This window comes from Ranitomeya imitator, chromosome 9 (genome assembly GCF_032444005.1).
Source record: "Ranitomeya imitator isolate aRanImi1 chromosome 9, aRanImi1.pri, whole genome shotgun sequence".
NCBI classification, from domain to species: Eukaryota; Metazoa; Chordata; class Amphibia; order Anura; family Dendrobatidae; genus Ranitomeya; species Ranitomeya imitator.
In genome coordinates this window covers 9,529,205-9,660,964 of record NC_091290.1, presented here as the reverse complement: position 1 = coordinate 9,660,964, position 131,760 = coordinate 9,529,205, and the positions used below count along the sequence as shown (strand labels likewise).

The 131,760-nt window shown below is 44.8% G+C and overlaps 3 protein-coding genes and 1 pseudogene across 11 annotated transcripts in view; 1 reads left to right on the top strand and 3 right to left on the bottom strand.

The window, feature by feature from the left end:
* Window positions 1-8,390, top strand: part of LARGE2 (LARGE xylosyl- and glucuronyltransferase 2) — a 71,949-nt gene extending 63,559 nt beyond the window's left edge. For all 3 annotated transcript variants that reach the window (XM_069740052.1, XM_069740050.1, XM_069740051.1), the window contains one exon: window positions 7,732-8,390. In XM_069740052.1, coding sequence (XP_069596153.1) covers window positions 7,732-7,929 — 198 coding nt within the window. In that variant the 3' untranslated portion in view covers window positions 7,930-8,390. The remainder of the gene's footprint in view (window positions 1-7,731) is intronic.
* Window positions 8,391-19,160: 10,770 nt separating this feature from the next.
* PHF21A (PHD finger protein 21A) lies at window positions 19,161-114,907 on the bottom strand. Of its 7 annotated transcripts, none has more exons than XM_069739707.1 (17): window positions 114,521-114,907; window positions 82,682-82,832; window positions 77,701-77,733; window positions 75,195-75,260; window positions 47,500-47,712; window positions 45,862-46,107; window positions 45,684-45,773; window positions 43,713-43,997; window positions 42,564-42,656; window positions 42,261-42,312; window positions 39,669-39,748; window positions 37,669-37,729; window positions 34,076-34,239; window positions 28,317-28,472; window positions 21,561-21,636; window positions 21,254-21,357; window positions 19,161-20,190 (listed from the first exon to the last, which is right to left on the bottom strand). In XM_069739707.1, exons 2-17 carry the CDS (start codon window positions 82,733-82,735, stop codon window positions 19,933-19,935), a joined length of 2,031 nt encoding a protein of 676 aa, XP_069595808.1. In that variant the 5' UTR covers window positions 82,736-82,832; window positions 114,521-114,907; the 3' UTR covers window positions 19,161-19,932. The 7 variants fall into 7 exon arrangements, with proteins under 7 accessions (XP_069595808.1, XP_069595814.1, XP_069595815.1 ...); XM_069739710.1 differs by lacking the exon at window positions 34,076-34,239 and adding an exon at window positions 34,302-34,324 and having other exon boundaries at window positions 19,789-20,190; window positions 114,521-114,658; XM_069739711.1 differs by lacking the exon at window positions 34,076-34,239 and adding an exon at window positions 34,302-34,324 and having other exon boundaries at window positions 19,789-20,190; window positions 45,684-45,770; window positions 114,521-114,658.
* A 4,198-nt stretch (window positions 114,908-119,105) lies between these two features.
* LOC138649514 (U6 snRNA-associated Sm-like protein LSm1) lies at window positions 119,106-119,414 on the bottom strand. Its single transcript, XM_069739986.1, has one exon. The coding sequence runs from the start codon at window positions 119,412-119,414 to the stop codon at window positions 119,106-119,108; it is 309 nt and encodes a 102-aa protein (XP_069596087.1).
* A 4,498-nt stretch (window positions 119,415-123,912) lies between these two features.
* On the bottom strand, window positions 123,913-124,245 carry LOC138649513 (U6 snRNA-associated Sm-like protein LSm1 pseudogene; annotated as a pseudogene).
* Window positions 124,246-131,760: the final 7,515 nt, after the last annotated feature.

Sequence of the window (131,760 nt, the reverse complement as noted above, 5' to 3'; positions counted from 1 at the left end):
CACGTCACAAATCCGTGACGTCACTACACAGGCCCAGCTCTCCGGCGCCCCCTTTGTCTCTCAGGTCAGTAAAGGAACTGCACCTAGAGCAAATGGCCGCCGGGAAGACTGCCCTGTTACCCACACTGGGTATTCTAGGATTTGCAATCAGAGTAAAAGGATCAGCCCAAAATTAATTTATGATTTAATTGCCTTAAGGGCGCACTAGGTAATTACAGAAATATACAATCAAACTATATCAAGAGTTACAGTCAGAGTACAATATAACAATAATAATACAAGGCTTAAAGGTATAAAGCTGGAGGTCAATTTACCAGGTTGAAGGTCGCTTGTGGAAGCCGGGGGCGCGCAGCATTCCGCAGGTCTAAAAACTTAGTTGCCGGGCAGCCCCCAGAAAGCATGTGCTTGCTCCCCTCTGGCTGGCATACCCTGTTCCTTAAGATATCAGCATGATCTTCTTCTGTGGAGTGAGAGTCTCCCAGAGACCTTAGCTCTTCTTAAACCTGGCTGAGCCCCCCTGCCTGCAGCTGGGTGGGCTTAGCAATCTCCACCCCCTCTGCCTCCCTGCAAGATTTATTCCAATTTCTAGTAAATGGGATAACTTCCCTCAGGATGATCGTATCAGCACACGGGCAGTACCAGCGCCTGTGGTTTGTTCTGCCGGTCGTACTGGGATCAAACCTGGACCCATTCGGTCCCTGTGGGAGGCTGATCTCTATATCTCGGGTTTCAGGCCTCCCACCACCACGGGAGTCGCACTGTTGGATGCACAATTTCTTTAGGGCAAGGAGAATATTTTTTTATGAACCTGTACCTCGGACGATGCGTCCATAATTCACAATTCCATGTTGGAGACGGTTCGACTGGGCTGCCATAATAGATGTGTATCCAGTGGCCACTTGGCATGCGTGTTTTAATTAAGCCCCCAAGCATTTCCAAGCCCCCTGCTGGCGTGGTTTCCTCATTGAGCTTTGAAATACCGTCTACAGTTTACACTGAGCTCAGCCCATTAGCACACTAATAGGAACTTTATTCATTAGACAAGGTGGGGGCCAGGAGCACTCCTCTCTGCAGACCTGACCAGGAGACAAAATGGAGTCACGCCAATCTGTGTTAGTATGCCCGTCCAAAGATGGCGGCTGTTCCCTCATCACACCTCCCTGCTTTAGAGGGCGCTAGGGGGCATCACATTCCTGTGTTCCCCCATGCGCCCTTCCACACCTTCTTGCCGGGACAACCCATCAGCCTGTCTCTGCCCCCTCCTCTCTGAGGCTGACTCTGTCCCTCCTCTCTCTCTCTCTGAGGCTGTCTCTGCCTCTCCCCTCTTTCTGAGGCTGTCTCTGCCTCCTCCCCTGTCTCTCTCTGAGGCTGTCCCTGCCTCCTCCTCTGTCTCTCTCTGAGGCTGTCTCTGCCCCCTCCTCCTTCTCTCTCTGAGGCGGTCTCTGGCCCCTCCTCCTTCTCTCTCTGAGGCGGTCTCTGCCTCCTCCCCTCTCTTCCTGAGGCGGTCTCCGCCTCCTCCTCTGTCTCTCTCTGCCCCCTCCTCTCTCTCTGAGGCTGTCTCTGCCCCCTCCTCCTTCTCTCTCTGAGGCTGTCTCTGCCCCCTCCTCTCTCTCAGGCTGACTCTGTCCCTCCTCTCTCTCTCTCTCTGAGGCTGTCTCTGCCTCTCCCCTCTTTCTGAGGCTGTCTCTGCCTCCTCCCCTGTCTCTCTCTGAGGCTGTCCCTGCCTCCTCCTCTGTCTCTCTCTGAGGCTGTCTCTGCCCCCTCCTCTCTCTCTCTGAGGCTGTCTCTGGCCCCTCCTCCTTCTCTCTGGGGCGGTCTCTGCCTCCTCCCCTCTCTTCCTGAGGCGGTCTCCGCCTCCTCCTCTGTCTCTCTCTGAGGCTGTCTCTGCCCCCTCCTCTCTCTCTGAGGCTGTCTCTGCCCCCTCCTCCTTCTCTCTCTGAGGCTGTCTCTGCCCCCTCCTCTCTCTGAGGCTGTCTCTGCCCCCTCCTCCTTCTCTCTCTGAGGCTGACTCTGCCCCCTCCCCTCTTTCTGAGGCGGTCTCCGCCTCCTCCTCCGTCCCTCTCTGAGGCTGTCTCTGCCCCCTCCTCTCTCTCTGAGGCTGTTTCTGCCTCCTCCTCTGTCTCTCTCTGAGGCTGTCTCTGCCCCCTCCTCTCTCTCTGAGGCTGTCTCTGCCCCTCCTTCTCTCTGAGGCTGTCTCTGCCCCCTCCTTCTCTCTGAGGCTGTCTCTGCCCCCTCCTCTCTCTGAGGCTGTCTCTGCCCCCTCCTCTCTCTGAGGCTGTCTCTGCCCCCTCCTCCTTCTCTCTCTGAGGCTGACTCTGCCCCCTCCCCTCTTTCTGAGGCGGTCTCCGCCTCCTCCTCCGTCCCTCTCTGAGGCTGTCTCTGCCCCCTCCTCTCTCTCTCTCTCTGAGGCTGTTTCTGCCTCCTCCTCTGTCTCTCTCTGAGGCTGTCTCTGCCCCCTCCTCTCTCTCTCTGAGGCTGTATCTGCCCCCTCCCATCTCTCTCTCTCTCTCTGAGGCTGTCTCTGCCCCCTCCTCCTTCTCTCTCTCTCTCTCTGAGGCTGTCTCCGCCCCCTCCTCTCTCTCTCTGAAGCTGTCTCTGCCCCCTCCTCCTTCTCTCTCTGAGGCTGTCTCTGCCCCCTCCTCTCTCTCTCTGAGGCTGTCTCTGCCCCCTCCTCTCTCTCTCTGAGGCTGTCTCTACCTCCTCCTCTCTCTGAGGCTGCCTGTCGGTCCCTGGGCCACGCCTCCGGTGAGCCCTGCTGGACCGATACCCGGTACAGCCGTCCCTGGTCCCAGACCACCCGCTCGCGGTCTGACTCCCCAGGAGGCTGTGCCGCCTGCTCCTTAAGAGCTTTCAGGCTAGCATCAGCTTCCAACGCTGCCTGAAATCCCTGACTCGATGTGGCGAGAATGGACGACACTGCCACATCCGCTGTCGACTCCCCGGGATCAGTCTCCTGGCTGCTGTCTGACTCGGCAGCCACTTGGTCAGAGAGGGGGAAGCCGTCGGACCTCTGCAAGGCTCCTTGGGCTCCGGCGCTCCTACTCCTGGTGACAGCGGCCACGACCGCTGTGCCCACGGGTAGCGCCTGCTTCCCCCCGACTCCTGACCAAGTCGCCAGGTCAGGCAGACTTCCCTGCCTTCCTGACATCCCGGGTGTGGGGAACTCCTGCTCTGGGGTCTTACCTGGTGGCTCCTCTCCCGGGACGCCTCCTCCCCCCATTGCCTGTTCCTCTTCCCGCAGGGGCCCTAGACTCAGCAGGCTGGATTCACTTAGGGGCCCTACACTGCCCATAGCAGCCCCTCCCTCCACCTCTGAGCTCTCCCCTACAGTATCCTCACCTGTCCTCACTGTGAGCCCCGTGTGTGTGGTGTCAGTGCATGGAGTACCCTCAGGTTTCACTCCCTCCCCCACTGTTGGAGGCACATTCAACACATCAACATTCACAGTAGAGTCATGACATCCTCGGGGAGCCGAACTTGGGGGTTCAGTGGCCACATACTGAGACACTAGCCGCCCCAAATCGGTCCCAAGTAATACATTAGCAGGAATATTTGATGTTACTCCCACCTCCCGCACTCCCCTCCCGGCACCCCAGTCCAAAAACACCTTTGCGACAGGCAGCGCCGGTTCCACGCCTCCAATTCCGGAGACGGAAAGGGTTTTCCCCGGTACCAAGTCTTGAGGGGACACCACCTCAGGACGTACTAGGGTTCGTTCAGCGCCTGTGTTCCGCAGTCCCATGACCGCGGAGCGGCCGATAGTGACGGGTTGGTAATTGTCCAGGGACCTCCCACCACCCCCTCCCACACATAAAACAGCGGACGTTTTCGGGGACAGGGATGGGGCCTTAAGACGCTGGGGACATGCTGTCTTGAAGTGTCCCAGCTGGTTGCAGTGATGACAACGTCTGGGTTCTGCGCCTGGCCTGGAGAGGGCAGCAGGGTGGAAAGGGGGGTACGCCCCTTGCACTCTGGGGGCTAGGGAAACAGGGGCAGGATTGGGCTTACCCCCTCTCCAGGTGCTGCTGGCAGGCTTCTTCGGCTCCGGCGCCCTGTTATTGGCATACTCGTCTGCCAGGGCGGCTGTAGCAGAAGCCCCCTTCGGTTTCCGGTCACGGAGGAACTGCTGGAGGTCCTCTGGGCAGTTCCACAAGAACTGCTCCATGACGAACAGTTCCTGGACCTCCTGGCGGGTGGTGAGCGCTAGACCCGAGGTCCAGTGCTCTGCAGCTCTCAGCAACGCCCGCATGTGGTCGGTCCAGGTGTCCTTTGGGCCTCGCTGCAGGCTCTGGAACTTCTTGCGGTAGGACTCTGGGGTGAGGTTGTAGAGCTGGATCAGGGCCCGTCCTGCTCCGTCCCGGCAGGTAAGTCCCCCAAAACTTCCAGGGACTTACCCCTCAAACGGGGGGTCAGGTATCTTGCCCACTGATCCGGGGCCAGATGGTGTTGAAGGCAGGTCCTTTCAAAGGCCAGCAAGAAGGAATCCAGGTCTCCATCCTTCTCAAGCAGAGGGAAGTCCTCGGCCTGGACTTTGGAAGCCCTGGACTCTGGTGGTGCTGGGGCGTCCAGCGGGAGCCCGTGTTGAGCCATCTCCAGTCGGTGCTGGCGCTCTGCTGCTCTCTCTGCCGCTGCTTGCTCCGCTGCCTGCTCTGCCGCCTCACGGCATTCTGCACGCTCTAGCTCCGCCGCTCTCTCGGCTCGCTCCGCCGCCTCACGGCGTTTTGCCCGCGCGGCCTCCGCTGCTTTCTCTGCAGCTGCCAGGAGTCTCATATAGGCGTCTTCATTACCCGCCTCGAGACGTGCCACTGCCGCTGCAACCAGGGCCTCTGATGTGGACAGGCTGGGGCGGGTAGGTGGTGGGTAGTCCCTTGCCGGACTAAGCACGGGTGGCTGGCTCCTTGGGGAGTCTGGGCTGAACTCCCCCTCGCCTGGAACAGTACCGTCCACCACCACCTCCTCATAGACCATAGCACTGGCCTGCGCCCTCACTGCACTCCTGGTGCCCTCCGCCATCTTTGGAACCTCTGGTTACTGACAGCCGTAACCCCGACCTTGCACACAACTTATTATATCTACACTCTGACCGTCTAGTGCTGGGCTGACCTTAAGACCCCAGCAGTGAAAGTTACCACTGGTAGTCTTTAGTGTCTGGGAGTAGGGGTCCCACGCACACTATTACTCTGATCCCACGTACGCTGCCACCACTGTGAAGGATTACCCCTTCCTCCCACGTCACCAATCCGTGACGTCACTACACAGGCCCAGCTCTCCGGCGTCCCCTTTGTCTCTCAGGTCAGTAAAGGAACTGCACCTAGAGCAAATGGCCGCCGGGAAGACTGCCCTGTTACCCACACTGGGTATTCTAGGATTCGCAATCAGAGTAAAAGGATCAGCCCAAAATTAATTTATGATTTAATTGCCTTAAGGGCACACTAGGTAATTACAGAAATATACAATCAAACTATATCAAGAGTTACAGTCAGAGTACAATATAACAATAATAACACAAGGCTTAAAGGTATAAAGCTGGAGGTCAATTTACCAGGTTGAAGGTCGCTTGTGGAAGCCGGGGGCGCGCAGCATTCCGCAGGTCTAAAAACTTAGTTGCCGGGCAGCCCCCAGAAAGCATGTGCTTGCTCCCCTCTGGCTGGCATACCCTGTTCCTTAAGATATCAGCATGATCTTCTTCTGTGGCGTGAGAGTCTCCCAGAGACCTTAGCTCTTCTTAAACCTGGCTGAGCCCCCCTGCCTGCAGCTGGGTGGGCTTAGCAATCTCCACCCCCTCTGCCTCCCTGCAAGATTTATTCCAATTTCTAATAAATGGGATAACTTCCCTCAGGATGATCGTATCAGCACACGGGCAGTACCAGCGCCTGTGGTTTGTTCTGCCGGTCGTACTGGGATCAAACCTGGACCCATTCGGTCCCTGTGGGAGGCTGATCTCTATATCTCGGGTTTCAGGCCTCCCACCACCACGGGAGTCGCACTGTTGGATGCACAATTTCTTTAGGGCAAGGAGAATATTTTTTATGAGCCTGTACCTCGGACGATGCGTCCATAATTCACAATTCCATGTTGGAGACGGTTCGACTGGGCTGCCATAATAGATGTGTATCCAGTGGCCACTTGGCATGCGTGTTTTAATTAAGCCCCCAAGCATTTCCAAGCCCACTGCTGGCGTGGTTTCCTCATTGAGCTTTGAAATACCCTTTACAGTTTACACGGAGCTCAGCCCGTTAGCACACTAACAGGAACTTTATTCATTAGAAAAGGTGGGGGCCAGGAGCGCTCCTCTCTGCAGACCTGACCAGGAGACAAAATGGAGTCACGCCAATCTGTGTTAGTATGCCCGTCCAAAGATGGCGGCTGTTCCCTCATCACACCCCAATACTGAGCTGCTGCTGCCATATGTGTCCCCATTACTGCACCTGATACCCCAATACTGAGCCGCTGCTGCCATGTTTCCCTATTACTGCACCTGATACCCCAATACTGAGCCGCTGCTGCAGTGTCCCCATTATATAGGATATAATGGAACTAGAGAGAGTACAAAGGAGGGCAACAAAATTAATAAAGGGGATGGGAGAACTACAATACCCAGATAGATTAGCGAAATTAGGATTATTTAGTCTAGAAAAAAGACGACTGAGGGGCGATCTAATAACCATGTATAAGTATATAAGGGGACAATACAAATATCTCGCTGAGGATCTGTTTATACCAAGGAAGGTGACGGGCACAAGGGGGCATTCTTTGCGTCTGGAGGAGAGAAGGTTTTTCCACCAACATAGAAGAGGATTCTTTACTGTTAGGGCAGTGAGAATCTGGAATTGCTTGCCTGAGGAGGTGGTGATGGCGAACTCAGTCGAGGGGTTCAAGAGAGGCCTGGATGTCTTCCTGGAGCAGAACAATATTGTATCATACAATTATTAGGTTCTGTAGAAGGACGTAGATCTGGGGATTTATTATGATGGAATATAGGCTGAACTGGATGGACAAATGTCTTTTTTCGGCCTTACTAACTATGTTACTATGTTATTATTCCACCCGATACCCCAATACTGAGCCGCTGCTGCCGTATGTGTCCCCATTACTGCACCTGATACCCCAATACTGAGCTTGCTACCATGTTTCCCTATTACTGGCCCGATACTGAGCCGCTGCTGCCGTATGTGTCCCCATTACTGCCCCTGCTGTGTTGTTCTCTGTGCCCTCTAAATTATAAAGCACCCCTCTATAATATAGTAATTTTGGGTGCAAGTGCCCTAGAAAACAGTGCCCACTAGAAACTTAGAAGGTAATAATTCCCTGTGTATGCCCCTTTGACAGTCACAGTAACCAGAATTACCCTATAACAATAAGTGCCCACTTTACATTGAATAATGTCCCGTGTCTCCCCCCTTTACACAGTATAATGACCCCTCGCTGTATAGTACCACCCACACAGTATACTGACCCCTTAATAGCCACCAAACTGTTTAATGGCTCCAACCCTGTATGATGGCCCCTTCACTGTACTCTCCACACTGTATGACGACCCCCTAGCCTCTACATAGTATAATGCACTCCCCATAGGCACGCTCTATATTGTACAATGCACTCTCCGTAGGCAGACTCTATATCGGGTCCAGGATTATAGGATTGCAGTTGGAGGGGGATGAGCTTTATCCATATAGCAGACTGAGAAGTTCTCTCTCCAACTTCATGGCCAACTCTGTCCTCTCTCCGCAGGGCTACGAACTGATGGTGCTTCCCAATGCATTCATTATCCACATGCCTCACGCTCCCAGCTTTGACATCTCCAAGTTTCGCTCCAGTGAAAACTATCGCCTGTGCGTGCAGACGCTGAAAGAAGAATTTCACCAGGACTTGTCCAGGCGCTACGGCTCTGCTGCTCTCAAGTATATCGCACCAGAGAGGAAGCGGTGACACCAGTCTTGTCCTAGGAGGATTGTGTTCTGTGCTGAGCTTCACTTCCCAGTACTGTACTGGTTTGGTTGAGTGTATCGATTCACTCCGTGCCTGTAACTTCGGGCTCTACTGCCTTATTGAAGAGGGTTACCTGCATTTTTGTAGGGATTAATGTGCCTCTTTACAGACCCGCTGAATCAGCAGAACTCTTTTTGTAATCTCCTTTGGAGGCATCTTCAGACAATCAGCAGAATGTCACCACCTTCCGGAAGATGCAGAGACGTAGACCTGATCACTGGGTTCTCTTGACCACTGCTCCAGCTGGATTTTTCCAATATTATGTATTTTATTTATTTATGACTGATATCCGGAGCATATCTGGTGCAGCTGGAACAGGATTCCTGCTAATACTTGATTACACTATTTTTTTTTCTTTTTAAAGCCCATGCCAATAAAATTCTGTACAATTTGTTAATTTACTTCATATTCTTATTTGGCTGTGTTCACATTCTTAACGTACTAATTTACCCCTCCCCCCTTCTCAATTTTATCCTTTAAGGAATTTGCTAAATCTCCAAAGCTCAGTTTAGTTTTAAAGCCTGGATGTTTTCTTTTAACTAGTTGCCCCCCCTCCCCTAATTATTCTGTGCGGTGCCCGCCGCTCCTTTTCTTTTGACATATTCATGCAGAGTCTCAGCGCAGGGACTCGGCCCGATCCTGCCACCGTCAGACAGCAGGTCTTATTAACTATTGTTAAGAGCTTGTAAGTAGTGATGAGTGAATATACTCGTTAAGGCGAGATTTCTCGAGCATGCCCGGGTGTCCTCGGAGATTTAGTTTATCACCTCAGCTGAATGTTTTACATCTGTTAACCAGCATAAGTACATGTGGGGGTTGCCTGGTTGCTAGGGAATCCCCACATGTAATCAAGCTGGCTAACAGATGTAAATCATTCAGCTGCAGTGAAGAAAACAAAAACTCCGAGCACTAAAAAATACTCGCTCATCGCTACTTGTAAGCGCTGAGCTCCTTGGCTAGGACACTGGCCACCTCCAAGACTGCAGAGGCGATCGATAACTTTGGCACTAACTAATCAACAGTATTCAAATTGCCTGCATTCATCAACGGAGAGAACTTAGAATAGACTAAATTGCAACTATAAGTTCCCACAACGAGCTTTTGGAGAGTTTTTGATGTTGCAGATTTTCTGCACCCCATGAAGTAAAATAGGTCACGTGCATTTTTTGGAAAATATGCAACATAAAAAACTGTGAGAATGTAGCCTTACTTGTCAAGTTGCACTTGTAGTTAATGAAAGCCAAGTGTAAAAATGACACTTGATAACCTTGCAGCAGTTGTCGTCTGTAACCTGGGTCGATGGCTGCAGGAGGCTTTCCAACACCTTATTCCGATTTACAGCCACATGAAAGCGGAGCTGAATCCTTCCCTGAGCTGAGGAGGAGGAAGATAAGTCAGCCTGAGCTCAGTGATGGGATGGTCGGTTCTCAAATTCTGTAGCCAGCAAAAGACAGCGCCACCCGGAGGCTACAGCAGGCAAAGATTTATCAGGTAGACTTGAACCCCTTGCGCCACCTACTGGATGTAGCAATCCTACTAAACGTCATTTGACTCTGCAAATTGGGTTGTTGATTTTTTTTCTAATTCAGACACGTGTTTGGCAGTGTTGCCCCTCCTTACCATGCTAGGGTCACACTGCGTTATTGCGGTACGTTTAACGGACTACTTTACACCGCGGCATATCGCGGTGTAACGTAGTCAGTTAACGCTGCCATTGATTGTAATGGCGAACGCATCGCTAGCGCATGCCCACATTGGGATGTGCCGTCATTTGAGTGACAGACCAAACGCTGCTTGGATTGGGGATCTGCGCTAGTGGGATGGGCAAATGCGATCCCTTTTGGGACATTGTGTTAGGTCGGTCCGTAGTGCTTTGAACTGAGTTGCCCTTGAGAGGCTTTTGCTTGTGATCTAAGGGGTAATGTTTCACCTTGAGGAGTGACATGCCTGTTAACCCCTTAATGACAGCCAACACATCTTTTTACTGACCTGTGATATACGAGAATAGCCTCCCCATACAGGTGACAATCCAGCAGCTGTCGGCTGTACACTATAGCTGACAACTTGCTGCATCTGCCACGATTAGTTTTGGCACCGAATATGGTAGTTTAACCCCTTAAATGCTGCCGTCAATAGTGATTACAACATCTGGATGGTTAACAGTGTGTGGGGGCTTCCTCTTTAACCCTATGGGCACCCTCAGATCTTGATCATGTGGTCCTGATGTTTGCCATGGCAATTCACGGCTAAATAGCGGCTGTAGAGTCTGCCGACTATAGTGACCTGTCCAGAAGTTATCAAAACTTAGGTGGTAAAAATAAACTTTTTTATTCCTATCATACCACTTTCATTATCCCTTCAGGCGCTTTCCAGGAATTAATGCAACTACCCTGAAGCAATTTTGAATACGTGAAGGGGTGCGGTTTTTAAAATGGCATAACATTTGGGGGTTTACAATATATGGGACCTCCAAAGTCACCTCAAAACTGAACAGGTCCATAAAAACGAAAAATTGCTGCTACATTTTTTAAACCTTCTAAAATGCTAACAAACATTTTACAAATCAATTGGTAAAGTGGAGATGGATAAAGTCAGCTCACCGGTCTTCATCAGATTCCAAGGTCCATCCACGCCCTGATCATAGGAGTAGTCAAATTGCAAGCAGAAAAAAAGGGTCGTCTCCAGAGTGGAAATTCATATGAAAACTTCACTTTTATTTAGAACTTTCTTAAAAACATGGTCTCCGTTTTATTCACGTTGCAGGATCCCTGGTAAACTAACGACGCGTTTCGACCTATGAGGTCTTACTCTTTTCGAAAACACGTCTGTAGGTTTCCTGGTAAACTAGCACTTGTACAAGCCTGAGACCACTTTTATTTTGAACTTTCTTAAAAACATGAAGTTTTATTCATACGAATTTCTAAGCTGGAGACAAACCCTTTAACATGTTTTTTTTTTTCAAATGGTGTTTTTCAAATGGTGCTAATGTGAAGCAGACACGAGGGAAATGTTAGTCTTACCACAGAAAAATAAAAGGGATAATCATTCAAAGTTTGAGAATTGCAATTTAAAAAAAAAAAATTAACCCGTCATCTGCAAAAACCCAGCTTACCCCCTTAATGACAGCCAATACGTCTTTTCACTGACCTGAGATATTAGAGCATAGCCTCCCCATACAGGTGACAATCCAGCACCTGTCGGCTGTCCACTATAGCTGACAACTTGCTGCATCAGCCACGATCAGTGTTGGCACCGTCCAAATCTGTTTAACACCTTAGATGCTGCTGTCAATAGAGACTACATCATTATAAATGGTTAACAGAGTGTGGGGGCTTCCTCTTTATCCCAATTGTTGTCCTCAGATCATGATCAGGTGGTCCTGATATTTGCGATGGCAATTCACGGCCAAATAGCGGCCTTAGGCTATGTGGACATGTTGCAGATTTGACTGTGGAATTTTCTGTGCAGATTCTGCATTTCTTGGCAGGTCAGAATCTGCGCCTGTTTTTGGTCTGTGCACACGTTGCAGATTTTTGTGCGGATTTCTTCCTTTTTTTTACCCTTGCAGAATTCTATTATGGAATGGGTGCTGAAACGCAGCAGATCTGCACAAAAGAAGTGACATGCTCCTTTTATTGAATCTGCTGCGTTTTCTGTGCAGATTTTTCCGCACCATTAGCACAGCAATTTTTTTGCCATTGATTTACATTGTACTGTAAAGCACTTGCAGATCTGCAGCGTTTCTGCACGGAAAAAAAAAAGCTGCAGATCTGCAGGAAATCCGCAACGTGTGCACATAGCCTAAATGTTGCTAACTTCTGAACAGGTTACAGCAGCCGTCAGACTTCAAGGTTATGTGCACACAATGTGGAATGGGGTGCAGAATTTTCTGCACAAAATCCGCATCTCCTGGCAGAAACCGCAGGTGCAGATTTGCCGCGGATTTTATGCAGACTTTGTGCGTTTTTTATGAGGAATTGATGTGGATTTTCTGCGGTTTTTTATAATGGAGGGGTGCAGAAACGCTGCAGATCCACACAAAAGAAGTGAAATGCACTTCTTTTAAATCAGCGTTTCTGCACGGATTTTTCTTTACATTGTACTGTAAATCACAGTGCGGATCTGCAGCGTTTCTGCGCGGAAAAGTCCACTGCTGATCCGCACTAAATCCACATCGTGTGCATATAGCCTTAGGTGGTAAAAATACACATTTTCATTTCTGTCATACCACTTTGCATTAATTCCTGAGCAGCACCTGAAGGGTTAATAAACTACCTGACAGCAGTTTTCAATATGTCAGGGGGTGCTGTTTTTAAAATGGTATCACTTTTTGGGGTTTCCCAATATATAGGACCCCTAAAGTCACTTCAAACATGGATTGGTCCCTAAAAAAAAATAATTTTTTTAAATTTCCTTGAAAAAGGAAAAATTGCTGCTACATTTTTAAACCTCCTAGAATGCTAACAAAATAAAAGAACATTTTACAAATGATGCTGATGTAAAGCGGACATGTGGGAAATATTATTTATTAATGTTTTTCTATGGTATCACTATCTGGATTAAAGGGATAATCAAAGTTTGAAAATTGCTTATTTTTTTTCACATTTTTCTCAAATTTGATATTTTTTTTATAAACAAACACATAACATATCGACCTAAATTTATCATTATCAAAGTATAATGTGTCATGAAAACAACAAATCCCAGTGATTTTTAGATTTTTTTTTTAAGTATTCCAGCGCTATTACCACAAAGTGACACTGGTCAGATTTCAAAAATTTGGCTCCGTCACTAAAGGGGTTAAAGGAAAAAAAACAAAGTTTAGCAAATGCGGCTTGTTTCTAAAAAGATGAAAGCAGTATAGGTTTAACTGTAGAGCGAGGAGATCGTGATACCACGTTAAAGTGGTTGTCTAAAATCCCCCTCCCCAAAAAACAATATGCGATAAAAAACAAAAACTATTACACACCTGTTGGATGTGCACAGGCCGTGACCTCTGCACACATTTACTGCCCTCGTAAATAGTTATTTTCTGCTGTTACAAGAATAAATTGTCCCAATAATGCAATAATGTAATGGAGGGTACCTGTTCTTGCTGCACCAAGCGCTGTGGACGTGGCAAGTATCATGCACATTATTAATAGGCAGACAAAGGAGGTCACATCCGCACCTTTCACCTCCCGACTCCGAAATGAGAGGTGCAGGATAAAATCCAGAAAGAACGGATATACGGTATAGCAGGATCCGAGGGGGCGGGTTGTACCCGACACAGGGATTCCGACTTTCGTAGTCTGATGTGTAATGTCTAGTGTTGAGCATTCTGATACCGCAAGTATCGGGTATCGGCCGATACTTGCGGTATCGGAATTCCGATACCGAGATCCGATACTTTTGTGGTATCGGGTATCGGTATCGGATCCATAGGGATGTGTAAAATAAAGAATTAAAATAAAAAATATTGATATATTCACCTCTCCGGCGGCCCCTGGACATCACGCTGGTAACCGGCAGGCTTCTTTGTTTAAAATGAGCGCGTTTAGGACCTGCGAATGACGTCGCGGCTTCTGATTGGTCGCGTGGCGGTCACATGGGCGGCACGCGACCAATCAGAAGCCGCGACGTCATTCCTCAGGTCCTAAACGCGCGCATTTTAAACAAAGAAGGCTGCCGGTTACCAGCATGATGTCCAGGGGCCGCCGGAGAGGTGAATATATCAATATTTTTTATTTTAATTCTTTATTTTACACATTAATATGGATCCTAGGGCCTGAAGGAGAGTTTCCTCTCCTTCAGACCCTGGGAACCATCAGGATACCCTCCGATACTTGGTGTCCCATTGACTTGTATTGGTATCGGATATCGGTATCGGCGATATCCGATATTTTTCGGGTATCGGCCGATACTATCCGATACTTTCAAGTATCGGACGGTATCGCTCAACACTAGTAATGTCCCTTCCAACATAACACATTACCGTAAGATGTTTTAAAGCAACGGCACTGAAACAAAAATGGAACAGTTACTTTCAAGCAGCAGAGCGCCCTCCAGATCACCGGCTCAGATCCGTAGCTCAGAACTGGATTTAACGGTTTCCTGAGTTAATCAAGGCAGGTATCTGTCCATACCGAGTCGGGAGGATCCTGCTGAGCTACACCTCTCAGAATGTTCTAGAAGCATACTCGGCATTGTAGTGCAACGTGAGCCATTAACTATATTAAAAGTCACAAACTTTTCAAGAACCGTAAACCATCTTTCCATAGGTAGACAAAGTCTATAAGAGCAGATGAGCGTCAGTAGCCCGTTCACCTGTTCTATAACTATCCAGCGCCCTCTGGTGGGAACCAGGAAACATGCTCCGGTCTGAAAACTATATCTCCCAGCGTTCGGTTATCGCCTGGAGCCATCTCTGTACCATGCGCACATCAGAACCAGTGATATCATCTATAACTTGTTTGCTTACCGATTAATGTGCCACATAGGTAAAGAGTTTACCAAGTGATTTCCATATTTGTAACCAATTGTTTAAAAAGGAAACATGTGAAGGAAGCATTGAATGGACGACAGGTTGTTTCCTTTAAATGGATTTCAAAACAATTGTGTAAACCGCTTGGATTACAAGTTAACTTGTCACTTTGTATCTACAGCTCAAACAGATGTGTCTCCATGGTTACAGACTACAAACAAAACTGTGTGTAGTCTGATCCCGCGGCAGAGCGGTCCCTCGCTTCAATAGTCAGCGGGATCAGACTACACAAACTCGTAACCAATGTCCGGCCAGGTCATAGTCACCTACAATACAGAATTAATGACACCGCCGATTTCATTCAGTTTTATTTAATAAAAATGTTAAAATAAATAGATACAAATTGATCAGACGCTCTGTGTCCCCCCTCCCGCCTTACCCTCCCCTCCCACCCTACCTGTTCCCTAAACTCTAAGCACAGTTTTACCAAAACTGAAAACACAGACTTCCAATTTTACAGAGAAGGCAGAGTATTTGCAGTTCACTACCATTGGGCCTGGAAAAAAAATAGAATGTATATTTAAAAAAAAATAAATAAAAAAAAAACAAACCGTAAATTAAAAAAAAAAGTTCCCATTACAATAGATAAGGAACGCCTCTCCATTTCATACGAAAACTTAATTATACATTTTTCTATAGAAAAAAGGTATGTTACAATATTTTCTTAATTAGGATATTGACATTTGACAGATTTTCTTTTCTATCTTTTTTTTTTTATTATTATTATTTATTTTTTTGAACCCTAAAATGCAGCACAAGAAATGTGAGTGTTTCCTCACAGAGCAGTGTGTGAGTATACGTATACCAGACACTATCTGGAAGTTTTCGGTATTATTAATAACTATTGCTCCTAGGCTGAGAACCAAAAAAAAAGAGGGCTGTAAACAAGGTCGAGGAGATCCGAAGTGAAAATACACGGGTGGGATAACTGAGGTTCGAGATACTGCTCACATGTAGGAAGGGGCACGGACACCCTTGGGCACTGTTTGGTTCTACGTAAATTAACGCAAGGAGGGAAAAACTCCTCACGGTTCGTGACCAGGAAAGAGGAAAGTAAAATTAAAGTGATCCATAAAGAGCCCTTGCATTTATATCTGGAGGGGCAGAGGAAGGACTGCCCCTTTAACACTGCATTAAGAGAAGCTATGACTACGAGCATTTATGTCCCGACCAAAGAGCTGCGGCCAGATATTGCCTGTTATTGGGGGGGTAGGAACACCTCTTTACATGTGATATGGTTTGCAGGATGCCGTACGAGTACAGACATTTACACTACACATCCAAAAAAAGAAAAAAAAAATCCGTTTTAATTACTTTAATGTCACTTCCCAATGGGGGTGGCCATATTGGATCAGGTGCCCCTGTAGTGACCACAAGTATGCACCCTGTAGGGGACACTAAAGACCAATAGTCCCCCCCGCTGATACTAGAGCCTTGCATTCTGACAAATTCTTTGTATTTCTTCCTGCATTTAGTGCCAATTAGCCAGACATGCAAATAAGTCTTTTCTGCAAAGCTAGTCTGTGATCACCTTTACACCCTGCGCACGTGACACTGACCACCTCTTATAAGAAAAAATTAAAATAAATAATAATAATTATAAGCCATGTTCAAGTAGCCCCTCCGTGGTTTGTTAGAAGCGTTGGGCACGAAGTTTCAATACAAAAATGACCACCGATGTTATCGAAAATGAAAGCGATGGGGTAATGCAATAAGGCACTTTGGAGCGTGCTCACTGCATCTATTCATGGGAACGGGGGGATTAGGGGCATCACCTGCATCTAGAAAGAAGAAGAAAACGCAGCTGGCGACGAGTGACTGCAGACACTGATGGACCAGTCCACACAGTTTTGTCAGGGTTAATAATTGCATAAATAAAAAGAAGTAAAATCGTATTATCTGTGAGGTGATCAGGGAAATAAGTCCTAATTTACTAATTCTTATCTGTCAAACATATTATTTACGTTGCTTCAAGTTCCTGAATCATTTCACAGTTTGAGCCATGTGCAATTTTCCAGTCTACCCATAGTCGCCACTAGGTGGAGCCCTCTGGTATTTATGTATACAGCTAGCAGTAAATCATTTGAGCTCCCTCTAGTGGAAGCAGCAGGGAATTGCCATGCTGTCAGCCTTCTAGGGGCCGTACAGCAGTCCTGGGGTTACGTGTGAGGGATTTGACACCGGATAATGTGTGGGGGTCATCTAGTGTTGGCTATAGATGCACTTTACGCTCAGTCAAAGCCTATTCCATGCTGTTTAATTTACATTATTGTAAAGTGCTGCGGAACATGTTAAGCGCTATATAAAGTTATTTTTATGCTGTTGAAGTATTTGTTTTTACCACCCTTGTGGTACAGTCAGATATTTTCAGTATTGAATATTAATGCGACTTCATCCTATATACAGTCATGGCCAAAAGTATTGACACCGCTGCAATTCTGTCAGATAATACTCAGTTTCTTCCTGAAAATGATTGCAATCACAAATTCTTTGGTATTATCTTCATTTAATTTGTCTTAAATGAAAAAACACAAAAGAGAATGAAGCAAAAAGCAAAACATTGATCATTTCACACAAAACTCCAAAAATGGGCCAGACAAAAGTATTGGCACACTCAGCCTAATACTTGGTTGCACAACCTTTAGCCTAAATAACTGCGACCAACCGCTTCCGGTAACCATCAATGAGTTTCTTACAATGCTCTGCTGGAATTTTAGACCATTCTTCTTTGGCAAACTGCTCCAGGTCCCTGATATTTGAAGGGCGCCTTCTCCAAACTGCCATTTTTAGATCTCTCCACAGGTGATCTATGGGATTCGGGTCTGGACTCATTGCTGGCCACCTTAGAAGTCTCCAGTGCTTTCTCTCAAACCATTTTTTAGTGCTTTTTGAAGTGTGTTTTGGGTCATTGTCCTGCTGGAAGACCCATGACCTCTGAGGGAGACCCAGCTTTCTCACACGGGGCCCTACATTATGCTGCAAAATTTGTTGGTGGTCTTCAGACTTCATAATGCCATGCACACGGTCAAGCAGTCCAGTGTCAGAGGCAGCAAAGCAACCCCAAAACATCAGGGAACCTCCACCATGTTTGACTGTAGGGACCGTGTTCTTTTCTTTGAATTCCTCTTTTTTTCTCCTGTAAACTCTATGTTGATGCCTTTGCCCAAAAAGCTCTACTTTTGTCTCATCTGACCAGAGAACATTCTTCCAAAACGTTTTAGGCTTTTTCAGGTAAGTTTTGGCAAACTCTAGCCTGGCTTTTTTATGTCTCGGGGTAAGAAGTGGGGTCTTCTGGGTCTCCTACCATACTGTCCATTTTCATTTAGACGCCGACGGATAGTACGGGTTGACACTGTTGTACCCTCGGACTGCAGGGCAGCTTGAACTTGTTTGGATGTTAGTCTAGGTTCTTTATCCAACATCCGCACAATCTTGCGTTGAAATCTCTTGTCAGTTTTTCTTTTTCGTCCACATCTAGGGAGGTTAGCCACAGTGCCATGGGCTTTACACTTCTTGATGACACTTCGCATGGTAGACACAGGAACATTCAGGTCTTTGGAGATGGACTTGTAGCCTTGAGATTGCTCATGCTTCCTCACAATTTGGTTTCTCAAGTCCTCAGACAGTTCTTTGGTCTTCTTTCTTTTCTCCATGCTCAATGTGGTTCACACAAGGACACAGGACAGAGGTTGAGTCAACTTTAATCCATGTCAACTGGCTGCAAGTGTGATTTAGTTATTGCCAACACCTGTTAGGTGCCACAGGTAAGTTATAGGTGCTGTTAATTACACTAATTACAGAAGCATCACATGATTTTTCGAACAGTGCCAATACTTTTGTCCACCCCCTTTTTATGTTTGGTGTGGAATTATATCCAGTTTGGCTTTAGGACAATTCTTTTTGTGTTTTTTTCATTTAAGACAAATTAAATGAAGATAATAATACCAAAGAATTTGTGATTGCAATCATTTTCAGGAAGAAACTGAGTATTATCTGACAGAATTGCAGGGGTGTCAATACTTTTGGCCATGACTGTATAAATACCGGCCCATGCGGGCACTGGGATGGGACATTTGCCTTTATTCCACGTACACGGGCAGGAATCATGCCCGGCCCTACTTACCTCCTGGCAGCCGAGCTGTTACAGGTGATGCCACACAGGACACAAAAGTTGTGCCTCCTAAAAGCAGGAAGAGATGAATTAATCTCTTCCCAAAGGGCATTTTATGACGAAAGAAATGAATAAAGGAATAGTAATGAATCTGTAACCCACACACGATTCTGGGTTATGCCGCACGTCAATATCCATCTGAATGGATTGCATTAAGTGGCCGCAGCGCGAGGGCTCCTGTCAGGGGGTAAAAACAAAAACCAGCAAGTACTTCTCATAGAGAAATGGTGGATGAACTCTATACGAGTGCATTTAGTAGGAAGACATGTTTATAATATTTTGTACCTGGGCCTCCTTATTTCACTAAAAAAACAAAATGAAAATGACCGTGCCCTCCCTTAGACCTTCTCCTACCAGCGGCATCCTGTCTGCATGTTCGGGACACGTCGGCTGCACAATAACCGTTGCAATATCTTGTGGTCCAGTGAGGCCTGATCGCTTTGCTAATACTTTTGCAAGTTTTTTTTTTTTTTTTTTAATGCTATGAGCAGTAATGATTGTGATGGTAAATTCCCAAATTTCCATTTCTAATGGAGGTGCTGGCACGTCTTTAAAAAAAAAAACAACAAAAGAAACACTAAACATCTAGTTCTACCCCATGATGCAGAGACAGGCACCCATCCTATCCTATGGGACGCAGCAGGGAGTTTGGCGAGGCGATTGCCACCCCTGCCAGGAACTATTACAAAGCAATGATAATAGTACCTTAAATACTGACTAAACATCCTTTCCCCTCTCCGAAATGTATATGAGAATATATATATATTTGTTTCCTTTTTGGTACATCACACTGAGTTTAGCAGACAGGGGTACTTTCCTAGTCTTTGGAGTGGTATGTATGCCCCCCACCCACTTCACTGCCCTGAAATAAATAAAAAAAAAAAAAAAGGTATACAGAAGGAGGAGTTCTCAGAAGCCTGCCGTGTCCACACATCCACCTTTAAGAAAATAGCAAAGAAAGAGAAAAAATAAAGATTGATATCTATGGTTGCTGCGGAGGCTGCTGCAGGCACACACTGGTGTAAGATAGAGAGTAAAGATTTGTTTCTATGTCACTTGGCATGGTGCCGGCAGGACGCGCCAGCTCACACGTGGAACACACAGAATAAAAGGTTGATTGGCAAAACTCCAGTGCTTACGTCTGTGTCCTGGGATGTCACCACCGTGGTTGTGGTCCAGTCTCTCCCAGGAACTGTTCAGACGCGGCTTATTTCTTTTCCCGAGAGTACCCTCGCTGACAACAGGTGGGTCACTTAGTCTCTTCTGCCTGGGTGCAGTTCTGGACACAGGTGGGTGAGGGTAAAGAGGCTGTGACTGGAGTGGGCTCGGGTGGGGGGCTGTTGGCAGTAGCGGTGCAGTCCTGGCTGTGGTTAGAGGTCACCTCTGAGTTAATAGGTTTGGTGAGGTCTATATCCTGAATCAGCCGGATAAGACGTTTCACTTTGTCCAGAGAGCTGTGCATGTCTTTTTGCCGGGAAAGGATGCTGTTCTTCATTTCCATGCATTTCTGGAAAACAGAAAAGACCCACATCGCACACCATGTACATGTCTACTCTGAAAAAAGGATGTGTTCCAGTCATTAAAAGTGTTGGCCAGTGAACTTAAGAAATCACCTAACCACAGTATAGGCAACAACTTGTAGAGTGTTGAAGTCCGACCGCCGGAAGCCTCGATCAATCAGTAGAAAGGGGTCTTTTAGTCTCATCAGATCCCTACGGCTCTGCAGTAAGAAGCAGAGCGCAGCGCTCAGACGCCGTCAGGCATGTGCACTGCTGCTCCATCCTAATGGGTCCCCACAGATCTATAAAGTTATCATCTGCAATGACCAGTCAACCCCTTAACATTGGCACATCGGCAGCATGCGGACTAAACAGACCATGAATGAACGGGTTGGCGGAGAGAAGCTTATGTGCCCGGCGGATGCACCAGATCCGATGTATTACACCCCCCCCCCCCCCCCCCCCAACATAGTGCAATAGTGAGGTTGTGTGAACCCACCGTTCTGGAGTTGCCGAGTACATAGTGCAATAGTGAGGTTGTGTGAACCCACCGTTATGGAGTTGCTGAGTACATAGTGCAATAGTGAGGTTGTGTGAACCCACCGTTATGGAGATGCTGAGTACATAGTGCAATAGTGAGGTTGTGTGAACCCACCGTTATGGAGATGCCGAGTACATAGTGCAATAGTGAGGTTGTGTGAACCCACCGTTATGGAGTTGCTGAGTACATAATGCAATAGTGAGGTTGTGTGAACCCACCGTTATGGAGTTGCTGAGTACATAGTGCAATAGTGAGGTTGTGTGAACCCACCGTTATGGAGTTGCTGAGTACATAGTGCAATAGTGAGGTTGTGTGAACCCACCGTTATGGAGATGCCGAGTACATAGTGCAATAGTGAGGTTGTGTGAACCCACCGTTATGGAGATGCCGAGTACATAGTGCAATAGTGAGGTTGTGTGAACCCACCGTTATGGAGTTGCTGAGTACATAGTGCAATAGTGAGGTTGTGTGAACCCACCGTTATGGAGTTGCTGAGTACATAGTGCAATAGTGAGGTTGTGTGAACCCACCGTTATGGAGCTGCTGAGTTGTTTTACTTTCTGCTCTAGTTGCTCTCGCTCCTGCTTCAGGTCCGTGCTCCACTTCAGTAACTTCTGCTTCTCCTCTTCTTTTGCTTTAAAACATTACAAGAAGGAATGAGGACGGGCCAGAGGAACGGGCACAGCCCAGATTCTCACGTTCTATAATGTGAGTGTATTGCTCACAATTATTTGCACACATTTGTTCCTCAACTCCAATCTTCAAGAGCCACCAAGAGATCACAGGATTTCTGGCTGGCCGCCCCATGTTGCCGTGGTCAGGAGAGCTTTCACCTACCTGCTTTATACGCGATATATGAGTGGACAATGGCTAACGTCCCCGGCCATGGGATTGCTTCCTCTTTTTTCAGCATCTGGAGGTAATAAAAAAGAAAAGCAAAACCCCAAAAGGCATTAAACAAGCAGGATAAAGGATTCATAATAAATATATACAGCTACCCATCCAAACATACAGGTTACAAAATGCAACTACAAGTCAAAAAACATCCCCTTAAATGACTCAGATCTGACTAATTTGGCACAATGGATACTAAAAAGAAAAAAAATACATAGCTGATTATATTGGATAACATAGCAAGTATCATGTGACAAAGAAAATCCACTTTTCATCAGGAGGGTGGGGGGAAGGTAAGGGACCCATCTATTGGGCATTTGCAGCATGTTCTATGGATATGACACATTTCAAAGTTATGACCATCACTTTAACTGGTCCTTATCAAAGATATGTTTGTGTAGGTCAAATCAGTGACATTATCTTCCGTCTGTAGCAGCAAGCAATAAATAGCACCCAGGGTTCTCGGGGGCCTCCTGACTGACCCAACTTATGACAGTACATCAGGTCCTGCCACAATCGGGCTCACGAGGTCCGACATGAAACCGCCGCCATCATAAGAGAACAACGGTCACTTGCTGCCAACTATCTGGATTCTTCCACAAATAAACAGTTGTCCATATGAGCAGTGCACTCAAACGCTGACTTTACCTTTAAAGGGACACTGTCACCTGAATTTGGAGGGAACAATCTTCAGCCATGGAGGCGGGGTTTTGGGGTTTTTGATTCACCCTTTCCTTACCCGCTGGCTGCAATAATGGATTGAAGTTCATTCTCTGTCCTCCGTAGTACATGCCTGACAAGGTAATCTTGCTTTGCGCAGGCATGTACTATGGAGGACAGAGAATGAACTTCAATCCAATATTGCAGCCAGCATGCAGCCAGCGGGTAAGGAAAGGGTGAATCAAAAACCCAAAAAACCCCGCCTCCATGGCTGAAGATTGTTCCCTCCAAATTCAGGTGACAGTGTCCCTTTAATTAATGGATTATTTAACTCTAAATATCGGCCTTCATATGTTAAATGAAATGGTCTAGAGAATGGGTTGGCAAGTCATTTTCCCAAGGAGCCACAAGAAAGACTGACTGTTGTGCAGTGCCGGACCAATAAGCCAAACTTAATTCTGCTTATTATTTTATAATAAACACCTCCTCCTCCTCCTCACAAAGGTTATCCTCTTAACCTGTCACCAGGTTTGGCCGATGCGAGTTAGGGCCACCGCCTTTCAGGGCTGATATACAGCACTGCAGTACTTTGCTCTGCCCTCCACAGGGCAGATAGGTACGCCTGTGCAGGAGCCCGCTGCCGAGCAGACTGTTGATGATGCAGGGACGCGTCATCCACATGAACCAAGAAGGAGGACGGCATCTCAAGATGGGAGGCACCGGACCAAGAAGAGCGACAATCTCTCGGACCGGACCGCCCCACAGGTGAGTATATACAGCAATATGGAATGCTGTATATCAGCCCTGAAAGGTGGTGGCCGCATCTCATATCAGCCAAACATATTGCAATCATATCATACAGCACCATGTACTTACTATTGCTCATTTTGCCCTTCTACACAGCTAATTATTCTCTCGCAAGCAAGGGAGAATGTTGAGTTATATTCAACTGATAACAGTGAGAGCAGGTGACAGCTGATGGGACAACTACTCCCTTCAGCCTGTACCTGCTGTCACTAATAAAAGTGAGAGCTGGTGGTGACTTGATGGGAGTATTCATCAGCTGCCTGTGCTATAAAAGACAGCATGGATTCCCCTGTATTTTTTATAGCCATCCAGGGAAAACTGACAGCTGCGGGCTGTAACCCTCAGCACGGCTGGTTATCAAGAATAGAGGGGTCGCCAGGCTGTTTTTTAAAAATTATTTAAATTTTTTTTTTTTTTTTTTTTTAAATGGTGTGGAGTCCCCCCCCCATTTTTGATGACCAGCCTTGCTAAAGCGAACAGCTGAGGTCTGGTAAGTGAGCATGGATACTGACACCCCCCAGTATAAAAATAGCAGCCCACAGCTGCCCAGAAAAGGCACATCTATGAGATGCGCCAATTCTGGTGCTTTGTCCGGCTCTTCCCATTTTCCCTGTAGCGGTGGCAAGTGGGGTTGTGGGGTTGATGTCACCTATGTATTGTCTGGTGACATCAAGCCCACGGATTAGTAATGGAGAGATGTCTATAAGACGCCTATCTATTATTAATTCTATAATTTATTTACCATCTAAAACAGCCAGAATAAAGTCTTTTATTAGAAATAAAACAAAACACTTCCATTTTTATTTAAAAATAACAAAACACAGTTACTGTATATTCACCTACTGCCCATTCCATTGAAGCCAATGTCTCCTCTAATAAAGCAAAAATAAAAAAAAAAAAGGAACACTATCCCTCAATTATCTGACAATCTGTCCCACTCTGTAATCCATATCTGGGGATAAATAGTTTTGAACCTGGACGGTGCCAAGAGAACCACTGATGAATTAGTTGCTGCGAGCGCATCATCAGTGAGCAGCCATTACCTCATTGAGGTTACCGCGGATCACTGAGGGTGCATTTCCAGCCGGGCCCCTGAACTGCAGTGACCTCAGCACCATGAGAAAAAGTCACCAAGTTCACCGAGTCAATTGCAGAGCAAAGATTAAAAATCTGCTGTGAACTCACTGAGCTCAAATGCGGTCAACGCTGTGACTTTCTCACGGTGCTGAGGTCACAGCAGTTCATCCCGGCTGGGAACGCAGCCTCAGTGACCTGTGGTAAACCTCAAACGACATCACCGCTAGTCACTGATGCTGCATTCGCAGCAGCTCATTCATCAGAGGTTCTCAGCCTGGACGGTCGCATCTTGGCACCGTCCAGATTGAAAACCATTTATCCCCAGACATGGATTAAAGCGTGGAACAGAACGTCGGACAGGTGAGGGATATTCTTTTTATTTTTGTCTTATTATAGGAGACGGCCTCAATCGAATGAGCATTAGTTGAGTATAAATGTGTTTGTTTTAAAATCAGATCATTTTTATTGACCAGAAAGCATACATAACATTGCTACAAATATACCACAGAATAACTTGTTCCTAATTACAGATTAAGCCTTTACATTACTGTTATGTATTTAATTGTATCAACAACTTTCTATATATCCTTCTCTAACTCAATTTCATTGATTATATTTATAAATTAAAACAAAAACACCCCTTCCCCCTCCCTCCAATAATACACCAGACCAAACTATATTCATAGTGCACTACATCCAAAATACCCTGAATTAACGGACACACAATAGTCGCTTCTATTTACTATGTCCACTGACTATCCCTATATCCAATAACCGGGAGTATTATAGCCCTCTACCCTGGAACCACAAGCTAAACAAAAATTGAAAAAAGTGTTTTGTTTTGCAATATCCATAGCTCCTTACCAGCCTGAGAATACCAGCCCCAAGCTGTGTTTTAGCAATGCTGGTTGTCAAAAATACAGGGGAACCGACGCAGTTTTTTACATTTATTTATAGAGCAGATGGTGGCTGATAAATACTCCCATCAGCCACAGCTTGCTCTCACTGTTATTAGCGGCAGCAGGTATTGGCTGATGGGAGTAATAGTCCCATCAGCCGCAGCCTGCTCTCACTGTCATCACTTGAACATAACTCAACATTCTTCCCTGCTCGCGCTGATCGCAGGCAGAACAGGGAAGAATGATGAGAGCCAACTTCAGAACCTGGTGCCTGGGAACAGCGCTTACTGTACCGCTGCTTCTCAGGCGCCGGTATGTGTCACACTGATGACATCAGTGTGTGTCATCTGTGTGCGACACTTGCAGCTATTAAAAAATTGACATGTCAGCATATTTTGCCCACGGACACAAGGTAAATGTAAAAACACTGACGTGCACAGACCCACTCACTTGAATGGGTCTACGTGTAATTGTCTCCGGTACGTGTGAAAACTGTCACCACACGTATCAGACATGCTGACGTGTGAAAAAGACCTAAGCTCTATGTAGAAACAGGTCAGTTTTTAATCATATGATGCCACAGACCTAATGGAAAAGAGAAGAATTATCTGGGTAGAAGAGCAAAATGAGCAATTGTAAGTGCAGAGTGATGGGCAATATATCAAGATGATTACAATTTTGATCGGAGGAGAGGGGCTTCTTTAATTGTATCACATAATATTGAGCAGAATTACATGTTGACTCGCTGCTACTGTTAATACGTGTTGCAATAAGCCCCATCAGTAACAGCAAATCAAAACCATGTAACTTACTACTTCTGATAACATTTAGAAATCATTTGCTCCTGGTATTCAGCCCTTATATCATGATCAGCAGCTCCCTAAACAGTATGTTGCCCCCACATGCCCTTCAACACACACACACGGTATGTTGCCCCCACATGCCATTCGACACACACACAGTATGTTGCCCCCACATGGCCTTCGACACAATGTTGCCCCAGATGCCCTTCGACACACACACTGTATGTTGCCCCACATGCCCTTCGTCACACACACTGTATGCTGCCCTTCACATGCCCTTCGACACAATGTTGCTCCCACATGCCCTTCGACACACACATGGTATGTTGCCCCCACATGCCCTTCGACACAATGTTGCCCCAGATGCCCTTCGACACACGGTATGTTGCCCCCATATGCCCTTCGTCACACACACATGGCAATTGCCCCCACATGCCCTTCAACACACACACGGTATGTTGCCCCCGACATGCCCTTCGTCACACACACTGTATGCTGCCCCCCACATGCCCTTCGACACACACGGTATGTTGCCCCCACATGCCATTCGACACACACAGTAAGATGCCCTTGACACAGTATGTTGCCCCCACATGCCCTTCAGACACACACAGTATGTTGCCCCAACATCCCCTCAAGACACACAGCATAATACACCCGCAGCAGCCCCTTGACACACATTATGATGCCTGCAGAGTTTTCCCTATCCACAAGACAAAAAAAAAAAAAAACTCTCCGCTTTGCCGCTTTCTCCGATGCGCAGTTCTGGTCTGCACAATGTGTGGACTGAGGCTATGTGCACACGTTCAGGATTTCTTGCAGAAATTTCCTGACAAAAAAAGGACATTTTTGCCAGAAATCCGCATGCGTTTTTTTGTGCATTTTTTCCAATGCATTAAATAGCGGGAAAAACGTGAAAAATCCACAAAATTAATGAACATGCTGCTTTTTTACCGCGATGCGTTTTTTTAAAAACACATCATGTGCACAAAAATTGCAGAATGCATTCTAAATGATAGGATGCATATGTCTGCGTTTTCTATACGTTTTTATCACGAATAAAACCACGAAAAATCCTGAACGTGTGCACATACCCGTGAGTCTCCGCAAAGCAGATGCAATTTAGTAATGTGATGCAGGGAGACCATCGCATAGGTCAAGTCGTTAAAGAGGGAGAACCAACGGCTCCTGGTTACATCATTCCACTCATCGGCACTGGTAAAACTGAGATGCCAGGAGGCAGCCGAAGCCCACAAATTTCAGTTCCCTGGCTATCCCAGTCTGCAGGCTGTATACGAATGGTCAATGGGCCAGATATGGCCCGCAGACTCTGGAGACAGCAGTAGCACTTGAGCCCTGAGGTGCCCTAAATATCCCCAATGCCACGCAAGTCAAAACCCACTACAGATGGATATTGCACTGGAGCTATAGTCTCAGGTTAAGCCTCTGCTTGTACCTGGTGAGCACCTCCAAACTTATACAAGTTTTCCCAATACATCCCTACTCCCAAGAAGTGCACAGCTATAGTGGGGGTGCAGAGAAACCAGTTGCATCCACGTTCTGGTCCTTCAGGGGGCTATACGACACAAAGCGACACAGATATCATACAATATAAGTGGGGGCCCTGTTACTGATTTTTCACTGGAGTCCATGAGTTTCAATGTACACCTCTGCAACCCACGTTAAAGTGATTGCCAGGACCGAGACCCTGATGACCTATATTTAGGAGGGGTCATCATATCAGATTGGTGGGGATATGACACCCGACAACATCAAGGATCAGCTTTTTGCATGTGAGGAGTGGAAGTAATTTGTACAGAGCTGAAAAAAACACTGCTCAATACACCAAACAGGACACTACTATAAACCGGCGACACAGGAGAATGACGCAACTAATCTTACCTGCTAAAACTGAAATGTGCAGGAAGAGGAGATCGGGATCCATTTATCAGAATGCTATGATCAGAGCCCAACACCAGCCCTGACCACGTGAGAGATTACATACACCTTACATCTAGCCGTCACCACAAGTGGCGCCGCGATATCACATATATGACATCATTTCCTGCACGTCGGCATTGCGTCCCTGTCCGTCATTCAGGACACATTATAAAATAACCCTATAGTTGTAGGTTTGCATCCGAGGGGCTGGAATTAACAATGGGGCAGATTTGCTAAACATATGCACTTGTTAGAATGAAGTTGTGTGACATTTAGCACAGAGGCTGATAATGGGTGACAGACTGCAGCGTTCCTCCATTTCTAAACACTTTGGAATCACTTCACCGCCTCTTGCTTGGCTTATTGTCTACGATTTGGTGCATCTTAGGCCACTTTATTGGCAGAAGCTGCCCAGATCCTACTGTATTTTGTGCTGTACCTCGGAGCGAGGGGGCACGGCTTGCATTAGACCTTAGTTGCGTGTGAGGTTTCCTGTATCTATCACACAGTACCTGGTGTTGGCATTTAGGACATATCCACATGCCCTTGGGAATGGATTTCAGAGGAGGCTCCAAACAGTCCAGGTGGTATACACGTGAACATGTGTCGCACATCAGTAACTGTCCGCTCTTTCTGCAGACGCTGCAGAAATCCTCATGGATATCAGCCTGTATGGGATCACAGGGAAAAGGAGGCAGGAAAAAAAAAAAGGAGTCAGCCTAAAAAAAAAAAAAAAAAAATATCTGACAAACTCCCTTCCTCATTCTTTAAGCTGGAAAAATTAGAAGCTAATCAGAAGAAAGTGCCTAAAAAAAGAGGAAGCAGAAAGGAGCAAGGCAAGAAAAACCCGAGATCAGAAAAGTAGCAGAGACAAGGAAAGAGCGGAAAAAAAGTTGCAGCGATGTCGGAAGAAAGTCAGTAGTCACAGGCCTCCACCAACAGAACCACAGGAGAAGGAAAGGCTCATGTCCTGGGATGGCAACGGTCCGGTCTGTCCATCGGATTCATTGTATTAAGATGTGGAGATGTAAGGAGCAGCATGACATGTTCTAGAGGTTAGTAATACAGTACTGTATGGAGGGGGCATGCCGCAGAGAGCGGGACACGTAGCTGGAGAGCTTCCCTCTACGTCTATGCTTCATGCAGCATATGAAAAAGGACTCCCATTAAATCCATCTTTTATAGCATATGGCACAAATGTCTGATGAACGCAGTTCCCACTTTTGGATACCCATCTCCACATTTGGGGTTACTTGGCCCACTTTGCTGTGCCCCCTATCAGTTGACACTTGTTAAGCTGTTTTTGGGAATCTTACATAGATGTGAATGGAGAGACACACAAACGTGAGCAGCCACGGCACCTACCATGAGACCATGAGTCCCAGTTCTGAAGACAAGTGCAAGTCTTAGAGGTAAAGAGCCTAAAATGACTTCACACTGATCAGTGGATGTATTTATTTTCTGGATTTTTTTTTCTAGAAGGCTGTCACCAAAAGCAATTGTGACAAGTATGAAGTATATGGTAAAAAAAAAATAAAAGAAAATTGCAATACTTGCTGGTGTGCAAGCTGCATGCCACTTACTGTACATTACAGACTATGTGGCAACCTGACACCACCACCTTCATGTCCCGTGTAGACCAAGTAGTCACATGGTGTGGAAAGAAGAGACAGTTGTGTGTGACCTGATAGAAACCACACCAGGGCAAATGAACCACTGAAGACAGCGAGGGAGGAAAGGTTAGACGCCAAGTAACAAGAACTAAATGCCGCAGGAGGTGCCAGCCTGATGAGATGGAAACGAGTTAGTCTAAGGAACAGACAGCACCGTGAGAGCAACGCCAACAAGAGACCACAATCTCAGAGACACCACACAACCGGCCATTCAAATCAGAGAGCAATAGACCACCGAGACATCCGACTTGGAGACTTGTCCAGATCTTCACAGGGAACAAAACAGAAGAAAGTGCTGAAATTACATCAGAACCAACAGAGTCCACAACCAGAACACAGTCATACCCCCAGAGCCCTGTACGCCCTGCCGAAATATTCACATCATGAAGACCCTGGACATGTTTCTTAATAAATTTACACACACAGCTCCCCGGGGAGGTTTCTGCTCCGGTAGATAATATCCCCCCATCCTTCAACTACTATCATCCCGTAATCAGCGCACTAAGCAGTAATGTTCTGACTACAATGACTTGTGGATTACGGGATGACACAATTTACACAACGGTGCGGCTCCATGGGTCTACAGGTGGCATATCCTGGATCTGAGGGACAGGGATCAGGATTACAGCCATAAGCACATTCCATCGGAGCAAAAACAATTCCCTGTCCAGACAAAAAAAAATCCACTGCATTTTCCAAGACCAGAACTGTGCAGGAGATGTCCGATGTCACTGCAGTGAATGTGCCGTCTGCCGGTGCAGTTTACAGCTGTAGATTTCCCTGTATGTTGGAGCATATACTGCATACCCGGAGGTAGGATTAGCAGGCGCAGTCTACAGACACCCCAGCAGATTGTGTGCACACTGGTCAGCCGAATCAGCGTCACATGTATAATAGATCCTAACATACATAGATTTAGAAATATATTACTTGTAGGAATCTGAGGGCCAATTACACCCATGCACACCCTTCTGCCATGCTCAGAAGAGTAGTCTGAATCTGCAGGAAGATAGAGGCCTGGTTAGATCACATAGGACAGCCGACATGTCGAAGTATTTGCTGAAAATAGAAAAGTGAGCCGAAGTAGGCAGAAGTATTAAACAGAGCATCATACAAATAGCACAAGTGTTAGCACATGGGGGGCAGCGAGGTCTGTGACGGTCCCGATTACTGACTGAAGATATGGAGAGGATGGCAGAAATATAGATATGATGCAAAGGAAAGCATAGAGAAAAAAAGGCCGGAAACAAGCCCTGCTCTATGGAGCACATATAGTAATATACACCATCAGTACCAGTATCATACATCCCAGCAATGCTATGCTCCTCACCTATAGAACTGGTTTTCAAGATCACTGCTTGCTGTCACTGATAGGAACAGTCATTAAGGGATAATCTGTCCTGATCCGTTACCAGAGCAGTGTTGTGTCCAGACAAACAATCATCTTTAAAAAACTGTTACGGTTGCAAGATATCACTCATATAATTTGGTTACCAAAGGCAGCTCAGCCTCCAGAGATCGTCGCTGTGTGTGAAGGGGGCTGGCTGACTTCTCATTCCCATAGCCAGCCCTTTTCTTTTACGGCCCGATGCACAGACAGAGAATGGAGATGGCTTCGCTATTGAAATGAGCTGTCAGCCAGCCCCCTTCACAAGGCCCTGATCATGTTCTGACACAAAAAGATGAAAGTGGAGCTAGCGAGAAAGACGATGGGATTTGTAGGTCAAGGCACTTTGTAAACGGAACTATACAAGTTGTATATCTTGCTACTTTAACACATTTAAAAAATTAATATTTTTTCACCAATGAAAGGCGATGGAGAAATTAATATTTTTTCACAGCTGGACAATCCCTTTAAGAACCATGCTCCTGTGTGATCATCGTAAGACCAGAAAACCAGAAAGGTGCCTAAGATTGGTGAGGAAATAACACAAAGTTTAGAAATGTTTCGTAATGAATAACTTATTTGCTGCCAGCATAATATACCTTTAAGGGGGTCCGATCTCTAGACCGGGAGGTGCACCCCTCTAAGCCATAAAATACACCATTGCACTAGGAGTTGGCCCCTGTGCATTATGCTGATGCTATATCCCATCAGTCTGTGATTAGAGGTCTGATGGCCGAGACTCCCCGATTAGAAGCCCCAGCGCCCCTCATCCATGGGCTGCATCTAGCACTGCAGCTCCGTCACAACTAAAAATTACCTGAAAAACTGGAATTTACCATATTTCTCCATCCATTCTTGGCTATGAAAGGGGTTGTATATATGACTGCTGAAATGTTGTAGACTGCCTATAAAAATCCTCTGCAGGTCCAGTCTGCGCTTCCTGGTCCAAACTTCCTCAACAAAGTGAAAAGGCCCCGAGGCCGCTCAATGGCTACAGCAGATCACCAGTAAGGCCTCTTTCACACTTCAGTTGTTTGGCGTCAGTCACTACCGACATAGTGACGGATTGACGGATCCGTCACAATTGTTGAGAAAACGGTTATAACGGATCCGTTTTTTTTACGGATCCGTTACTTGGGGGTTGTCTGGGAAAAGTATCTACTTTTTGGAGCATGCGCAATTGAAAAAACGGAATGGGGCGACGGATCCGCCGAAAAAACGGTTGCGGCGGATCCGTCGCCCATAGGCGGCCATTCTATGGAATGGCGGACGCGACGGATCCGTCGCGATCCGTCATTTCGGCGTTGACAAAAAAACGTTTCAATGTCCGTCTATTTTCAGAAAACGTCCGCCAAATTTCGATGGATCCGTCGCATTGCGGATGGAATGGACGACCATCCGTCACAATCCGTCGCTAATGCAAGTCTAAGGGAAAATAACGGATCCGTCAAAAAAAATTGACGGATCCGTTATTTGAGGAAAATGGCGGTTTTAGACTGACGCCAAATAACTGAAGTGTGAAAGAGGCCTAACCCACTGAGCGGGCACCTGGCTATAGCAGGTCACCAGTAACCCACTGAGCGGGCACCTGGCTATAGCAGGTCACCAATAACCCACTGAGCGGGCATCTGGCTATAGCAGGTCACCAGTAACCCACTGAGCGGTAATCTGGCTATAGTAGGTCACCGGTAACCCACTGAGCGGGCATCTGGCTATAGTAGGTCACCGGTAACCCACTGAGCGGGCATCTGGCTATAGTAGGTCACCGGTAACCCACTGAGCGGGCATCTGGCTATAGTAGGTCACCAGTAACCCACTGAGCGGGCATCTGGCTACAGCAGGTCACCGGTAACACTGAGCAGGCATCTGGCTATAGTAGGTCACCAGTAACACACTGAGCGGGCATCTGGCTATAGTAGGTCACCAGTAACACACTGAGCGGGCATCTGGCTATAGTAGGTCACCAGTAACCCACTGAGCGGGCATCTGGCTACAGCAGGTCACCGGTAACACTGAGCAGGCATCTGGCTATAGTAGGTCACCAGTAACACACTGAGCGGGCATCTGGCTATAGTAGGTCACCAGTAACACACTGAGCGGGCATCTGGCTATAGTAGGTCACCAGTAACACACTGAGCGGGCATCTGGCTATAGTAGGTCACCAGTAACACACTGAGCGGGCATCTGGCTATAGTAGGTCACCAGTAACACACTGAGCGGGCATCTGGCTATAGTAGGTCACCAGTAACACACTGAGCGGGCATCTGGCTATAGTAGGTCACCAGTAACACACTGAGCGGGCATCTGGCTATAGTAGGTCACCAGTAACACACTGAGCGGGCATCTGGCTATAGTAGGTCACCAGTAACACACTGAGAGGGCATCTGGCTATAGTAGGTCACCAGTAACACACTGAGCGGGCATCTGGCTATAGTAGGTCACCAGTAACACACTGAGCGGGCATCTGGCTATAGTAGGTCACCAGTAACACACTGAGCGGGCATCTGGCTATAGTAGGTCACCAGTAACACACTGAGCGGGCATCTGGCTATTTTTCATATATCCAGGACCGAACCAGGAAGCACAAACTAGTGACAACCAGGTGATCACCCAAATAGGACCTGCAGGGGATCAGTAAGGGTTACTACAGTACTATTATTTCTCAGACATTGTAGCAATAATTTATTAGGATTACTTTGGACAGTTGTTTTTTCGCACCATGTAAAGGAACACCAAACCTAGAAAAGGCAGAAACAATACAAAGCTCTCAGAACTAACTTCTATAATCTCTTTGTATCACATTTTGTCTCATTACAACAAAGAAATATATCAGGGGAATTGTCTTCCTTTACTCCTGGAGATCAGCCTGTCGTCAGTACCATTTTGTGGCTGCAGCAGGAGCTCCCCCCTTTGCAGAATTTTTATGTAGAACCCCTCCCCATTTAAGTCCCTCCCACTGGACTTCTATCACTCATTTCTAAGTTGAGTGTTCCTCTAATAGAATGACATAGCTAGAGATTAGTCTGGATCTTGCTCAAAATAACACACTGAAAAGGCTCTATGCAAACCTGACACAAATGCAGTCCCATTAGATTCGATGGCCAGGCAGCCCCGTGAATGCCAGCACCTACTGCGCCTGCTCCACAGGCACAATACGAGTGCTGGACCTTACCACGTGATAGCAGGGCACCTTTCGTGATGAGTTACTTACGTCTGAGGAATAAGGATTAGGCAGGGGCACAGGCAGGACACTTGCAGGGAAAGTGCATGTGATCTGCGTCTTTTCACATTCGGGGGATTCGGGATGACTGGATGGAGGGGAGGAGGGTGGCAGGGTGCTCAAACCCAGGACCGTGTTGTATTTGGGAGGACGACCTATATGTTAATAAACAACAACAAAAAAAAAAAGAACAAACACAATGGTGGGGTTTACATACCTTTGGCCACTGTTCCTCATTGGCTAGCATGAAAAAGGAAATGATGGAGCAGATGAAGGAAATAATCAGAGTACAATATTACACAGGCAAAATGGGGCAAAAGTTATAGGAAAGGCAGCGGAAAGCACAAGAAAAAGCAGCAAGTTACAAAACTAAAAAGTCAACGAGTTATAATATGGTACAGAGTCTGGCACTAAAAAGGTAACAACGTCTCACAGTATAAAGATCCTGGTGCACGCAACATTACAGGGTTAGTATCATACTCCGAAATGGATTATGAGAACAACCCTTGAATAAAAGTAACTTTGCAATTGAATAATTAAAAACACTATTCTCAAAGGAGAGATTGATAGTTATATTAATTAAGGCTCGTTGCCTATGAGAGGCGGCCTGTTTGGGAAGGCGGTGCAACTGGTAAACACCGACAATGCAGCAGGAGGCAGAGGAGGGGCGCAATCTTACTTCCGAAGATGGGACCCAACCCACTTAATCTGTATAAAGGAGTAGGAATTTCCACTGAGACTTAGCCACCAGAAAACATTTAAATATTCAATGTAGCAGCATAAGCTAGGTGAGGTTAACTTGGGATTGATTTTTTTTTTTTCGTTTCCCAAAATGCAAAATAAGAAAAAAAAATAAAAAAAATAAGTGTTCAACTCTTCCATTCTGTCACTGCCCAGTTTCTACTTCATCTTGTCAATGTAACAGCTGCAGACAATTCCTGTATGCATGCGGTGACAAGTGATTGGCTGCAGCAGTGATGTTTCCCCGTGACGCGATGTTGCTGCAGCAGCTGAGACCCCAAATGGAGGTATAGCGTTAGATTTGGTGAGGAAAGTATTGCACTTTCCCCAAAGCTCATTTGAAGCATATTAGACAAAAAAAAAATTTGATTTACGTATTTAAAGTGAAATGTACAACAATTTTTTTTTCTCCCCCAATGTTACATAAAAATAAAGTACAAAGTAATGGGACGTGTAAACGTGTATGGCTATGTGCACACGTTGCAGATCTCCTGCAGAACTGCAGCTTTTTTTTCTGCGCAGAAACGCTGCAGATCTGCAAGTGATTTACAGTACAATGTAAATCAATGGCAAAATAAAAATGCTGTGCTAATGGTGTGGAAACATCTGCACAGAAAACGCAGCAGATTCATGAATGTCAATTCTTTGTGCAGAACTGCTGCGTTTCTGCACCCATTCCATAATAGAAATCTGCAGGGGTAAAAAAAAAAAAAAAGGAAGAAATCTGCACAAAAATCTGCAACGTGTGCACAGACCAAAAAAAGTTGCAGATTCTGACCTGCGTTTTCTTGCAAGAAATTCAGAATCTGCACAGAAAATTCCCCAGTCAAATCTGCAACGTGTGCACATAGCCTTAGAGTCAGCAGACATGAGATGCATTGAGCCCAACGTGCAGCATGAGCAGTAAAAAGCACGACTATGGCGCTGTGTCACATGCAATAAATAATGAGATGGAGAACAAGTAAGGAAGCCAGGAATGGAAGCCAGGAATTAAAAAAAAAAAAAAACACAAAGTCTAATAGAGTGAACTGACAGCATGCGGTAAAAGGCAAACATGCTCTTCACAACTGCATCCACTGTTTTGTTCCTGTATATAAGGTTAGATACCCTCAATCAATAAATCCTTATAGATTAATAACGCTAAAGCCCTGGAAAAATTTTCAACTTTACCTGTAAATTTGAAAGCAATTCATATTTTATCAGGACGGAGCGAACAAGGTGCAGCAGCCTGTAATCTGCTTACCAGGACCCAGAAGCTGTAAAATGCATCTCTGTAATGCCAAAGCCTAGGCTAGCCATAATGAATCCTGGGGCGTAGTATAAATAAAATGACGGATGGAAATCTCTTAATAGAAAAGTGACCGCAGCTCGGTGTCTCCCACACATGGCAAGCTTTGCATGATCCCTAAACTTCCCATCTTACAGGCTCGGCGAGCTGCTTTCTGGCCGTAGCCACTAATTACTACGGCTGCTCTGATACTGTGGTGTTTGGCGCCAGGCTGTAATGTAAATGTCACTTCTCATCCTTTTATTAAAATCCAAGAACCAAATATTGACTTTTCTGTTGTCTAATTTGTTCCTGGCAAAGGCAGACAACTATTGGGAAAGGCCAGATGCATGTTTGTATCATCGAAGAATATTTCAGGGTTGTGATCCATCTCTTACCCCAAAAAGAAGACATAAAAATTGCACTTTTTACATCACTAACACCAAATAATTAGGAATATAACAGCACTACAACCTTCAAAGCCATTCAGATACTTTAGGCAACACAAGAGTGATCAGACATGTGCTTCAAATGAAATGTATGTATCAAAATATCCTAACAACTTGTACAAAAAAAAAATGGATCCATCTGATGCCTGTTTAATAGGAAGAAATAAAATGTGACAACCTGTCTGTCCTGTCAAAAAGCAAGACCCTCAAGGAAATTGACGCAATGGAGACACCAATGTAACCTATAGATCCATAACTACAGGACGCAAATGAGACGTGAACAGGCAATAGAGCCGATTTACAGACTCCGCAATGGTGAAATCCACATAATATATCAGCTGTAAATGCTCCACATATAGAGAGCACGCTGGGGAGACGAAAAACTGCAGCATGGACTAAAATAAAGGACTGATTATCTTTTTTCTTTTTTTTTTGCAGCGTGTGAATAGGCTTTCTAGAAAAGCTTCATTTATTTGCATTGTACTATAGATTGGAGCAAAATAGAAAAACTGTTTTAGGAAAAGACAAATGGAAAAGTGAGGAGTGACGAGTTCTGCAGAAAGAAGCAGAGAGGCCCTGTTGATTATTATGGGGTACAATTTTATTTTGCCTCTGGAATATGTACCTTCATGTGAAGTTGGAAGAATATGGAGATACCGTAACATCCCATGCCTCATTACAACAAAGAGCCCTGACAGTTGTGTGCATGATACCTAAGGGTCCCATTCACAGAGGGTGGTAAAGAGTAGGCGAAAAGCCAGACAAATGCTGCAGAGTGACAAAAATCATATGTGCAAAAAGTGTAGTATTTGCATTGGTATGGCCACAATTATAAAAACGAAAAAAGCAATTATGGCAAATTTGCAACAAAAATGGAAGTATTTTCATGCACTTTGACTGCAGGAGGCAACCACGCCATGAATGTTCTCAGAACCGGCTAGTACAATCTTCCAGCCGCCGTCATTTCACAAGCCCGAGTGTTAGTAGCACGTCAGTGAGACACATTCATGCAAGTTCATTCACGATCCAATCCAGTCCAAGAAATGTGACAGCCTGCGAGACTACAAGGAAAGGAGCAGAGGCAGAGCAAAAAGAAAATGTGACAGAGCGTAGATCTGAGGGGTTACCTCTCTTCCTCGTTCCTGGATGCATTGTGCTATTCAAGTAAGTCACTGCACTCTTCTTACGCTGCAAAGTACAAAAGCATCATTTTATTGTGTCATACAACACTTCAATCATTACTGGATTTTAACAAGGCAAATGAATAAACGTGTAATTGTAAAACATTGTGCTCGCACAAATGTGCTGGACTACCAATCCCAGTGACCTAATCTTTAGATTTTATTTTCCTACACTTCCTTTGCTGTAAATTTTTGTATTAAAAATTATTCAAGAGGAAAACATGACTTTTCTGTTTACTTTTACATAGTTATTAAGGTTGAAGGAAGACTATATGTCCATCTAGTTCAACCCATAGCCTAACCTAACATGCCCTAACATGTTGATCCAGAGGAAGGCAAAAAAAACCCCATGTGCAAAGAGTAAGCTCCACATTGGGGAAAAAAATTCCTTCCCGACTCCACATACGGCAATCAGACTAGTTCCCTGGATAAACGCCCTATCAAGGAATCTAGTGTATATACCCTGTAACATTATACTTTTCCAGAAAGGTATCCAGTCCCCTCTTAAATTTAAGTAATGAATCACTCATTACAACATCATACGGCAGAGAGTTCCATAGTCTCACTGCTCTTACAGTAAAGAATCCGCGTCTGTTATTATGCTTAAACCTTTTTTCCTCCAACCGCAGAGGATGCCCCCTTGTCCCTGTTTCAGGTCTATGATTAAAAAGATCATCAGAAAGGTCTTTGTACTGTCCCCTCATATATTTATACATTAAAATAAGATCACCCCTTAGTCTTCGTTTTTCCAAACTAAATAGCCCCAAGTGTAATAACCTATCTTGGTATTGCAGACCCCCCAGTCCTCTAATAACCTTGGTCGCTCTTCTCTGCACCCGCTCCAGTTCAGCTATGTCTTTCTTAAACACCGGAGACCAGAACTGTGCACAGTATTCTAAGTGTGGTCGAACTAGTGACTTGTATAGAGGTAAAATTATATTCTCCTCATGAGCATCTATGCCTCTTTTAATGCATCCCATTATTTTATTTGCCTTTGTAGCAGCTGCCTGACACTGGCCACTGAATTTAAGTTTGTCATCCACCCATACACCCAGGTCTTTTTCATTGACGGTTTTGCCCAGAGTTTTAGAATTAAGCACATAATTATACATCTTATTACTTCTACCCAAGTGCATGACCTTACATTTATCCCCATTAAAGCTCATTTGCCATTTATCAGCCCAAGCTTCTAGTTTACATAAATCATCCTGTAATATAAAATTGTCCTCCTCTGTATTGATCACCCTGCAGAGTTTAAAGGATTTTACAGTTTTAAGAAAAATCAGATCATCTTATAAATGAGATATTTTAAGATTCCTAAACCAACTTTGTTTTTGAACTCGAAAAAAAGTGAACGAACACCTTCCTGTATACATCCAAAGGCTGAAAACAACCAAACACTTAATATCTGAGACATGACAACAACTGCATCAGGTCTCCGCGACCCTCCTCCCTGCTGCTGCCTCTTCTCCCACCTGGCCTGGCTGCTCATTAGCGTGCCTCCTTCCTACTGCTGAAATCTCACTACTTGGTATAAGCTGCAGAAGTCTCTAGGCCTACTGTGCCCTCAAGCTTTAGAAGGACTCAAAATGTTCATTAGAACATTTTGAAAATCCACGTCAGCATGACTATAATCCTTATAAGTACACCAGTCTTATCAGGTCTAAGAGCTATTCGTGCAGCTTGTGTTGTGATATCTGGTGATGGATCCAGTTTTAGCTATTGAAAGAATAAAATGCAAAATGATGTCCTGCAAATAAATGGAGTTGAGTGGAGGAAAATAAAGCTTTTTCAATAAGTGGCAAAACCCCACAAAAAACGTTCAATATAGAAGGCGTTAATATGAGTCAAGGCCTCAACATGTGAATCAAAACAAAAAAATATGAATCTTATCAATATCTAAAGGATAATCTATACATGGTGTATAACGCACGATGACTGCCCACCTCAGGTTCAAATACTGCCCCGCTGTACACAGGATTCGCTGTTGTTCTTCGCTTTCTTTCTTGCCTTTTACTCTGAATTTCTGCATTGAGGAATAAGAACAATATGGCGGTCAGAAAGAGCATTACAGCACATTAATAAGCAGTCTTTAACTTGTAAAGAGCCTCCTCAATCATAGGTACTGAAGCAAATATTGAGCAAATCACGAGACCAATGAACAAAACTACCTGGTTGTTGTATGGCTCCTTCAGCAACTATACAGGTCCTAATCAAAAAATTAGCATATAGTGTTAAATTTCATTATTTACCATAATGTAATGATTACAATTAAACTTTCATATATTATAGATTCATTATCCACCAACTGAAATTTGTCAGGTCTTTTATTGTTTTAATACTGATGATTTTGGCATACAACTCCTGATAACCCAAAAAACCTGTCTCAATAAATTAGCATATCAAGAAAAGGTTCTCTAAACGACCTATTACCCTAATCTTCTGAATCAACTAATTAACTCTAAACACATGCAAAAGATACCTGAGGCTTTTATAAACTCCCTGCCTGGTTCATTACTCAAAACCCCCATCATGGGTAAGACTAGCGACCTGACAGATGTCAAGAAGGCCATCATTGACACCCTCAAGCAAGAGGGTAAGACCCAGAAAGAAATTTCTCAACAAATAGGCTGTTCCCAGAGTGCTGTATCAAGGCACCTCAATGGTAAGTCTGTTGGAAGGAAACAATGTGGCAGAAAACGCTGTACAACGAGAAGAGGAGACCGGACCCTGAGGAAGATTGTGGAGAAGGACCGATTCCAGACCTTGGGGAACCTGAGGAAGCAGTGGACTGAGTCTGGTGTGGAAACATCCAGAGCCACCGTGCACAGGCGTGTGCAGGAAATGGGCTACAGGTGCCGCATTCCCCAGGTAAAGCCACTTTTGAACCATAAACAGCGGCAGAGGCGCCTGACCTGGGCTACTGAGAAGCAGCACTGGACTGTTGCTAAGTGGTCCCAAGTACTTTTTTCTGATGAAAGCAAATTTTGCATGTCATTCGGAAATCAAGGTGCCAGAGTCTGGAGGAAGACTGGGGAGAAAGAAATGCCAAAATGCCTGAAGTCCAGTGTCAAGTACCCACAGTCAGTGATGGTGTGGGGTGCCATGTCAGCTGCTGGTGTTGGTCCACTGTGTTTCATCAAGGGCAGGGTCAATGCAGCTAGCTATCAGGAGATTTTGGAGCACTTCATGCTTCCATCGGCTGAAATGCTTTATGGAGATGAAGATTTCATTTTTCAGCACGACCTGGCACCTGCTCACAGTGCCAAAACCACTGGTAAATGGTTTACTGACCATGGTATTACTGTGCTCAATTGGCCTGCCAACTCTCCTGACTTGAACCCCATAGAGAATCTGTGGGATATTGTGAAGAGAAAGTTGAGAGACGCAAGACCCAACACTCTGGATGAGCTTAAGGCCGCTATTGAAGCATCCTGGGCCTCCATAACATCTCAGCAGTGTCACAGGCTGATTGCCTCCATGCCACGCCGCATTGAAGCAGTCATTTCTGCCAAAGGATTCCCCACCAAGTATTGAGTGCATAACTGAACATTATTATTTGATGGTTTTTTTGTTTGTTATTAAAAAACACTTTTGATTGGATGGGTGAAATATGCTAATTTATTGAGACAGGTTTTTTGGGTTATCAGGAGTTGTATGCCAAAATCATCAGTATTAAAAGAATAAAAGACCTGACAAATTTCAGTTGGTGGATAATGAATCTATAATATATGAAAGTTTAATTGTAATCATTACATTATGGTAAATAATGAAATTTAACACTATATGCTAATTTTTTTAGAAGGACCTGTACATCCAACCTGCAGTTGCACCTCTCTACAGCAGGTGAGGCAAAAAAGTCCATTTTAATAATTTTATGTAACATTATGAAACTTTCTAGTAAACTTTGGGGGGAGTTTTAACCAAAACTAGTGCAAGGGAAAAAGAGGTTCAGTTGTCCCCGTCTATAATGCTCTATGTTATGGAGAGCGCGGTGGATTACCCCAGCTAAATTGCTAATGGTGTCAGGAACATTAATATCCGCTGATCGCCGTGGAGGGAGAGCATCATTCTAAGGCCGCTTTCCTAAGTCTGTGAAACACGTCCTGCGCTTAGGTCACAATATCCAGACCACCTGGTCTTCTGACCCGAGCCACTTATCAATGAGAAGTTAGCTCCGGTCAGACCCAGCAGACGACACATGGAACAACTGATGAGCAGGGGTGCCAGATGTTGGACCCAAACTGATCAGACATTAAAGACCTGTCCTTAGTCTTATATCAATAATATAGTAGTGGACAAACTCTCTAAGAGCCAACCTCAAGGCTTGTAAGTATACGTGTGTGGATGAGCTATGAACCTATGTAAGCAATATGACAGCCACTGAATATAAAACAATGAATGTTTCTATTCACTGACATCAAACACTGTGCAGCAAGATGACATAGAAATGGAGATCAATTTAGATAAATAACTGATAAACAGTAAAGATAGAAGCCAAACAAACGACAAGTCAAAAAACAGATGCTTCAACTCACCTTCTAAATGGTCATGCGTTACCAAACCTAGCGAAACCATGAAGGCAAGTTTCTAAACAAAAAGAATTTAAAAAAAATAATGTCACTATATCATGCCAAAGAAAGCTAAAACGGTGCAGTACAACTTTGGTTTAATACGTCCGACGTTCATGGAATACAGGCCACCGGACCATAGATATGAGGCTGTAAACTTCGGGTCAGGAGACTCATGGCCGGTCCGGATAGTGATCCATATCCAGACCATGAATGTTGTAAATTTTAAACCAGCCTAAGCTATCCAATGCTTTTCTCACAGCTTGGTACCTGTGGGTTTTCCTCTCGTTTTGGCTTGGGGATAGGTTGCACTGTTGTACTGCTTTCGGTTGACTTCGCTGTTTCCACCTGAGTTTTAACTGTCTAAGGGCAAAAAAAATGTATCAAAAGATGTCACATATTACTCTCATATCTCATAGCAAAAATTACTAATCAGTGACCTCTGCATTAATTAACACAGCATTTTAATTTAAAAAATAAATGAATAAATGTTGTAGAGGAAAATTACAAAAAGTCATACAGACATTTGACGTATCACCCTCACATTGAACATATGGGTTTATTTATAACTAGGGAAGGGAGAAAGCACTGACATTTCAATATCCATTGAAGTAGGGAGCTCCTGCCGTGAACAGGTAATTACAGCAGAGATCTGCTCTGAGAACTAAACACCAAGAATAGGCTTTGTTTACTCAGAGTTGGAAAAGTACACTTTCAAGGCAAGAGCTTCTTTTGTTCAAAGCACTGACTGCAGCCTTTTAGGAGCCAGTGATCAGTGATGAATATTGCGGTTTGCATCGATCAGATATTTATGGGAGATATATTCTTGGTGTTATAGTGACGGGACGAACATAACGCAGTCACTCACATCACTATAAAGGCCATTCTAACACCTCCAACTTAAAAAGCCAATGGATTATGCTGTCCGTACCATGCTTCATCTCTATAGAAAGGTAAAATTGTGATAATATCTACCGCCTGGGACCTCAAGGGGCGAAGACATCCTGTTGGCAATCTCAAACTTCCGAAAGACCTAGCACATCCCACAACCAGCCCCCACATGAGCTCACGAAGGGGATGCATGTGGGGGTAACCTTCATCTAATAAAGAGCAGAATTTTGGCTATTGTATTTTGTCAGTCCTGGAAGGTACAGTTTTCTGTGGGTTCTCTCAGTTTTCCTAAGGAGTACCTCCCTCCGCTAAGCTCTCAGACATTTTATTATTAAATAGTTTTCAGACATCAGATCTATCATTAGATTAAATGCTCATCATTGACTCCTTTTGCACGCCAGTATGTCTCAATAGCATGAAATATGGTGGCGGTATATAGTGACATACAGAGGAAGTGTACACGGTTCTGTAATACTGAACCGTGAGGACCGCGTGCCGCGTTATCCTGATACACTTGAAGGCTGTTACCTGCTTCTCCAGGTTTGGTTTTGGAAGCTGCAGAGTTTGTGGAGCTGCCAGTCTCGTGCCTGGTGCAGCTATCACGATACTGGTGAGCTGTGCTGTAGGGAAGGCTTTGGAGATGGTCGTGGGTTGTCCGTTCACGATGCGCACAGGATGAATAGAATTCTGAGATGTCGACGTCAACTTTGTGGTAAGCATAACCGGCCGCTGGATGAGCTGAGGAGCTGCAAGCATTGGGGGTGGAGCAGGGGCGATAGGGATGTTGTTTTGCGCAGCTGGCTTTGGCCGCACCTAATGGAAGTATTTAAAAAATAAAAGTGTTAACAAATTGGCCGTGAAAATGCCCCTAATGAGAAACAAGCAACAGTGACATTCTTCGATAAAACAAGCAGATTTCAATGTAAATTCTGATGCAAATTTTTAGGATGGATTTTATTTCATTTGACAGTTAAGGGGCCAAAAGTTTTTTTAAATCTGACCGGTGTCACTTTATGTAGTAACTCTGGAACGCTTCAACAAATCCCAGCGATTTTGAGATTGTTTTTTTCATGGCACATTATAAAATTTATGATAATGGTAAATTTAGGTTGATATGTTTTGCTTTTATTTATAAAATTATTTATAAATTCAGAAATTTGACAAAAATATAAAAAAATTAACTATTTTCAAACTTTTGAATGATTATCCCTTTAATCCAGATAGTCAGACCATAGAAAAAACCATTAATAAATAACATTTCCCTCATGTCTGCTTTACATCAGCATCATTTGTAAAATGTTCTTTTATTTTGTTCGCATTTTAGGAGGTTTAAAACTGTAGCAGCAATTTTTTATTTTTTCAAGGAAATTTACAAAATTTACTTTTTTTTAGGGACTTTGGCGGTCCTATATATTGGAAAGCACTCTAAATTGATACAATTTTAAAAACAGCACCCCTTAACATATTGAAAACTGCTGTCATGTAGTTTGTTTACCCTTCAGGTAATTTCCAGGAATTAGTGACATGACAGGAATGATAAAATGTATTTCTACCACTTAAATGTCATTGACTTCTGAACAGGTTACAACAGCCAGGAGACTGAGGCCTCTATTTGGCCATGAACTGCCATTGCAAACACCAGGACCACACAATCATGATCTTAGGGTACCAATGGCGATAAAGAGGAGGCCTCCACACTGTTAACCATTTATATGACAGTCATTATTTACAGCAGCATCTAAATATGGTCAGTGCCAACAATTATTGTGGCCGATACAGCAAGTTGTCAGCTATAGTGTACAGCCGACAGCTGCTGGATTGTCACCTGCATGGGGATACTATCCTCTTATATCGCAGGTCAGTAAAAAGATGTATTGGGGGTCATTAAGGGGTTAAACAAGGTTCTGTGGATAGGTGATAACTGATCGGTAACCACCGATCGATTGTTAGAAGAGGCGATGGGCACTAACCTATGTGCCCTGTAGCTGTAGTCAGACTATGTGGCTGACAGAACGGCTTTCCTGAAGATTGTCAGTTCAGGCCAGCTGCATGTTGGCGCCACTGGTCCCATCTTTGCTCTGGTCCTGACTAGCAGCAGAGTTGGATTTGCCTTTGCAGCGTGTGAAGCACCGACGCTTATCGGATCTGTCCAGCTTTAGAGCAGCCCATAAAACAGAGTCTGCCTACAGCGAGCTCCATGGCTAGGGAACTGGCCACCATAGGGACAACATAGTGGTCAGTAACCTAGGCAATGAGCTATACAATAAAAATTAAAAATCCATCAGTTTATGAGTAAGAATAGAATTTTTAAATAAAAAGGTAAAATTACAGTTGCTCATTCTTACAAGAAACTTTGCATTTTACCCATTTATACACTCGAGAATTATTTTAGCTAAAAAAAAAAAATTTCCTAAGAACATTAAAAAAAACCATGAACTTACAAATACAAGTTCCCCACATATATTTATCCCTACGACATTGGGAAGAGAAGTTACTTACTTGTGGAAGAAACGTTGGCCGAGGAGTGAGCCGAGGGGGTGGGATGAACTGGGGAACTTTGATAGGCTGAGAAGTAGTTGCTTGGACCTGCTATACAGAAAGTGAAAACCCACAACATTGAACATCATCATCAGCAGCATTGGCCAAGCATGAAGTAAGACATGGAACCATCGCTCACCAGAGTAACAGCATTTTTTGCCAATATCTGAAAGGTCTCCGTTCCCTGACCGGTGACCTTACTCGTCTGCAGGTTTACTACGCCGCTTTTTGCATCGGAGCCGATGACTGCTTTCTGGCTGTTGATGGCAGTCACCATGGCAATGGTTGGTCTCTGCCCCATAACAGAAGCGGGCATGGATGCTGCTGCGGCTTTCAATACGAGAGGTAGAGTCTTTGCCGTGATCATAGAAGCTGTGGCCACGGTCTATTGGAACAAAGAGGACAGATGGGATCAAGAGTGAAAAGAAGGAATTGAGAAAAAGGTAAATACGAAAAAGTAGTTGCTTTATGGCAAGTATGGTGAAAGGATTTCAATAAAAATATATTTTTTTTACTCAACATGATGAAAGTGCACACATTTGTCCATTTCTCAAACCATCATAGGTCAATGCTTTTATTGTCTCTTTCTCTGCTGCTGCGTCTTGTCCATGGAGTCATTTTGCATGGCTGTTTTACAGATGAATGCCGTAAATAATGAAATAGTTATAATAGATGAAATGTGGATTACATCCGCGCTGCTGCGACAAATAATAGATCCAGATATACTTGTAAGATGTTCGGGTGGTTTATTCAATGCGTTTCGAAGCTCATGGCTTCTTCTTCAGGAAGTTTCCACACAAAGTTATCTTGTGTGGAAACAGCAGCGCGGATGTAATCCACATTTCATCTATTATAACGGTTCTGAGAGGTCGCAGCGCCGACCTGTGGATCTGCAGCAGCTGACAAACTACACGCCTGTCCTGTGTACCACCAGGTGAGCAGTTCTCGCACAATTGATTAGAAACAATCCTGGGGATAAGACCCTATTTGCGCTTTTTTTTGTCTCCTATTTTTCTATAGTAGTAAATAATAAAATGGTATATTAACTGTACTGACCGCAAACAAAATGTGCTTAAAAAAAGTCATGAGACATGGGCTAAAAAATGTGCAGTTTTACACCATGTTAAAGGGGTTGTCCCATCACGATAAACCAGTCCTTAATCCCAAGTTAGAGCATATGGGCGTCTAAAAGGGAGCATCTCCTGCCTTGGACCCCTCTGAGCAGTTGCTCTGTCTCTGGAGCAGTCCGTGTATTACAAGGATTTTCGTGTAGTGAAATAACCACCATGCGATATCACAAAATGTACAGCCGGCCGAATCCCCCTACAGCAAAATCAGCTGTTTTCAAGGGTTTAGGGAGCAGCTCTTTCACTTAAAGGCATTTACATCTTTGATGTCCGGAGACCACGCAGCGCTCAGCTGCTTCCATCCTTGTGCCTGCGGCTGCCCTGGCCGGAGTGATCCCGGTAGCAGCCATGAAAGACAGATGGCGATAACCCGTGTAACCTGAAGCACTCACCTGCGTGCCACTCAGGCCTGGAAGAGGTGATGTGGATGCCTGGGACAGCGGCTGCCCTGGCCGGAGTGATCCCGGTAGCAGCCATGAAAGGCAGAGATGGCGATAACCCGTGTAACCTGAAGCACTCACCTGCGTGCCACTCAGGCCTGGAAGAGGTGATGTGGATGCCTGGGACAGCGGCTGCCCTGGCCGGAGTGATCCCGGTAGCAGCCATGAAAGGCAGAGATGGCGATAACCCGTGTAACCTGAAGCACTCACCTGCGTGCCACTCAGGCCTGGAAGAGGTGATGTGGATGCCTGGGACAGCGGCTGCGGTTGGAGCTGCTGTAGTTGGATCGGATGTGGCTGCTGCTGCACTTGCGATGTTGGCGGTTTGCTTTCTAGCTGAAGCAGAGGTTGGATAAGTAGTTTGTTGTCTGGGAGTTCCTGTTTAACTATCAGATTCTTCCTAAGCTGCTCCACTACAAGTTTCTGAAAGGGATAAGAGGCCTGTGTTACACGCTGGACCCATTACAGCACATTGCATTCACATACTAGTCCACCAGAAAGCAGAATCACAACCGGTGGAGTCACGGCAAGACATGAAGTTTTCAGAGAAACGCAGGCAAGCAATTTCCTGGAAGCAGAAAAAAGGCAATTCTAGAAATAAAGCAAACCATGGCAATGTATAAAAAAAACTGCAAAGATATAAACTGCAAACCTGTCCATACAACTACTCTGATGTAATCATCACGTGTATTATGTCCTGTGCTAAAAAGCACAGCACGTGCTCCACTAACGGGCAGCAAGGTAAAGTCGTTGGCACAGGACCCGCTTACTTCCACATAGCCTTCAACACACAATGCTCAGAACAAAGCAAAAAGGCATTAGACATGAAAAGTCACATTGCTATACACAGCGTAAATCAGGCCTCTTCAGCCCTACAGATAAAGGGCTGCGAGGAGAACAGACGCCTATGGAGCTGGTAGTGGAGCGGGGGAGGCAGCCGGTCGGCTGTCGCCAGATGACTTGTCTATAGGGGTAAACAAGTGAGATTTAGGTTTAACAAGCAAACAGGAATGTAATGGGAAAATGTATTTTTAATTTTTTTTTTTATTCATGTATGCAAACCTAACAGATAACAGAACCCCGCAACACAAAAGTCTTAAAACTAGGGTGAGTCAGCACCACAGGATAATGACAGATGGCCGTAATAAGAGGGGAAGTCCAATCAACAGAAGAATTGTGATCGCTCTAATACAGAGTACTCCAACCCCAGCAGCCACACAAACACGTACACTGTTCAGCCATGTATCTGCTGGTTAGAAAGGAGAAAACCAGCAAACCAACTGAAAATGACGGACACTTAGCGATTACTTTTCCTGCACAGAAACGCTCTATGCAGAGATCCCCGCCACAGTCATTTAACATTTCATGAAAAAGCAGGCGGTGCGTCCGAGTTCTCAGATAAACGGCCTGCACAAATTAATAATAATAATCTTTATTTTTTATAAAGCGCTTTACAGGTTGCACACATTATCATCGCTATCCCCGTTGGGGCTCACAATCTTAATTCCCTATCAGTATGTCTTTGGAATGTGGGAGGAAACCGGAGAACCCGGAGGAAACCCACACAAACTCTTTGCAGATGTTGTCCTTGGTGGGGTTTGAACCCAGGACTCCAGCGCTGCAAGGCTGCTGTGCTAACCACTGCGCCACCGTGCTGCCCAATTTACTAGATTTTAGTCTAGGAACAAAGTGTCTTTCCAAGGTTGGGTTTACTATTCACAATCTGTATAGTTATCCAAAAACTATTATATGTGAATGCCGTCCAAGACCCAATTCAGAAAAGTATATCACACTGCGTATCAGAACCCCCCCCCCCCACCACCACCACCACCACTCTGGTTAGCGACCAGGACCCCCTCACTCTGGTCAGCGACCAGGACCCCCCCACACACACACTCTGGTCAGCGACCAGGACACCCCCCCCCACTCTGGTCAGAGACCAGGACACCCCGAACCCCCCCACAACCACACACTCTGATCAGCCAGCAATGCCGTCCAAGACCCAATTCAGGAAAAGAATATCACACTGCGTATCAGAACCCCCCCACCACCACCACTCTGGTTAGCGACCAGGACCCCCCCCCCCCCCCCCCCCCCCCCCACTCTGGTTGGCGACAAGGACCCCCCCACGCTGGTCAGCGAGCAGGACCCCCCCCCCCCCACACACACACACACACACACACATTCTGGTCGCTGCGACCAGGACCCCCCCACACACACACACACTCTGGTCAGCGACCAGGACACCCCGAACCCCCCCACAACCACACACTGATCAGCCAGCAATGCCGTCCAAGACCCAATTCAGGAAAAGAATATCACACTGCGTATCAGAACCCCCCACCACCACTCTGGTTAGCGACCAGGACCCCCCCACTCTGGTTAGCGACAAGGACCCCCCCACGCTGGTCAGCGAGCAGGACCCCCCCCCCCCCACACACACACACACACACACACATTCTGGTCAGCGACCAGGATACCCCCCCACTCTGGTCAGAGACCAGGACACACCCCACCTAAACCAACCCCCCACCCCCCACACACTCTGGTCAGAGACCAGGACACCCCAACCCCCCCCCCCCCCCCCCCCCACTCTGGTCAGAGACCAGGACACCCCCCCACACACACACACACTCTGGTCAGAGACCAGGACACCCCTCCCCCCCCCTGGTCAGAGACCAGAACACCCCGAACCCCCCCACAACCACACACTCTGATCAGCCAGCACACCTAAGCTTGAGAACTGATTCACATGTGCTAATCAAAGGGCCATGTGAGTATGGGGCATTTTGTTTCTGATTTGGTTAATTCAGAGGTCAGATCTACAGCCCCAGGAGCACAATACGTGTATTTTAAGCAGGCTCCTTGCATCTTCTCGCCCGACCACTTGCACCAGTGACCCCATTCCATCACATCTCCTCCAGTCCCTTTCCCCGGCTGTCACCTCTCACCGAACAAAAATATTCAACCTTTCCCTCACTTCCGGTATTTTTCCCTCCTCATTTAAGCATGCCATCATACATCCATTACTTAAAAAACCATCCCTCGATCAAAACTGTGCCGCTAATTATAGACCTGTCTCTAATCTTCCCTTCATCTCTAAACTCCTCGAACGCCTGGTCCACTCCCGTCTTACCCGCTATCTCTCAGATAACTCTCTTCTCGACCCTCTTCAATCTGGCTTCCGCTCTTTACACTCTACTGAAACTGCCCTCACTAAAGTCTCTAATGACCTACTAACAGCTAAATCTAATGGTCACTACTCCATGCTAATTCTCTTGGATCTCTCCGCAGCATTCAATACTGTGGATCATCAGCTCCTCCTCACTATGCTCCGCTCCATCGGCCTCAAGGACACCGTTCTCTCCTGGTTCTCCTCCTATCTCTCTGACCGATCCTTCACTGTATGTTTTGCTGGTTCCTCCTCCTCTCACCTTCCCCTTACTGTTGGGGTTCCTCAAGGATCAGTCCTAGGCCCCCTCCTCTTCTCGTTGTATACTGCCCCTATTGGACTAACAATCAGTAGATTTGGTTTCCAGTACCATCTCTATGCTGACGACACCCAATTATACACTTCTTCTCCTGATATCACACCGACCTTTTTAGAAAACACCAGTGATTGTCTTACCGCTGTCTCTAACATCATGTCCTCCCTCTATCTGAAACTAAACCTGTCAAAAACTGAACTCCTCGTGTTCTCTCCCTCTACTAACCTACCTTTGCCTGACATTGCCATCTCCGTGTGCGGTTCCACCATTACTCCAAAGCAACATGCCCGCTGCCTTGGGGTCATCCTTGATTCTGACCTTTCATTCACCCCCCACATCCGATCACTGGCTCGCTCTTCTTACCTGCATCTCAAAAACATTTCTAGAATTCGCCCTTTTCTTACTTTCGACTCTGCAAAAACTCTTACTGTTTCACTTATTCATTCTCGTCTGGACTATTGTAACTCTCTACTAATCGGCCTCCCTCTTACCAAACTTTCCCCGCTCCAATGTCCTGAATGCTGCTGCCAGGATCATATTCCTCACCAACCGTTACACCGATGCCTCTACCTTGTGCCAGTCATTACACTGGCTACCCATCCACTCCAGAATCCAGTACAAAACTACTACCCTCATCCACAAAGCACTCCATGGCTCAGCACCACCCTACATCTCCTCCCTGGTATCAGTCTACCACCCTACCCGTGCCCTCCGCTCCGCTAATGACCTCAGGTTAGCATCCTCAATAATCAGAACCTCCCACTCCCGTCTCCAAGACCTTACACGTGCTGCGCCGATTCTTTGGAATGCACTACCTAGGTTAATACGATTTATCCCCAATCCCCACAGCTTTAAGCGTACCCTAAAAACTCATTTGTTCAGACTGGCCTACCGCCTCAATGCATTAACCTAACGATCCCTGTGTGGCCTATTTATAAAAAAAAACACACAAAAAAAAAAAAAAACAATCAGGTTCCTCGCATCATGTTCTCTTACACTTTATGCAGTATTAGCCCTCTGTGTCTGTACTGCTACATACTTAGGCAGTTAACTGGTTCATGCAGCTTTACATGAACACCCGAGCCTTACACTATGGCCGGTCCGAATAACTAAAGCAATTGTTACCATCCACCTCTCGTGTCTCTTTATATTGTTAATAAAAATCTATTTAAATCAAAGAAATGAATAGCGTCAGATGAACAGACTGCCAAAAAATGGCTGCATTGTGCCCCGGGTCCCATCATTTAATGGTTTTCTTTTTTTGTCGGACACCGTCGATGTAATGAAGAGGCAGAGCACATTAACCGTGTCGTGTGATGCAGTGGAGCAGCCGCTGCCGGAGGAACGTCCGAGCCATTTATCCACCCGATTGTGCCCTTCACGTCTTGCTCCTTCTTCCTTGTGTTCATGTCTAATTGAGCTGAGTGCGTCTGACTTGTAACAGAGCTGTATTGGGTTTTTCGCTTAAGTCTGCAGTATTGAAATGTTCCTGTTGTCATGAACGTGGGATTTGCAGTCTCCAAAAGGCCTTATCAAGTGCAGCCAGTTGGTGCAGCAGGAGGGCAGCGCAGCTCATGTGCTTGGGTAATGGAGTGTAATTATAAGGAAAGACCTACACTGCCGCTGAACGGTGAGCGATCGGCGTACAAAACCCATGCAAATAATCAGCTCTGCGTTTTGCCACTGACTTTTCTGCTGCACCATATGAATGTCATACTGGTATTGCCGAGTTAAGTGCCCATTTACATTTCAAAAGGAAAGTCTTAAGATGGGAATATTTTCTACAGACGAGCGTTACAGAGTCCCCATGATATAATCCACGAAAACTCCCCGTCTACAGGGTCTGTACATTCTGCTTGTAGGCATGACCCAAACGGTCAGGTCCCATGGGCTGCTGCCTTCAGGGGGAGTCATTCTCAGAAGCCGGCTTGGCACTTTTGGCCACCAGCTTACAACCTCTGCATTCAAATTCAGTTTTCACCATAGTATATCTTGCATTTGCCGAGTATGAACAGATGTTTATTGCATTTTCTCTACTTCTTGAATTGTACCCTAAAGCTGATGCTGGATCTTGGTCCCGATCTGCTCGTTATTGCTTTGCTTTCCGCAGCCATCCCAATGCTTTAACTTTATAATTTCACAGCTTTAGGATTATTTTCCATAACATGTTTATACTTTTTTGTACACACGAGGACATATGAAGCCCTCACACCCTCTGTAGGGGCAAGTGCCCACGGCACAGGGTTACTCGGATATTCGGTGTGGAGGACGGTAAAGTCGACCTTACAAGAGACTGCGAAGCAGAACTCTCCAGCCGTCTGTCAATCAAGCGTCAAGACGGCTTCTCGCCGCCCTTCACGAGCACTTCTGCCAGCAAGTACAAGAGGGAGCTGTATGTCAGCCACTTGTTTCTATGGAAACACAGATGGGTCATTTTACAAAGGCACTTATCAATGGAAAAGCATCCCAAGAACGATGATCAATTTCCTTATGTACACACGAGCAGTAGGCGGACACGTGACGGCGCATACTAAGAGAAGATCTTCATACATAGAAAAGCGGTTTTCATCTCTCAGAGCTTAAATCTACCCATGATCTGACCAATGGCAAAGGAACGAGCAATGCGGTACGGACACCACAGGAAGTAACGGGGATAACGAAACCGAGTGCGAATTCCCAAAAAAAAAAAAAAAAAAAAAGTCTGGACCCAAGTGAGTACAACAGGAAGAGGAAAGTAGGCGTCACCACGACCTACAGGCCCCAAATCCGCTAACAGGCGCAGGTAGTGCCCATAGCCAGTAATGGAAGGGCACAGGAAATCCAGCTTGCCCAGATAAGGAGCATCTAGTCCTCACACACGTGGCCATATTATAACACCACATATCCTCCACAATATGGTGCCAATATACTTATAAGGGGTTTACAGCTAGGGTTACATATGGAAGGAAACAGACTTTTTTTTTTTACCATTTATTTAAAGGGAAGGTGCCATCAAAAAAAAAATTTTTTCAGAAATTGTAAAAATGTAAAGAATTAATGATTACATTTTCTTAAAAAATATTATCATTTGTTTATAATTTAGTAAAATATGAAAAATAATTTGAAAAGTTTTGGAATTTCCACTTTTCAACACTAGGGGGAGCAGCTGCTGAAATTTCAGAAAAACCTAGTGTAGAAATAGCTCACATTACAGCACTGCAGTAATTATGGGCGGAGTCTGCTGACGTGTGTGATGTCTCCTCTCCTCCCCTTCTGGGTGTTTGCTAAGGGATTAGAGAGGATGATATTCAGGAACCCAGTGAGCAGCCATTTTGTTGGTGACTGCAGAGTATGGCTGCCGTCACACTATGAGTATTTGGTCAGTATTTTGCCTCAGTATTTGTAGCCAAAACCAGGAGTGGAACAAATAGAGGAAAAGTATAATAGAAACATCTGCACCACTTCTGGATTTATCACCCACTCCTGGTTTTGGCTTACAAATACTGAGGTAAAATACTGACCAAATACTGATAGTGGACGGCAGCCTTAGGCTACTTTCACACTAGCGTTGTTGGCTGTACGTTGCAATGCGTCATTCAGGAGAAAAACGCATCCTGCAAAGTTGTCTGCAGGATGCGTTTTTTCCCCATAGACTAACATTACCGACGCATTGCGACGTATTGCCACACGTCACAACTGTCGTGCGACGGTTGCGTCATGTTTTGGTGGACCGCCGCCACAAAAAAAGTTACATGTAACGTTTGTGCGTCGAGTCCACCATTTTCGACCGCGTATGCACGGCCGAAACTCCGCCCCCTCATGCCCAGACCTTACAATGGGGCAGCGGAAGCGTCATAAGACTGCTTCCGCTGCCCACGTCGGGCATTTCTTTCACAGCATGCGTCGGTACGACGCACTGCGAAAGGCTCGTACCGACGCTAGTGTGAAAGCAGCCTTATACTGACAAGTAGACAGTCACCGAGGATGGCAGGCAGCAAGGATTCTGGGAGATATGTGGTGGAGGGAGCAGGGTGACAGCAGCACAGAGTATTTCAGGAGAGCAGTGTGCTGGTCTATAGGGGCCCCCTGTTTGGTGCGCGGAGCAACCAGGGATTTTACAGGGATTGTACATAGATGGATGGACCATCTGCTTGTTTGCTCCACAGAAATCCAGGAAACATTTCTGCGGATTGATGGCCTGGTCTGATCCAGACTTTGCATGCAGACCCCATTCCCCTCCTCAGATCCTGTCTTCTCCATCCTGTCCTGGCAATATGTGAAAGCGAGGCGACAGGCGAAGTCCGGGGTGACGCTGGGAAGGAAATGTAGCCATATAGTAACGATAAAAATGAGACCCCTCTCTTCAGCTGCCTCACCAGCCTTCCCCTGACTACACCTAACTGGAGGTCATCCTGCCCCCTCTATTACCCCAGACCCGCGTGCAGGTGCTCAGCCAGAACCACCATAGAATGGGTCCGCTTTCTGAAGATAATACTGCCATAGTGTTCTCACATAATACCGCCATATAGATCACACACAATACTATCAAATAGATCACACAATACTGTCATACAGTTCTCACATAATACCACCATATAGATCACACATAATACCGCCAGTGTTCTCACATACCGCCATATAGATCACACATAATACCGCCAGTGTTCTCACATACCGCCATATAGATCACACATAATACTGCCATATAGATCACACATAATACCGCCAGTGTTCTCTCATACCACCATATAGATCACACATAATACCGCCAGTGTTCTCACATACCACCATATAGATCACACATAATACTGCCAGTGTTCTCACATACCACCATATAGATCACACATAATACTGCCAGTGTTCTCACATACCACCATAAATCACACATAATACTGCCATAGTGTTCTCACATAATACCGCCATATCACACATAATGCTGCCAGTGTTCTCACATAATACCGCCATATAGATCACACATAATACCGCCAGTGTTCTCACATACCGCCATATAGATCACACATAATGCCGCCAGTGTTCTCACATACCGCCATATAGATCACACATAATACTGCCATAGTGTTCTCACATAATACCGCCATATAGATCACACACACCGCCAGTGTTCTCACATACCACCATATAGATCACACATAATACTGCCAGTGTTCTCACATAATACCGCCATATAGATCACACATAATACCGCCAGTGTTCTCACATACCGCCATATAGATCACACATAATGCCGCCAGTGTTCTCACATACCGCCATATAGATCACACATAATACTGCCATAGTGTTCTCACATAATACCGCCATATAGATCACACATACCGCCAGTGTTCTCACATACCACCATATAGATCACACATAATACTGCCAGTGTTCTCACATACCACCATATAGATCACACATAATACTGCCATAGTGTTCTCACATAATACCGCCATATAGATCACACATAATGCTGCCAGTGTTCACATAATACCGCCATATAGATCACACATAATACTGCCATAGTGTTCTCACATAATACCGCCATATAGATCACACATACCGCCAGTGTTCTCACATACCACCATATAGATCACACATAATACTGCCAGTGTTCTCACATACCACCATATAGATCACACATAATACTGCCAGTGTTCTCACATACCACCATATAGATCACACATAATACTGCCATAGTGTTCTCACATAATACCGCCATATAGATCACACATAATGCTGCCAGTGTTCTCACATAATACCGCCATATAGATCACACACAATACCACCATATAATTCTCACAATACTGATCAAGCATAATACCACCATACAGATCACATAATACCGTCATATAGATCTCACATAATGCCATAATACAGCATGACGCTCGCAGCTCCTGTTATCGTACACATTGAGTTGCGTGTGCAATGGGGAAAGATATGCAGGGGGGAGAGGAGTGCATAGAAGTGGATTAGATACACGGTTCACCAGACAGTATCACACAGGAGAGGATTAGATACACGGCTCAGCAGTCAGTATTTCACAGGATTAGGCTATGTGCACACGTCAGGATTTTTTCCTGACATAATCCTGAGAATTCTGCCAGAAATCCGCGTGCTTTTTTTGCGCGGATTTCTTGCGGAATTTGCGCGTTTTTTGCGCCGATTTTTTGCGGTTTTTTTGCTTTATTTTTATTTTTATTTTCCGGAATGTCCTTTTTGATAGGAAATCCGCAAAAAGATAGAGCATGTCCGGATTTTTTGCGGTATGCGTTTTTTTGCGGAAAAAAACGCTAACATCTGCACAAAAAATGCGGAATGCATTCTAAATGATAGGATGCATAATGTTAGCTTTTTTTAGTGGATTTATAGCGTTTTTATGGCGAAATTCCGCAAAAAAAAAAACGCTAAAAATCCGGACGTGTGCACATAGCCTTAGATACACAGGTCAGCACAGGATAGGATTAGATACACGGTTCACCAGACAGTATCACACAGGAGAGGATTAGATACATGGCTCACCAGACAGTATCACACTGGAGAGGATTAGATACACGGCTCAGCAGTCAGTATTCCACAGGAGGATTAGATACACAGGTCAGCACAGGATAGGATTAGATACACGGCTCAGCAGACAGTATTACACAGGAGATGATTAGATACACGGCTCAGCAGTCAGTATCACACAGGAGAGGATTAGATACACGGCTCAGCAGACAGTATCACACAGGAGAGGATTAGATACACGGCTCAGCACACAGTATAGGATTAGATACACGGCTCAGCAGTCAGTATCACAGGATAGGATTAGATACACGGCTCAGCAGACAGTATTACACAGGAGATGATTAGATACACGGCTCAGCAGACAGTATTCCACAGGAGGATTAGATACACAGGTCAGCACAGGATAGGATTAGATACACGGCTCAGCAGACAGTATTACACAGGAGATGATTAGATACACGGCTCAGCAGACAGTATCACACAGGATAGGATTAGATACACGGCTCAGCAGACAGTATCACACAGGAGAGGATTAGATATACGGCTCAGCACACAGTATAGGATTAGATACACGGCTCAGCAGTCACTATCACACAGGAGAGGATTAGATACACGGCTCAGCAGACAGTATCACACAGGAGAGGATTAGATACACAGGTCAGCACAGGAGAGGATTAGATACATGGCTCAGCACAGTATAGTGATAGATGCAGGGTCTGATGTCCTGTGAGGAGCTGCAGTGAGAGGTCGGAGCAGCACAGAGATTCTCCCCCATCCCCCTCTGTTACCTCTCTGCAGCTCCTGATAAGAGAACATCAGACCCCAGCACTTCATCCTCTCTAGCGATTCTAGAGATTCAGCCACACACCAGGCAGCAGAGGACAGGGAATGGCCGCTGAGTGTGAGGGGAGACAGATGGAGCTGCCCCTCCAACAGCACGGCTCTACAGTGGAGCTCACAGTCAGGTACACTCCACTGTAGGCTGAAGCAAGATGGCGCCGATCTCCTGCCTCTGCTGTGATGTGGAGACCGCCCAGGGGGCGTGGCCACATCAGAGCAGAGAGCAGACAATGCTAGCAATGGGGTCGGCGCCCGACTACTGATCTCTATGTCCAGGGCTGCCGTATGTGAAGACTGTAAGTGTCGTGCAGCTACACTTCCAGTCCTGCAAATGAAAATGGCGGCGCCCAGTGGCAGAAAAAAAAAATGAATAAAAAAAAAAAAAACAATAAATACTATGCACTTGAAAATAACTTATGAAAATAAGGAATTAAAGAGGTTTTTGTTTTTTTTACAATATTAAAACGCGGCACCTTCCCTTTAAGAACCACATAGAAAGTGATCTGTTGTATTGGGCACTGGAAGGTAATAAATAACCCCATAGTATAGAGTGGTGTAAAGACACCATAAAATGGAGCTTATATATACACCAGACAGAACCGCTGAAAAGGAAAGTCCAGTAGTAAGAAGCGCAATGGCCCACGGCAGTTTTACTCTGGTTTGGGCTCTGTTCACATTCACATGCATACGTTACTATTTTTGCCGTTAAAGCCGCAGAAAACATATAACGATCCCATTAAAAGTTAATACGGGCTGCTGGTTGCTGTCTGGACCGAACAAACAATTTCCTTGGTACAGTGATGTAAGAAGTCCGAGCAACGGCACCGATGTAGACTGTATGAAGCTTTACTTATTGCCATGAAAAATCTTTTTATCATTGCGGTCTGTTTCAATAATATCCAGCCATGGAGGTGCTGTGTATATATCTGAGATATAGAATCGATGCCCCATGCCTGTGACCGCTGGGCAGGTGTTATATTAATGCTAGGTTTTGTCTATATTATAACACTGTAAAAATAGTGAACCATCAGTGAAAACATTAATGGTCGGCCATGTGCCCTTGCATTGCCACAGGTTTGCAAAATGAATCTTCTTCTAAGTAATGCGCTGGCCCTATCGCCCCAACACCCGGACTACAGGAGGTGCGCCATGTGTAGAGATGTCCCCGACTGTCCCCAAATAAACATGACAAATACATTCTGGATTAGGACCGATCGTTACTTTATAATTACAATAATCTCATTTGTTTTTTATTAAAAGAAAAACACACCCTTGTCAAAATTGCAAACTGAATTGTATGAATGCACCTAAGCCACCAAGGGTGCAGAATAATTAAGGTGCACAAAGCCCCTCCAAATCTTTTAGGATGGTAATTTATACTTCCAGTTGCTCCATTCTCGGAAACAATCTACAATATGTTTTTTTTTTCCTACATGCTGCACACAGAAACAAGGTTTGTAAAAATAAAATAAAAGTGAAACCTGCAATGTGTCGCCTTGGAAATTGCCACAAAGAAATTCCCAGGAAGATTGATCCCTGGGAACATACTTTTTAAGAAATTCCCATTTACACACAGTGAACGACTGACACTGCAGTAAGAAAATTGGAAAGTCCACGTCTTCCAGGTGAGGGGGAAAGCGAAAGAGCATAGACGTCGATTCTTTATGTACTGACCAGCACGACAGACACTGGTGCTGCTGGAAGGAAGGGAGCGCACTGCTTTATTGGTCTCATTCATTGCCTCCATCATCAAACATTGCTACAGTAATGGCATCAGGATTCGAAAAGTGGAGCAACCAGCACCTTAGTGAACCTGCAAACGGGAGCAAGTTAATGTTTCCTGAAAACGGTCTGTATACAAGTCAGGACGTGACCTATAGACAGCAGCATGTCACCCGGAGCCTGGCATACCATCAATGACCAGTTCAGCCTGCAGTAGTATCAGTGGGAATAATGCAGCAGCAGAGCGGCCGTCACCTTCATCATGCTGGGCAGCTCTCTAAAAATGGAAAAGTAATTATAGGCCAGTGATCTCCAGCCGCTGCTGCTGCTTCAGGTGCTGCCATGACAGCAGAGATGGTCAGAGCATGCCGAATTGTCATCTTGTCACTCCTGAAGAGCCGCAGCTTGTAGACCATCGCTCTTCAGGAAAACAACAATTACCAACATGTAGCATTACAAAATAATGGCCAATTCACACCGCCCTGCACGAGGATGTGGCACAGGCCGCCACTGTATTTTAGAGACCACCATATGGTTGTCTGCATAAGCCCCAATCCCGTCCTACATATCTAATACATGTGCAGATACCACCTTCAGCACTTTTGCACAATGATTTTGTGCATTTTTTGGGACACATTTGAAAAAAAATGCAGCCTGTTCTGTCTTTGCCACTTTTTGTACCATTTTTCTCAAATGTCACCCATACAAATTACCGTAGATGAAAGTGGCAAAACAAAATTATTTTTTAGTGTGACTGCGGTAAGGTCTCTAGTCTCTCCTGACAGATTACATGGGGAAAGAGAAGAATCAGTCCTTTGGGATTTCATTGCCCGATCCATTCGGTTTCAGGGTAGACTCTGGCAGAAGTCCTGGCAGCGGCCTTCTCCATTTTCACCTTGGAACGCTCGGCTGGGCTGTTCTCATGTATACGGCCAAATATAGGCCTCTCTATAACACTTAGAAAACAACAAGAAAATAAAATGCATGCTTATGGGGGTAACAAAAAAAAAAAAAAGTCAAAAGTCCTGAAGGAAGCCTTACAGTTATAAATTGCTCTGAAAATGAAAAAGGAATGAGAAGCTGTAAGATGCAGTAATTTGCACGTCAAACATGGTTAATTATTTCCAATGAAGCTGAGCAGATCTGCTTGACCTTCAAGTTGAAGAAAAATGTAAATGGTAATTACACCTCAAGCTCTCCTGATGACACATACACAAATAGCCTGAAAATTAAAGAAAAATCATAACGGGTTGATATTACCGACTGAATACAGACACTGGGAACTGGGAAATCCATTGCTGCTACATCAGAGCCTGTTGTATAATTTATGCCATGGTCAAGAATACATTCATGGAAAAATAAAATCACCATACGATGACGTCTGGGGGCAAATAATTAAGCACCTGTTTCCTTGGCAGATCGTGTTCCTGAACTATGCCAGCATATAAAGCACTGTCACTCCAGGTACGCAGGCTCGGATTGTGATGCTCCTCACGTTGAGGCAGCAAAACTCATCACAATCCTGCAGGAACAAAGTATCTGGAAGCCACTAACTTGGAGGGATGCAACGGGAGCATCCAGGTCTTTGCAGACAGCGATAAGGGAAAAGCACTGGAGCAGAAAATAGTTGTAAGTAGCACAATACTATTACGGCCTGCAAGATACCCTACTGATTGAGGGCCTATCACGGGAGACAAAACGCAATTAAGTTGCAGATCAGATGGGACCTCATTACACCAAAATATACGGCGAGCGCTTAAATTAGCAATCCGAGCCTAGCAAGAATAACAAGCAAACAGCGGTGCGCGAGATCGACCCCCTGTTATTTTAGTGCTACAATTTAGCAAATAATTTTGCTTCGCTCCCCGGGCAGAGGAGAAATTTCTGCTGTAAACTTTATCATGGAGGAAGCTGTGGACTGACACAGCTTGTAAGCAGAGGGGAGCGAGGCCGAATGTGATTTTATGTAAACACGTCCAAGGCTGCAGACTGGGATCACACTTTCATTTACAGCTTGGGAGGAGTCTGATGGCAGGAGGATTTTTTTTTTGTTGTTGCTCCTGCTCTCAGAATAAACCAGCGCAGATAGTGAATGTGGAAGTGTTCATCGGCGCGGTGTACCATCCTGCACCCATGGTGGCAGCTACAACCACCTCACTGGTCACATTTATTAGGGTGGATTACAAGGGAGCACCCCATCCCTGATCTGGATGATGAGGTTCCCATGGAGCTGTACCTGGTCTATACCCAATAGATGCTGGCTGCGTAAGGCTATGTGCTCAGGTCTCGTTTTGTTGGGGTTTTTGCACAAAATTTAGAAATTTACTATCCCAACAAAGTGATTGAGAGTTCTTTTTGCCTTGCAGATTTGAAGCCGCTTCGCATTTCAATTCTTTCAGTATTTTCATAGCATTTTTCACTTATTCTAATGAATGGGAAAAAAGTGCATAAATCCACCATTTTTTCTGCAGCATTTATCCTGCCACTAGACACATTTTTGATCCAAATAGGTCTGCATCAAATACCCAATGTGTGCACATACCCTAAAACAGCCGTCATCTGCTTGTAAGACTAAGTTCACACAATAAGTATTGGAGAGGTATTTTCTCACGACCACTGTGCTTTTTAACACAGCGCGTCCATTTCTTTTGCAGTAAATTCCTGCTTTTCTTCTGAGGATTTTCCACATAGGCGTAAATGAGATGATAAAAATCTGCAGGTAAAAATTGCTTGTGTTTTCCATGCGATAAAAAAGCATGTAATCTGCAATCAAAGTTTTATCAAGCATACGTTACTTAGCAAACAGGAGTTTTCCAATGTAAAGTTTCATTTAAAGTGAACCTGTAATGTCAAGATCTTCTATTTACCTGCAAATATAGAGTTAATCTGCAAGTAAACAGCGCTATAATCCTGCCTGCTTTATTGGAAGAACAGCTACAGGGAGGAAATTAATTTCGATCCGTCTTGCAGGCCATAGCTTTCAGTCATCGGGGCGGTTACACTTTGATTGACAGCAGGCTCTGCAGCGCGTGTCCAAGTGCCGGGGAGTGATAACAGCGCGTTTACACAGGACAGTGATTGGTGACTGTAGGCCCCGATGACTGAAGCAATGGCTACAAGAAGGATGTAATTTCCCCCCTATAGCCATGCTTCCATTACTTGCAGATTAACCCTTTATTTTTCCTTTTTTAAAAAAAAAAAAACCCTCATGTTTAAAGCAAAAAAACAAATGCAATAAATGTAACACGAGCCCACTATCTCCAGGCGTTTTTTTTCTACTGAATGATCAAAGAGGGTGTTGTGTATTTAAAGACCCTTTTACATGTTCCCCGGTGGCAGTCGGCAGCTCAGGATGATCCTCCTGTCCCCTGAATTAAAAGCAGAGAAATCCCGGTTTTCGCCACTTTCCATGGACACCCAGACGAGAGTGTGTTTACGCTATGACGAGGCTGAGCACTAATGGCCGCACATTCACAAGCCTCCTTAACGGCAGAAAATGAAGAAATACAACAATTGCCAATTTGAAAGGAAGTGGAGCTGTAAACATGCCACATAAAAGCACAGAGAGCCCAGTAATGTAGTGTGCTGCTCTAAATTGTACTGTCAGGAGAAGTATCCTCTAACCAGTAATATCAGCAGAATGGGGGCCCCACATCCCCCCCAGGAGACACACAAATCAGCACACACAGTGTCGGCCGTCACACCGTTCACACTAAGCACTTCACTTAGGCATCACGCAACACAAGAGAATACACCGAGGAAGAAGGAGCCAGCGACGTCTGGAGGCTCCAACATTAACCATTTCTTGGAAGAAAGACTTCACCCATATCTAAACAAAGCGTAAAATCAACCAACCCACCCAATGACTTCATGCATATTTCAGGTATAACCGTCACATAGTTTGCAGTGAATTACTAGATTGTGAGCACAGAGGAGTTTCTCCATGCCAAACCTCTAACCCCCAATTTTGCAGATTTCTTCTCTTCCGAATGGCTCTTTCAAACGTCCGTGATCGCAGTCCGATCTTGGACCGCAGGCCGATCTTGGACCGCAGGCCGATCTGGGGCCGCAGGCCGATCTGGGGCCGCAGGCCGATCTGGGGCCGCAGGCCGATCTCGGATCACAATGCACAGCTATGGGTATCATTCTGACTTATGAGGGGAGCTGCACATTTCCCCCATTGCATAGAAGATTGTGAAATTCGTACTGACAGCCGCAGCTCTCGCGATTTCACTCTCTATGCACCACATTTCTTATAATCTCCTGCACTATGCTGGCTCTAGATAATGCATCAGATTTGCTGTAAGTGAATACAATTTTTCTGACTTTGCAAAGTAGCCTTGTGCATGTAAACTTTAAGGGGTTGCCTTTGGAAACAAGTCATCATCTATTGGCAGTAGGTACTTTTATCTCCAGTGGCATGTTGCATCTGCAACCACTGTCTCATTCATTCTCTATGGAGCGGCTGGAAAAAGCACAGAGCGAGGGAGCAGAGAATGAACGGAGCAGAAGTTAACAATCAGCAATGTCCGTGCCAATCTAATGGGGTCAATAGTGCCGCCTTCTACCGATCAGTGCATGTATAAGTTATCACCAATCTGGTGTATTGGTGAGGAGTTATTTCCACCACTTAGGAATTGTAATAAGCTGGACAAGTCCACCACTAAAATCATTTCCCCTATTCCCATTTCCTATTGCAATACCATTAAAATCCTGTGCAGCTCCTACACATTCATAAATTACTTCTTTCATAAAGATCTGTATCCATTCTCAATTACAGTGTATGTCAGTAGCTTGCATCCAAGAGAAATCATGAATTTGTAGAAATGCTGCCTGCAAAATTAATCTGACCTGATATATTCCATAGGAGGACAGACCGGGAGTCCCTGTTATCTACCAACTGAAAAACTCTGGGTTACTAAATATTACGGCCTCATTTTCTCACGCACACATAAAAATGGCCTTAGTGTCATCAGTTTCTTAGTTTTTACCATCAAGATTTCATCACTGATTTTCAAGAATAAAGATTGCAATCCTCCTATTCATTACAATGTTAATCACGGACAGTGCTTGGTCTGCACACTGATGGCATTCACGTGCGGTCTGACTTCCACGCACTCCGCTTTGTACTGGGAATTATGATCTGTGACCTGGTCGGCTAAAAAACGTAAGCATGTGAACAGCTCCTTCGATTATAATAGGTATGTGTCCTGTGAAAAACCACAGACAGAATACGCATGTGAAAAATCACGTCTGAATGAGGCCTTAGATTATAGCGGCCCTGATGGCTCATACAGCTCGCTCACAGATTTTAGATTATGAGCAGGCAGAACAATAGCGGTCAGAGAGACCAAAGATCTCTGCGACGGCTGATACACGTTAGTCCCACTGTGAACACCCTGATTAAAGAAATTCTGTGTAAACGGACCTGAAATTTAACAATCTGACAAGTTCTCCCACTGCATGTCCCAATTATAACAGGACTGGCAGGCCAATTTTTACAATTCTGACCACTGTCCCTTTATGAGGTTATAACTCCGAAACGCTTCAACGGATCTTAGCGATTCTGAGATTGTTTTCTTGTAACATATTGTACTTCATGATAGTGCTAAAATTTCTTCGATATAACTTGCGTTTATTTGTGGAAAAAAACGGAAATTTGGCGAAAATTTTGAAAATTTCACAATTTTCCAACTTTGAATTTTTATTCTGTTAAACCAGAGAGTTATGTGACACAATATAGTTAATAAATAACATTTCCCACATGTCTACTTTACATCAGCACAATTTTTGAAACAAACGTTTTTTTTTCAAGGAAGTTATAAGGGTTAAAATTTGACCAGCAATTTCTCATTTTTACAACCAAATTTACAAAACCATTTTTTTTTAGGGACCACCTCACATTTGAAGTCATTTTGAAGGGTCTATATGGCTGAAAATACCCAAAAGTGACACCATTCTAAAAACTGCACCCCTCAAGCTGCTCAAAACCACATTCAAGAAGTTTATTAACCCTTCAGGTGATTCACAGCAGCAGAAGCAACATGGAAGGAAAAAATTAACATTTTACTTTTTAGTCACAAAAATGATCTTTCAGCAATAATCTTTTTAATTTCCCAAGGGTAAAAAGAGAAAATGGACCTCAAAAGTTGTTGTCCAATTTATCCTGAGTACGCTGATACCCCACATGTGAGGGGGAACCACTTTTTGGGCGCATGGCAGGGCTCAGAAGGAAAGGAGCGCCGTTTGACTTTTTCAAGCTAAATTTGGCTGGAATTGAGATCGGACGCCATGTCGCGTTTGGCGACCCCCTGATGTGCCTAAACAGTGGAAACCCCACACAAGTGACCCTATTTTGGAAACTAGACCCCCTAAGGAACTTATCTAGATGTGTCATGAGCACTTTTATCCCCCAAGTGCTTCACGAAAGTTTATAACGCCCGGGCGTGAAAAAAAAAATTCCTATTTTTTTCCACAAACATGATCGTTTAGTCCCCAATTTTTTATTTTCTCAAGGGTAAAAGGAGAAATTGGACCCCAAAAGTTGTTGTCCAATTTGTCCTGAGTACGCTGATACCCCATATTTGGGGGGAACCACTGTTTGGGCGCATGGCAGGGCTCAGAAGGAAAGGAGCGCCGTTTGACTTTTTCAAGCTAACTTTGGCTGGAATTGAGATCGGACGCCATGTCGCGTTTGGAGAGCCCATGATGTGCCTAAACAGTGGAAACCCCCCACAAGTGACCCCATTTTGGAAACTAGACCCTCTAAGGAACTTATCTAGTTGTGTGGTGAGAATTTTGAACCCCCACGTGCTTCACTAAAGTTTATAATGCCCAGGCATGAAAATAAAAAATCCTATTTTTTCCTACAAAAATGATATTTTAGTCCCCAATTTTTAATTTTCCCAAGGGTACCAGGAGAAATTGGACCCCAAAAGTTGTTGTCCAATTTGTCCTGAGTACGCTGATACCCCATATGTGGGGAGGAACTACTGTTTGGGCACACGTTGGGGCTCGAAAGGGAAGTAGTGACGTTTTGGAATGCAGACTTTGATGGAATGTTCTGCTGGCATCATGTTCCATTTGCAGAGCCCCTGATGTGACTAAACAGTAGAAACCCCCCACAAGTGACCCCATTTTGGAAACTGTACCCCCTAAGGAACTTATCTAGGTGTTTGGTGAGAAATTTGAACCCCCACGTGCTTCACTAAAGTTTATAATGCCCAGGCGTGAAAATAAAAAATCCTATTTTTTCCCACAAAAATGATATTTTAGTCCCCAATTTTTAATTTTCCCAAAGGTAACAGGAGAAATTGGACATCAAAAGTTGTTGTCCAAATTGTCCTGATTACGCTGGTACGCCATATGTGGGAAAAAACTGTTTAGGCACACGTTGGGGCTCGAAAGGGAAGTTGTGACGTTTTGGAATGCAGAAATTGTCTGCGGTCGTCATGTTCCGTTTGCAGAGCCCCTGATGTGCCTAAACAGTAAAAAAAAACCACAAGTGACATCATTTTGGAACCTAGACCCCCCCCCCAAGGAACTTATCTAGATGTGCCCCCTTTTTGGAACTAATGTACGCTTTCTTGTAAAGTAAATTAGTAGTGCATGGAGGTGTGGTACAATCTGAAGCAATCCTTCATACACAGGCCAGGTTTTTCGGGGCAGGTGTCGCATTGATAAATGGTGTCCTTGCGTATTCCCCTTTTGTAACACACTCGGCACCTTTTTTGCGGCTTACCTTTTCTGCCGGTTGGCGGGACCACCCCCGGAAAATGCTGGCCTGGTACGATACGAGCACCTTCAGTTCCGGAAGTACTGGGGCCCTCTCCTTCCGGAGTACCAAATATCAGGGCCTTAACCACTACCTCCTGGAACTGAAGGTACGACGTATCGGTGTGGCGTGCACATCGTAACAGCAGGAAAGCGTTGAGCATTGCCATTTGTACGATGTGGACGGCCAACTTTTTGTACCACACCTTGGCCTTTCTCAAAGCACTGTATGGTTGGAGGAGTTGATCAGAGAGATCAACCCCCCCCCATGCTTTTGTTGTAGCCCAGTACACAGTCCGGTTTGCAGACCTGTGTAGAGGTACCCCGTACAGTGCTGAGGGCTCTGCCATCACCATGTATGGTGGTCAAGAGAAGGACATCCCTCTTGTCCTTGTACTTGACCACCAGCAGGTGGTCGCTACATTGGGCCTTGCTCTCACCTTTTCTGAGCATCTGCCGAAGTAGCGTCTTTGGGAGGCCTCTCTGATTTTTGCGCACAGTACCGCAGGCTGCGGTACCTCGCGCAGAGAGGGATTTGTAGAGTGGGATGCTGGTATAAAAGTTATCAGTATAGAGGTGATAACCTTTATCCAGCAGTGGGTGCACCAAATCCCACACGATCTTCCCACTCACTCCCAGGACAGGAGGACACTCAGGGGGTTCAATCCTGCTGTCCTTCCCTTCATACACTCTAAACCTGTGGATGTACCCTGAGGCACTCTCACACAGCTTGTAGAGTTTGATTCCGTACCTGGCCCTTTTGTTGGGCAGGTATTGACGGAATCCGAGCCGCCCCTTAAAATGGACCAAGGACTCATCCACGCAGATGTCCCTTTTGGGCACGTACACTTCAGAAAACTTTTTGTTGAAGTGTTCGATGACCGGCCGAACTTTGAACAGACGGTCAAAGTTGGGGTCATCTCGTGCGGGACACTGTGCATTATCGGAATAATGCAGGAATTTATGGATGGCCTCAAAACGTCTCCGAACCATGGCCATTCGGAATACTGGAGTGTTATATAAAACATCTACACTCCAATATTGCCGCATTTCTGGCTTCTTCACGATCCCCATGTGGAGGACCAGGCCCCAAAACTGCATCATTTCAACTGCGTCTACAGGAGACCAGTTGGAAAATGATGTACCGGGGTTTTGCTCCAAAAATTGACGAGCATACAAATTAGTTTGCTCCACCATGAGGTTAATAAAATCCTCAGAGAAAAAGACTTTGAAAAAGTCTGTTTCTGTGAGGCCCGTGGTGTCAAACTTGATTCCTGATTCTGCCACAAAATCAGGAATCAGTGGCTCGTAATTTTCGGGGGGCGAGGTCCATGTGGGTTCCGCAGTGGGGAGCGCTGGTTCAGGAGTGGTGGGGGCTGCCTCATCTTCTGTCCTGGGGCGTCTGCGTGGTGGTTCCGCAGGACCCGAGGAGGAAGAGGAGGAGGAGGAGGAAGAGGATGAAGAATCAGAAAAGTGAAGAAAAGTGGGATCCTCTCCCTCGCTATCAGTGTCGGAGGCAAGGAAAGCATATGCCTCCTCCAATGAATAGCGCTGTTGGGACGAACGGGACGAGCGGGACATTTTTGTGTGAATATGGTGATTGGGTGCACTTTATTGATAACTGTATGTGTATGTGTGGGGGGATAGTGATTTGTGCAAACTTATCTGAAAAGAAAATGCTAAAAGGAGAAGAAAAACCTGTAAAAAAAAAAAAAAAGGCAGGCACAAACTCTGATAAGAGAACTGCGTCACTTATCAAAGTTTGGCGGCTGCGGGATGTGTGTACGGAGGTTGCGCAAAAAGGCTGAAGGGAAAAAAGCGAGCGCGAGAGTTGATCGGTGAACTGCGTCACCAATCAACGCTCGGCGGCTGTTAAATGGGCGCACGGAAGGAGGTGCAAAGGGGGGTAAAAAGAGGGGGAAGGGAGATGGGGGTGGAAGTGGGGATTGGGCAGGGATCAGTGATCAAAACGTACGGTTGTAGTCAGGTGGCGCAAAAGGGGGGTGAAAAAAAAAAAAGGAAAACGGCAGGCACAAACTCTGATAAGTGAACTGCGTCACTTATCAAACTTTGGCGGCTGCGGAATGTGTGTACGGAGTTGGCGCAACGGGGGCGAGGGAAAAAAAGCGAGCGCGAGCGTTGATCGGTGAACTGCGTCACCAATCAACGCTCGGCGGCTACTAAATGTGCGCACGGAGGCGGCACAAATGGGGGTGGAGGGGGTAAAAAGAGGGGGAAGGGGGGATTGGGGTGGATGAACGGGGATTGGGGTGGATGAACGGGGATTGGGGTGGATGAACGGGGATTGGGCAGGGATCAGGGATAAAACTTACGTTTAGTTGTCTTCTTTCTTTAGCAGGGATTGTGGTGCTACAGGCTGCTGTGGCACCACAATACCCAGCACGGCAGGGAGATCCAGGCACAAAATCCAGCAGGGAGATCCAGCAGTATGACCGCTCTGTAGGAATCCTCAGCTAGAATGAGGACCCTGCAGAGCGGTCATACACAGGTCAGGCAGGTGACACAGACAGGTCACAGAGCGGTCATGCTGCTGCTGTGACCTGTCATTGGTGGGATCGACCATAACATCGATCCCACCAATCAGAGCTTTCCTGGTGACCTGGCTGTGACCTGCCTAGGATCGGATCTGTTCGCGCCATCCTAGGCAGGTCACAGCCAGGTCACCTGCAGGGCACAGAGTGGTCACAGCGTGATCGCCGCTGCGCCCTGTGATTGGCGCGATCGACGATGACATCGATCGCGCCAATCGGCTCCTGCAGGCCCTGCTGGGCCTGCACTGTGTCCTATCCTAGGATCGGTGCTATTAGAGCACCGATCCACGCAGGTTCCGGCAGGGCACAGCGCGGTAATACCGCGCGGTGCCCTGCGATTGGCGCGATCGATGCGATCGGCGATCGCGCCAATCCGGGGTGTTCTTGCCGGTGCCTGGCGTTGCCAGGCACCGGACCTAGGATCGAGTACATCGGTACTCGATCCTAGCCTGTGACCTCATTGTTTCAGCCGCTCCGATTGGCTGAAACAATGAGAATGGCTGTGATTGGCTGTTCAGAATTGAACAGCCAATCACAGCGATCGAGAGGGCGGGTGGGCGGCGACAATGCCCTGGATGCCGAGGCCATCTCCCCCCAGGTGAGATGGCGTCGGAATTTTAATGCGATCACCGCGACTTAAGTCGCGGTATCGCATTAAAGGGCAGGACGTACTATCCCGTCAAGGGTCAGATAGGCCCAGGGCACCTCGACGGGATAGTACGTCCAAGGTCACAGAGGGGTTAAGGCATTTTTTTTTTTTTTTTTTTTATTTATTTTACACTTGCCGTGTTTTTCACAGTCTTCCGCGAAAACGGGCCACAAAAATCTTGTCGGTTCGCCCTTTTTCTGGTTTGCAATAGGCTTTGAAAAGTAGGGGGGGGGGGGGGGGGGAGGAAATTGTAAATAAAATTGAAAAAAAAAAACGGTGTTCCGCAAAGGCTCGATATTTTTTCACGGCCGTAAATATGGCCCTCACAGCCATACTGACGAATTTTTACAGCCCGTTTTTGCAGCCCCATAGAGATCTATTGGGGCCGCAAAAATACGGCAAGTTAATAGAAGCCTAAAAGTAAGAAAACAGACAACAGAAATATCCAAATCAGAAGTAAAATAAAACACTTTATGATGATGACCGAACTGGTGCGGCAGAAGTGAACTGTCAGAGGGACTATCTGCACTGTAGGGGGCCACCGTGCCATCCAGCAGACCACTTCTGATAGATATTCTCTAGGGGTGGTGCAGACGGCACAAATGGAAACACCTAAAGACACTTAATGGTAAAGTTAGCACCGGCTGCGCACACTCACATGTGACTGGTAAGAAGACGTCTGCAGAGTGATCTTATGGTGCAAGCACATCATTTCGGAGCACTGTAAGGGTCAACGAGTTCCCGTATTCATTCAAGTTGCTTCTAGGAGCAGGATTGTATAATCTTTGTACCCAGAAGACATTCAGATACATTGTAATATACCCCATGACAAACCTTGTTCTCACATTTATTCCTCTACATGCAGGACAGTACAAGTTCTAGCAGGTTTCCCAAAACCAAAGGTAGGTCACAGATGCGAGATCTCCGTTACACTCAATGGTACCACGAGGCTGTGGCTTACTGAGGGGAAAGAGGACAGACATGAGTGAGGAGTAAAACGCTCTCAGAAACAGTCCGCACTTCTCTCTGGGCCACGACTGGTACCACAATACCAGATGCAGGGTACAAACAGATCGCTAAAACCTTTCTTGCTGCTGGTAATGCATTTCACATGTAATCATATTTCTAATTTACTGAGCAGTGAGTGGCCACTGCAGTCTTCCCATCACCGCTGCGGTCAGTGACTGGCTGCAGCAGTCACATCAGTAAATGGCACATGATAACCAGATCTGTGCATCATCAAGTAAAGAATTTATTGCTTTGCAGTTGTGTGCCTTACTACATTTAACCCTTTTTTGGGGATCCCAGGAAAGCCCTTTAGACTTGTAGATAAACAAAGTACTATAATATGTCAATGAAAACGATCCACAGGTATAGGGACCCTCGCTACGACTATACAGACATGTAATACTTTTACTCACCTGCTAAAGTTAAAATAAAGCAAGCAGCATCGAAAGAAGCAAAAGAAAGTACACGGGTGCAACCCGGACAACTGGAGGCATAAATATTTTAAGTCCATTTCTCTGTATTTCTGAGTGTAAGCTGGCATCCTGCGGAGCGGCTCCTGAATAAAATAGGACTCTCCATTCCTCCACCATTATAATAAATTCACAGCTGGGTAACATTACTGCTGCCCACTTAGAAGCCCCCGAGGCCTCAAAATACAGTTTTTAAGTGCTTTCATTTTCATTACCCTAAAAGCAGACATTGTAACTCGCAGGTTGATGTTTGAGGTGGAAGCGCTGAATAGTCCGCGGCGCGACTGTAACGAGGATTTATACAAACAGGCGAGACTCACACTCAGAAACAGGAGGGTCACAATAACACTAAGATTGTAAAATGGAAATTAACCCCAATAAAATGTGAGACCACAGCAGGGCCAAGCAGACCGATTCCCTAAATCTGCAACGTTTACAGATCCGGCCCCGTAGGATGTAGGAGAAAACCCACCGGTGTCCGTGCACTAGTCCCTTACACCAGGCATACGGCACTGTAGGACGACAGCACAAAACTGCTGCACCGTGTCCCAAGAGTTGTGGAAATCAAACGGAAGTTTTATTTTTTTCCTCCCCTTTCCATGACTAAGGATAAGTTCACACAGGGCGTTTTCGCTGCTTTTTTTTCTGCAGCAAAACCTGATTTCTTGGCAGGAAAGAAGCAGCGGCAAAAACACAGGTTTAGGTGCGTTTTTGGTGCCTTTTTTGTGTCTCTTTGTCCATGCTAATGTCTATTGACTTTCTGCAGACAAAAAATGCTGCAAATAATGATACCTGAATTTTGCTGAGTTTTTTCAACATCCATTCAAGCCAATGGGTGAAAAACGCTGAAAAAACGCTGAAAGAAGTGACATGCTCCATGTCCAAAAAAAAGCAGCAGAGCAGAACATCCTGACGACACACAAAAAAGAAAAAAACAATGTGTGTACATGAGATTTCTGAAATCTCAGGCTTTGCTGGTACTGTAGAAAGCAGCTGAAAATTAGCATAAAAAAAAAAAAAAACGCAGCAAAAAAACACAGCAAAAAACGCCCACCTAAGGGTGCAACTGTATTAGTGGAGGTTGAAATATTAACTTGCATAATTTAACTAATTGCGCAGATTTTCAATTCATAACATGTTAATTTGTACTGCAAGAAAAGTGTCATTTGCAGCATAAAGAGTGAAATCTGTGATTAAATTCTGTACTGAAATCAATAAATTCTGCATTATCTGACCTCGATTTTTTGCAGATGAAAGTTAGCAGCAAATCAGGTGGATAAACTTTTACAACTGCAATAGAACAATTTCTGATGTGGAAAACGTACAGATTTATTGCAGATTGTTCCTCCTTGATTTCAATAGGAAAGTTAAAATCCACAATCATGTCCTTGTTTCGCAGGGTAGCAGCGTAGATGCAAAGTTCGTGGGTGCAGATAATTGAATAATTAAAAAAAATACACATAAAACCTGTCGCCACTCCCAAGCAGACAGCTTGGTAAAATGCTAATACGGATTTCATATTTTAGGGTGAATTCGGACATCTGGGAGACAAGGTTGCGCATCCACTATGATACAGGCTGCACGGGGGTCTTGACAGCAGTATAAGGCTGATTTTGTTGGGAGGCTCACAGCCACTCTCTCCATCACTGTCCACATATGGACCGTGTTTTCCCAGATATCCAAATTCATCCCTGGAAGAACAGCGTCTGCAGTCCATAGTGGCAACCCCACGACAAAATCCGGGCGTTTGAGTGTGAATGTCGCTCCAGATTCTGCCAAATTTGCTCTGGAAAATTTTTGCAGCAAATCAGACCTGGCTGAACTTCTCCTAAACCTATAGTCAATCAGGCCAGGAAAATCTCTGCTTCATTTTGCCATGAAAGCAACCACAATACACAGTTTTAGATGAATGCTGCGAGTGGGTTGATTAAAACGAGCAGGACTTGAATGGAATGTTTGAGCCATTATTGAACGCCTTCCTGACATTGCACAATTATTTTTGTTTTTAATCTTTAAACACACACAAAAAAAAATGTTAATACAGTCTGCTATAAAGCAGGTATCAAAACTCTTACAACTACTGGGAACATTGGTAAGCAGAAATCCATTTTCTTGTCTCATAAATTAAAGCATCAGCTGCAGCGAGTTGCTTTATTTAGACACCCGCATACATACATTCATACGTCCGCCTCGGTTACCCCTCCTCAGTAAACATGGTTCATTACATTAATCATTGCAAAGTAGCACTTTGTAGCAATCTGTTCTACAAAACCCTCAAAACAAGAAAACATGCAAACAATGACGGGAGCAGAACTTTGATAAGTTGAGCTTGTGAAGTATTAATCGCTACGTTCCATCTGGAAAAAAACAAAACAAAGCCTTCCCCCCCTCATTGCTGACAAGTACAATATACTGATTGAAAGCTCTGCATGTCACCAATGTGTTCGATGTGCTGCGGGGGTCTTGTTAACAAGTCTGAAAGGAACAGGAATGTAATAAAAGAGTTCCTCCAGAAGAACGGGTCCCGATCTGCGGCTTCTCTGTTGCAAGACTACAGCTCTTAGTGTGCTGGGAATTATAGTTCAGCAAAAACTATAAAGAACGCACCTTGAATGAAATCACAATGTCCTACTCAGAGATCCTGAGGAGCATTATGCATTTATTTCTACTCATCCAATAGAGATATGAGAACTTCAGTGAAAGCAATAGGTCCGCAAAATATATTCCATACGTCCGTACCCACTGACCTCAGCTCCAGGAACCAGTCACGGAGGAGCGTCTTTAGTTACTGCTCGGTGAAGTGGCTTTACTCGTCATTTATAAACCCTTCAATCAATCACTTTTCAAAGGAACCACAAATGTCAGAGCATTTACCTGCCTTCAAAACTAGGATTTAAAAAAAATTAAAATAAATCTGATTTACCTGCTTTTCACTCAGAGATGTGATTTTGGCTTGGAGTTCATGGAGTTGTTTCTTCAAGTCTGCATTCTGAATGGAAGGAAAAAAACATCATCATGTATAAATATACACGCAAATATCTGATTAGTAGATCCTCTGCTTTCTGGGAAGAGAACAACATACAAAAACAGGTAGAGTGCAGTCTACGAGTTCATTCACACATTTGTATCAAAGATGCAACTAAAACAGAATGTGCATAAAAAAAATAATGCAAATCATAAATTTAAAAGTATATATGTCAGACATCCATTTTATTCCAGTCATTGTCACATGAATCCTATGAGCAGTGAATGTCCAGCGTGCTGGATAAACTTCTGTGCTGCAAGTGGAGCAGCTCCTAGATATCAAGGACTTGCTGCCGCGCCCTAGCACTAGACGGCCACCTGCGGCTGCGTAGAGCAATACGAGCGTGATGGGGCATAGTAAACAGGTAAGACTGTTCATATCAGGCAAGTCGTTTTTTTTCCTCATCAAAATCACCCAGCTTAATGAAACCAGAGTTACCCCAGAGTCTGAAGGATCCAGCAGAGGATCGCAGATGTGATCAGAGCCTAATAAGGTTGGATGTTGGAAATTTTGTGGCAGTTTCCAAACTCGGAGTTAGAAAGGTTAGATTACTCTGCTGCTTTTAGTTTAAGGCAGAGCCAGAAACCTGATGGAGTCCATTGACCAGAACCGGATCTATTAGGATAGATTCTGATTCTTAAAAACAAGACGAGCAAGAAACATACAGAAAAAGAAGCAATGATTGACGCATAAAATTAAACTAAAGTTCCTTCTCTACTAGAGTCCACAGGGGTCTATATTTACCAAGCAGTTTATGCCAGTTTTGTGTTGTAAATTGGCGATGTGTACCAAAATTGTGCAAGTTAGTGTCACTTGTCACATAGGCATTTTGTCAGTCTTACACCAAAGCTTTCTCTATGACTAAGGGTACGTGTCCACGTTCAGGATGGCCAGCGCTTTGGAAGGAGCAGAAAACTTGCTCCGCCCCCTTCTGTAGACGCGGTGATTCCGGATGTGTTCATTGCACACATCCGGTATGATCGCACCCCACACATAGGGCCCTGTGTTTTACCTTGCGACGGCGCAGCGTCGCCGCAAGGTAAACGGACATGCTGCGTTCTAAAAAGACGCGCCGCATGTCCGGAAACGCAAGGCCACCGGGTGCGTGTTTGCACGCATAGTGGAGATGGGATTTCATAAAATACCCTCCACTATCCTGTAACATCTGGACGCTGCGGATTGAACGCTGCGGCTCTACGCAGCGTTCAATCCGCAGCTATTCCGGATGTAATACGGCCCGTGGACACATACCCTAATATTGTTATTTTAAGTCCTTAGAAAAGCGTAAGAAAAAAAACAAAAGAAAGAAAAAACAAAACCGCTGTGGATACAGACCCTTCAATATTCTACTACACACTTTAAAAAAGAGAAGTTCATGAAGCGGTGAAAAACAAAAAAAACCTGGAAAAACAATGGAAATGCATCAAACCTCTTGGGAGCATGTCTTGAAGCAAAGAGCGCAGAATTCAGCATAGTTTGCACAACAACACCGGTCACCGCACACGCCGTATAAGATGATTGGGCGTATGAGATGACCTCCGTCTTATACGGCGAGTATATCCAAAACTCCATATTTTATATGGAAAAGTTGGGGCTCGTCTTATACGCCCAGTCGTCTTATACACCAGAAAATATGGTATTTACAAGTTTTTTGTATAAATACACTTCTATAAATATTTGTGTTTAATGCCATTTTCATAAAACACCACCACTTTTTCACCATATCCAAAAGTGAGCAGCGCTTCAGTTAATTCATACTCTAAGGCTTCTTTCACACTAGAGTCGGAATCTCCCCGTCGTAATGCGTCGGGGAGAGATTCCGACGCTAGCGTTTGCTGCATTGCACAATGGAGGCAGCGGATGCATTTTTCCGGAGCATCCGCTGCCCCATTGTAAGGTGCGGGGAGGTGGGGGCGGAGTTCCGGCCGCGCATGCGCGGTCGGAAAAAGCGGTCCATCGGGAGAAAAAAACGTTACATGTAGGGTTTTTTTCTCCCGACGGTCCGCCAAAGCACGACGCATTCGTCGCAAGACGGATGCGAAGTGTGCAAATCCGTCGCAAATGCGTCGTCAATAGAAGTGTATGGGGAAAAAACGCATCCTGCAAGCACTATTGCAGGATGCGTTTTTTCTGCAAAACGACGCTTTGTGACGGATTAAAAAAAACGCTAGTGTGAAAGTAGCCTAAGTTGTCAGCAGGGTCTGACCACGGCTCCAAACTCACTGAACGCAGCACACGTTGTATTGAGGAGAGATGGTGCTGACAGATTCCCCACCCATATGGTTTGTGAAGTTATCTATTATCCCACTTCAGGTCACGTAAAGGAATTGACACATTTCACATAGTATTTCAATTAACAACGTACTCTACAACAGACCAAAGTATTTTAAATTAGAAGTTTTACCTGTGGATCTTGCTTCATTTGAGCAACCAATTTCTGATGAAAAGAGAGAAAAAAAAGTCATTTTTTTTTTCAAAGATAAAAGACATTTTGTGCTGTCATTTTCTTACAGAATGCATTTGATTGTAATTTTCTGTATCAGTGGAGGTTTTCACAAGGTTGGTCTATATGTTACTTATTCGGGTTCAGCTGTGTAGTCTGTTTTCCTCAACTTTGCTCTACTAAAACTTAAAAGGCTTTTCCCCAAAATACAGAATTTGTGCCGTGTCCAGATTAGAGGTGTCCTTTCCGACATATAAAGTTAGGTTGCCTATATAAATGGATTTTCCTGAACCTTCATGAATAATTTCACATCTGACATACACTAGGAAATAGAACGGGGCAGACGAAAGCCAAATCAGAACAAAACTAAAAAATGAAGCCGGTCGACAGAAGCAAATGTGCAGCTTTCCTGAACGATACTAAGCTCAGATTAACCTAGATTTAATATATTTTATTTTGCGTCTTAAGAAGGTTCACCCACGACTTCATGATTTTTTTTTATATGTTTATTTTAATTTTTTTTATTTTAACGATTGCATTATATTTGGTGACAATGAACAGAGTAATAGAAACTCAATTACAGAGTTATAGCTCGGCTTTTCTTCACGAAGGCAAAGATTTAAAGAGGTATTCACATCAGAAAAAGTGATGCCAGTTATGATAAATTGGTCAGGAGAACAAAGGGGCAGCAGAGTGGATTCAGCACAGTATCCCATTCACAGTTTTTCAATGCAGAGCATCGCTCTGGACACTCATTCAGCACAGTTCCACACTATTTAACCCCTTTCTGACCTCGGACGGTATAGTACGTCCGAGGTCAGAAGCCCCTCTTTGATGCGGGCTCCGGCGGTATGTGCCCGTAATAGGCGCGAGCAGAATCGTGATCTGCCCACGCCTATTAACTAGTTAAATGCTGCTGTCAAACGCAGACAGCGGCATTTAACTACCGCTTCCGGCCGGGCGGCCGGAAATGACGTCATCGCCGACCCCCGTCACATGATCGGGGGTCGGCGATGCTTCAGAATTGTAACCATAGAGGTCCTAGAGACCTCTATGGTTACTGATCGCCGGCAGCTGAGAGCGCCACCCTGTGGTTGGCGCTCACAGCACACCTGATTTTCAGCTACATAGCGAACAGCAGATCGCTGCTATGTAGCAGAGGTGATCGTGCTGTGCCTGCTTGTAGCCTCCCATGGAGGCTATTGAAGCATGGCAAAAGTAAAAAAAAAAAAAAAAAAGTTAAAAAAAAATGTGAAAAAAAAAAAAATATATATATATATAAAAGTTTAAATCACCCCCCTTTCGCCCCAATCAAAATAAATCAATAAAAAAAAAAAAATCAAATCTACGCATATTTGGTATCGCCGCGCTCAGAATCGCCCGATCAACTAAAAAAAAAAAGCATTAACCTGATCGCTAAACGGCGTAGCGAGAAAAAAAATTAGAAACGCCAGAATTACTTTTTTTGGTCGCCGCGACATTGCATTAAAATGCAATAACGGGCGATCAAAAGAACATATCTGCACCAAAACGCTATCATTAAAAACGTCATCTCGGCACACAAAAAATAAGCCCTCAACCGACCCCAGATCATGAAAAATGGAGACGCTACAAGTATCGGAAAATGGCGCAACTTTTTTTTTTTATATATAGCAAAGTTTGGAATTTTTTTTCACCACTTAGGTAAAAAATAACCTAGTCATGTTAGGTGTCTATGAACTCTTAATGACCTGGAGAATCATAATGGCAGCTCAGTTTTAGCATTTAGTGAACCTAGCAAAAAAGGCAAACAAAATTTTTTTTTCCCGTTTTCTAGTAAACGACATGCTAAAACCAATGATGTCGTTCAAAAGTACAACTCGTCCCGCAAAAAATAAGCCCTCACATGGCCAAATTGACGGAAAAATAAAAAAGTTATGGCTCTGGGAAGGAGAGGAGTGAAAAACGAACACGGAAAAATGAAAAATCCCAAGGTCATGAAGGGGTTAATGAAGACGGCCCTAGTTTCCTGCGTGGCTGGGGGACCCGTGTGCCACTGGGCATATCAAAATAGCGACAGAAAACATGGGAGCTGACTCGGAGATGCAGTCTCTTTATTTGTAAATTCTGTGGCAATCCCAGAAGTGTTGCATGAAGTCCCATTATAAAATAAGAATAGCCCACTGAACGCCCAAGTCCACTGCCAAAGCAAAGTGTCTTCTTGGCTTACTCTTGGTACCTGTGTAAATGCCTGGCAGCCCCAACTCCTCATTAAGTAAGCCTTGTAACAGCTTTAGAACATTTGTTGTTCGGAAAAATAAGTTCAGTCAAATAAAAAAAATAAAGTTACGACAAAAAAGTTGCTGAGGATCAATTTGAAGGACTCTGGTCCAGTGGCCGATGGATGGGAGCTCTGTGTAAGATCTTAACTTCTCTTTTGATTATCCAGCCCATGTCAAGACGTCATTGCTGTGGCATGAACAAATGTGACGTCATGACAGCCAGGCTAGTCAAAAGAGGAACCGGGGACGCAGTCAGGTAGCAGGAGGTAGTCGTGGCCACTGGGCAGGGTCCTACAAAACTATTTGCACCAATTCTAGTTACGGCTTTTGTTTTTTTTGTCTTTGGGTTCATCCACCATAAATTATGCTTTGATTAATGAAAGGAGTCCTAGATCCAGAGATTTATTGGATAGGCACAAAAGTAGAAAGTGTATTTGATTAACACTGGTATTTTATTTTAATGTGGTGTACAAGTGCCAAGGATCTCAGCAAGTAACCAACAGGCATCAATTCTCTTAACAGAAAGGAGACTGAGAAAAGTGCCTCGCACACTGCCATTGGGCCGCCCAGTGACTGACAGCCTCGCCATCCAATCACAATATTCATTATGTAAGAACGACGTGCTGAGTGAGGTCAGAGAAAGCAAGCCTTAAACATCTGCTGCCCCAAACCTTCTGCACGAGTACAAGCTAAATTCAGGCACAACAGTCAGCAGATTGTGTAAATTAGGAGATTACGTCATATTTTGTGACAATTTTACAGTGCGACATCAAAACATCTTTAGATTTTTTTTTTAAAGAAATAATCACAACATCTGCACGTTAGAAATATATTTCTTAGGGTGCAGTTCCTTGTTGTATCCTGTGGAGGTCACTATTGCACACTGTCAATAGAAAGGCTGATGAAAGCTCTCAGCAATGTATGAAGGCAGCACCAGGGGTTACAATAAGCATGCTGCAAGTTACAGCACAAGTATTAACCCCTTCAGGACCAGGGGTATTTCCGTTTCCATTTTTTTGGTCCCCCTCTTCTCATGGCCATAACTTTTTTATTTTTTGGTCAATACGGCCATGTGAGGGCTTGATTTTTGCGGGACAAGTTGTACTTTTGAGCTACACTATTTGTTTTACCATGTCGTGTACTTGAAAATGGGAAAAAATTCCAAGTGCGGTCAAATTGCAAAAAAAAAAAGTGCAATCCCACACATTTTTTGTTTGGCTTTTTGATAGGTTCACTAAATATATAAATTGTCCCATTTTTTGATACCCGTAGCGTCTCCATTTTTCCTGATCTCAGGTTGGGCGAGGGCTCATTTTTTGCGCACCGAGCTGACGTTTTTAATTATACCATTTTGGTGCAGATACGATTTTTTGGATCGCCCGTTTCTGCATTTTAATGCAATGTCACGGCAACCAAAAAAAAAAACTTAATTCTGGGGTTTTTACTTTTTCTCACTACACCGTTTAGCAATCAGGTTAATCCTTTTTCTATTGAACACGGCGATACCAAATATGTGTATATATGATTTTTTTGAATTGGGGGGGGGGGGGATTTGATCTTTTATATATTTTTAAAAACATTTTGTTCACTTTTGGCGTGCTTCAATAGTCTCCATGGGAGACTAGAAGTTGCACTTGTCCGATCGGCTCTGCTACACACAGGTGATGATCAGATCACCTGTATGTAGCAGAATTAAACATTTGCTATGATCGCCGACCACCAGGCGGCGATCATAGCAATCCAGCAGTGATAACCATAGAGGTTTCCAGGAGACCTCTGGTTGTCAAGCCGATCCATCGGCGACCCTCGGTCATGTGACACGGGCGCCGATGGGAGGAGGCAATGACGTGCTTCCTGCGTGTGCATGTTAAATGCCACAGAGTTCGACAGCGGCATTTAGCATGTTAACAGCCACGGGTGGATCGCGATTGTACCCGCGGCTGTTAGGGGCACATGTCGGCTGATCAGATCAGCCGTCATATGCCGGAAAAGGTGCGGGGTCATCGCCGGAGCCCGCACCAAACAAGGGGAGGCGTCCAATGACAGACTATGTCTGTCATTGGACGCTAAGGGGTTGAAGACTAACATTACTCGTATTTTAAGTACTAAAGCTCAATTTGTCCTTGACTCAAATGGCCATTCTGATATTCTTTACTGGATGCCGATCAGAAGCCTCATTCAAATGTCTGTTTTTAACAGATGTGACACAGTCACATTTTGGGAAAAAAAAGCAGTTTAATGCCACTTTAAAAAAAAGTGGATGGAAAAGTGGGCATACTCAGCTAGGCAATTGGATCAAAAACAGGATTATGAAAAGCAACTTTTTCGAAAGCCACGATGCTTACTACAGTAAGGGGTGGTGTGAAAAGTAGAAACAGCTTTATGTTATCTAGAAATATGACCCAAATATGTCACCAGCGCCTATCCGAGGGTCTGAGAACATGTGAATGGTATAAGCAACTGACTTAATGGGAAATGCACCTCAGTACACGGCAGCGGCCAATAAACAGTGTATGGAGCCGCAGTGTTACATACTGTATATTGCTTGCAGAAGGAGCTGATAGCTGATCAGTGGGGGTACTGGGAGGACGGACCACCACCAATCCAAGATTTAGCTTCCGGATAACGGTTTTAATAAATCCAACTTTACTTCATGGAGACAAATAGTGAAGCATTCTTACCTGGTGAACTTGAATTTCCACTTTTAGGGCCTCCTGGAGAGTCTGAAGCTCCATTCTCCTTTCTCCAGTTTCCTCCCCAGAATGTACCAAATCCCGCCGCTCTTCCACACGTCACTCTGCACGGAGTAAAGACTTTTTTCAGGGTCTAAACCTAAAAACACAAGAGAAATTAAAAAGTGAAAAGATTGTTATTTACAGGTTTAAAAACAACAAAAGAGAATGGGCACAATAGTCATTACAATTATGAAATTATTATGTCCCCTTAAAAAAAAAAAAAAAAAAATCAGGAAAAGATTCTGCTACGCCCTATATATACACGTACCAGAAAAAGCCAATAAAAAGCAGAGTGTGATGAGATCAGTAAGACATCTCATGGTGTATGATCAGAATTAGGCCTCATTCCAATGTTCATGATTAACATAGTAACATAGTAACATAGTTAGTAAGGCCGAAAAAAGACATTTGTCCATCCAGTTCAGCCTATATTCCATCATAATAAATACCCAGATCTACGTCCTTCTACAGAACCTAATAATTGTATGATACAATATTGTTCTGCTCCAGGAAGACATCCAGGCCTCTCTTGAACCCCTCGACTGAGTTCGCCATCACCACCTCCTCAGGCAAGCAATTCCAGATTCTCACTGCCCTAACAGTAAAGAATCCTCTTCTATGTTGGTGGAAAAACCTTCTCTCCTCCAGACGCAAAGAATGCCCCCTTGTGCCCGTCACCTTCCTTGGTATAAACAGATCCTCAGCGAGATATTTGTATTGTCCCCTTATATACTTATACATGGTTATTAGATCGCCCCTCAGTCGTCTTTTTTCTAGACTAAATAATCCTAATTTCGCTAATCTATCTGGGTATTGTAGTTCTCCCATCCCCTTTATTAATTTTGTTGCCCTCCTTTGTACTCTCTCTAGTTCCATTATATCCTTCCTGAGCACCGGTGCCCAAAACTGGACACAGTACTCCATGTGCGGTCTAACTAGGGATTTGTACAGAGGCAGTATAATGCTCTCATCATGTGTATCCAGACCTCTTTTAATGCACCCCATGATCCTGTTTGCCTTGGCAGCTGCTGCCTGGCACTGGCTGCTCCAGGTAAGTTTATCATTAACTAGGATCCCCAAGTCCTTCTCCCTGTCAGATTTACCCAGTGGTTTCCCGTTCAGTGTGTAATGGTGATATTGATTCCCTCTTCCCATGTGTATAACCTTACATTTATCATTGTTAAACCTCATCTGCCACCTTTCAGCCCAAGTTTCCAACTTATCCAGATCTATCTGTAGCAGAATACTATCTTCTCTTGTATTAACTGCTTTACATAGCTTTGTATCATCTGCAAATATCGATATTTTACTGTGTAAACCTTCTACCAGATCATTAATGAATATGTTGAAGAGAACAGGTCCCAATACTGACCCCTGCGGTACCCCACTGGTCACAGCGACCCAGTTAGAGACTATACCATCTATAACCACCCTCTGCTTTCTATCACCAAGCCAGTTACTAACCCATTTACACACATTTTCCCCCAGACCAAGCATTCTCATTTTGTGTACCAACCTCTTGTGCGGCACGGTATCAAACGCTTTGGAAAAATCGAGATATACCACGTCCAATGACTCACCGTGGTCCAGTCTATAGCTTACCTCTTCATAAAAACTGATTAGATTGGTTTGACAGGAGCGATTTCTCATAAACCCATGCTGATATGGAGTTAAACAGTTATTCTCATTGAGATAATCCAGAATAACATCCCTCAGAAACATTCACGCTGTATATTCCATTCGTGTTCTTCCCATATAGACTAATAGGAATGTTCACATTAATAATACACAGACCTTTGTGAGGCAGGCTGCACCAGCTTTTATAAGACATAACGCAAAAAGTAATGTTTTGAGTTCCTGCAATATTTTGAATATTATGCATGGTGTTACTGTATCTGGTGCATTCAATTGTCACCTACAAGGAGCAGTTCAGAAACCTTCACCATCCAATTACCACCTTGGTATATAAACTTTGAAAACAACAGAAGCCGCAGCACCGAGCAACATGTCACAAGAACAACAATTCAGGCCACAATCTTCCAAGAAGCCTTCATATACAGTTGCGCTCAAAAGTTTACATAACCCGGCAGGTTTTTTGCTTTCCTGGCCTTTTTTCAGAGAATATGAATGATAACACCAAATCTTTTCCTCCACTCATGGTTAGTGGTTGGGTGAAGCCATTTATTGTCAGACTACTGTTTTCTCTCTTTAAATCATAATGACAACCCAAAATATCCAAATGACCCTGATCAAAAGTTTCCAAATATCCGAAAAGACACTTCAGGAAAAACAACCCCCATATTTTCCTAAAAAGTATTTTGCTTCCAAAGCGATGCTCGCATTACGCAGGGCTGTGGAGTGTATTAGCCAAACCTCTGACTCCACAGCCCCGGTCACCACCGAGAATGGACATAAAGTGCAGCACAGATTCATCTCCACTAAATGTAGAGATCCAGAAAAGACATATATAGGACATTTCATAGCTTTCCCAAATTCTTATGAAAACATCAACAACACATGCTGCATTGTACTACTGAACCCAATTTATTAGATATTTTAGGAGTCGGAATCAGTTCATTTTAAACAGATTTCAACTTTAACTCCACCAAAATGGACACCAACCCCACAGCCCTGGTCACTACTGAGCATGTACGTAAAGTGCAGCACAGATTTATCTCAACTAAAAAAAGTCAAGATCATTACTTCAGGAACAGAACAGACCTCTATATTTTTTATAACTTTCCCAAATTTTTATGAAAAAAATTACAGCACAACTTGCATTGTACTTACTGTACCCATTTTAATATATATATTTTAGGAGTCGGTCCATTTTATACCAACTACACCAAAATGGACACCAACTCCAAATCCACAGCCCTGGTTTCCAGGGGTCCCATGTCTGCTGACGGTAAAGGCTCCATTCATATGTGGGGACTTCTCATCCATGGAGGGGGATCATTCACAATTTTGTCACTGCCATGAATAAAAAATGGAATCTAAACCTCCTCCAAGAGCAACTTCTCCCATCATCGAGGAGCAGTATGGTGATGATGCTTTTACTAACATGATGGAGACAAGGTCACAAGGCAAAAGTGAAAACCAAGTGGTTCGGTGAACAAAAACATTTTAAGTCCATTTTCAGAAAACTCCACAGGTCTCAATCCCATAGAGATAATGCGGTCAATCCTCAAAAAGTGACAAACAAAAAACAGGAATTGTGAAAAACGCCGACATCTGATTAGATGAGACTGAGCAGCCATCGGTCCAGATCTGGCCCAGAAGCAGATATCAAGCTGCCAGAGGAAGGTTCAGTCTTTACATAAAGTTTTTGTATTGGTCAATTAAAGTGTAAAACCTTTTGAAATGTATACAACACTATGTCTGTAACCATAGAAACAGACTAATATAGCAAAAAATAATAATGCAGGAGGATGCATTTCCACTGTAACTGGGGCTAATGTATAAACCCCAGGTATAGGGGAAATCAGATTTAAAAAAAAAATGCATTTAAATGTCCTCCAAAAGGTCTTTTATGACCTACGTGGGTTGGGAACACAACATGTGCAATAAATCAAAAAAAAAAAAAAAAAAAAAGACACTGCCAATCCAGAATCAGTGTTGCCAGCCCAACCCGCATAGGTTATAAAAAAAAAAAAAGTTGATATATAAGAATAATTGCTATGAATAGGGGAGCAAATTTTAAAATACATCTTGACAGTCCTTTGTCGTCAAAATACAAATAAGTAAATAATAAAATAAAACTTAAGCCCCAGGTATAATAAAAAAACATGGATGCAAAAATTTGGACATCAAGTTTTTTGTTGTTTTTTTTAATTAAAGGGAACCTGTCACCTGAATTTGGCGGGACTGGTTTTGGGTCATATGGGCGGAGTTTTCTGGTGTTTGATTCACCCTTTCCTTACCCACTCGCTGCATGCTGGCTGCAATATTGGATTGAAGTTCATTCTCTGTCCTCCGTAGTACATGCCTGCACAGTGCAAGATTGTTTTGCGCAGGCGTGTACTATGGAGGACAGAGAATGAGCTTCAATCCAATATTGCAGCCAGCATGCAGCCAGCGGGTAAGGAAAGGGTGAATCAAACACCAGAAAACTCCGCCCATATGACCCAAAACCAGTCCCGCCAAATTCAGGTGACAGAGTCCCTTTAAACTGCATGAATGAGAAAAAAAAAAAAAAAAAAAAACACAGAAAAGGGTGCCTGGTCATGAGGTTAGATGGCACGCTCCCAAACATGTTTTATTAAAAAAAAAAAAAAAAAAAAAAATTATGCATATTGAAAGAATGCAATCATAGCCAATGGTATTTTTAAAAGCAACCCGATGAACTTAAATGCTAAAAATAAAAAGGTGCCCACATTATACCAGAACTTGATGTGTATTGATAGAAAATGCCACGACTAAAGAGAAAAAAAATCAGACTAGTGTAAAAAAATGAAACCATATAAGTATATTTGCAATCCTTGCTCAATCATAATGATGGGGAAAAAATAGATCTGTAATACACAAGTGGATTTGCCCACAGCTTTCATTTACACTGTATATTATAAGTCTTGTAGGTAAAAATCACAGTACTTCAAACTCCAGAGGCATCATAAAGGCTGTGGGGTCCCCAAGTGGGACTTGCAGGTTCCGATAATGTAATAGAAATACAGAAATAAAAATGCAAATGTGCACAGAGCCTGAGCAGGATTCCTGCACTCGTCCATATACCGTGAGACCGATCACTGGGAGCCTCACTTGCACATGCAGTAGATGATATAGAGTGTGCAAGCACCGAGCAAATGTATGCTACTAATAAAGAGCGTGTCACTCAAATCTATAGGATTTCCTCCAAACAAATGGCATGAAATGTACAACATCTCCATGGAAACAAGTAATAGGAAAGCCCTCTAACATGAGAAGGACACAACGGGGGAAACGGCTAACGCTGCCTCCACCTCTACACATTACAGGCATTTCTACACATTCAGGTTCCAATAACACAAACCTCACATTCCTACTTCTGAGGAAGCGAAGATGAAAGGAGGAAAATAAACCTAGAGTCTAATCAAAAGATTATAAAAAATAAATAACGATTTAACTAAAACCTTACTTTTTCTCTCCAAATACACTTGGTCCTATCACAATGGGACCTCACCGCAAAGTGGTACTGCACCCCAGAAAACCTCACTATACCTCCCCTAATTCACAATGGTCCAAAAACTGAGCAGATGCTTTTTCCGTCTATACAACAACCTGGCAAGGAGGGGCCTGGCTTAGCTATGGAAAGAAACCCCCAAGCCAGCGGCTGTCAGGCCATGCTGGGATTTATAGTATTGTAACACCTGGAGAATTTGATTACATACCGTGCAGCATTTAATATGAATTTATCATAAATGTTTAATAATTGAAACCAAATTCTATTTTCTGAACATGGCTATATGGTTTCCATGAGTGTTGTCTGCTGAAGGCATTCATAGATCTGCTTCACAATAGCTATATGCAGCTATTCATTGACTTCTATGGGAAAGTGCTGTGGGCATGCCCTGTAACCTGTGGATTATGGGCACGCTCAGTGACATCACCTACTCTGAATGGTGGATCCTTTGTGATCTACTGTTAGTCATTGTTCAGGAGGAGGTGAGCTGTGACCTATTGTGAATGATGGATCCTGTGTTACCTACTGTACATAGAGGTATTATCAGTCATTGTACAGGAGGAGGAGGTGAGCTGTGACATCACCTACTGTGATTGGTGGATCCTGTATTATCTACTGTATATAGAGGAGTTATCAGTCATTGTACAGGAGGAGGTGAGCTGTGCCATCACCTATTGTGAATGGTGGATCCTGTGTTATCTACTGTATATAGAGGTGTTATCAGTCATTGTACAGGAGGAGGAGGTGAGCTGTGACATCTATTGTGAATGGTGGATCCTCTGTTATCTACTGTATATAGAGGTGTAATCAGTCATTGTACAGGAGGAGGAGGTGAGCTGTGACCTATTGTGAATGATGGATCCTGTGTTACCTACTGTACATAGAGGTATTATCAGTCATTGTACAGGAGGAGGAGGTGAGCTGTGACATCACCTATTGTGATTGGTGGATCCTGTATTATCTACTGTATATAGAGGAGTTATCAGTCATTGTACAGGAGGAGGAGGTGAGCTGTGACATCACCTATTGTGAATGGTGGATCCTGTGTTATCTACTGTATATAGAGGTGTTATCAGTCATTGTACAGGAGGAGGAGGTGAGCTGTGACATCTATTGTGAATGGTGGATCCTCTGTTATCTACTGTATATAGAGGTGTAATCAGTCATTGTACAGGAGGAGGAGGTGAGCTGTAACCTACAGTGAATGGTGGATCCTGTGTTATCAGCTGTATATAGAGGTGTTATCAATCACAATAATACTGCCTGTGATGAGAATTAAGTATTTTAAAAGATCTTCAAATACCAGATGTATCAGACTATAATGAGGCTCAAAGTGAAAACTGCAAGATTTCAGAATTCCTTAAAATATACATAATATGGAAAAATGGAAATAAAATCATCCACTCTGAATTTAACATAGCATGATTTAAGAAATAGGTCAGTCTCTTTAAATCAATGAGAACATGGGATCCCCTGTCATAGTTAGATATTTATCCAAGTACGACAAGAGCATCATATAAATCCAACAAGATAGTTGTTAATACACACAAGCAGGAAACGTACAACGATGTCGCTACTTGAAGTATTTTAATGTATAATTACAGTTTGCTGAGCAAAAGCAATAATTAACTTTGCCATCGTTGCCCGTATAGACAGAAGAAAAAAAATGAAAAAACACAAATATTTTCTCAGTTTGCATCAATGAGTCACTAAATGCCAAATGGTTACTTAGCGCCGGTTCGAAGGATTCTTCACACTACAACTCTTGGACTGAGTGCTTAATAACTAATGATGTCACATGCGCTGCTCTAACGAAAGTGGGAATACTTATTACACAAAATCAGTCTTTAAAATATTACACACAGAAAAAAGAAGGACTTCATCCTCACAGTCTAGACTGAATTGCTTGTGAATAGGTTTTGTAAAAGACAACCAATCTTGAGAAAGTATTAATATTTTCTGGCGGACCGACTTTATTTTTCGGTGGTGCTGTGCATCCACGTGACCCCTGCAACAAGTTACTCAAAGACCCACATACAAAAACTAAAGTAAGCCGAACCCCACCGATATTGGTGAGGTCACATGGCGTCAATACAAACCATATGAGAGTCCATTATAAGCCAGTCACTGGGAACACCCTCTGACTAGTCACCCATTACTCACATATTGCCACTACAGCTACTAATTACTGCCATATGGCAACAACTATTTTGTAGGACTAAAAGGGGCTTGTTATAAAGAGTACAAAGGTAACAAATACATGGCGGCATATTGGGGGGGGGGGGGCGGGGGTTAGGGAAGATGTCAGGTTCCCATTATCTGTTAAATATGACTATTTTAAAAAGGTATTAATTGTTGGATGGGAGCAGCTCTGAGATAGTCATCGTGGCAGCCAATAATCATTTTCCCGTGATGAGGGATTTTACATAGGAAATCTCATAAAGGGCCCCATAGGAATCTGTACGAAAAAGAAAAAGAGACCCACTAGGCCCATTACAAAGCCTCTTGTGTTCCTAGCCGAAGCCATAAGCCGGGGGAATCTGTCATATGAAGGATCTCGTTGACCTACACTGGAGTCTCAGGCTGTTTCTGTTGTATTGATGGCAAGAATACCATTACACGCAGCAAGACAATGACTGACTATATGAACACATTAATATTGAGTCCCCACTCTGCAGATATAAAGGCTCCAGCTCTATAGTCCCTTATACCCTTATTTAACAGACAGATTTGTTTCCTCAGGTGTCATCCTAGTTGCATTAGTTTTTCTTCTCCCCACCCACCCGGAGCAGGTATAAAATTGTCGGAACTGTTTTTTATCCATTGACTCTTAAGGAAGTTGGCCATGACTTGGACAACGCCTCCTCACACACCTCGCTTGGCCCCCATAAAATAATAAAACTTATACTCACCACCTGTGCTGCCGGAACTCACGGTACTGGGACTCCCATACTATTGTTGTGATACGTAACGCCGGCGCCCAATCAGCGCTGGTGCCTCCTATCGAATTGAGCAGGAAGAGGAAATTCGAGATCAGCTGCAGCCTGTACTTCCTTCCTCTTCTTGTTCGATTTGTCTGAAGGCGGAGACAGTGATGCCAGCGCCGATGGTCGCCGGCGTCACGTCTCAACACTCGCATGAGAGCCCCGGGATTTATTATTTTATGGGGGCCAAGCATTTTGATCAAGAAGGGGTTGTCCAAGTAGTGGACAACCTCTTTAATGTAGACAGATGAAACTCGGTCAGAACCCTGAAGTGCTCCATTGGACTTCTGTGCTTCACCCGTTAAGGCCGGTTTCAAACGTCAGTGGCTCCGGTACGTGAAGCGACAGTTTCCTCACGTACCGGAGACACTGACTCACGTAGACACATTAAAATCAATGTGTCTCTGCACATGTGAGCGTGTTTTCACGGACCGTGTGTCCGTTTGGAAAACACGGAGACATGTCAGTGTTCGTGGGAGCGCACGTATTACAAGGACCCATTAAAGTCAATGGGTCCGTGTAAAACACGTACCGCACACGGATGCTGTCCGTGTGCAGTCCGTGTGCTGTGCAGGAGACAACGCTACAGTAAGTGCTGTCCCCCCAGCGTGGTGCTGAAGCCGGTATTCATCCCTTCTTCCCAGCAGCGTTCACTGGAAAGGAATGAATAATCTTTTTTTTTTTTTTTCCCCTTAAAAATAAAGTTTGTGCGTCCCCTCCCGCCTCCCATCCCCTGTGCGCCCCCCACCCACCCCCCCGCTTGCAAGGAAATACTCACCGACACCCAGCTCCCGCGATGTCTCCTCTCAGCGGCTGCAGCCTGTGCTGTGTGAGCGGTCACGTGGTCCCGCTCATTAGAGTGAGGAATATGCGCATATTCCTCACTCTAATGAGCGGGACCACGTGACCGCTCACACAGGGCCTGCTGCCGGCGCTGAGAGGAGACATCGCTGGAGCTGGGTGTCGGTGAGTATTTCCTGGCAAGCGGGGGGGTGCACAGGGGATGGGAGGCGGGAGGGGACGCACAAACTTTATTTTTAAGGGGGGGAAAAAAAAAAAAAAAAAATTCATTCCTTCTTTCCAGTGAACGCTGCTGGGAAGAAGGGATGAATACCGGCTTCAGCACCGCACGCAGGGGACAGCGCTTAACTGTAGCGTTGTCTCCTGCACGGTCCATGTGGTCCTCAGTCGGCACACGGCTGCCGCACGTGTGCCACACTGATGTGCTCCGTAAGCACACGGACAATTCCGGTACCGATTTTTCCGGTACCGGAATTATCTGGACGTGTGGGACAGGCCTTAACAAGATTCCCTTAGACTTTAATGGCTGAGTCTGATTTGCAAAACACATAAGAATATGACCTAATCTGAGTCTCAAGGAGCGGAAAAATAGTGTGTGTGGTTCAATGACACTATGGCTCCATGTGCTATTCAAGAAAGAAAAAAAAACAGTAGTAGGAAGGGTCACAGATGTGAGAAAGTAGCTCCTATCTAACTTTCCCGCTGTAGACCAGCAAAATACAGTGGAGACTTCATTGCAAAATGCAAATCCGGAAATAAAACTCTGAAATGAAAAAAAATCTCAAGTTAAATGAAGCAAAAATGAACAACCAAAAAAAGCCCTGTATGCTCAGAGCAGGTGTCATAAAATGAGCAAATCAGAGATGCTAGAATGTTTTTTTTATGAACATCAAATTAATGTGACATCTGTTAAGAGTTGTCTCAACATTCACAACATTATTATTCCTATGGTTTGTTTTTTTTAACCTTCTTGAATTCTATTAGTCCCATATACAAAAAAATAGGATTGTGGGAAAGACTATATCAGGCAACAGTCCTCCATGGGTCCAAGGTTATCAGAACAGCATTCACAAGTGACACCTACCACTGTCAGAGCAGTGTTGGTCTGGTTACAACTGATCAGAAAGTCTCCTATGTCACATCGTATCTTCACACGGAACTATTTTACAAACCAAACCCTGCATGCCTTCACATGACATCAGGAGGACACAGGGTCCCATAGACTTCTACAAGTGTCTTATTAGGCTATGTGCACACGTTGCGGAATTGCCGTGGAAATTTCCGCGGCAATTCTTCAACTCCCTGCCGCAGGAAGTACGCATGCGGAATTGGCATGCGTATTCCCGCTAAACACTGGCATTTTGCAAGCGTAATTACCGTATATACTAGAGTATAAGCCGACCCGAGTGTAAGCCGACCCCCCTAATTTTGCCACAAAAAACTGTGAAAACTTAATGACTCGAGTATAAACCTAGGGTGGGAAATGCAGCAGCTACCGGTGAATGTCAAAAGTAAAAATAGATACCAATAAAAGTAAAATTAATTGAGACATCAGTAGGTTAAGTGTTTTTGAATATCCATATTGAATCAGGAGCCCCATATAATGCTCCATACAGTTTATGATGGGCTCCATAAGATGCTCCATATTAAAATATGCCCCATATAATCCTGCATAAAGGTTAATAATGGCTCCATAAGATGCTCCATAGACACATTTGCCCAATACAATGCTGCACAAACGTTGATTATGGCCCCATAAGATGCTCCGTAAAGATATTTGCCCCATATAGTGCTGTACAAACGTTATGGCCCCATACAGACACTTGCCCCATATAGTGCTGCATAAACATTATGACCCCATACAGTGCTGCACAAACGTTATGGCCCCATATAATGCTGCACAAACATTATGGCCCCATAGATGCTCCATACAGACACTTGCCCCATATAATGCTGCACAAACATTATGGCCCCATAAGATGTGGGCAGCACGGTGGCGCAGTGGTTAGCACAGCAGCCTTGCAGCGCTGGGGTCCTGGGTTCTAATCCCACCTAGGACAACATCTGCAAAGAGTTTGTATGTTCTCTCCGTGTTTGCGTGGGTTTCCTCCGGGCACTCCGGTTTCCTCCCACATTCCAAAGACATACTGATAGGGATTCTAGATTGTGAGCCCCATCGGGGACAGTGATGATAATGTGTGCAAAAACTGTAAAGCGCTGCGGAATATGTTAGCGCTATATAAAAATAAAGATTATTATTATTATTAAGATGCTGCATACAGACACTTTCCCCATTTGCTGTTGCTGCGATAAAATAAAAATCACATACTCACCTCTCCGTCGCTCAGGCCCCCGGCACTTTCAATAGTCACCTGCTCCTCGTTCCGGCACCGCTCCAACTTCAGCGTCTCCTGCACTGACGTTCAGGCAGAGGGCGCGCACTAACCACGTCACCGCGCCCTCTGACCTGAGCGTCAGAGCTGAAGACAGAGCCGCGCCGGAACGAGGAGAGGTGAATATCGTGCAGCGCTCCCCCTCCCCGTTAGACTCACCTGGTCCTGGCGCTGTGCTGTCCCCACTTCCCGGCGCCGGCAGCTTCTTCCTATACCGAGCGGTCACCGTTACCGCTCATTACAGTAATGAATATGCGGCTCCACCTCTATATCCATTACTGTAATGAGCGGTACCATGTGACCGCTCAGTACAGGAAGAAGCTGTCAGCGCCGGGGAAAAGACCTGCAGGGACCACACCAGGAGTAGGCGAGTATAATTACACAGCCCCCGTTCCCCCTCCCCTGCCGACCCCTGGGTATGACTCGAGTATAAGCCGAGAGGGGGACTTTCAGCCCCAAAAAATGGGCTGAAAATCTCGGCTTATACTCGAGTATATATGGTAGCTTGCAGAACGCTAGCGTTTTCCAACCGATCTGTAGCATCAATAGTAAAAGAAAGAATGTAAAAAAAAAAAAAAAAAAAAATTAAAAAATTGTGATAATATTCTCACCTTCCGGCGGCTCCCGCACCCTTCCCATTCCCTGCGATGCTCCCGTTCCCAGTGATGCCTCACAACAATGACCCCAGATGACGTAGCATCACGCGAGACCGCTACGTCATCACAGGTCATTGTTGCGAGGCATCACTGGGAATGGGAGCATCGCTAAGGCCTGGGCGGGATCCGGGGGCCGCCAGAAGGTGAGTATTTACCATAACTATTTTTTATTTTAATTTAAGGGCCAGGAGAGGAGTCTCCTCTCCTCCACCCCCTGGGTACCATCCGCACATGATCTGCTTACTTTGTGCATGGTGGGCATAGCCCCATGCGGAAAAATACGCAGCATTAGCACAGCATTGCGGAATCCCATTGAATTGAATGGGTTGTGTTGTGTATGCGTTTTTGCGGCAAAAACGCATACAATCTGCAACGTGTCCACATAGCCTAAATGTGCTACTCCACTTGGTATGTACAAAGAACTATTAAAAGGCAATGTGACGCCTAACTCTAAGGCTATGTTGACACTGCTTTTTGGCTGCGCTTTTTTCTGCAGTCAAAACCTGCTCTCTAGGCAGTAAAATGCCTTTTATTCTGCTGCGTTTTTGGTGTAAATTATGTGTCATTTGTCTACAGTACACGTTTAATAAAGTTAGTTTCATTCATTCAAAAAAAAAAAAGCGATCAAAAACGCATGGCTGTTTTCTTTGCACTCATTGCTTTCCATGGTAAAAAAAAAAAACCCTGCAAAAACAAAACGAATTGACAGGCTACAGTTTTCAAAAAAGCAATAGTTTTTCAATAAACTTAGGGGGGAAAAAAACACGCGTGTGCATGAGGTTTCTGAAATCTCATAGCTTTGTCTGGCACTGTAAAAAGCAGTTTTTAATTTGCAAAAAAAAAAAAAAAAAACACGCAACATTTGAACATATCTGAAGGATGGATTCAGTCATGAGAGAGACCTGTCAATCAACTGAAACGAGCCAGGCTGATTCATGTTGGCCTTGGTTCAGGATTTACAGGTTTACTTCACAGGCATACAAACATAAAATGTCCAACTAGACAAAAATCCAAGATAAACATTGCATTATTTCCACCGAATGAGGTTGTAGCTTGTGATCTAGTATCCCAAGCAGCCATCTGTTGACAGGAGATGTTGGCAAACTAAAGAAAACTACAACAATAACACAAAGTATAAATTCCTAACGTGCCGCAAACGTAAAGTACATTTCACATAGTGACAAATGCTAGAAATGAACACGGCGGTGCTACAGTTTTGTTAACAGCACCACGGCTTGTGGAGCGAAAAATAAACAAGACGTACCTTTGTTCCTAGGAGTTACTCTGGTCCACTAACTGCTAGAACAGCACCTTTAGCATTATCTGTGTGTCTCAGTGATGCTCCTGCAGGCCACAGCCTGAGTCCCAAGCAAGGAATATCCCATAGCAGCAGCACGTGACATCAGGCCCATCTTTTCTTTCATTTCCCCCCCTTTTCAAGTCTGGACTAATTTAAGCTCTCAAACACATCCTACAAGAGCAAGCAGGCACTTAATAGTCGCAATGAGAACCCTACCAACACATCACATACATCAGAAGGACCTCATTTCCATCAGTGAACCCTGGGAGAACAGAATGTTTACACAGGCAGAAAACTCCTGACGTTTCACTCTACACTTAGAGCACAGCCATCAAGTTTGTCTGTGCGCAGAAATGCTGGCAAAAGGTTGGTCGAGAGGCAACCTATCGGCTTCAGACATGCCATGAACACCCTTCCAACTCTTGCAAGCAAATGGCTATTCCCTGCTTATGTAGGAAGCAGGGGGAGCACTCTATACACTCTGAATGCAAGCAACTTCTGTTCTTAAGGCAATTGCTTTTGAGCAGCAGTGAACCATACGTTTTATATACAGGCACAGAGGCTTGAAGGATAAAGCAATAAAGGCATGTGATAGGTAGGGGTCGCTTTTTAGGCAGAGATGGATACAGGGAAAGCCTCTGTATGATGCATTACACAGCGTACATGTCACGGTGTCCCCTACTCAACAGGTATAGGTTTCCTGCATCATTCCCTGATATTGATCAATAGTCATTCCTTCACATATAGTAAGAACAGTCTTCAGGGGTACACAGCACCCTGCTAGCAGGGACGTAACAGTGCCCCATATACGTCATTATCATCATATTACACAACTTGTACGTTGTGTGCAAGGCATGGAGAGAGTTTCTTTCATTGGTCATGTAATCGTCCCTTCTTCCACCAGCAGGATAATGCAGGCAGTACACATGGAGGATGGAGCACAGAAGGCAGCGCGTGTCAATCACACTGCCTAAAGGACAACCCTGCACATCACAAGGCCTTGTACATAGCAAAGAGGGACAGATTTACAACAGGGAAAATATACTTTTCATCCAAGGTGATTCCAAAGCTTATGCATCTGGCCCTATGTTACTTTTTAGAAGGATATGTTCCCACAGGGAATAAACATACAGCAGGTTTCTTTAGATGGAATATTTGCTTCAGCAGATGTATTGTTAATGCAATTTTGCAATATTTCATTCACACAAAAATGTGCAGTGTGAATGAGAAATAAGAGCCAAATGCGAAACATAAGCAACAAAATGCACTGCGATTTTACCTCCGGAGTTTGCAGGGGATATGGAGATTAACAACATTTTCCTAGCAAAATTTGTAATGACACACTGTATTACACAGACTGAAACTATACAGACAGGAAACTAACCAATATGGGTCTGTAGGGACTCCATGTACCAACAGACATTATCCTAAACCAGAATACAATTTTTCATATTTATTATGACTCTTTGTAAGCACGAAGCAAGATCATCCCAAAGGCTGTGTGCACACGATGCAGATTTAGTGGAGATCTGCAGCGGGTTTTTTTCTGCGCAGAAATGCTGCAGAACTGCACTGTGATTTACAGTACAATGTAAATCAATGTGAAAAAAAAAAAAAAAAATCAGAAGAAAAATCTGCGCAGAAACGCTGCAGATTTCAAAGAAGTGCATGTCACTTCTTTTGTGCAGCTCTGCAGCCCTCCATTAATAGAAATCCACAGTGGTAAAATCTGCACAAAATCCGCACCAATTCCGCACAAAAACCACAGCAAATCCGCAGCTGCGGATTCTGCCAGGAGACGCGGATTTTGTGCAGAAAATTCTGCACCCCTTTTCTTACGTGTGCACATAACCTTAGGCTACGTGCCCACGTTGCAGCATGTAAGCAGAATTTTCCTCATCAAAACTGGACTCCTTTGGCGGGAAGTCCGCTCGCGTTTTTCTATCGCTTTTCTTGCGTTTTTTTCCCATGGGTCCCAATACAATTATATAGCGGCAAAATCGCTGAAATTCCGAAAAATTAATGAACATGCTGCGTTTTTCTGAGATGCGTTTCCGCTGTGGAAAAAAAGGCAGTATGGGCACAACAATGCAGAATTCCATTAAAAATAATGTGATGCGTTTTGTAAGCGTTTCCGCAGCGGGAAAAACGCTTAAAAAAATGCAACGTGGGCACATACCCTTACATAGTGGTATCTGTATATTCACAAACAACAAGGACAACATCTGCAAGAAGTTTGTATGTTCTCCTCGTGTTTGCGTGGGTTTCCTCCGGGTTCTCCGGTTTCCTCCCACATTCCAAAGACATACTGATAGGGATTCTAGATTGTGAGCTCCAACGGGGACAGCAATGATGTGTTCAAACTGTAAGGCCATGTTCACACAGTGCGTTTTTTACCGCGGAAACGCAGCGGTTTTGCATGCAAGGTACAGTACAATGTACCCTATGGAAAACAGGACCCACTGTGCACATGATCCTGAATTTAAAAAAAAAAAACCGCACTGATTAGCTGCGGTAAAAAAGTAGTACCATGTCACTTCTTTTTGTAAAACAGCAGCGGTTCTGCACCCATTGACCTCCATTGTGAGGTGAAAGCCGCAGTAAAACCCGCAGATGAAAAAAATATCTGCGGGTTTTACTGCGGTTTGTGGTGCAGAACCGCTGCAGTGTGGCTGCCCCCCCGTGCCCCAATCCCACCCCCCCATGCTCCGATGCCACCCCCCCGTGCCCCGACGTGCCCCCATCTCCCCCCCTTATACTAACCCGGTCCCGTTGTCCGTCCGGCCGTCTTCTCCCTGGGCGCCGCCATCTTGCAAAATGGCGGGCGCATGCGCAGTGCGCCCGCCGAATCTGCCGGCCGGCAGATTCGTTCCAAAGTGCATTTTGATCACTGAGATATAACCTATCTCAGTGATCAAAATAAAAAAAAATAGTAAATGACCCCCCCCCCCCCCCGCCCCCCCTTTGTCACCCCTATAAAGAATTTTTTTTTTTTTTCCACTAAGGTTAGAATAGGGGTAGGGTTAGGGGTAGGGTTAGGGGTAGGGTATTTTCAGCCATTTTAACCCTAAAAAACTTCCTAGAAAACACACAGACTCTGGCTAGAAAACTGCATAAAAAAACGCATCAAAAAAGCACCAAAAAAAGGACCTGCGTTTTCTGCCAAGAGCTGCGGTTTCAGTCCTGAAAAAAAAAGGATGGAAATCAGGAACGTGTGAACATACCCTAAAGCGCTGCGGAATTTGTTAGCGCCATATAAAAATAAAGATTATTTATTCATTTATTTATTTATTTATTTAAACAAGCACCTACAACCAATGTCACAATATTGGTCTATGTCATACAGACTTCTGAGGCTATGTGCCCATGTTGCAGATTCATGTGGGGATTTTTCTGCAGTTTTTACAAAATCTGCAGGTAAAACGCACTGCGTTTTACCCTCGGATTTACCGCGTTTTTTGTGCGGATTCCACCTGCAGTTTTACACCTGCGGATTCCTATTGAGTAGCAGGTGTAAACCACTGCGGAATCCGCACAAAGAATTGTATTTTCTGCGGCATGTCAACGCAGCGATTCCGCGCGGTATTTTCCGCAGTATGTGCACTGCGGATTTGGTTTTCTATAGGTTTACATGGTACTGTAAACCAGATGGAAAACAGCTGTCAATCCGCTGAGGATCCGCAGCCAAATCCGCAACGTGTGCACATAGCCTAAAGCTTTTCTAGTCAGTATTTTTTGTTTTCTATTAATGTCATTAAGGCCGGTTTCACACGTCAGTGGCTCCGGTACGTGAGGTGACAGTTTCCTCACGTACCGGAGACACTGACTCACGTAGACACATTGAAAGCAATTTGTCACTGCACATGTCAGCGTGTTTTCACGGACCGTGTGTCCGTGTGCAAAACACGGAGACATGTCAGTGTTCGTGGGAGCGCACGGATTACACGGACCCATTAAAGTCAATGGGTCCGTGTAAAACATGTACAGCACACGGACGCTGTCCGTGTGCCGTGCAGGAGACAGCGCTACTGTAAGTGCTGTCCCCCCCACGTGGTGCTGAAGCGGCCATTCATATCTTCTTTCCAGCAGCGTTCGCTGAAGAGAAGATATGAAAAATCCTTTTTTTTTTTTTTTTGTCCTCGTGTTTAAAATAAAGATCCCTGTCGCCACCCCCCTCCCACCCCCTGTGCGCTCCCCCGCTGTTACTAAAATACTCACCCAGCTCCCTCACAGCGTCCTCTCAGCGCCAGCTTCTCCTGTATGAGCGGTCACTTGGGGCCGCCGATTACAGTCATGAATATGCGGCTCCACCTCCCATAGGGGTGGAGCCGCATATTCATTACTGTAATAAGCGGCACCATGTGACCGCTCATACAGGAGAAGGTGCGGCGAGGACAGGACGCTGCGAGGGAGCTGGGTGGGTATTTTAGTAACAGCGGGGGGGCGCACAGGGGGGTGGCGACAGGGATCTTTATTCTAAACATGAGGACAAAAAAAAAAAAAAAAAAGGATTTTTCTTATCTTCTTTCCAGCGAACGCTGCTGGAGATAAGATATGAATGGCCGCTTCAGCACCAGATGCAGGGGACAGCGCTTATCTCTAGCGCTGTCTCCTGCACCCTCCATGTGGTACCCAGTCTGCACACGGGCGGCACACGTGTGCCACACTGATGTACCACGGGAGCACACTGACACGGATAATTCCGGTACCGATTTTTCTGGTACCGGAATTATCTGGACGTGTGAGACTGGCCTTACCCATAAAGTAAAAATAATTAGGCTATGTGCACACGATGCGGATTTTGCTGCGGATCCGCAGCTGCCGGTCCGTACAAGTTTCCCATGAGTTTACAGTACAATGTAAACCTGTGGGAAACTGAAAATGCTGGGCCCATGCTGCGGAAAAAAACGCGCGGAAACGCAGCAGTTTACATTCCGCAGCATGTCAATTCTTTCAGCGGAATCCGCAGCGGTTTTACACCTGCTCCATAATAGAAAACCGCAGGTGTAAAACCACAGTAGAATCCGCACAAAAAACGCAGTAAATCCGCAGGAAAAACGCTGTGTTTTTGCCCTGCGGATTTATCAAATCCGCAGTGGACCATTCTACGTGTGCACATAGCCTTAAAAAAAAAAAAGAAGAAAAAGAAAAAAATTAAAATTACAGGTATATATTTAATTGGATATATAAACCAAACTTGCAATAAACATGCATAATTGTACCATTATTTTTCATACACCCTTGGCAGAATGACAATTTTCTAATCAGTTTGTGCGTAATATTCTTGTAAGCAGGGGAAGAAAAACTTTAAAAAAAAAAAAAGCACAAATAAATAAATACATTTATACAAATGGAGAGAAAAGACGAGACTATAAAAGTTGCTACCAATAGAACAGTCTTGTTTGTAGAATGACGCCACCAGAAGTTTGGTATGAAATGCTGGGGGGGGGGGGGGGGGGGAAGAAAAAACACTGGATGGTGGGCCGACACACAATGTAAAAGGTCCTTTAGGCTTCTTTCACACTAACGTCGTTCGACGCACGTCACAATGCGTCGTTTTGAAGAAAAAACGCATCCTGCAAAGTTGCCTGCAGGATGCGTTTTTTTCTCCATAGACTTTCATTAGCGACGCATTGTGACGGATTGCCACACGTTGCATTCGTCGTGCGACGGATGCGATGTGTTTTTGCAGTCCGTCGGGACAAAAAAAAAAACCGTCGCTTGCAACTTTTTTTGTCCGTCGGGTCTGCTTTTTCCGGCCGCGCATGCGAACCTTACAAATGGGGCAGCGGATGCGTTGTAAAAGTGCATCCGCTGCCCCCGTTGTGATTTTACTTAACAGCATGCGTCAGTACGTCGGCCCGACGCACTGCGACGGGCCCGTACCGATGCTAGTGTGAAAGTAGCCTTAGGGTATGTGCACATGTTGCGAATTCGGCCCTGCGGATCTGCAGCAGTTTTCCATGCGGTGTACAGTACCATGTAAACCTATGGAAAACCAAATCCGCTGTGCACATGCTGCAGGAAATTCTGCAGTTCCTTTTCTGCAGCATCTCAATTCTTTGTGCGGAATCCGCAGCGTTTTACAACTATTCCATTATAGGAATCCGCAGGTGTAAAAATGCAGGTGAAATCAGCACAAAATCCGCGGTAAAACGCAGGTCATGTTATCTGCGGATTCTGCAGAATCGGCGCGGAAAAATCCGCAATGGAATCCACAACGTGTGCACGTACCCTTAAAATGACCACTGCATGTAAAAGGTAGATAAAAAGTATCTACTTTACTAGAAAGGTGTAAAAAATAAAGAGATACTCTAGGACAGGAATCCAATCTGCAGCACCTCCAGGTATTGTGAAAACACAACCCCTAACACTCTCCTCCTAAACTGGGACTTGTAGTTTCACAACAGCGGGAGTGCGGAAGGTTGCTAATCCATAGAGACATAATGCAAGTTTAGAAAGGAACACCTAAATTTGCCGCTCCCCCTAAATTCTCATCCACCTTTATGTGAATGACCTGACACTATGCTTGAGATCTGCTATATTATACCAATGATAAAACTAAACCATCTTCAATAATATTTACAACCTACAACTTTTGATTAAATACACAGACAGGTAATTTCACTTACAGCACGAGACTTTGCAGAATACCTCTTCATGGAGATATAAAATCTCCAGAGTCACTGACTGTAATCCCCAAAAAGCAAATTTAAGCAACAAACATGTGCAACACTGCAATGTGATTAGAAAGCTCAATATTTATGGTGGGCAATACTATACAAGCTTTTTATCTGCACTTGTATTATAGTCGCATATACTGATTTTAGCCAGGTCGCCAACCTTACAACCAAGATTTTCACCCATAGTATAATCACAAGGCCTAAGGTGCACACGACATAATGGGACCCTGCATAAACCCAGCTGAATATGCACAATACAAACCTTTTTTGCACTTATAATACCATCGCATATCCTAGTTGTACTTCGCTCAGACTCACAATGAGGGAGGAGAGGATGGTGGTGGGTTTAGGATGTAACACGGTAACTAATATGGGCCCAGTACATGGGTGCCCTGCATAAGATGACTTTGTACCTATATGAAGGTCATATTCCGGTTTTTCGCTAGGTCGTAACGCAGTACCCAAAACACAGCCAGCCTAATGATAAGGTTTGATGTATATTAGATCATATATTACTTATTATACCACATATAATACTTATTCTACTTTTAGGGCTACACATTATTTTTTATAAAGTTAACAGTGGGAGTGGGGTGCATTTTGTGGCAGAGTATTATAAAGTAATGATAAATAAAAAAGTAAAAAGTCCTTAGCCTTGATACTGAACTTATGAAAGCGTTTAAAAAAAAAAAAGAGGGGGTCTGTAGCCTCCTACAATCAAAGGAAAAACCACAAATGATTAAATACACTCATCTGAAAGAAGGGCGGAACATAGCTTTACAGCAAAAACAGCCTCAGTCTAGCAAATGTGCTAACATAACAGAACGTCCAGTACAGCCGCCTGGCATGCTTACATCTCTGTACACATGCTCCAGCATATGTACTGATGCTACACAGATACAACATGGCTAAGACAAAGCCCCTGCAGCCACTCCCAGTCCGGAAACACATAACATTTATTTCCATGCAAGTAAGTAAATAACAAGCTATGGACACGGGCCTCTCTGCCACCTGTCCCCGCAAAGCTCTGGCCGCGCCAGATGGACGGTAATGTTTGCACCATGCTGCTGCCGATACAAAGCTTCTACGCTGAAGTTGTCTGGGAGTTGTTCTAGGCCCCAGAAATCAAAGCAAACTCGCAGCAATTGTCACCGTGCATTTCAACTACATTCATGGCCTAAGCAACTGACTCATTTCTGGAAAACAGACGAATGCAGAATCCCAGCAGCAGATGACTTCTATCTACACGTTAACGTCGCTTAATGTTTCCTGTAAAGGGTATTCACATAACAGCACGTTTCCTGCTTCCACTGCAAACCACTGATAGCTTATTTCACATCCACACAGAAATGGGAAGGCTCCTTATTAAACAAAGCCCCTGAAAACAAGAGCCATTATTCTGCACAGCACACACGTCCTCGATAAACCCCTGTAAAGTGCAAAGGGGTGGAGAGAGCGACAAGCACATTCCTTGGTGCTAGGATGGCAGCTGTGATTGCTGGAGAAGAAAAAAAAAACTGCACAATCTGAGACCAAAACAGAGGAAAGGAAGTGAAAAGGGGACACGTCAGCACAACACGGCTGCGCACAGGTTACTGCTCATCAATCGCTGGATGATGCTCTGCATACAAGACCATTTGGAAAACATTTTAGCATTTGTTGTAACCTTATAAAAGCACAATAAAAGTCTGTGCATCAAAATAAAGGAAAATAGGTCCTCGTAGCCACTTCAATGTGTGTCAATTACATCAATCAATTATAGCACGGAGGTTGGCAAGTTGCTGATCAATACTTAATTTGAAAGGGGGGACGGGAGGGAGCACGAGAATGTAGGTGTCTATTTATTGCCATGCGACTAGTTCTGGTGATAATCTGCTGTTATTTTGCTAATACTCTTCAGATAACAATGTGGCATTATCACAACTTAAAGTTATGAATTAAAAAAAAATGTGATGTGTGAAGACGGCTTTTCAAGATCCGCTCTCTTGTCAGTCATAGATCCCGTGAAGACTGGTGGGAGCGATATATCGCCTGTGATGGGAAGCATTGTGATCTCGTGCAGGATCACAATGCAAACATGTCAAAGGATAGCCGTGATCATCAGAAGTTGGAGGATAGTGTTCAATGGCTTACAAGCAGTATTGCAAAGCAATTGAACAGGCAGACAATAACCATGCATATGCAAATGTACACAGAGCAAAAAAAAAAAAAAGTAGGTCGAACACTTCACAGACACCTTTGCTATCGGGTGACGAATATAAGAACTTAATACAAAATTACAAAAAACTGGTTAGTTACGGTATACAACGGAACATTTTTCTCCTGGTGCCTCTATTCAAGTAAACTTATGGAGCACAAAGAACCCCAAGAATGGTTTTGAGCACAAGTCCTTGACTGGCATTGCTGTATGTAGTCAGCAAAGTTTACTTGGCCCTGCGAATGCGGCAATATCTCAGGTAACGCACAAAGATTTACAGGTGCTAAACATAAGTGAAGACCAGTGGTCAGAAATGGTCACGTTAGTAGAAAGTCCAGACACATAAGCCGTCACCACACACCTGATCAAAGGTCACTATAAAAAAAAAAAAAAATAGAGTTGCTGTGTGATGATCCTATCACATAAGTCACTCATAAGTCACAGTAGAAATGGTGCAAGGCTGTGGCCACATATAGACATCCTAGCTCCTCTCTTAGGTGCCATGTGGCTTCTTGTACGGTAAGGACACTTTGCCACAGGGTTGATTGCACAGCAAACTTTCCAATAGTCAGCGCCAGGAATGAAAAATTACGCAAAATTTCATTCACTCTGCTGAGAAAACCCGATACATAAAACGACTGCTGCTCCGGATCTGTTGTTATCTGTAGCATACAAATTATTTTTCGGTGAATGCCAAGGCAGATTTCTCCTTCAGCAATGCGCAAACCAAGAACACAAATCTGCACTTTTTCCGCAATTAAGTTTACAGAAACAGCTGCACCACAAAGGAATACATGTACTTCAGCCTAAGGACTCATTCAGACGTTGGTTTATAAAGTACAATATGTATTCTACCATGTATCCATTGTAATCTATGGAGCTATTCACATCAGTGGGTTTCTTTGGAGGCACATGTACCTGCAAAAAAATTACAGAGACATGTACAAGTATATGACCCATGCCATCAATGTGCAGGCCATGATTATCACTAATGAATAGGAGAAGCTTTACAATTTACGCATTTCGCCATACGTGAAAACCACTGATGAAAAAGTGACAGTAAAATCTAACACTGACCGAACACTGATGAAATGAATGAACATTTTATGCATAACAGAAAAATCACTGGCATCTGAATAAAGCCTAAAAAGGTCTAATTCGCATGACCGTAAAGTCACATTTTTTCATCCATATTATGGTTCCAATTCCCTTCCCATCGGCCTAAACATGGTGACATAGGGGATGCCAATCCTATCGTACAACATAAACAAGTCGGCAACCAAAAACAATTAGGCAACAAGCCATTTTCATAACGGATATTCATTGATCATTTTACACTGGTCAATTATCAGTGCGATCACTTGGAAATGCACAAATTGTGGAAATGGAAGGTAAGACTAGATGATTAATGCAGTTGCACTTTTTCTATAATGCTATAGCAATTTATAAGTGCTTAACAGAATTTAAAAAAAACAATACATTAAAATAAATGAAAATATTTTAAAAATATCAAAATGCAAACAAATGTTTACTTGCATTTACTAATGTTAAAAAAAAAGAAATAAAAAGTGAATATAATGGAGACCTAAAATACTTAAAAAAAAAAAAAAGTTCTGCAAATCGCTATTAAAGTTGTCACGTGTCTAACATCACAATACAGCCCCAGGCTTACAAATATATTCGCTCATAAGATCATTCTAATGAGAACTTTTACAACACTTTCTACTAATTTCCAGTAACTTCCATGAAGCGTATCTACTCAACAGGTCCATGTCCAGCAAAATCCCGGTTAGAAACTTTTCATGGCCACGAAACTACACACTAATCTATAAGGATTGGATGCAAAAAGTTAGGTTGGATAATCTTGGCCACAGTAATAGAACAAAAAATCTGTCCTTACAGAGACACCATGCACTGCATACATATGGATTCATAATAATGAACCCTATATAATAGGAGTAGCACTGTGTAAGTCCTGATCTGCCGCAGCCTACGGCGATAATTAGTGGATTGTTATGTACAGTCACACAGTGAACTACTCACTAGTTTATTTCTTGCAAAATTACATTAAACCGAAACCTGTGAGTGACTCGTCATCACAATTTGTGGGCTTTGATACACCTATAGCAAATAATAGGATTCCATATACAAAGATTTGGAAAATGTTAGTAAGATAACATATTCTGTGGTTTTCTGTTATTTTAAAAAGTTGTGTAGTTGTCACCAAATGCTCACGGTCATGGTGTCCCTCGGGGCAGTGTTCTCACTCTGTTGCTGCACGTAAACTCAACAGAACATATTCTTGTCTTATGGATGAGAATAATGCGTGTAATGGACTGCAGCTCCCCCACACGTCCGTGATGTGAACAGGACTGGCCCGATGACTACAACATTCATCTGACCCCAGCCTTATACGTCACAAAAACAAACGTATCCATCATCACTACTGTGCTACAAGAAGGAGACATTGGTGAATGCAAATTCTGTCACACTAGCAACACGATGCTATAGGCCAAGTCGGTCAACAACCAAAGACAGGAAGGGGAACTTTTCTTCAACCCTGAATTGATATTTGTTGATCATTTCACACCGATCAATCAGCTGGGAATATACAAACTTTCCAAAATGGAAGGTACGCCTAGATCGGGGGGTCTCATACCTGTGGCTTTGGAGACGTGTGGCTGGCATACAGAGCAGCTCTCCAGATGGTGACTTTTGCGCGTCGTACCACACAGAGAAGAGCAGATCTGAATGGGGATAGGATAGGCCCTGGTCCTTAATATACTGACTCTGTGGAAAAGCATTGGTTGTCATACCGGTAAGGCTAAGTTCACATTTGCGTTGTGCGGTGCTGCGTCGGTGACGCAACGCACAACGCATGCAAAACGCAGCTTTTTTTGACGCACGCGTTCATTTTTGCATGATTTTTGGCGCAGAAAAAAATGCATCATGCAGCGTCCTCTGTGCCCCGACACTTGCGCCAAAATGACGCATGCGGCATAAGAAGCAAGACAACGCATGTCCATGCACCCCATGTTAAATATAGGGGCGCATGACGCATGCGTCACCGCGGCTGCGCCCGACGCAGCACCGCACAACACTAATGTGAACGTAGCATAATAGGGGGCCCTGGGTGTCATTACTGTGAGGGGGGAGATGAATGTGGATCTCAAGTTTAGAAATGTTGGGGACCAGTGGACTAGATGACTGCAGAACATCTGCTCCCAGCAGAAGCCATCATAACCAACAGAACAGCATTGTGACTCAACATGTGAGCAGCCAAAAGTATCTGATGTCTGAGCCCACCGTATGTCAGATGTGGACTCATTTGCTATACCAGACTACAGTTTTGCACAAAACAAGTTGCATGATGTCTTTACAGACTTTCACATACAGCAGATTGGCTGCAGATTTTCATATGCAGATGTTTCGAGGAATTTGCCACAGATTTTACCCTTTGCATGTCAAACAGACATTCACGAAGAAAATCCAGACAATATTGACAGGCAGCGCATATTATAAAATCCACACATACAAGTCAATTTCTGCTCTGAGATTGTATTCACCATGTAGAGGAGACATGCGGCAGGTGCACAACTTCAGAGTTACTGATAAATTTGCTTCCTATAGATGCAACTGCAAGTTTGGCTAAAGTATATCACAGTAATTCAGTTGTAGGCAATTTATAACTTTAGGACTTTTATGTACTTTCTTGCCATGTGCAGTAGACTAGAGGGAATGAGCAGCATTTCTGCAAATTGGTTCTGCGTCAGAAAAATAAATACTGTGTAGCCAATGGTGCATAGGCCAAGAAAAGTAAGAAAACTGCAGGAACCAATGCAAGGTAGCCGTATTGTGAATGGATCATTGATTAGTGGTTAACAAGTGCGCAATTAATGTTATGCGCCATTTCAACGTTTGAAAAACAAAACTCAACCGTATCATGAGAAATATAATTCACCCAAAAACAGAAACACAACTTTGCCATGCACTTTGATGCAGATGTTTTAGGCACTAGATAAACAACAGACTAACGCCGAGCTATGTGGCACATGACAAACTATGGGAGGCGTTGGGACCCCATGTACCTTCCAGTTGGATTTTTCAGGACCTTCGCGGCCAATGCTTTCTTGTAGTATAGAATACCTATTCTAAAAGGGACAAACTGAAAGTTTGTCTCAAGTGACCCTGGTGAGGTAAGCATCTCGGTACAAAATTACTGCAGATATTTAACAATCGTAAACTTTCCACAGACATTAGACAACTGCAGGATGAACGTTATTACTATAATCACATAGATACAAATGAAATGGCAAAAAAAAACAATGGTGAACTGGACAAGAAAGAAAACAAAACTTGCACCTATAGATTATCAGTAGATCCTGCCATAAACTTAATTAAAGAGATCTACAGATAAAACAGTGTTAGCTGCCCATGCACAATGGTTTTCTTTAGGCTCCGGTTACGCAGCTTTACTGGTCACACATCATGAAGTTTACAATATCAAAATGCAGAATGCACCTATAAATTGGATCATACATCAGTTTCATGGTCCAAGTACAGGCTGCAAGTTAAGGACCAGTTGCAGGTCTCCAGACCTAAACTTATCACTCATGAAGATACCAAGTTCCGGTCATGAGGACCCACGTCCAGTCTAGAAACCTGCCAAAAATTCAAACACTAGATTTTTGGCCGCAGGTCACACATTGCATGACTGTCATCATAGAAAGCAATATATATATATGTACAACTAACTTCCAACCTGTTTTTTTGTTTTTCACGTCCAAATTGCAACTGTAAGACAATTACAAGTTGCAAACAAACCACACAATTTATTCTTTAATTACAATGATTTACACTCTAGTAACAGCCAAAGCTACATTATCAAAGCTCATCTTAAGGGTATGTGCACACGCTGCTGATTTTGCTGTGGATTCGCTGCGGATTTTGCTGTGGATTCGCAGCAGTTTTCCATGAGTTTACAGTACCATGTAAAACTATGGAAAACAAAATCCGCAGTGCACATGCTGCGGAAAACGCGCGGAAACGCTACGTTGTTTATTCCGCAGCATGTCAATTCTTCGTGCGGATTCCGCAGTGGTTTACACCTGCTCCTCAATAGGAATCCACAGGTGTAAACCCGCAGGTGGAATCCGCACAAAAACTGCAGTAAATCCGAGGTAATTCTGCAGTAAATCCGCAGTGCGGATTTACCAAAATTAGCGCGAAAAAATCCGCAGACCATTCCGCAACGTGTGCACATACCCTAAGGGTACGTGCACACGTTGCCGATTGGCCAGCGGAATTCTCCACACAGAATCTGAATCTTTTGGCAGAAAACGCTGGCCAAAATGCTTGCGGATTTAATGCTGATTTCTTGCAGATTTGTTGCGGATTGTCATGCGTTTTTTGATGTGCAGATTTACCTTACTCAATGTATAGTCAATGGGTGCAGAAACGCTGCGTTTCCGCACAAAGAATTGACATGCTGTGGGGAAAAAAACGCAGTGAATCCGCGTGGATTTTTCTGCAGCATGTGTACAGCAATTCTTAAATTCCCATTGACTATCATTGTTACTGTCCTACACTGCGGATTTGATGCAATTCCGCGAGTCCAAAACCGCAGCTGAAACACATCAAAATCCGCAACGTGTGCACATAGCCTAAAGGATCGTTCACACAACCCTATTTTCAATCCAAGTGCCGTCTGTGAAAAAAAAAAAAAATGTTCAGCATTCGGATCAATGTTATTCATTGGGCAGTGCAGATGAGGTTTATTTCACTGACCGAATCTGCGTGTGAAGGAAAAAAAAAACGAATCTTGAACCAGTTTCTTCCATAAATTGGATGAGACTCTCCTATTCAAGACAATGGGTGTGCAAAAACAAAATCTAGTGCCGTACGGAGACGCCGTACAGCAGCCACTTTTAAGGGTACGTGCCCACGATCCGAATAGCAGCATTTTGGAAGCAGCTCTAGGTTACATGTAGCAATGAGCGAATATACTCATTACGCGAGATTTCTGGAGCATGTTCGGGTGTCTTCAGAGTATTTTTTAGTGCTCGGAAATTTAGTTTTTATTGCCGCAGATGAATTATTTACATCTGTTAGCCAGCATAAGTACATGTGGGGGTTGCCCTGGTTGCTAGGGAATCCCCACATGTACTTATGCTGGCTAACAGATGTAAATAATTCGGCTGCGGCAATAAAAACTAAATTTCCGAGCACTAAAAAACACTTTTGAGGACACCGCTCATCACTAGTTACATGCACATTGGATGGGATTTATAGAAATCCTATGCCCACTGTGCTTCTATTTGACATTTCATAAACTTCCCCGGCGGAGACGCTAGTCTGCGCTGCGTAGTCTCACCCATAGCCATTCATTACATGCGGTAAATCCACATGGTTCAATGAACACATGCGGATTTACCTGTGTGACTAGAATGCAGCGAAAATACCACTATATCCTGATCGTGGGCACATAGCCTAAGGCATACACTGAAATATAGGAAACTGTAACTGGCCATAGAGGAGTATTAAAAAAAAAAAAAATCGTTCAGGTGAAACTTTGAAATATTTTTTATACAATCATGTGAACCTGGCCTAAGAGGGAGACTCCATATAGAGCAGTGTTTCCCCAAACTCCAGTCCTCACTGACCCCAAGGGTCATGTTTTCAGGATTTCCATAGTGTTGCACAGGTCAGACAATTCCTGATGCCTTGATGATACTTCCACTACTTGCTCAATACTAAGGAAATCCTGAAAACATGACCCAGGACTGGAGTTTGGGAAACACTGATATAGAGGAATATATATTATACTGTATTTTTCGGATTATAAATAAAAAGCACTGTTGTCTTACAATCTGAATGTAGCTCACCAGCTGTGGTGGAGCGGGGGTCCCAGAGTCGCTGCTGCAGGAAGCTGGTGGATAGAGATATCTATATACATAATTGTCTAAGGGGTACTTCCGTCTGTCTGTCTGTCCTTCTGTCACAGTTATTCGTTCTCTGATTGGTCTCGGCAGCTACCTGTCATGGCTGCCGCGACCAATCAGTGACGGGCACAGTCCGATTAGTCCCTCCCTTACACTCACTGCCCGGCGCCCGCTCTGTAATCCCCTCCTCTCACACAGGGTTAATGGCAGCAATAACGGCCCGCGGTGTAACGCACTCCGTTACCGCTGCTATTAACCCTGTGTGTCCCCAACTATTTACTATTGATGCTGCCTATGCGGCATCAATAGTAAAAATATGTCATGTTAAAAATAATTTAAAAAAAAAAAAATGCTATACTCACCCTCCGCCGCCTTTTCCACTCCTCGCCACGCTACCGGGATCGCTCCATTGCAAGCGGCAGCTTCCGCTCCCGTCCCAGGGCTGGTGTGTGGGACAAGGACCTGCCGTGACGTCACGGTCATGTGACCGCGACGTCATCATAGGTCCTGCGCACACCTGCCTGGGACCGGAAGCTGCCACTTGCAATGGAGCGGTCCCGGGAGCGTGGCGAGGAGTGGAAAAGGCGGCGGATGGTCTTCCAACGGGCTATAGGTGAGTATATGTTTAATTTTTTTTTTTTTTTTTTAAGTCTCTATACTATGTGGCTCTGTGCTGGGCAATATACTACGTGACTGGGCAATATACTACGTGACTGGGTAATATACTACGTGACTGGGCAATATACCGTACTACGTGGGCTGTGCTATATACTACGTGGCTGGGCAATATACTACGTGGACATACATATTCTAGAATACCCTATGCGTTAGAATCAGACAACCATCTAAAAAATATACTTGAGCACGATGAGCAAATTGTAGGTAATGCATTAAAATAATAAAGTCACCGATCGCTACTCACCAGGTAACACCCTCACTGCTCCTGTTTACTTTGTTGGAGTGATCGCATTCTGTAAATATACGTGAACGCTGCAGCCAATCACATTGCTGACTTCCATACAGCACATAACGTTTAAAGTGGTGGCCCGCTACCATATTGCCTTTTACATGAGCCCATGTTGGTCTTAAAAGTAATAACAGATATCATCCTCACAGTCACCCCTTGTATTTCCTGAGATTTGCTGCACTGTTCACGTGTCATCACTGCAGGGAAGTAAACAAAGACCGGCGATAACCACCAGATCATAAGTGCTAGCGGTGATTTTATTAATTTATTGCATTTCTTACTGCTTAAAAAAAAAAAAAAAAGTTAAACCACAGACAATCCTTTCAAAGGGGGTCAGCAAGTACTTCCACCCCAAAAGGTCCTGCAAACGCGGTGTCCATTGCGCCTATTAACATAGGCTGCATTATCAGCATCTCCTGGTAGGAAAGTGAGAGGAGCTTGATGGCACTTTCAAAAAGACAGGACGGGGCGACCACCTGACCACCGGTCATAAAGGGCCATAACCATTCCACAGATACAACTAAACCACTAGGCCACATGACAAAACCAGTCTGCTTCCAAGGGCAACCACATGGATAGCGGGCTGATGATGGAACGCCTTTGCGACAGGGGGCCTACGGAAGGCTCCTGCTTGCCGCCATCTTTGTGCTCCTATGAAGCCCAGAAACGTTGCAGTGTATAGCAAAAAGTTATTATATGTCGCCTAAGTGGATGAATAAAAATGATTATATATATTAGTTTAAGATTTGGAAAAAATATATATTATTATAACAATGCAATAAAAGAATAAAAACAACCATAATAATAGTGATAAAGTTTAAATCGCCCTTTTTCCCCAGGTAAAAAAAATAAATAAGTATTTGTTATTGAGGAGTCGACTAAAAAGTCTGATGAAAACAACATTTCATCTTCATGTTTTGATTTATAAAAAAAAAAAAACCACACACACACAATGCAAACCACTAGTAATGTATAAAAGCAATAAAAAGCGATCAAAACCTGGTATTTTGCCTAGAACAGTACCAGTAAAACCTACGGCTCGCCGTGCGATAATACAAACCCTCGGACGGCGCAGATGATGGAAAACTTTTTTTTTTTTTTTTAAAGTTACTGGACTTAGAAAATAGAGCTAGAAAATAATATAAAAAAATTAAAAAATAATTACAAAAATAAATAAATGAACCCCAGTTTGGCGTCGCCGTAGACAATCACGCCGTTCGGCCATTTTTACGGCACAGCGAAGGCCGTGATCGTGATAAAACACGAACGGAGAAGTCGTGGGGTTCTACGTCCATTAGGGTGTTGATGAAAACGGCGACTCGTCCCACAAAAAAGATATTAAAAAATATTTAAAAAAAAAAAAAAAAAAGGAAAATCTGCCATACGGACGAGATATAGGGGGGGCTGCTGGAAATATGACAAACACATGCTGAAAATGAAGGTAAAAGTTGTGCGGAGGCCGCAGGACGAGGCAGGACGAGGCAGGACCCGGTACAGGGCACTGAAGGCAGGGGGCACAGTGCAGTAATGCAGGCGGGGACTCCACCGGGGAAGTTCCGCGCAATCTGCGGCTCCCACTCGCGGCAGTCCCACAAGTTGTGCCCACCACTCCGGCCTGCGCAGCCAAGTTTCCCCTCACACTCCCCATCCCCCCGCCGCGGGCCCGCGCCCCCCGGCAGCACGCCGCCCCCTCACCGGCCCACACCTGCTGCAGGAGGACCCCGCTCCGGGGTGGGGGCCGCCGGTGCCGGGGACGCTCCCCTCGCAGCTGCCGCCGCCGCCTCCTCTTCTCGTTTCTTTCTTCTCCTCTTCTTTCATGGGAGAGAAGCCCGGGCTGTCACCGCCACATCTTTCCTCACAGCGCCCCCCCGGCCCACCACAGGCTGGGGGCAGATACGACCCCCCAGTAACGGGAGACGGGGGAAGTCAGTGACGGGAAGAGTGAAAGCCGGGAGAAGAGGGACGGAACAAAGCCGGGGGCGCGGGGGAGATAACTGCCCCCCGTCAGGGCAAATAAATAAATAAAGAGAAAGTGATGGCCAAAGAAGAAGAAGAACTCTCTCCCTCCCCGAACCGCAGTGCACCCGGAGCCGGATCCCTCCGCCGCACTCTCTTCTCCTCCACTACCAAGCGCGTCCCCGCGGGGTCCTATCAGCGAGGCAGGGAGGGGTGACGGGGGCGCGCGTCGTGACGTAGCGAAGAGGGGGGAAAGAAAAAGCGGCCGGCGAAGCGGAGGGAGAGGGGAAAGAGGGGGGGGTGTGATTGGACAGAAATCGGCCTCCCGCTCCTCAAATAGGGTCAATAAGTTAACCGGAATGTTCCCCGGATGGGAAAACCCCCTGATCGGTGAGGAAACGTCTCACCTCAGAGTGAAGGGGAAGGAAAGAGGAGCGAAAGAAACAGCGGACTATTTGACGTTTGTCGGTGCGGCGAATTTATTTCACTTTGCCTAAGGAACGGGGTGTGATGCGGCTCCCATTGCCTAGGGAAGAAAAACCCGGATGTAAAGTGAGGGGAAAAAAGTAAAGTCAAGAGAAGTGAGAGGAGGAAGAAGAAGAGAGAGAAGGGAGATGGAGAGGAGGAAGCTAGAGAGAGGGGAACAAGATGGAGAAGAGGAAGGGAGAGAGGATCAAGATGGAGAGAGAGGGGAACAAGATGGAGAGGAGGAAGGGAGAGAGGATCAAGATAGAGAGGGGAACAAGATGGAGAGAGGGGGAGAGAGAGGAAAGATGGAGAAGAGGAAGAGAGGGGAACAAGATGGAGAAGAGGAAGGGAGAGAGGATCAATGTGGAGAGAGAGGGGAACAAGATGGAGAAGAGGAAGGGAGAGAGGATCAAGATGCAGAGAGAGGGGAACAAGATGGAGAGGAGAGAGAGGGGAACAAGATTGAGACAGGAAAGATGGAGAAGAGGAAGAGAGAGGGGAACAAGATGGAGAATAGGAAGGGCGAGAGAGGGGGAACAAGATGGAGAGGAGGAAGAGAGAGGGGAACAAGATGGAGAGGAGGAAGAGAGAGCGGAACAAGATGGAGAAGAGGAAGGGAGAGGAACAGGATGGAGAAGAGGAACAGGATGGAGAAGAGGAAGGGAGAGGAACAAGATGGGGAAAGGGAAGAGAGAGGGAAACAAGATGGAGAAAGGGAAGAGAGAGGGAAACAAGATGGAGAAGAGGAAGGGAGAGGAACAGGATGGAGAAGAGGAAGGGAGAGGAACAAGATGGAGAAGAGGAAGGGAGAGGAACAGGATGGAGAAGAGGAAGGGAGAGAGGAACAAGATGGAGAAGAGGAAGGGAGAGAGGAACAAGATGGAGAAAGGGAAGAGAGAGGGGAACAAGATGGAGAGGAGGAAGAGAGGGGAACAAGATGGAGAAGAGGAAGGGAGAGGAACAAGATGAGGAAGAGAGGGGAACAAGATGGAGAAGAGAGAGGGAAACAAGATGGAGAGGAAAGGAGAGTGGGGAACAAGATGGAGAGGAGGAAGAGTGAGAGGGGAAAAAGATGGAGAGGAGGAAGAGCGAGAGGGGAACAAGATGGGGAGGAGGAAGAGGGGAACAAGATGGAGAGAGGGAAGAGGAAGATAGAGAGGGGAACAAGATAGAGAAGAGGAAGAGCGAGAGAGGGGAACATGATGGAGAGAAAAGGGAGAAGGAGAGGAGGGGAACAAGATGAGAGGAAGAAGAGAGGGAAGATGGTGAGAGGAGGAAGAAGAATGGGGATCATGATGGAGAAGAGGAAGAGAGAGGGAAACAGGATGGAGAGGAGGAAGCGAGAGGGGAACAAGATGTGAGGAAGAAGAAGGGAACAAGAGGGAAAAGATGAAGTGAGAGGGGAACAAGATGGAGAGGAGGAAGAGCGATAGGCGAATAAGATGGAGAAGAGAAAGGGAAAATGGGAACAAGATGGAGGGAGAGGAGGAAGAGCAATTGGGGAAAAAGATGTGAGAAGAGAAAGAGGGAAGATGAAGAGAGGGGATCAAGATGGAGAAGAGGGGAACAAAAGGGAGATGGAGAGGAAGAAGAGCGACGGGAACAAGATGGAGAAGTGGAAGAAAGGTACGATGGAGAGGGGAGAGATGAGAACAAGATGGAGGAGAGAATGAAGATTTAAAGGAGAAGATGGGGCAAAGATAGGAGAAAGACTGAAAAGTGGAAGATGGAGGGGAGGAAGAAAGATGGATGGAAATGGAAAGAAGACAGAGGGGAAGGAAGCCGGAGAGAGGAATATGGACAGAAGGAAGATGGAGAGGGGAAGAAAATGGCGTGGAGAGAGAAGGAAGATTTAGAGAAGAATGGAGAAAGGGAGGAGGAAGAAGAGAGAATGAAGATAGTGCAAAGATGGAGGAGGAAGACGAGGAAAGAGATAGAAGATGGAGAGAAGGAATAAAATTGATAAGGAGAGAAGTCGATGGAAAAGAGGATGAAGAAGAGAGTGGAAAACCAGAGGAGGAAGACGCAAGAGGGGAAAAAGGTGGAGATGAAGGAAGTATAAAAAAACACAGCTAAAATCCCAAGGAGACAAATAATACACCATGAATTTAAAAAAGGACAAAATATAAGAGAAAATCCATGTTGAGCACTCACATCTCCAGGATTTTACGTGGACTGGGAACTTTTATCAGATCACGATACATAAATAAAGCATTACAAGTGAAAACAAAGATCTAACCATCAGTGTATACACACAAATATATACAGTACAGACCAAAAGTTTGGACACACCTCATTTCAAGATTTTTCTGTATTTTCATGACTATGAAAATTGTACATTCACAGTAAAGGCAGCAAAACTATGAATTAACACATGTGGAATTATATACTTAACAAAAAAGTGTGAAACAACTGAAATTATGTCTTATATTCTAGGTTCTTCAAAGTAGCCACATTTTGCTTTGATGACTGCTTTGCACACTCTTGGCATTCTCTTCATGAGCTTCAAAAGGTAGTCACCGGGAATGGTCTTCCAACAATCTTGAAGGAGTTCCCAGAGATGCTTAGCACTCTGCGGTCCAGCTCACCCCAAACCATCTCGATTGGGTTCAGGTCTGGTGACTGTGGAGGCCAGGTCATCTGGTGTAGCACCCCATCACTCTCCTTCTTGGTCAAATAGCCCTTAAACAGCCTGGAGGTGTGTTTGGGGTCATTGTCCTGTTGAAAAATAAATGATGGTCCAACTAAACGCAAACCGGATGGCATAGCATGCCGCTGCAAGATGTTGTGGTAGCCATGCTGGTTCAGTATGCCTTCAATTTTGAATAAATCCCCAACAGTGTCACCAGCAAAGCCCCCCACACCATCACACCTCCTCCTCCATGCTTCACGGTGGGAACCAGGCATGTAGAGTCCATCCGTTCACCTTTTCTGCGTCGCACAAAGACACGGTGGTTGGCACCAAAGATCTCAAATTTGGACTCCTCATACCAAAGCACAGATTTCCACTGGTCAAATGTCCATTCCTTGTGTTCTTTAGCTCAAACAAGTCTCTTCTGCTTGTTACCTGTCCTTAGCAGTGGTTTACTAGCAGTTATTTTACCATGAAGGCCTGCTGCACAAAGTCTCCTCTTAACAGTTGTTGTAGAGATGTGTCTGCTGCTAGAACTCTGTGTGGCATTGACTTGGTCTCTAATCTGAGCTGCTGTTAACCTGCGATTTCTGAGGCTGGTGACTAGGATAAATGTTTCCTCAGAAGCAGAGGTGACTCTTGGTCTTCCTTTCCTGGGGCGGTCCTCATGTGAGCCAGTGTCTTTGTAGCGCTTGATGGTTTTTGCCACTGCACTTAGGAAAGTTTTCCCAATTTTTTGCACTGACTGACCTTCATTTTTTAAAGTAATGATGGCCATGGTCTATTCAGTAGGACTATCAGCTGTGTATCCACCAGACTTCTGCACAACACAACTGATGGTCCCAACCCCATTTATAAGGCAAGAAATCCCACTTATTAAACCTGACAGGGCACACCTGTGAAGTGAAAACCATTTCCGGTGACTACCTCTTGAAGCTCATCAAGAGTGTGCAAAGCAGTGTGATGCAGCGATGTCCTTGCTGTGCAGTGAGTAGGCAGTGACCCATATAAAGTTCAAAATAAGTCTTGTTTATTTCATAGCATACTCACAAACTGGAAAAATAAGCAAACAAGTCCTTCGGTATGCAGCCGGGAAAAGTAAAGACAGTCCACAATCTGTTGCCGTGAACGTATTACACCACCGTGTACACTGGGGTGTCAGGCTTTTTAGGCTCTGCCTGGCCAGTGTTGCTCCACACGGACAGAGCTCCTCATAAGCCTCCTGCTAGCCTTGCTATTCTAAACGCTGCTCCTCTAATATCTCCTCAATGGAGACTTGTAGTAATTGTGTGTTGCTCTCCTTCTCCAGGTCTATCTCTCCAAGCAGGACCACATTTTCTCCTCGTACCACAAATATTCCCCTAGGAATATCTCCATATTTCTTCCCAACGTGTATCCTCTCCACAGTCTGATGCAGAACAAGATTGGCAAACTGGTCAATGCTTCTCAAGTATCCAATAAGAGTTCTTCCATCTCTGAGAAGGACCAAGTGCTTTTTGTCAATGTCCTCTATGAGGCTGGCGGTCCCCGGGATGTAATTCATCCTCTCACCCGCCCCCTACTCGGGGCAAAGCCTCACACCGGACACTGCCTTACATACCCCCCCTCTGTTCAGACTTGTGGGGTTGAACATTTGTCAGCATACATGGTGCCCATGACAGGGCATCCGCATTTCCCTGTGATTTCCCAGCCCGATGTCCCACAGAGAAGCTGAAGTTTTGTAGGGACAAGAACCATCTGGTGACACGGGCATTCCTCTCTTTTGCATTTCTCATCCAGACAAGGGGTGAATGGTTCGTTACCAACCGAAACTGACGCCCGAGCAAATAGTAGCGTAGGGACTCCAAGGCCCATTTAATCGCCAAGCACTCCTTCTCCACTACGCTATAATTTTTCTCTGCCGGGGTCAGTTTCCTGCTTAAATAGGTGACTGGATGCTCATCCCCGTTCACCTCTTGTGACAGCACCGCTCCTAAGCCTACCTCTGAGGCATTGGTTTGCACAATAAAGGTTTTCTTGAAGTCGGGGCTGATTTTAACAGGTCCGTTGGGGAAGCCGATTTACCAGCAAAATTGGGTATAAATTGACGGTAATACCCAATGATGCCAAGGAATGCCCTCACTTGTTTGGTACTTAAGGGCTTGGGCCAGTTTTGAATGGCCTCAATTTTGTTCACTTGAGGTTTGATAACCCCCCGGCCGATCACGTATCCTAAGTACCGGGCTTCCGTGAGACCTATCGCGCATTTCTTTGGGTTTGCTGTTAACCCTGCGACTCTAAGAGACTCCAGCACTGCTTGTACCTGGGATAGATGGGTATCCCAGTCGGTACTAAAGATGACTATGTCATCCAAATAGGCCGACGCGTAATCTCTATGTGGCGCTAACACAATGTCCATCAGCCTGTGGAATGTGGCCGGAGCCCCATGTAACCCAAAAGGTAAGACAACGTATTTATAGAGACCCTCTGGGGTTATAAAAGCAGTCTTTTCTTTTGCTGACTCTATTAAGGGAACCTGCCAGTAACCTTTCGTGAGATCCAGCGTGGTGAAGTACTGGGCCTTCCCCAGTCTCTCAATTAGCTCGTCCACCCGTGGCATGGGATACAGGTCAAATTTTGACACTTCATTTAACTTCCTAAAGTCATTACAGAAGCGTAATGACCCATCAGGTTTTGGTATTAGTACAATGGGGCTAGCCCACTCACTTCGGGACTCCTCAATGACTCCCAACTGAAGCATTTGCTTTACCTCGGCCGTGATGGAATCCCTTCGGGCTTCTGGCACTTGGTACGGTTTCATCGCACCTTTACCCGGGGCTCAGTGACAATGTCATGCTGAATCACTGAGGTTCACCCCGGCAGCTCTGAGAATACATCCATATTCTGCTGTACCAAAGCTCGAGCCTCCCGCCGCTGCTGTTTTGTGAGGGCATCATTGACTTTTACCTCACACCCGGCTGTGTCCTTGGCCAGTGCCAGAGGGACCTCCGATTGTATGACCGTAGTTGCTTCTGTGACCAAACATTCTCGGTCCTTCCAGGCCTTTAGCAGCTTTACATGGTACAGCTGCTCGGGTTTTCTTTTCCCGGGTTGGTACACTTTGTAATTCACTTCTCCCACCTTCCCCCGTATCTCATAAGGCCCTTGCCACTTGGCCATGAGTTTACTCTCTGGGGTGGGTACTAGTACCAACACCCGGTCTCCTTTAAAGGTCCTGACCTTGGCCCTTTTATTATATGTACGGCTCTGAGCGGCCTGGGCATCCAACAGATGCTCTTTTACTATGGGTTGCACAACCGCAATCCAATCCTGCATACTTGCCACATACTCGATAACACTCTTATGTGGAGTGGGCTCCTGTTCCCACGTCTCTTTGGCTACATCCAGCATTCCCCTCGGGTGCCTGCCATACAATAGCTCAAATGGGGAGAACCCCGTGGACGCCTGCGGTACCTCGCGTATGGCGAACATTAAATATGGCAATAACATATCCCAATCCCTCTCATCCTTGGCGACCACCTTTTTGAGCATGGCCTTGAGGGTCTTATTAAACCTCTCGACCAACCAATCGGTTTGTGGATGGTACACTGACGTACGTAACTGTTTAATTTGGAGCAATTTACATAGCTCCTTAGTCACTTTAGACATAAAAGGGGTTCCCTGATCTGTAAGGATCTCCTTGGGAAGCCCAAGGCGACAAAACATGGCAAACAGTTCACGGGCTAATAGTTTAGCCGAAGTGTGCCAGAGCGGTATCACCTCTGGATACCGGGTGGCGTAGTCTACGACTACTAATATGTGCTGGTGGCCCCGGGCGGATTTTACTATTGGCCCTACCAGATCCATCGCTATCCGCTCAAAAGGTACTTCTATGATGGGCAGAGGCACTAACGGACTCCGGTAGTTCGTGGTGGGTGAGGTTAGTTGACACTCAGGACATGTGTCACAGTACTTTGTAACCTCAGCGTAGACACCAGGCCGAAAAAACCTCTGTAATATGCGCTCTAACGTCTTTTTGGCCCCCAAGTGCCCCCCCAACATGTGAGTGTGAGCCATGTCGAGCACTGCCCGACGATACGGTTGGGGCACTACCAGCTGTTCCACCACCTCATCCCGGATTTTATCAACCCTGTACAGTAACTCCTGGTTGATCATCATCCGGGGAAACTCCTTTTCTGCACCAGGTTGTTGTGCCACCCCATTCACCTCGATTACTCTTGCCCGGGTCAGAGTGGGATCCTGGAGCTGGGCAGTCCCAAACTTACCAGGTGACACCTCCAGCTCAGGAATTGGTGGATTCTCGTCCACTTCTCCTGCCAACACCTCTAGGGGAAACCTATCGGGATTACACACTGTCCCTATCGTGGCTACCCCTACGGCAGGTGTCCCTGACTCAGGATCTTCCGGAATGCTTTTTACCCTGAGAGGGTTAACGCTGGTCTCCCAGAGGGACCAGAACAAGGGCAAGTCTCTACCCATCACAGTCCCATACGGAAGAGTCTTTACCACTCCCACCACATGTTTTATCTCTCCACATGGAGTGGAGAACGTGACCTCCGCAGTCCGGTACTCTAAGACTAAGAATTCCCCATGTATGCACACTACCTCCACCTTTCGTCCATTAGGACTGTCCCCAGCAACCAGGGACCCGTGTACCAGGGTCACCAAGCTCCCCGAGTCCAAGAGAGCATCCGTCTGGTACCCGTTAACGAGTAATCTGCACAGCTGAGGTTCGGTACCGGCAGGGTCTGTAGTGTCAATGCAGACTGGCTGGGCATACATAAACACCCGGCGGGTATACCCGCAGTCCATGGGTTCTGTTGTTAGGGGGCAATTAGCAACCACATGTCCAGGTTCTTGGCACCGCCAACACGTAATGACTGTGGCACGAGGTAACCTTGGGGCCAGTTTAGGGGACACAGGTCTGTGGTCACTCTCTTTCCGAGACAACCCCTCAGGACGGACTCGGTCCGGTTTTGTCCCAGTGGAGGGTCGTGAACTTTTCTCAGACTCCTGAGCTGGCGGAGCCTTACGTGATAGCCGAAGTGGAGCAGTGTCCCATATAAAGTCCTGGGTGGCCCTATATCGCTCTATCAGACCTACAACCTGGTCTAGGGTACCCAGGTCCCCTTGACCCACCCAACGCTGTATGGCTGCTGGCAGAGCCCTCACCAGTCGGTTGACCACCACCCTTTCCACTATCTGTCTTGTGGTTAAAGTCTCAGGTTGGAGCCACCGTTTCACAAGCTAAAGTAAGTCAAAAATCTGAGACCGGGCAGGCTGGGCTTCCACAAAAGTCCAAGAAAACACCCGTTGAGCTCTCACATAAGTATTAACCCCCAGTCGGGCAAGGATCTCACCTTTTAGCTTGGAATAGTCCTGGGCATCCTCCCGACTGAGGTCAAAGTAGGCCTTTAGCGCATCACCCCTCAAGAACTGAGCCACAACTTCAGCCCACTGTGCTGCTGGCAGATTCTCCCGCTCTGCCGTGTGCTCATAGACGGTGAGGAAAGCTTCCACGTCATCTTCCGGACTCAATTTCCTCAAAGCGGAGCGGACCTTGTCTCGGGCATCGCGACGTTCCGGGGTCAGTGCTGGAGGTGCCTCACGCAGGGCTGTAATTTGCTGCAGCAACAGGTTATTAGTTTGTTGCTGTGTGAGGACCAGCTGCCATGAGATCTCCTCCATTTTATCTGTAGGCCTGAATTGTAATGTAGCAGGCTTAATTAGAGACATGCAAATGGTGTTGGGGTATGCCTTAATTCACACTGCCCGCATTCTTCACCATATGTGATGCGGCGATGTCCTTGCTGTGCAGTGAGTAGGCAGTGACCCATATAAAGTTCAAAATAAGTCTTGTTTATTTCATAGCATACTCACAAACCGGAAAAATAAGCAAACAAGTCCTTCAGTATGCAGCCGGGAAAAGTAAAGACAGTCCACAATCTGTTGCCGTGAACGTATTACACCACCGTGTACACTGGGGTGTCAGGCTTTTTAGGCTCTGCCTGGCCCGTGTTGCTCCACACGGACAGAGCTCCTCATAAGCCTCCTGCTAAGCCTTGCTGTTCTAAACGCTGCTCCTCTAAGATCTCCTCAATGGAGACTTGTAGTAATTGTGTGTCACTCTCCTTCTCCAGGTCTATCTCTCCAAGCAGGACCACATTTTCTCCTCGTACCACAAATATTCCCCTAGGAATATCTCCATATTTCTTCCCAACGTGTATCCTCTCCACAGTCTGATGTAGAACAAGATTGGCAAACTGGTCAATGCTTCTCAAGTATCCAATAAGAGTTCTTCCATCTCTGAGAAAGACCAAGTGCTTTTTGTCAATGTCCTCTATGAGGCTGGTGGTCCCCGGCATGTAATTCATCCTCTCACCCGCCCCCTACTCGGGGCAAAGACTCACACCGGACACTGCCTTACAGCAGTCATCAAAGCAAAAGGTGGCTATTTTGAAGAATCTAGATTATAAGACATAATTTCAGTTGTTTCACACTTTTTTGTTAAGTATATAATTCCACATGTGTAAATTCATAGTTTTGATGCCTACAGTGTGAATGTACAATTTTCATAGTCATGAAAATACAGAAAAAAAAAAATATATATATATAGCCTTTTTATTCTTGATGCTTATGAGTGGCTGCACCGTGCAGTGAACCCTCTGTATTTACTTTCATGCAGTCTTCTCTTTATGGTAGATTTGGATATTGATACGCCGACTGTTATGACCCCAATGGCGAGGGTCTCAGAGGAACGTGGAAGTCTGCAAGATACAAAAATCCAGCTCATAGGGCAGTGGTAACTGGGTTGACCATATATCTACTCCTAACGCCAACACTAGAAGTAGCCGGGGGTCATACCTACGTTGATCCTAGATGACTCGCGCCAGCCGGAGAATCTAAATACCCCTAGTAGAGGAAAACAAAGACCTCTCTTGCCTCCAGAGAAAGGGACCCCAAAGCAGGATAGAAGCCCCCCACAAATAATAACGGTGAGGTAAGAGGAAATGACAAACACAGAAATGAACCAGGTTTAGCACAGAGAGGCCCGCTAACTAATAGCAGAATATAGAAAGGTAACTTATATGGTCAACAAAAAACCCTATCAAAAATCCACACTGGAAATTCAAGAACCCCCGAACCGTCTAACGGTCCGGGGGGAGAACACCAGCGCCCTAGAGCTTCCAGCAAAAGTCAGGATACAGATTAGGAACAAGCTGGACAAAAAATACAAAACCAAAAACAAATAGCAAAAAGCAAAGTAAATGACTTAGCTGAATAACCGGACCAGGATCAGTAGACAAGAGCACAGCAGATTAGCTCTGATAACTACGTTGCCAGGCATAGAACTGAGTGTCCAGGGAGCTTATAAAGCAACGCCCCTAACTAACGACCCAGGTGCGGATAAAAGGAAAGACAGAAAAACCAGAGTCAAAAAACTAGTAACCACTAGAGGGAGCCAAAAAGCAAATTCACAACAGTACCCCCCCCTTAGTGAGGGGTCACCGAACCCTCACCACGACCACCAGGGCGATCAGGATGAGCGGCATGAAAGGCACGAACTAAATCGGCCGCATGAACATCAGAGGCGACCACCCAGGAATTATCCTCCTGACCATAGCCCTTCCACTTGACCAGGTACTGAAGTCTTCGCCTGGAGAGGCGAGAATCCAAGATCTTCTCCACCACGTACTCCAACTCGCCCTCAACCAACACCGGAGCAGGAGGCTCAGCAGAAGGAACTACAGGCACAACGTACCGCCGCAACAAGGACCTATGAAATACATTGTGAATAGCAAACGACACAGGAAGATCCAGACGAAAAGATACAGGATTAAGGATTTCCAATATCTTGTAAGGACCAATAAAACGAGGTTTAAATTTGGGAGAGGAGACCTTCATAGGAACAAAGCGGGAAGAAAGCCATACCAAATCCCCAACGCGTAGTCGGGGACCCACACCGCGGCGGCGGTTGGCAAAGCGCTGAGCCCTCTCCTGTGACAACTTCAAGTTGTCCACCACATGTTTCCAGATCCGCTGCAACCTATCCACCACAGAATCCACCCCAGGACAGTCAGAAGACTCCACATGACCTGAAGAAAAGCGAGGATGGAAACCAGTGTTGCAGAAAAAAGGCGAAACCAAGGTGGCGGAACTAGCCCGATTATTAAGGGCAAACTCAGCCAACGGCAAGAATGTCACCCAATCGTCCTGATCAGCAGAGACAAAACACCTCAAATAAGCCTCCAAAGTCTGATTGGTTCGCTCCGTCTGTCCATTAGTCTGAGGATGGAAAGCAGAGGAAAACGACAAATCAATGCCCATCCTACTACAAAAGGATCGCCAGAACCTGGAAACGAACTGGGATCCTCTATCTGACACAATATTCTCAGGGATGCCGTGCAAACGAACCACGTTCTGGAAAAACACAGGAACCAGATCGGAAGAGGAAGGCAGCTTAGGCAAAGGAACCAAATGGACCATCTTGGAGAAGCGATCACATATCACCCAGATAACAGACATGCCCTGAGATAGCGGAAGATCAGAAATGAAATCCATGGAGATATGTGTCCAAGGTCTCTTCGGGACAGGCAAGGGCAAGAGCAACCCGCTGGCACGAGAACAGCAAGGCTTAGCTCTAGCACAAGTCCCACAGGACTGCACAAATGACCGCACATCCCTTGACAAAGAAGGCCACCAAAAGGACCTGGCCACCAGATCTCTGGTGCCAAAAATTCCCGGGTGACCTGCCAACACCGAGGAATGAACCTCGGAAATGACTCTGCTGGTCCACTTATCCGGAACAAACAGTCTGTCAGGTGGACAAGACTCAGGCCTATCAGCTTGAAATCTCTGCAACACACGTCGCAGATCCGGAGAAATAGCTGATAAGATAACTCCATCCTTAAGAATACCAACAGGATCAGCGACTCCAGGAGCATCAGGCACAAAGCTCCTAGAAAGAGCATCGGCCTTCACATTCTTTGAACCTGGTAAATACGAGACAACAAAATCAAAGCGGGAGAAAAACAATGACCAGCGGGCCTGTCTCGGATTAAGGCGTTTAGCAGACTCGAGATACATCAGATTTTTGTGATCAGTCAAGACCACCACACGATGCTTAGCACCCTCGAGCCAATGACGCCACTCCTCAAATGCCCACTTCATGGCCAACAACTCCCGATTGCCCACATCATAATTTCGCTCGGCAGGCGAAAACTTCCTAGAGAAAAAGGCACAAGGTTTCATAACAGAGCAACCAGGGCCTCTCTGCGACAAAACGGCCCCTGCTCCAATCTCCGAAGCATCCACCTCAACCTGAAAGGGAAGTGAGACATCGGGCTGGCACAAAACAGGCGCCGAAGTAAACCGGCGTTTCAACTCCTGGAAAGCCTCCACGGCAGCAGGAGCCCAGTTAGCTACATCGGAGCCCTTCTTGGTCATATCCGTCAAAGGTTTCACAACGCTAGAAAAATTAGCGATAAAACGACGGTAGAAGTTAGCGAAACCCAAGAACTTCTGAAGACTCTTAACTGACGAGGGCTGAGTCCAATCAAGAATAGCTCGGACCTTGACCGGGTCCATCTCCACAGCAGAAGGGGAAAAAATAAACCCCAAAAAGGGAACCTTCTGTACACCAAAGAGACACTTTGAGCCTTTGACAAACAAAGAATTTTCACGCAAAATTTTAAAGACCAACCTGACCTGCTCCACATGCGAGTCCCAATCATCAGAAAAAACCAAAATATCATCCAGATAAACGATCAAAAATTTATCCAGATACTTCCGGAAAATGTCATGCATAAAGGACTGAAAAACTGAAGGCGCATTGGAGAGCCCAAAAGGCATCACCAAGTACTCAAAATGACCTTCGGGCGTATTGAATGCGGTTTTCCATTCATCACCTTGCTTAATGCGCACAAGGTTGTACGCACCACGAAGGTCTATCTTGGTGAACCACTTGGCACCTTTAATTCGGGCAAACAAGTCAGACAACAGCGGCAGAGGATACTGAAATTTGACAGTGATCTTATTTAAAAGCCGATAATCAATACAAGGCCTCAAAGATCCGTCCTTTTTAGCCACAAAAAAGAATCCTGCACCAAGAGGGGAAGAAGACGGACGAATATGTCCTTTCTCCAAAGACTCCTTGATATACGAACGCATAGCGGTATGTTCAGGTACCGACAGATTAAAGAGTCTTCCCTTAGGAAATTTACTGCCTGGAATCAAATCTATAGCACAGTCACAGTCCCTATGAGGAGGCAATGCACTGGACCTGGACTCGCTAAAGACATCCTGATAATCAGACAAATACTCCGGAACTTCCGAAGGCGTAGAAGAAGCAATAGACACAGGCAGGATATCCCCATGAATACCACGACAGCCCCAACTAGAAACTGACATAGCCTTCCAGTCCAGGACGGGATTATGGGTCTGTAACCATGGCAGCCCTAAAACAACCAAATCATGCATTTTATGTAAAACAAGAAAACGTATCACCTCGCGGTGTTCAGGAGTCATGCACATGGTAACCTGTGTCCAATACTGCGGTTTATTTGCTGCCAATGGCGTAGCATCAATACCCCTAAGAGGAATAGGATTTTCTAATGGTTCAAGAGTAAAACCACAGCGCTTAGCAAATGACAGATCCATAAGACTCAGGGCAGCACCTGAATCTACAAACGCCATGACAGGATAAGACGACAGTGAGCAAATCAAAGTTACAGACAGAATAAATTTAGGTTGCAAATTTCCAGCGGTGACCGGACCAACAACCTTAGCTATACGTTTAGAGCATGCTGAGATAACATGTGTAGAATCACCACAGTAGTAGCACAAGCCATTCCGGCGTCTATGAATTTTCCGCTCATTTCTGGTCAGGATTCTATCACATTGCATTAAATCAGGTGTCTGTTCAGACAACACCATGAGGGAATTTGCGGTCTTGCGCTCCCGCAATCGCCGGTCAATTTGAATAGCCAGTGCCATAGCATCATTCAGACCTGTGGGAATGGGAAAACCCACCATAACATCTTTAATGGCATCAGAAAGACCATTTCTAAAATTAGCGGCCAGTGCACAGTCGTTCCAATGTGTCAGCACGGACCATTTCCGAAATTTTTGGCAATACACTTCAGCCTCGTCCTGCCCCTGAGACATAGCCAGCAGGGCCTTTTCTGCCTGAATCTCAAGATTGGGTTCCTCATAAAGTAAACCGAGCGCCAGAAAAAACGCATCAATATCAGCCAATGCCGGATCTCCTGGCGCCAGCGAAAAAGCCCAATCTTGAGGGTCACCCCGTAAGAACGAAATAACAATTTTTACTTGCTGAGCGGAGTCTCCAAATGAACAGGGTCTCAGGGACAAAAACAATTTACAATTATTCTTGAAATTCCTAAACTTAAACCTGTCTCCGGAAAACAGTTCAGGAATCGGTATCTTAGGTTCTGACCCAGGACTTCTGATAACATAATCTTGTAAGCCCTGCACACGAGTAGCCAGCTGGTCCACACTTGTAATCAAGGTCTGGACATTCATGTCTGCAGCAAGCATAAGCCACTCTGAGGTAAAGGGGATGAAGAAAAAAAAAAAAAAAAAAAAAAATGAGAGAGGAGAAAAAAAAAAACTCAGAATCTTCTTTCTTATAATCCCTCTTTTGCAATGCATTAAACATTTAATATAGGCCTGGCAAACTGTTATGACCCCAATGGCGAGGGTCTCAGAGGAACGTGGAAGTCTGCAAGATACAAAAATCCAGCTCATAGGGCAGTGGTAACTGGGTTGACCATATATCTACTCCTAACGCCAACACTAGAAGTAGCCGGGGGTCATACCTACGTTGATCCTAGATGACTCGCGCCAGCCGGAGAATCTAAATACCCCTAGTAGAGGAAAACAAAGACCTCTCTTGCCTCCAGAGAAAGGGACCCCAAAGCAGGATAGAAGCCCCCCACAAATAATAACGGTGAGGTAAGAGGAAATGACAAACACAGAAATGAACCAGGTTTAGCACAGAGAGGCCCGCTAACTAATAGCAGAATATAGAAAGGTAACTTATATGGTCAACAAAAAACCCTATCAAAAATCCACACTGGAAATTCAAGAACCCCCGAACCGTCTAACGGTCCGGGGGGAGAACACCAGCGCCCTAGAGCTTCCAGCAAAAGTCAGGATACAGATTAGGAACAAGCTGGACAAAAAATACAAAACCAAAAACAAATAGCAAAAAGCAAAGTAAATGACTTAGCTGAATAACCGGACCAGGATCAGTAGACAAGAGCACAGCAGATTAGCTCTGATAACTACGTTGCCAGGCATAGAACTGAGTGTCCAGGGAGCTTATAAAGCAACGCCCCTAACTAACGACCCAGGTGCGGATAAAAGGAAAGACAGAAAAACCAGAGTCAAAAAACTAGTAACCACTAGAGGGAGCCAAAAAGCAAATTCACAACAGCCGACCTCCTGGAGAGTGTTGGTCACTTGGTCGGCTGTTGTGAAGGGGTTTCTCTTCACCATGGAGATTATTCTGCGATCATCCACCACTGTTGTCTTCCGTGGGCGCCCAGGTCTTTTTGCATTGATGAGTTCACCAGTGCTTTCTTTCTTTCTCAGGATGGACCAAACTGTAGATTTTGCCACTCCTAATATTGTAGCAATTTCTCGGATGTTTTTTTTTCTGTTTTTGCAGCTTAAGGATGGCTTGTTTCACCTGCATGGAGAGCTCCTTTCACCGCATGTTTACTTCACAGCAAAACCTTCCAAATGCAAGCACCACACCTCAAATCAACTCCAGGCCTTTTATCTGCTTAATTGAGAATGACATAACGAAGGGATTGCCCACATCTGTCCATGAAATAGCCTTGGAGTCAATTGTCTAATTACTTTTGGTCCCTTTAAAAACAGGGTGGCACATTTTAAGGAGCTGAAACTCCTAAACCCTTCATCCAATTTAAATGCGGATACCCTCAAATGAAAGCCGGAAGTCTGAACTTCAACTGCATCTGAATTGTTTTGTTTAAAATTCATTGTGGTAATGTCTATAACCAAAATTAGAAAAATGTTGTCTCTGTCCAAATATATATGGACCTAACTGTATATATATATATGTCATTCTTTTATTGTGGCTTGTTATTTGGTTTCTCCATCAGCCGTAACTTATCATATTTTCTCTGGCTGTCCACCAGATTATTTTTTGTTGGACAAGTTGTAGTTGTGACTGACTCTCTTAATTTTACCATATAATGTACTGAAAAACAGGGAGACAATTCCAAATGGGTTGAAATGGTGAAAAATAACAACTAGTTTTTTATTTAGTTTTTACACAGTTCAGTGTGCCTTAAAAATGACTCAGTATCGAGAGTCTATAGGTCAGTATGATTACAGTGACACTAAACGTATAGGTTTTTTTATTCATCTTAGTCACCGAAAAAGTGAAGTTTTAAAAAAAAAAATGTATATTTTTATTGTTTTTTTTTTTGCTTGTGTAGCCATACTCTGGGACTCACAACATTTTCATTTTTCCATCAATGGCGCAGTCTAAGCGCTGGATTTTTGCGTGGCAAGCTGTAATTTATGTTGATATTATTTTGGGGCACATACAATGTTTTGATCACTTTTTCTTGCATTTTTTTTTTCAGAGCAGCTACAGCTACTGAAAAATAGCTATTCTATCTTTTCTATTTTCTCTTTTTACTCTCATACATGAGACTTTTATTGCCTCGGTGTCAAAACGTTTTGATTTTTTTTTTTTACTGCGATAAGGTAAATAATTAAATGTTTTAAACTATTTTAATTTTTTTAAACTTTTTTTTATTTTTACCTTAATTTTTTAAGTCCTCTTGTTGGCTTGAATCTGCAATTGGTTGATAGCTTCTATAGAAATG

Excerpts from the sequence above, each read along its gene's own strand:
- PHF21A (XM_069739707.1), bottom strand. The coding sequence starts at position 82,735 with ATGGAGCTTCAGACTCTCCAGGAGGCCCTAAAAGTGGAAATTCAAGTT. Across the intron at positions 45,774-45,861 it reads CAAAAAATGCTGTTACTCTG|CAGGTCCAAGCAACTACTTC; the intron begins GTGAGCGATGGT and ends CTTTCTGTATAG. Across the intron at positions 39,749-42,260 it reads AACGCATGACCATTTAGAAG|AAATTCAGAGTAAAAGGCAA; the intron begins GTGAGTTGAAGC and ends TCCTCAATGCAG.
- LOC138649514 (XM_069739986.1), bottom strand. The coding sequence starts at position 119,414 with ATGAATTACATCCCGGGGACCGCCAGCCTCATAGAGGACATTGACAAA.